Source organism: Lampetra planeri, chromosome 11 (assembly GCF_965212315.1).
Source record: "Lampetra planeri chromosome 11, kcLamPlan1.2.h2, whole genome shotgun sequence".
In the NCBI taxonomy this organism is placed as follows: Eukaryota; Metazoa; Chordata; class Hyperoartia; order Petromyzontiformes; family Petromyzontidae; genus Lampetra; species Lampetra planeri.
The window spans coordinates 12822650-12966828 of NC_136117.1; the positions used below are offsets into that span (position 1 = coordinate 12822650).

General features: G+C 48.1%; 1 protein-coding gene across 2 annotated transcripts; it reads left to right on the forward strand.

The window, feature by feature from the left end:
• The first annotated feature begins 993 nt into the window (after positions 1–993).
• On the forward strand, positions 994–119236 carry LOC144721332 (metabotropic glutamate receptor 8-like). Of its 2 annotated transcripts, none has more exons than XM_078598873.1 (12): positions 994–1407; positions 24313–25949; positions 31716–31932; positions 46749–46896; positions 51433–51587; positions 53695–53835; positions 67790–67990; positions 69768–69907; positions 71506–72129; positions 73530–73841; positions 115362–115611; positions 118956–119236. In XM_078598873.1, exons 2-12 carry the CDS (start codon positions 25317–25319, stop codon positions 119006–119008), a joined length of 2874 nt encoding a protein of 957 aa, XP_078454999.1. In that variant the 5' UTR covers positions 994–1407; positions 24313–25316; the 3' UTR covers positions 119009–119236. The 2 variants fall into 2 exon arrangements, with proteins under 2 accessions (XP_078454999.1, XP_078455000.1); XM_078598874.1 differs by having other exon boundaries at positions 118959–119236.
• The last annotated feature ends 24943 nt before the right edge of the window (positions 119237–144179 follow it).

A 144179-nucleotide genomic window follows, 5' to 3' on the forward strand; every position in this document is an offset into this window, starting at 1 on the left:
CAACGGCAGCGGTGCCTCAAGTCCCCGCGGGCATCGCTGGCGGTCCGAGGGAAGCGCGTGGCTGCCCCCTTGCTGTGTCACTGCTCCCCCCACCTCCACCACCGCGTCCCCCTGATGTCCGAGGCATCCAGGAGGACACGCAATGTGGGAGAGGTGGGGGGCGAAATCGATGTCGTTTTCCTATTGGGTTTTTATCACACAATCAGCTATCATAAAATGTCAGAATGGCCATCGATCTCGTGTGCTTTTAAACCTCCACGTGGTGTGTGTCACGTTTTAAGTATTTACACGCGCCGAGTGAACGCAATATACGCGTTGTGTGGACGTGGCGGTCACACGGTCAGAGGTTGTCGGTTTCGTATTTTTTAACAAGACGAATTGCATTATGAAAGCTGACCAGCCAGAAGATGTTAGTACTATCGTGGCTTCTTAAATGCATCTGTGCGGATCTTTGGCCAATATCCCGTTCGTGTGCGTCGTGGAATTTCTCCGGTCCCTACGCGTGCGTTCATCCCACGCGCCACACGCTTGTGAATAGAATCGGCCAAACATCCCAGTGCAGCACCCTCATCAAAATCAACCTCGAGACTCGGTCGCACTCACCGTGCGTGGTGGATTAACAAAAGGGACCGTGGAAATAATTATCAAATTGTTCAATGCTATGGCCCGCATTCAAATCGTAACACGTATCGAGCACCTGTGATTTGATTACTTGCGGAACATCAATGTGGTTCTATTGTTAGTCTTTAACCGCCTTCCTCTGCATTGTACGCGCACGTCTAAGCCACGGAATGCACTATTATCACAATGTGTCCATTAACGGCACGCACGCAAACGTTCAACAACAACAACAAAAAACCCCGCACGCTCTGTTCTTTATTTAAAAAGATTCGCGACAATAAAATTCCTAAATTCCACATTACACTAAGCGCGCTCGTTAAGAACGCATATCAGCGTCATGCGTCATGCGTGTGCTCCCCTCCACATCCCCTACACACCTCCCCATCCACAACCCCTCCTCCTAACCCAACCGTGGAGAGAGAGAGAGAGAGAGCGCGCACGAGAGGGAGGAGGGAGGGGGGAGAGACAGAGAGAGAGTGGAAACCCTGGCATCAGTACCGTGTGAGCATCGCGTCCGTTCGTCCACAGCTGCTCCCGCTGCAGCTACTGCCGCTGTGAAGGCGTCCGTCTCAAGTCCGTTCCGAGAGGAAGATAAAGACGGACGGGGACGGGGAGGAGGGGGGCCCTCTCCCAAACCAAAAGGGGGAGCAGTAGCGTGGGGTTCTCTTCCTTCTTTGTGCCGCTCTCACGGTCACACGGATACCGCGATGCCGACGTGGGTGTGCATTCGTCTCGCTCCCGTGGAATATCGCGTCTCGGCTCGTGGCTCTTTGCGCACATGTAACGGTAAGGGCGGAGGTCTCCCCGCAAGGCGAGGCGCTGCTTTTAATTATTGCCGCCGAGCACCTTTGCGCATTCGTGAACATCGTGCGTGTGCGTTGGGTTTGTTTTTTTGACCATGTCCTAATAATATTGGCAGCCTGAATGAATGCGCCAGATTCCGCCGTATGGTTTAAATATAAGCATGGGCTGAGCCTGGTTACTACTTGGATGGGTGACTGCAATGGAATGCTTGGTGTTGCGATGTTGGGCTGTGATGTGGCCTACGGTGCAGGCAGTAGATACTTGAATTCATCTGTGCTGAGCTTTTCAACATTGCACCGTCGTATGCCTCCGTTTCCTCCGGGTGCTCGGTTCGTCTCCCGCATCAAGCCACGCATTAATTCATGGAGTCTCCGCGTGAAGCTTTTCCTGGTTTATTATTCAAATGACCATTTCTAGTATCTTCCGAGGCGCCCTTTCAAACTATGTGAATATATATAGGATTTACGCAATTAGCTGGACGTGGGATTCGTTGTGAATTGAGAACCTGCGCTTAATAATCGGACAGAGAAGAGGTTAGCGCTCGACAATTAGACAATTGTTATTTCTTCGGGAGGTGTCAGATTCTTCCGCAGCGTCTGTGACCACTTGAATTCATTCCACGAGCGCGTTCAGAAGCGAGCGGGTCAGCGCTATACAAACCAGCGTGGTTCTCATCAACGCAACAACAACAACAAAAACTCAGGACTCACCGAATCTACAATCGCGAGCGTTCTCTGGCCGAACATTTACTTAACAGCGAATTGCTGCTGGCGTGAACATTGCGACGGGGAAGCAGCGATGGGCATTGCACTCTAACAAAAAAAAAATACGGGCAGTTGAGGACCAATACAAAAAAAATGACTTCTCTGTTGTTATTCTTAGTCAATTTACACGGGTTACTGCCTTAATTGACGGGGCAGCCCGTCTGAGATATTCAGGCAGTCAATATGAATGTTTGCGTAGTCTATAGCCTCACTGGAACGTTGGCGTATCCCTATATAACCTGAATCATTACAGGTAATGTGGCTGCATTTTGAGAGCGTCGCACAAGATTATAGCTGGGAGGAGAACTCTCAATCAGGCAGAGACTCCAGCTATACAGCTGTACGACATGAATCTACGGAGTCGAGAAGGCAATTTATAACCGAAAAATGTCCATGCAGTGAAACCATTTACATTCAAGGGGTAACTCTCACAGTCAGCGCTCCATCTCGCTCGCTCTCCTGAGCCACTTAGCACGGAGAGCATGGTTCGATTCCATCCACCCACCGACCACCACCACGCAAATTTCTGCGAGGAATTACCAAAAGTGCGCAAGGCACGTTAAAGTCCCATCGACGTCATCGATCGTCAGATCGATCCAACTGTCCAGACAGTGGTAACACTTCCCAAAATCGCAAATTTTCAGTTCACCCGAAATAAAATAAAATAAATCAAAGTATACCTCTAACCCTAGCCACGGGTCACCGCTCTTCATTGCAAGAGCGATAATGAATCTCAATGGAGTCTCTCACATGACCCAATAAAGCGCATCGATCGATCAATCAGGAAATCACGAGAGGAGGACGCGTTGTCGCCTGGCCACGGCCGCAGTTTCCTCGCCAGCATCTCCACCCAACAAGAGCCCAGACGCCGAGGATGACCGCTCGGCAAAAACTGCGCGGTCGCACGAAATTTTATTCAATCTCCGCCGTCTCCACGTGCTCGGACGGAGACTGCAGGGATGGCTGCGGCGTCAGCGCGTTCGGAGGCGTTTGATGGAACACAACGCTTCGGTCATCCCGAGCCGTTTACACGAGGGGGTTTTTTGCCAGGCTGTGGGCAATCAGGCACACGCGTAAACTATCGATTTCCATCGCGTCTCAGGGTACATCGGTGCGGCTCAAGGAGCCCCTGGACTCGGTGTTACATTTGAACAACAACAAACGGGTGGCTTCATCTCCGGATATTGCTTTTATAGAGCAGGGATGTTTATTTTGTATCTGCAGCCTCAAATAATAATACTCTCATATCCATGTTCTTTATATACCCAAGATCGCGTCACCGAGTCTCAAGACCTGCTTCAGGAGGGTCCTGCAAGGGGGGTGTTTTGGCCAGTTACATGCGCGAGCGTTTTAGCAATTAGCAGGAAATTGGAAGTACACGAAGCAAACATAGCTTTCTGTGCGCAAAGCTCCGCACGGATGTATTCAATAATCCATGAATGTGCTGCCATTTGCTGACCACCTCTCACCCCCAGCCATCAAAACGCGCACGTCAGTTACCCACAACGCAGCCAGTCTCCTATCCACGGTACTAACCAGGCTCAAGTCCTGCTTAGCTTCCGAGATCTGGCGAGATCGGACGCATTCGGGGCGAGTTGGCCGTTGGGCAATCCCTAATTAAAAAAAAGAAAAACGTGCGTCGTCGCATTAATGGAGGGTAAGACGTTGCGTGGTGTTTGTGAGCACGCACCTCCGCTGTGCACACACTGACCGTGTTGTTCTTTGATGCGTCCGTGCATGCGCATTCTATGACATCCAATATGCACGGCTCAATTACCGGCGTGCGTGTACATACGAACAACAACATCCCACGTACAATCGTGACTTCAAGCTTTCGTGACAGCAGGAATTCATATTATTTGAGTCAATAATAACCCAAATAATATGATCGTCCCACGTGTCGTGTGCTGTAGCCGTGTTAAAGCCAGGCCATGATATCCTTCTTGTTGTGTGATGCCACCACAGTGCACTCCCGTGCAGTATCGGGCACATGATGACAGTGACATGGCCCAGTCGATAGCCCTTGCGAGGTCCTGCACGCCACCCACAGCTCCTCTCGGAGTCGACAGTCCACCAGAACCCAAGTTACAAGTCCGTTGAGGTCACGCCTTTCTCTGCTGCTCCCTTTCAACGTGCACCGACAGTGGCATAGGCAGGGTTCAGGGCGAGTTCCAGGTAGCGGCCGTCTCGTAAAGGAATGATATAGTGACGATTTCAATCAGCCGCACAATCATAAAACCACATGTGGGTTTGTGTCGCAAAGACCCCCCCCCCCCCCGTATAGCCTTCATCAGACTGCTGGGGCAAGTGCCGTTCGCGAGCACTGTAAAAGCGTAACACGACACATTAGAAAGTGGGTGGCCAGCACCACGCCTAGCCGCCTTTGTCTCCCTAGTGGCGATGTTCACACACAGCGCCGGATACTCACTTAAGGGTGAGCCAACATAGGGGAGGCCCTTCACAGTCTCGGTCCAGATTTTAATTTCGTCAATCCACTGCTCAACGATGGGGCCTGCCCACGCGTGCAGATCGTGGAGGTGAGCGAGGGCTGGTGAGAACGGACAGCATGGACGTGGGAACAATAGACGTGCAGTACAACAGGAGACGTTTCTGCATTGCCCTCTGTTGCCCACTAAGCAGCCTATAGCAACCTGGTGTGCATGGGGAACGCCCATCGAAGCAATTATGCAAGCTCATCTCTGCTCATCTTCCGAGCTTCAGGCCATATCGGGAGCATCACGGGTGATGCGGCCACATAACTGTTCTCGGGACATATTGGTGGTGCATCTCCACGTGTGAATGGAGCGCATCATTCAGACCGGAATATAGTGGTGCAGATGCATGTCGTGACTTGGCTCACATGCCCCAGTCAACGACGACTAGTTTATTTATTACCTTCATTATTGATCATTATTATTTAATCAGGTCTCCCTTCCATAGGAGAAAGTGATCTCAACGAGCTTTAATTTCCGGTTCAAATATCTCCGTCTGCTACCAATATGGAGATGCTCAAACTAAAGCCTACATAGGATGGGCGATGCTTGCGGGCTACCTAAATAACATCAATGTACTGTTTACTATCTCATAACACAGTTGTCCTTCATGGATCTTGGTACAGGGGATACAATAGAGCACCCCCCCCCCCCCCCCTGGCCAATCCTATAGACAAGATCCCTCTGCCTCCACCGTGACACGACGGGTCCCTTGAAACTGAAAACGAAACTAAACCGTTCTTTTTTCATACCAAGCAAGGGCCACTGAGCTATAGAGCTGTTTTTTTCTGAAGCGACCTATCCACAAATGATAGCCCAATGAAGTGGCTCATCATATGGACATTTATATCAGCCAAATACTATAAACGCACGTTTGATTCTAACCGTGGAGGGAAAACCCGGAAAAAAATCCACACGACCACGGGGAGAGAACATGCAAACTCCAGGGTCGAAATCGAACCCACGACATCCTGTATACCAGGCGAGGTAGTCAACATCTCGCCACCATGGCGCCCCTTGCAGGCAGTACAGCAGTGCGAATGCACTAAGCTGACGCCAATGTTGTTTGCCCGTTCGTGGAAGCGATGTCGAGGCCATGCAAAGGGGGCCGTGCATATTTCCGAGCATCCGTATGCGGCGGCCGTGTGAGCAGCGGCAGTCGTGCCGCACGCTCGCTCACGCTTGCCGAGCGCGTCCACGGAGTGGTGTGACACCGGCGCATTGACGCCGTGGCCCCGTGTGATTCTATTGCCACATTCAAACAAACAAACAAAAAACAAACGGGGCGCTGTCCAGCTTCAGCGCGCGCTGAATCAGCCTCGGCAGGCGCGATGACGCAGCCGTGTCGAACGGACTGACGGCCGCCGTGGTTTTGGAAGGTGATGGATATTGCACACGCAAGCCAGCTTACGGTGCACTCGGAATCCGATTGCGCGCTCCAAATTAAGCAACGTTGCGAGATTGGACTCGACTTGCATGCGCCCTTCGTGTTCGGTTATACAGTGTCTTCATTTAGGCAACTGCATCGTTTACGCAGCTGCGCAATCCGCAAATACGGGAGGCTGTGTGCGTTGAGGTGTTTTCGGACGATTGGTGAGTGATTACATATGTAGAGGAAAGCGGAGCGCCCGGCCGAAACCCCCGCGCGTGCGAGGGGGTAACCCTCTATCCCTTACGGATGAGACCAACGGAGATTAGGCCGCACTTTGCTCTACCGCCTTCTCCTGGCGAGCCAGGGTACGGGCAGCTTCGTGACTTCCACGGGAAAGGGAGTTTTACGACACCATCTGTGTGTGATCCACCACCCCTCTCTGCTGCCTCCACAGTGCATGCATCACCGTCCAACTCCCGGCTGTTTGTGCTTTCTTGTGTTTTTATTACATGTCTTTATTTGTTTACTTATATGTGATTGTTCTTGGTAGTAGGGGTTTCCTTTGGTTAGTCGTGGCTGCATATGGCATTTGGCCCGTATATATATACATGAAATTAATGTAGAGAGTTATGGCATGCTATCAACACCAATGACGTCGTATAAAAATGAAAGTATTGCACTGTTAATGTAGACCGGGACTTCCCTTTGGTGTGGGTTGGCGAGTTGGTCGGGCATGGTGGATGGGCGGTGGGTATAGAACCGGTTCAGGTATCACCAGCCACTCGTTCAGGTATCACCACCCACTCTGGTTCAGGTATCACCAGCCACTCGGGTTCAGGTATCACCAGCCACTCGGGTCCAGGTATCACCAGCCACTCGGGTTCAGGTATCACCAGCCACTCGGGTTCAGGTATCACCAGCCACTCGGGTCCAGGTATCACCAGCCACTCGGGTTCAGGTATCACCACCCACTCGGGTTCAGGTATCACCAGCCACTAGGGTTCAGGTATCACCAGCCACTAGGGTTCAGGTATCACTAGCCACTGGGGTTCAGGTATCACCACCCACTCGGGTTCAGGCATCACCAGCCACTAGGGTTCAGGTATCACCAGCCACTAAGTAAATGCATCGATTAATGCAGATTGTATCGGATCACGATACAGGCGTTGAATCGCGTGCTAATATGCGATGTCTATCGCCTTACAATGCATGGTACCGTACACACAAATAACTGCATGGAGTATTGCTACGAGACCCGTTGTTTTGTTGTTCGATTCCTTCATCGCATTCCACAACACTTAATGGAATCGCCGTGGCGGTGAAGGGTGAGGGGCCCGCTACTCCATAACCAGACCGAACATAGCAGGCGACTTCGTATCAGTGACGCCGGTCCCGCAGTCTGATTTCAAGCGAACACAGCAGCCCTGTTGTAATTCAATTGCGCGTTAAACGAACGCGGTCCCCGTGGAATTCAATTGCATGCGAATAAACATGACCCTTGCAAGCATCACGCTACAGCCCACAAGCATTACCATGCAATCGCCTAAAAATACACGCGTGACGATATCAGTGGTTGATCCAGGAAGAAGTGTGAAGCCTGTGTAAGCTACCCCCCCCCACCCCATTCCACCCTTGAGACACCGAAGCTTGATATTTTATTGATTTTTACAAGGGACAATACACCTACCAACATTGCATGTTTATTATTAATAATGTATGGCTCTGAAAAAAAAATCTTGTAACTCTGGTAGATTGCACCCATCCCCGCCTCCTCCTCTAGGGACGTCTCGAGATCCACCCCTTCCCCACCCACACCGTGGATCCAATCGCCGGCAATGACACAGATTTCGTGGCCAGATCTAGGAAGCTAAGCAGGAATTTTTTTTGAGACTGGCAAATGCATCACCACTCCCCCCCCCCACACAAACACACATTGTTGTGCTGTACTTCTACGCTTCCCGTTTTTACCACTCACCGTACTGAACAGCGCGTGAAGCATGGCAAATAATGGCCACGAACCGGGGCCTTCATCCATCCAAGCAGAGGGTTCATTCATAGCAGCACTGATTTATATGCGCAGGCACCCTGAGCATACATTTTGTAAGGTAGGGGGAGAAAGCCTGCTTTGCTCACGCAACATGTTAACCCATGAAGTAAAAATATTTCTTCGTCGACACTGCGCACACCCACGGTCGCCGTCTCGTGCAAGTTTGAAGCTTCCTTGATGATAAAAGACGTTAAAGTCACGGTCAGGAGCAAGCTGCAACCACACTGCCTCTGTCCCTACCAGCGCAGTACGTTCGTGACGTCAGACGAGTTGGGGCTCCGCGGTTAGCGATGTTAATTGCGTCGCCTGGTATACAGGAGGTCGTGGGTTCGATCCCAACCTTAACGACTGTATATTGGAGTTTGCGTGTCTCTCTCCCCGTGGATTTTTCTACGGGTCCTCCTGTTATTGCTTCCACATTTAGAATCAACATCACGCGTTCAGAGTATTTGGCTGTTGTATATTCCCACACTATAATCCACTTTTTTGAGCTATCATTTGCGGCCAGGTCACTTCTGAAAAATATCGATATAGCTCAATGGGTCTTACCTGGCGAAAAAAAATAGTTGTAAATACTTTAGCTTTAGAGTGCCATACAAATTATCTCCTGACCATTACTTTCAAGTAAACGTCCCCCTCTCAGTCCTTAACCACTCGTACGAGACACCAGTAACTAACGCGTTACCTGCAGGAGCTGTTTGTTTTGAACTGCTCCCTGCATGCAGGCGCGCGAACCTATTAAACCACCGCCGTCATCCCGTTAACAGTACTGCTGAATAAGTCTATTTCGTGACCATAATCCTGAATCGAATCCCGAGGGACAGATTCATTTAGCGGCGTCTTTACAATTGTGGCCTGTATTGTTCGTGGAGGGGGTGGTGGGGTGGTGGTGGCGCAGTGATTAGCGGACAGCACTGCAGCAAGTACGTACACAGCCGGGCGATCTAAGTTCCATTCCCGGCCACGACTTGGAAATCATGGGGTAATGATTAATTCGCCATCCACTCGCAGGTTTGGCGATACCATTAGTTAATGCTAGTTAATGTTAACCCTATTTAATGTTTACCATAACTCTGGCCATATATTCCTACACACGTGCTTTTGAGCTCATGAGAATCGCGATTAATCGATTAGTCGATGCATCGTTATACCCGTGGTGAGTGATATCAAATGAGTCTCAAAGACAAATTTTTTCAGGAGAGCCTCACTTTGCGATGTGTGACCAAGGCTCTTTTAATCAGTGGCACCGTGTGGGAGGAAACCAGAGTAGACCGACACACACACACGAGGGGGTAACTCTCAAATCACCGCACGGACAGATTCACAAGAATCCATTGCTCTACTTCGCATCTCCTGGCCACTTCGCAGCCCGTGTTCTCTGCTAGACTACCCACCCACGCACCAACCCAGTACACACCTGTTCAGCTTCAGAGATCTGAAGAAATCGGGTGCATTCGGAGCAATTTTGTGGCACTTTTTTGAAGCGAATTGTAACGGACACAGTAAATGACTCCCCCCTTTTAGAGCACCATGGGAATACCGTGACGGGTCGCAGCGCGCCGTATTTACGGGCCGATGGCTCAAATTGTAACGTTATGACCTGCCCCTACTGGACATCTGTGAAAAAGTGCTTTATAGCTCATCGGATTCCTCCAGGATAAATATTCTATGAACTATATTTTTTCGAAATCTAAACTATGAACTCTTTTTATTTTACCAGGTAAGGCCCACTGACCTCTATAGCTCTTATTTCAGAAGCGACAGGGCCACAAATGATTGCTCAATGAAGTGGCAAGTCACGTGCAAATGTTACAGCAGCCAAGTAATCTAAACCAATGTTTTAAAATGTGGAGGGAAAACCCAGAGGACTCTGCGAAAAACCCACGTGTCCACGGAGAGAGAGAAACATGTAAACTCCAAATATACATGAGTCCGGTTCGGGATCGAACCCACGACCTCCTGTACACCAGGCGAGGTAGTTAACATATGATAGCCACCGCGATTCTAACACGTGACAAATCCCCCACCCGATGATTGCGCTATAAAAAAAAAACGAGCAACCGCGCCTCTCTCCCCACATAATTTGCAGGTGTGAAAATTCCGTGCATTGCCAAGCGCGATAATGAGCCTCGGTGGGATGTGACGCGCACTAACAAAATACAATCAATCAAAACAAACGGCGCACTCGAGGCGGACACCACGATGGTAATTGCCCCAAATGGCTATCGACAAGCCGCGTCCAGCGGTATGAACACCACCCGCTGTCACGTTTCTGTTTGTTTAGGTATTAATACAAGGCTTGCATCGTATTCAGAAAATACAGCTAATATCTCACAATGCTTACATTGATATTTATTGCAGAGCAAGATTACCCCCGTCTTGCTGTAAGTGGTGATACTAAGAGACCCGGCCTGGAGACCGTTTAACAAACGAAGTAACGTGCATTTACTGCGGGTATTTCGGGAAAAAATTCCACCCAAAAAAAAGTACATAAAATATTAATTCACGACCGACGTAATAACGAGTTGTCGTAAATGGAGCTAACGTACATCCGGGGTACGCCTGTAGTTGAAAGGAAAGACGTGTTAAACTCTGGGGAGACATGATGAGAGGAGACAATGAACAACACGTGTTCGCGTCGAGGGAGGGCACTTACCAAGAATAACGATAGCCGACAAGCAGCCGGCCTATGACCAAATCACACAGCATGTGCTCCCTCTCGCGTCAGATCTCGGAAGCTAAGCAGGTTTTGAGCCTGGATAGTGCTTGGTTGGAGGAGCACGGTGTACAGACGGCTTTAGTCGTAAACGGCCTGTGACCGGAAAATCCATTATTGTACTGTGCGTCTGTAGCTCCCCACGCTTCGCCAACTTGCGAATCACCAGGGTGGTGAAGTATGGTCAAATAACGTCCACGGCCAGTATGGTGTGGGGAGCTCCTCATCCAGCAGTGAAGAGACAAACAGAGCTGTACGTCTGCTTGCTTCAAACTTTAACATCTAGATTTTGTTGAAAAATCTGTAGAACTGTTTTTGTTACGTGTGTTAGTTTGTTGTCCTTCCCCCGCACCTCCAATTAGCGTGGCTGGCTACGTAATAAATTCAACATAACTACACACAAACCAGCGTACTGCGCGACAAAAACGCGAGTTTATTATTCATTTAGCGTGTCTGACACTGCTGATGAGGGCCCAGACGGATGAAGCCGGCAGCTGCAGAGTGTGCGTATTTAAACAAACGCTGCTTGGTTAACGCACGTTTGTAAGGCCGATAGACTGACACATTTGCTGACTATGCTGTTGACTGCATCCCTTTCTGGTGACACGGAGAGGGAGACGGTTTAATTTATAAAGCGGAGTTAATTTTTCTTTTTTGCATCTAAATCGCACGAATGCCCATGCAGGTCCATAATCTGCTCTGGAATGGAGCCGTGACAAACGGCAATGGTGCGCAACGTGCTGGAAAGAACATCCCCCTAGTTCATCATCATCATCAGCAGCAGCAGTCTTGGTCAATTCACTGCTGGTTGACGGCCTCCCCAAGCCTCCACCAACAGCCGGTAGTGGACTCCATTCACTAACAGATCTGTAAATCTTACGTTGCAGCTCGTGCACTGCGCTATGAACCCGGCGACCTAAGTTCGATCCCCGCTCACGACCAACATCAGTGGCGAATATCCGAACCCGATCTTGCGCGCCTCCCCCATATCGACTCAAGCCTTAAAGGATCATCTGGTGCTGTGTGTAAAGACAAGCACTGGGGAGATAAAGACGGCCGGGCGTGGTGGTTGCTATACCACCCAACTCCTCCTTACACCGTGGCGGCTTTCATAGGAACTCGCAAACAAGCACTTGCCCCACCAGTCGATGGAAGCTATACTGGGGATCTTTGTCTTTTTGTATACAGCTTCCAGAAAGATCGACTCGCGATGTGGATAATTTGTGGACGAGGGCGCCAAGGCGAGGGGAGGCGATGATCGGAGAGTATCAACAACAATAACAACAATAACAACGTTAGCGGATTTTACGCATTATAAGACGCGCTTGTTTCCCTTGCAGTTGAAGCACACGAAGGATGTGCACCTTGTCAGCCGATGGGCGCAAGATCACATTTGTACAACTTGCCGTATGTTGACATCGAACCACGTGTTACTTTGGGCACGTCTTGCTTTGCTAGTGCGTCCTATAAACCGTACGACGCGGTCTACATTGACGTTAAGCGAAGAGGGTTATGAATCTCTCGGCCCTTGTAATAGGTCCACGTGTCAGCGGAGCCAGCGGCGAACGCAAGGGCAGTGGATGTTGTCTCTCCCCACGCCGTGCGGGGGTTTATTTCAGCATACTTCACCACGCTGCTGGTTCAGTGCAGGTTTGGGAAAAGTTAAAAATCATCGGCGCGGAAGTGCGAGTTGTACGAAACAATTGGATGTTGCGATGCTGGACCTGCCCACCACGTAGCCACACGGCCCGATTTAACAACCTGCTCGTGTGCATGGTGATTACCTATACAAGCGCTATCCAGACTCAACCTTGCTAGCTTCCACGATCTTACGGTCTCTGACACATTCTGGGTAATGTTGGTATTCATTGCTATTTGTTACTGAGGGTCCTGCATCGGAACGTTTGGTCATTTTCGCCACGCTAGCCAGTGCGGGTTGCTACAGGACAGGGAGCATAGCTGTGGGAGCATAGAAGTACAGGACAACAACGGCATTGTCTGCATTGCCATCTGCTGTCCACGAAGCAGCCCCCGCAGTTTGCAGCCTATAACACGTGGCATGCATGGCGATCGTCCATCCAACGACTATCCAGGCTCAACTCCGCTTAGCTTCCGATATTCGGCGCACGAGGGGCGATATAGTTACACGTACTCGGATTTTAAGGAAGACTTCATCCAACCGTGAATGGAAACATGTGTGTGTCGACGCATTCGCTTCACATACGGTGCATGTCCGCGCAGTACCATTGGGGAAACCGGTCATTCCTGGCGCTCTCAGTGCCAATGGTAATCAATTTCCGGCGCTCAGCACCTCGAAAGGATGTCCAAATACTCACAACGGATACAACATAATTGTGTGTGCACCGTTGCTATCGACTGATTGAGTGTATTAGTGGTTATGTTTGTGTGTGCGCGCATTTGTCTGTGTGACCACGTGTCCGTCTCCGATGTGTGTGACACATTCGATGTGTGTGACACATTCGATTAGGTTTGGCGGATCGTAGAGAGCAAGCCTGCCATAGCGCGCCTTGTCTAAGAAATAGCCCCCTTGTGAGCCACCGGGGTGACGGTTCGATTCCCTGCTGCAACCAACCGCCACGTGACATGAAATGTGAGTAATTCACAAAGTGCCGCCACCGCTGTACGGTAGACAATAAAGATAATAATGACGCCCGTCGCATAGCCAACCGAACGGGCAGTTAATTACGTGCCGGCTTCATAACCCACATACCACACGTGCAGATGAACCCTTTTGCTTGGTGACCGCCACCACTGCGTAAACAGATGTTACAGAGGTAGCGAATCTCACTAGCCTGTACTCGTGACTGGTGGCGTAATGGTTAGCGCACTCCCCTGTGAACTTGGTAAACCTGAGTTCGATCCCTGGCCCAGGCTAAAATAAGCGGCGAGTGATATTTGAACTGTTCTCGGGTCTCACCCTCGGTCGGTCGAGTGCCAGGTGCAGTGTGTGAAACATCACCACTGGGGTGGCAAAGGTGGCGGCCGGGCTTGGTGACGCCGACTCTTACACGGGTGCTCACTAACAGGAAGGAATGGGACATTTTCGACAGAGCTCCCCACCGGTGGAGATGGAGCAATGAAAATCAGCTCAAGTGCAGAATCGCAGCGGATGAACGCGGATCGGGGATACCTTCGGCCAGCAGCGGGAATGACCATTGTTGATGAAAGCACTTGCCCCTCAAGTCTGCGAAGGCTATACGGGGGGATCTTTGTCTTCGATGTGTGGTGAGCGGTAGCGTCTCAGACCTTGTGAAGCTGCGTGTCCCTGGCGATGCGGGTAGCGGCAGCACGGTGGTTGGGGCACTGCGCTCCAATCTCGGCGACCGCAGTTCGATTCGCGCTCATCTCAAGTGCCGGTGACGATTATCTTGAACCGGTCCTAGGCCTGCCCGAGGACGACTCTGTCTCAAACGAGTACTCGGTGCAATGCGCAAACATCGTCACTTGGGGAGACAAAGGCGGCCGGGGCTGTTGCTAGACACCCACCACCCCCCCCCCCTCGTGTGCCGTACCGACCTTCATAGGTGCTGGCTAACAGCACTTGCAGCCCCAACAGTCTGTTCAGGCGATACGGTGGATCTCTGTCTTTTGTATGCGTGTGCGTGTGTGTACAAACGTGACTGGACTGCCACGGGACAATCGCTAATAAGGCGGTTGTAAGCGAGCGAAGCTTGCGCATACAACAACACCACCGCGCGAGCCTATAGGGATCGATCCACAGGGACCCCATGGTTCAATACATTAGACGGTCTCATCTCTGCTGCTCGTCTGGAACTTCAAGGTCGCCAAACGAGCCCGCAGTTTGTGGACGGGAATTGTCGGGGTGGGTGGGTGGGTGGGCGGGAGGCGGGCGGGCGGGGTGGGTGGGTGGGTGGGCGGGAGACGGGCGGGGTGGGTGGGTGGGTGGGCGGGAGGCGGGCGGGGTGGGTGGGTGGGCGGGAGGCGGGCGGGCGGGGTGGGTGGGTGGGCGGGAGGCGGGCGGGGTGGGTGGGTGGGTGGGCGGGAGGCGGGCGGGCGGGGTGGGTGGGGGGGTATCCCATTAAACCCCTAGGCGCGCCGTGTTTCTTGCAAGTCGGTTGCTCGGCTGAGATAATCAGGTTTGGTTTGCGCATGGGAAGCACGATTACACACACACACAACAACAACAAAAGCACACAAACATCCTCCGCCATTTAGCCCAGCACTCAGAGCGCAGAGAGGGGTGGGGGGGGGGCAGCATCTTGAGCGAGCATTTATCAACAACGCGGGCACGACAGCGTGGTGAGGTCACCACCACCAACACCACCACCACCACCACGTCCAACCGCCTCTGTCTTCCCGTTCACCGATGCTCGCTCTGCACCTGGGCGGGTGGTCATTGAAGGCCGAGTTGACCGAAGAGAGCGTGGCATTTTGTATAAAAAAAAAAATTAAACAACGTTGGCATTCTCGCCCGGCGTAGGAAGCATCCCTGGATTATTTTGCGCATCACAAGCAACGCTGCTGCTCATTTAACCGGCACGCAAACATCCCTCCGCTCAGTCGTCTCGCGGGACGACGCGCTGTTTGTTGCTGGCCGTGTGGTCGCAGGCAGGGCGCACGAGACGCGGGTTGCGCTGGAGGATTTCAATGTCCGGAGCGCTCGTCTGTCTCGGCAGAGAGCCGGGATGGGCGGCCGCGAGACGTGCCGTCTTCACGCTACATTAATTATTTGATTTGCGAGATGATGGCGTTGAAAACACACCGCGGGGGGTGACGCCGATGCGATGGGGATATGGGGAGGGGGCGAAGGGGGGAGGGGTGGAGATCGATGACGCGGGAGATCTCGACCCGCCCGTGTCGCGCTCTGTGGCCTCCGTCGCGACTCCATTCGCAGCCCCCTGGCCCGGTCATTAGTGGGGCCCATCCGCCGCTGGTACGTGTAGCCATCGAGTGTGCAGGCGGTGCAGCTGCGCCGGGGGAGGCACCCCGCAGGCCGGACAGACATGGGCTGTGACGGAGGATGGAGTGGGTGGTACAATTGCACCGGGGCAACGGGAATTCATTGATTGCCCCAGGGCCAATTCCGGCCGAGCACAAACTCCTCGCCGTAACGTTACAATCAAGCCCCAGACCTTACATCTCATGTTCCCGTTGTGCGATTTCCTTCCGTTAGTTTCATATATTGACGCCAGTAAAATACACGGGAGAGAAAAAGCGACAGTGCTCCCCACCTCTTCTAAGACGTTTTAGCCAGAGTGGAAGAGTAGGCCACAAGTGCCCTCTGAGAGTGGCGGCTCTTTGGTGTGTGGGCCAGTGTTCTTCATTGGCAGGCTCGCGGGCCACTGGCAGCCCATGGTGGCCTTGACATGCGGTCCCTGACAATACACAAATGTGAAAACGCCCCCATCATAAGCGCACGTAAACAATGTTATATTTGACCAGGTTATGTCCGATGGTCACAAATGCAAATCTAGATTGGCTTATCCTGTGGAATGCTGTCAAACCCAATGGTTTAAAAAGGTGTGGCGACCCTCACACTGATGATGTCTTATCGGCGAAAGTGCCCCCCCGCCGCTCTGAAAATGAGTGAACACCACTGGTATAGGCCGTTTCACGAGCCCAGCAGTTGCGTAAGCAAGCAATTGCAGGGCGGCTACACATCTACCGCTTACACAACTCACTTCTCCCCTTGCAAGAGAGACTTTTGGTGGTTTTCCAACGGTCTGGTTTTTTAGACGAAGCATATGCAGCTTGTTGGCTGGACAGCGCCCGGCGGCAGGCGGCTTTTCCGCAGCTGCGTGGAGGGGGCCCGGGGAGACTGCCCCGATTCGCCGTTCTCGAGGGAGCAGGCTCTGCTTGTGGATTCCTGCGGCCCGCCGGCGAACCAGATGATTCTGTCTTCTTGGTTCTTTCGGTAAAGTCACGTAGAATGGAAATAATAAAATAATAAAAATAAAACATTAAATAATTCTCACGACGTTTCGGCCACAACGCAAGCAGCCGTCCTCAGGTGGAGAGCAGGTCTGTCGAGTAGACAGAGTCTGAATGACACACTCCAGGCTTGGAGCGACTATTTAAGCTGGGACGGAGGGGGGAAGGGCGCCTTGACAAAATAATTTGCATATCAAGAGGAATTTAGCATATTTATGGGAAATGCAGATATGCGATAAGTCACTACTTGTGAGATGATTCTGCTCTACGTTGCACCACCGCGATGTTTTGCAGAGGGCAACCACGACCCAGGCTCGCGGCAAATACATTGATGCGCGAGTGCTGAGGAGAAATCCATGGAGAAACCCGCAGGTGATTATTGCACCGAACTCGCTGGTTGAATCGGCGAGCGTCGTTCTGGGATATTTTCATTTCGCAACGGCTCACTTTGTTTGTATCCTCGCTTACACACACCCCCGCACCCCAACGCCCCATACGAGGGTCCACCTGCCTTGCAAAGAAGAGATATTTAACTGAATGGGTCCTATACCCCGTGGCGAACAAAAACAAACTCAAGCAAATGACTCGTCTGCGTTCCGGCCGCACTGAGCACAGCTGTTGTTCGCGGTGCTGTTATTAGACAGACAGAAATCGTTAAAATTGCATGAAGAGCGCTACTCCAACCCCGTTCCTCTGTAGCCTCGTCCGGTCACGTAGCAGGATATATTTATTCTTCTTCTTGTAAACGACATTGCAGCGCACATTGCTTTGCTGTCTCTCCACCACCCCTCCACCGCTCAACCAACCAACCACCCACTCACCCTCCCTTCCTCCCTCCCCCATCCCACTCCTCGCCAACCAGGCTCCCGTGGAGTGTGTGACTTCACAGTTTATTACCTGCAGTTTTAAACGTGGGGATTTCAGACGACGCCAACCAAGTGCGCCAGTAATTATTTCAGGAATTTCTTTTTTTCATGAACGCCCTTTCCTTTGTCCGAGGGTGGGGGGGGGGAGTTGTGAATAAAATGCGTCAGACGCAGCCTCTCACATACACTTATCTCTCGTCTCGCTCTCTCAAAGGCACAGATCCCTCGTGTAGCCTGAACAGAGCGTCGGGGGCAAGCGCTGTTAGCGGCACCCATGACGGCCAACACGGCAGACGATGCGGTGGGGTGGCCAGAACCGCGCCCGACCGCCTTTGTCTCCCCAGTGTTTACACACCGCACCAGGTACTAAATTGAGGCTGAGCCGACCGAGGGGCTGCCCAGGACCGGTTTAGATCTTGTCGCTGGTGTTGGTCGTGAGTGGCAATTGAACTCGGGTCGCCGGGTTCGTAGCACAGCGTGTGGCTAACCACTGCACCACCGCTCCCCACGCACGAATGATTGAATGCGAGGGACACGATGTAATATCTGGAATGTCCTTACATTGGAGCTCTTTAAAGTAGGCGATATTGTGAGTAGAGCTATAGGGCTACCATCGCCTAAACAAACCTCGCCCCCCGCCTCCCGCCCCCTCACCACGCATCAACACTGCTCGGGGCAGAGCATCAATCCAGGCTGCTGCTGCTGCTCCGTCAGTGAACCGCGGCTACAGCAGGCGCATGGACCGCGACTCCACGTGGTTCATTCACTGTGTAACAAAAAAAAATGTTCCCGGGTAATACGTGTTATTTCCTAGTTGCGTATGCCTCACAAGTACAGAAATTGCTATTATTCCCCACAAACTTGGCTTTTGTGACCAGGACCGTAATATTTTGAAATGTGTCTATTTTCAATGAGAAAACGTGGTGTGCATTTGTATCATTCCTTCACGTTCTGTTCAGGTCAGTTCATTTATTAGGTATAGCCCTGTGAGCCATGCGGCTCTTGAATCGAGTGCAACCGCAACAAACAAAAACATGAACAAGCAACATCTTAAAGTGACTACGCGCAACAGAAAAATCCAGGAAAAAACAGCAAAGTCTTCCAAAAAAAGCACCGTATATCAACGCTGTGTGCAAAACCCCCAGTGGTCACAAAAGCAAAGTTTGTGGGGAGTAATAGCCATTTTCTACACTTTCGAGGCATTAGAAATTAGAAAAGAACACTTATTACCCAGGAAAAAAAATCGTGTTACATAGTGAAGTGTTAACGATGGCGCTTGCCACTCCACTACGTTGCGCCCGCCCTCGTCAGATATTGGAAGATAAATAAAGCTTTGAGCCTGGTTGGTACTTGGATGGAAGACTTCCTGGGAATACCAGGAGATATAGAAAACTAAATAAAATATGTTTTTTTTTTATTTTACTAAGCCCGCTGAGCTTCATAGCTCCTTTTTCAGAAGCGACCTGGCCACAAACGATTGCTCAATGAAGTCGCTTATCGTCGTGTGGGAAAATTAAAGAAGCCAAAATACTCGAATCGGTTTGGACTGTGAGGGAGGTGGCCAGGGAATGGCAGGTCAGCAATGGGTATTCTTGAATCTATCTGTGCGGGGTGTGCATCAAAGTTCAAAGTTTATTTATTAGGTATAGCCCTGTGAGCCATTCGGCTCTTGAATCGGGTGCAACCGCAACAAACAAAAAAACATGAACAAGAAAACATCTTAAAGTGACTATGTGCAAACAGAAAATCCAAGAAAAGACAGCAAAATATTGCAGAAAAATCACCGTACACCAACACTGTGCAAATATCCCAGTGGGATGCAAGTCAAACAACAACAACCACAAAACAACTTAGATTTAGGCCATCAGTCTAACTATGTATCACAACAAACAAACATGGCCAAACCAAAAAACTTTTCGAAAATCACCAAAATAAAGCCATTAAAGCAATGAAACAGTGGTCATAGGAACTGTGACCGAATTTTCACAATAAACGACGTGAACAACATGTACTACCAAACTCTGCAGCATCGCCTCCTCGTACACTATTGGGCTGGGGTGGAGGGTTTTATCGCGGTTCTCTGTTTACCTTTCACATTTGACAACTAACTCCTGAACGTCATTGGGCCGAACGTGCTTGACGCGGGACCCCTCGCCTGTGACGTTTGTCACGAGGTTCGACGCGCAGCACCTCTTCCGGGTGAACACCGCGTCGTCCACCAGCGTTGCCCACGCGTGTCCCAAGGCCTCTTGCAAGTGACGGGACAGATTTATATTGGTGTCGCACGCAAACAAAAATGCAGTGAAACACCGGTGTACGTTGAACTTCGTTCGCACCGTACGTAACCAACCGTGCTATTCGGAGGTATCGAGGGGGGAGGTAAAAAGTAAACACAACAACAACAACAAGTTCTAAAGAAATTAGTTTGTTACAGGGAAGTCAAAGCTCTCCCTCCCCTCTGCTTGAGGCAACTCCACTCCAGTAGCATGACGAGCGTGCGGGCAGTCAGGGGGTGCCTGTCCCCCCCTTCCCCTGGTGGCAAAAGCTACGAGTCGGGCCCCCCTTGATAAACAGCATGAGATTTGTTTTCAACGACGGTGTCAAAGAAGATGAAGTACCCCGACAGAGTTGTCGCTTCGAGGCCGTTAGCGCAACGATTTGATTAGGAAAGTTGGAGCCGCGCCATACAGCCTTGGTACGAGCGTGCGGGACGACATTAGGGCCCCACCTGACCGATCGCCACAGCTCCACCCCTGTCCTGTCTGGTTGACTTGGGGAGCAGAAAGGACAGGGTCCATCCTCTGCGTGTTTATTTGGCCATTGCACACATCCTTATTCAGATGCACCGTCTCAACGCTCGCCGCATGAAACTCGGGAGGGCTCGGCTACGTTCACCGCAGTGGGCATCCTGAAATCTGAGTCGCTATGTCATGGAAGCTATGCTGGTAATGTGCACCGTCTACCGCCGCTGCCACTGATGTATCTCGGGCGCTCTATGTAGACATCCGTGAGTGATTGATGAAAATTCTAATGATGTTCTGTAAGGGATGGGAATCTGAAATTCGGTACGAATATAATGGAGCCTACCGTGATTTATGACTAAAATCTATAAATGACAAGGAGCCCAATCATTAGAGGGAAAAAAAGCCGTGCGCTGTCCGGAAAACCACAAGTTTTGAACAACACACAGACACGTGCACGAACAGCACTCCGACTCGTGCATTGTGGGAAAAAAACATCAACAGTTGTTGATCACCATGTGATCGACTCACAGCAGCAACAGCAGAGAGACAGCCACAGACTGCTTTCATCCTCATCAGTACAAGATAGTCACCAATGCTCACTGCTGCAAAATCTGCCTCTAACAATCATATAATTTGAAAAAAGGCCAAAACTTGCAAATGTGGGCACTAGAAAATTGGTAGAGGGCGGGGGAACATTTTTTTTTACATTTTATTCTCAAACCTAGTTCGACCAAAGTTTGCCTCTACATATTTTGAAGGGTACTTACATCCAAATGACGCATACTACTGTATTACACCCACTCATCATTTCAAGCACGGCAGTTATTGTTGGAAGAGTGTGACGCTCAAGGCAAAATCAAGAGCTGGCAACGTTCACAACCTGTAACTACTCCTACATGCAAGCAGCACTTAGCATGGCATAGATCACTTTGGCGTGAGTGGTTCCCAGAAATGGGTAGGACCTGACGGTGGTGGTTGTGGCTCTGTGTTGGGCAGGCGATAAAGTCAGCCCCGTGTTTTCCAGTTTCGGATGATGATGCGTCGTGGAGGTGTACTCATTGGTCATTAAAACCCACATGCGATATGTGGTGGTCGTGGTGATGATGATGATGATACCAACAATGCGCGCGCCCGTCAACTGGTGTAATTGGCAAACGATGAAGCCACTGCCGGCATGTCCCGGTTTCAATTTTGGGTCTCTATGTGGAGTCTGTGGGACCGTTCGAGTCTACCCATCTCTACTGTACGCGAGTTATTTTGGGCCTCTATGTAGGTCTATGAATCTCCGAGTGAGTTTATGGGTCTCTACGGAGGTCTATGAATCGTTGTGCGAGTTTATAGGCCTCTATGTGAAAAATCCCGCATGACGAAGCCCCTTCTAGCGCATTCCAGTTTCTGAAAAACTTCACCCTCTGCACGCTATCGCCGGAGATCGGGAAACCCCGAGGTCAACATCGTTGCCTGGAACCACGAGCTGCCACTGGGAGCTTGTTACCAGCCTCACACAGCAGAGCAGTGGGCGATAAAGAAGAGGCCATCTGCTCCGCGATTTTGGGTGGGATAATGAGCCTTTCCCAATATCTCCAGATGTTGTGGCGCCAGGGTGGCGAGATGTTGACTCCCTCTCCTGGTATGCAGGAGGTCGTGGGTTCGATCCCAACCCTGACGCCTGCTGTATATTTGGAGTTTGCGTGTTCTCACTCCTCGTAGTCGCGTGGATTTTTCTCCGGGTGCTCCGGTTTTCCCCTCCACATTAAAAATCAACATGCGTTTAGGATAATTGCCTGTTATAAATAGCCACATGATAAGCCACTTCGCTGAGCTATCATTTGTGTCCAGGTCGCTTCTCAAAAGGAGCTATATAGCTGAGTGGGCCTTACCTGGTAAGATTTAACAAACATGTTTAGTGTTTAAGTTTAAATATTTTAACTCCAACCCAAACCCTAACTTTATTCCTTAGACCAAAACATTAACCGCCCATCCCTCCCCATTATTATTATTGCATAGTGAAATATTATAATTAAGAGACACATGGGTTATCACAGTTTTGATATTATATCGAGCAGCATATATGTATACAAATTCTGAAAAAACGATAAACCAAAGATCAAAACACAGAACCAAATGTTGGGCGGACAACCCACAGTCATGCGCCGTTGTGCATCCCGCAGCCTTTAACCCCTCGCCAGGAGGATCTTCGTGCAAAATGCAAAGCTGCAGAGATAGCCTGCAGCTCACAAAACTGTGCAGGGCTGCGAAAAGAGGAAGGGATGGGTCACATTTAATTTGAATGCATCTCGAAGGCCCGTGCAAGTTACACTGCGCGTGCGTCGAGCAGAGGCGATAAATTAATTCCCGTGAGAAGGGGGGCCATGGTGCGCCAACGACACACGCGCGCGCGACACACACGCGCGCGACACACGCGCACGCGACACGCGCGCGCGGCGATGGGCACGCGGTAGTGGGCCTCGGAGCTCAACCTGCGAGCCACCTTGCACCCCGCCCCCCGACCCCCCTCACCCTATCTTAGCACTCTGCTTCGGCCTGCAGCAGACGCAGATAACTAAATAAATAAATAAACCCACCGTTATACTCATAAATACATTCATGTTGACTGCAGCAATACATTTTTTTATATATTTTTTTTTTATTCCAGAGGCTGAAGATTTATAGGTTATGAAAAAAAGAGCGTATGAATAATGACCCTCACGCCGCAATAATTTAGCGTAAACTCGTAGCTGGGTACCAATCTAAGAATATATATATACGGACCGTCTTGGGATAATATATTCGTCTTACTAATTTGCAGCGCGGAGTGGAGGTGTACGTACGGTGGTTAGCGTGCCCCGCCAACGACCCTGCCAACCGGAATTGATTCCCGTACACGGCTGACATCAGTGGCGAGTGCTCTCTGAGCCGGTGTCGGCCGATTGGGCCCTCTTTCGGCGTGGTGACTTGCGTGCGCGGTGAGCCCTTTCATCCCAAGAGTGGACTGACAAGGGGCCGTAAGCGCAATTCCTTGACACATTTGCATCGCTATTTACATTTCGCTGGCACGCCTCGAGCCCTTGGGTCGACTTGACACGCGCGGAGTGGCAAAAAAATGACGAGGAACAACGGGGCCACGTGAAACTTGTGACATTAAGCATCCGTAGAGCGGCATGGAAATCCACTGGGGGGAAATGCCACCATTAACATAACCATAATGTGCCACGCTTGCACGGATATTAATGTCGAATATCCCCGGCAAGCTGAGCATGTCGCAACATTTTACAAGATTTATATTGACGTTCCGTTTCCGTTCAACTCTGACTGATGTCATGCGTATGAGCGCCGTATTATCGACCTTGCTGTTTAAATAGCATGAATGGTATGTGGAGAGGGGGGGGGGATTGCTCAGTGACTTTCCTGACTAACTTACACATCTCCAGTTGGCGGTTTCGTTCCGATTTCGCGCACGTGCACATTGGCGGTCACAATTTGCCTCGGGAAGAGCCTCGCAAAGTCTCGAGACGTTTTCGAGAAGGTTCCGCATTGAAATGTTTGACCCGCTCCACGAATGAGAATTTGGCTTCACGTGCAAAGGAAATTCGGGCAGCCCGGACAAACCCCCACCCGAACCCGGGAGGTAACGCAGCGCTGGAACCGATCGATTTAGAAATAATTTGTAAGCCCGTTGCTTAGCCAACTCGTAGAGCACGCCTGCATTCTCCCAGTAATGACAACTCTCCACTTGGATGGCTTCAAAGATGCATCCATATTGGGCACATTCGGCGCCATTTGGGCTTTACCAAGGCGAGTGTGGACCTGGGTATGCCGCAACGCATTAATTCCAAATAAAAACTAAATCTCAACCGCCCACGCAAAGGAACAACCCTGTCCCCATCCACACCCCGGCATTTGTGGGTCCTTCGCGCGATTAATCACAGGGCCTCGTGTCTTGCTGTTGTTGTGGTCGTCACCGTCGTGCCAGGCGCAGACAAGAGGCTGGGAACAGGAGCCCCGGTGAGCCGCGACGAAGCGATCGTTACAGCGGGGCGCCGTCGCGGTGTCTAAGAGAGAGAGGCCGTTTGCCATCCGTTTCTGGCGGCTCCGGCTGTAAGCGAGCCGGGAGATAGGCGCCACTTCATCTTCGCTGTCCAGGAGCCCGCGGACGTACAGACGGAAGACATCGACCCGAAGAGTTCTGAACGTTCACTCCCTCGCTCTTGCTCTCTCTCTCTGCGTCTCTCTCTCTCTGGCAGCGCTTGCTAGCCTAGCTGGCGAATGGCTTAATTATGCATTTGGTATCAACGCGTATTCGCCCGGCGAGCTCACGCTGGGTGCTTTGCCAATTTGGTGGAAGAAATTTAGTTGAGTGTTTAAAATAATAGACGTATATATTTACACTGTATAGGTAATCAAGTTCGCTTTCCCAATAGAATATCGGTACCACTTCGTAAGGGTTGGGGTAGTTTAAACGTTTGTTAAAAACAAACTTAACGAGCACGCATTGAATGTTTGAAACAATGTTCGCACACCGTGGCCAGTATTAAAAGTTGTCGCGCAGCATGCTCCCATTTTAAGGGCACGAATGCCACTGCCTTCCTTATCCTGCAATCCGTCTTTTCTCTTGTTTTCGGTGTTGAAATGATAGCCGTTTGCGGACGAAACGAGAGTATAAAACGTGGCTGACCCCCAGGGCTCACGTGCCTTAAACACCCCCCCCTCGCACCTTGAGACATGGAGACGTAGGCACATTAAGAGTGAAAACAAAAAAATAAAAGCTACAAACTAAAAAATATATATACGAGGAGCCAAAGACTTGAAGGTGCAGGGAAGCAGAGAAGCTGCGTGATTTATACACGCGGCCAGCCCGAGATAGCTTTAGAGTGGCGAGGGAAGAAGTGATTCTCGAAGCCATTTACAAAGAGACAGCACGAGTGGCGCTGAGCGAGCGGGCGATCGAGGGGCAGTGTAGGAGGGAGCGGTGGGGCCATGCCACCCCCCAGTGGCAGGCGGAGATGGGTCTTCGCGGGACCCTCGACCTCTGCCACCCTGCGACTAAAGCCCCTTCCGGGCGCACGGACCCATGCGGGAACGCTGACAAACGCGACGGTCGCCGCCTCTCTCGTAACGACGACGACGGCGGCGCTGCTGCTGCTGACTGCGATTCTGACGGCGACGGCCCTCGGCCCCGGCGGGACGTCCCAGGAGCAGCGAGTCCTGGCGCACTCGATCCGCCTCGACGGGGACATCACGCTGGGCGCGCTCTTCCCCGTGCACGCGCGGGGCGACCGCGGTGCCATGTGCGGCGCCCTGAAGATGGAGAAGGGCATCCACCGGCTGGAGGCGATGCTCTACGCCCTCGACACCATCAACGCCGACCCGCGCATCCTGCCAAACGTGACGCTGGGCGCGCGCGTGCTGGACACGTGCTCGCGCGACACCTACGCGCTCGAGCAGTCGCTCACCTTCGTGCAGGCGCTCATCGAGAAGGACACGGCGGACGTGCGGTGCACCAACAACGCGCAGCCGATCTTCGCCAAGCCCGAGAAGGTGGTGGGCGTCATCGGCGCCGCTGGCAGCTCCGTGTCCATCATGGTCGCCAACATCCTGCGCCTCTTCAAGGTCGGTGGTGGTTGTGGTGGTAGTGGTTGTTGTGGTGGTGGTGGTTGTGGTGGTGGCAGTGGTGGTAGTGGTGGTTGGTTGTGGTTGGTTGTGGTTGTAGTGGTGGTTGTGGTGGTGGTTGTGTGGCGACCCGTGTTCGATTCCCGCTCACGGCCAACACCAGTGACGATTATCTTAACGGGTCCTTGGCCTCCCCTAGGTCGACTCAGCCTCAAACGAATACCTGGTGCGGTGCGTCAACATCGCCACTGGGGAGACAAAGGCGGCCTGGCGTGGTGCCGGCCACTAACCCCCTCGTGTGCCGTGCCAGCCTTAATTAGTGTTCGTTAAGAGCACTTGCCCCAACAGTATGTTAAGGCTATACGGAGGATATTTGTCTTTACCTTCGGTGGTGGTTGCGGTGGCTGTGGTGGCGTTGTGGCCGAGTCTGGCCGGGTCTCGCCACCGCTGGCTACCCCCGCCCAGGTAGTGGAGATTCTCGAGCCCAGTAAACATGGGTGGGGTGTTGTTGTCACCTCTGAAGCGCCAAAGTGCAGGACCATTTCGAGGGGAGGGCTGCTGGATGAGGGCCTCCCCCATCCAGCAGTGGATTGACAAAAGGCTGTGCGCATAACATGACCACCCTTTTTGATTTAAAGCTTTCGTGACTGCAGGGATTCATATTCTTGGTTCTTTCGGTAAAGTCACGTAGAAGGGAAATAATAAAATAATATAAATATAAAACAATAAAATTCTCACGACGTTTCGACTGCAACACAAGCATTCTCACGACGTGAAATCCACAGCAAGAAAATGTTTCTTGCTGTGGATTTCACACCTGATGACGATTGCTTGTGTTGCAGTCGAAACGTCGTGAGACTTTTTATTGTTTTATATTTGTATTATTTTATTATTTCCCTTCTACGTGACTTTACCGAAAGAACCAAGAATATGACCACCCTTGCCAGGTGAGGCTGATTGCGTCCAGGGTTACCATGGGGATGTCATCATTGAGTCTGTATCTTTTTATTTTGATGTCCCAGGTTGTGCGAACGTGTCCAGGATGGTTGTTGCACAGGAGACCGGGAGATCGTTAATCGATGTTCGGTCGCCGTGTTCATTGCATTAGTCGTGATTTCTCACTGAACAGAGTGGGCCACGTGAAGGCTGCAATTTTCCACTCCATGTAAATGAATTGCTGTTGCTCTACATCAGCAACAGCGATAGGAAGAAGAAGAAGCGAGCACAGCACTGCAGTAAACGTGTCAGGGAGCAGACGTCACAGGCCTTCCCCACCCCGTGTCCACCCTGTGTCCACCCCGTGTCCCCCTCTCTCTCTCGTCGCTTTATCCGCGAGCGTGCGTACTGGGTGTAAATTCCCTTCGACACGCGGGGCTGAATCCGACACCGCGAGCTCGCGTAACCCGGCCAGCCGCAGCATCGCTCAGGCTTACGATAAAAAAAAACTATGCACACTCCAGAATAAAGGAGGGGGTTTTGTTTTGGGTTACATCGTGGAAATATAAATATGTCGTCAATAACCCTCCACCACTACCCGACAGAGCCAATTAGTAAGGTTTGTCACGTAAACAAAACGTGGCAATTAGTTATTGCTCCAGCACACCGGTGCGTTGGAGAGCAAAAAACAACATTTACAATTTGAGTTCGAAGTTTCGCTGGCGATAACAACAACCAGCTTCATCAGGCGGTAGCCAGAATTGTGAAAAAGTATTCCTGTTTTGGTCTTAAATAGAGGAATAAATGTGATGTCATCACTGTGAGCCTTGTTATATTCATGCGATCTAACCAAAAAAACTTTATTATGGATATTGGGCACGAAAGCCTACGTGTTAAACTGACTATACGCACTGTACACAATTGTATTTTTATTTCACAAGGTAAGGCCCGCTGAGCTATTAAGCTCTTTTTCAGAAGCGACCTGGCCACAAATGATAGCTCAACGAAGTGGCTTGCCACGTGGAAATTGATCGCAGCTAAATACTCTTCTAAATATGGAGCAAATAAACAGAGGACCCGGAGAAAAATCCACGCCACCACGGGGAGAACACGCAAACTCGAAATATACAACAGGCGTCAGGGTCGGAATCAAACCCACGATCTCCCGCATACCAGGCGATGGAGTTAACATCTCGCCACCGTGGCGCCAGAAACAAAAACGTCTCTCAGTGCAGTGGCGAATCCGAGGGACGGGAGACGACTACCCACCCACTCACCCTTTAGACCACGCACTTTGGGATTTAATTTAGATTTCCCAGAGAAGATACTTTGGATATTTAGTCTTTTGGGGGGTGTTTAGGGCCCACATGGGAAGTTTCCTCTGCTTCAGCGGATTTGACCTCGTTATTAAAGTCAATTATATGACAGCCGCATGGGTGTGAAATCATTATTTCTAGATTTGAAGCTTTCATGACTGCAAGGATTCATATTCTTAGGTTTTTTTCCGGTAAAGTCACGTAGGTAAAAAATTTAAATTTATAAAAGTAGAATAAAATAAAAAATAAAAGAAAAATCACGACGTTTCGGAGGCAACACAAGCTTCCGTCTTCAGGTGGAACCGTCACAGCACGATAGCTGTATCAGCTATCGTGCTGTAACTTTACCGAGAAAAAACCTAAGAATATGAAATCATTATATTCGTTGTCTTGTTCAGCATGTTTGTTTTGGAGTCACGTTACATCTTGTAGGTAGGAGGATGCTAATTTACATTGTTTTGCCTCTTTCATGCATTTCCTGTTCCAAATACACCCCATACCTTCTATCTCTCTTACGTCTCTTTTGGAAGCATCTCTTAAATGTATGTTCTGAATGTCCAATGATACATCTTATATGTGTGCTATGAACCATTGCCAGAAATATTACCTACCAAGTGTTTTTTTTTGTTATTCCTTTGGGGCAGAGCTATTCATGAATGTGTTGATTTTTGTTGTTGTTGTTGTTTATACTTGCGCACCACTGCCAATGCGGTATTAGGGAATTTGCCTTTGCACGTGTTCTGAATACATCTTTGCCTCTGTGTCACATCTCTCCGCTGCCTGCGCGCGTCTCTGCCATCTTCACTCTCGCAGCGCTATTCCATCCAATTCCTGTCCTCTGATTCTGTCGATGGCTCGCAGCTCTCAACGCTGTTACTCACTCAAGCCCTCAATGCCAATCCCTAGTGCACTATTGGGGCGCAGCGTCCGAACTAGGGGGCCTTGAGGTTATACAATATATGAGCAGCAACCTCGCGCGAGCCTGTAATGAGCCATTCAGCTGCCAAAATCCTGCCAACTCAGCCTCGCCGATTTTGCACGGTTGGCTACGTACGGCGCAAAAGAAGTTCTACGCACGTACAACTAGTTAGAGATGGGTCAAATACATATATATAACACCCTGCAGATTGCGTTAGACAATGCAGCGACTGGCGTTGCTGACGTTCAGAGGCTGCCGGCTGCCCGTGATTCACGTAGATTCTTAATGTCGCGATACTTTGCACCGGAATCGCGCGCGTGCGTGAGCATCGACGCCGTCGGAATGAAACGTGGAGTGCGTTTTTTGGGGGTTTTCAAGGCGAACGACCCCAGGGCGTTAGCGGCCACTGTCCTCACAGCAGTGTCTAAAACAAATAACGACTCGATCAAATTGTGACCCTGAATCATGCGAGGTTGGGGGAGAGGGTGGGGGGGGGGCAATAGTTACCACCCCCCCCCACCCCCGTCTCTGGTCCGTCATTGTAAAGGTAACACGGGCACACCATTTTCATATCAGGCGTCGCGTTGTTATTCGCATTCAAATAACTACCAGACCGTTCTCGCTTGGTAATTAGCGTGTAGCAATCTGAACCCGGGAATAATTAAAACACAAGCTCGTTCGGGCGGCATGGAGACGCAGCCATGCACAATCACGTGGCGTGTGACGACGATGCAAATCACCCACGACAGCTGGCATTTCGACTGTGCACATCCAAGCGTAAACATTAATCTGGCCAAACGTCTTCGGTTGTTGTTGTTATTAGGGAAAGGCCAAGAAGCGGCTTTTGTCAACACGGCTTCGACGTTTTATTGTAATGCTTTGTGTATTTACACGCGTCGCAAAACAAGCGCTCCGTTAAGACGCGCTGTGCCCCCGGTGTCGGATCACCGCCGCATTCGACTCGCTATCGCAAATCACATCAAATCAGCGTAACATCTCGGCAGTGTGCACTGAGCAGGATAGAACGGAGGGGCTCTGGCTTCCGAGTGATGCCATACTGTTGTGAGGGATTGGCCCTAACCTCTTGTTGGTTCTTTCGGTAAAGTCACGTAGAATGGAAATAATAAAATAATAAAAATAAAACATAATAAAATATTTCTCAAGACGTCTCGGCCACAACGCAAGTAGCCGTCCTCAGGTGGAGAACAGGTCTGTCGACGTTTCGGCCACAACGCAAGTAGCCGTCCTCAGGTGGAGAACAGGTCTGTCGAGGAGAGGAGACAGACCTGTTCTCCACCTGAGGACGGCTACTTGCGTTGTGGCCGAAACGTCTTGAGAAATATTTTATTATGTTTTATTTTTATTATTTTATTATTTCCATTCGACGTGACTTTACCGAAAGAACCAAGAAGATGAATCTCTGCAGTCACGAAAGCTTTAAATCGTGGCCCTAACCTGTTTCTCACACTGCGATTGATCACAATGCACCTTGGCACCCTGACTTTCCTCACAAAGCAGGTTATGCTGCTTGTCTCCTCTGTCAATGTAACGTCCGTTACATTAATGCCTATGCGGTTTGTTGTCCATTCCCCGATAGTGTTATAATATTTCATAAATTATATGTTGTATATATATAAATACTCGTTGGTTCTTTCGGTATAGTCACGTAGGTACAAAAAATAAAATAAATTATTTTTTATTTTATTTTAAAATAAAAAATAAAATCAATTTAAATAAAATAAAATTATTTTATTTTTTATACCTACGTGACTTTACCGAAAAATCCAAAGAGTATGGCTCCCTGCACTCACGAAAACTTCAAATCTAGATTGTATATATATACACAAAAAAGGGCATTGGTCTTGCGGGGCAGACGCACCACAGCGGGTACACACTTCTGGTTGGGTTGGCATGGGGAGGGGGGTGGCGCCACAAGACATTTTTCAAATGCCAATTGTCGTTTGTGATATGTGGGACATCAGCAGAGGACTTGGGTTACTTAAGATTCGAAAGATTCTCGGAGTTAAGTGTTAAAGCACCTGTGGCTGTGAAAGCCCAACAAAGGTACCCTAACAACATTAAATAAATGCTCGTGGACAATATATTTCAAGGTCATTAAAATGTGTACGAGTGCTTGAGAAACTGCAAAGCTGGCTCTGGGCAGTGCATGGGAGTAATTCAGTTTAATACCAGACCAATTTCAGTCCTGATCTGACTTGTGTCAGTCCTTGAGCCCTTCGTCGTAATCATTTTTACGGAGTTCTGCATATTTAGCCTTTAGTCTTGCACCTCCACCTATTTTTTAAACTGTCTTCTTCATCAACATGTCTTTTTGTGGCATCAGACAATGTACGATCTGATTTCCCACCCTTTGCCCTCGCTTCCAATGCATTGCCCATGATGACGCGAGTTATCTCGGCAAGGGTGTCCAAACGGTCAAGTGTGCCCACATTGGTCGATGAGGTCAAAAGGATCGATGGGGTCACAAAAAGCATTTGGACCTCACATAAATCCAATCCGCGTTATTGTATTGTCACGCCGGCCTGTCACGCTCGTTCACCCCTCCCCCCGCTCCCCCCCGGACGCGTCGTGCAGATACCGCAGATCAGCTACGCTTCGACAGCGCCCGAGCTGAGCGACAACACGAGGTACGACTACTTCTCGCGGGTGGTGCCCCCGGACTCGTACCAGGCACAGGCCATGGTGGAGATCGTGAACGCCCTGGGCTGGAACTACGTGAGCACCGTGGCCGCCAACGACAACTACGGCGAGAGCGGCATCGAGTACTTCTCCCGCTTCGCCCGCGACACCGGTGAGCGCGCCGGGAGCCAGCGACGCGCGGCGCTCCGTCGGGATGGGATGCTCTCGACAATCTTTTTAGTTTTTTTTCTTCTTTTTCTTCTTCTTAATCTTGGTTCTTTCGGTAAAGTCATGTAGAAGGGAAATCATAAAATATAAAAAGTACAACATAATAAAATGAAATTCTCACGACGTTTCGGCCACAACGCAAGCAGCCGTCCTCAGGTGAAGAAACAGAGCTGTCGGAAAGACAGTGTCTTAAGTCTCTTAAGACGCTGTTAAGACTCTTTCCGACAGCTCTGTGGCCGAAACGTCGTGAGAATTTCATTTGATTATGTTTTATTTTTTATATTTTATTATTTCCCTTCTACGTGACTTTACCGAAAAAAACAAGAATATGAATCCCTGCAGTCACGAAAGCTTCAAATCTAGAAATATCAAAGTACTGTTTGGTTCTTTCGGTAAAGTCACGTAGAAAGAAAATAAATAATATAATATAATACGACGTATCGATTGCAACACAAGCAATCGTCATCAGGTAAAACTAAATTTAAGAGAGAGACAAAACACAGACAGGGAGACACACAGACAGACACACAAGCAGAGAGAGACAACACAGAGACACACAGAGAGAAACACACAACATCGACACACAGAGACCCAATTTAGTTCTACCTGATGACGATTGCTTGTGTTGCAATCGAAACGTCGTATTCTTTTATTTAATTTATTTTCTTTCTAAAGTACATAGCTGCCGATTTTTCAACGCTCAATACACACTTGGGCATTACAGACAGAATATTAATTGAAAAATATGTTTATATTTAAAGTTTTTTGTCCATTGAACAAAAAAGGTTTAGCAAACGTTGTTAAGAAATGCTGCATTTAATTTGTTCCTACAGTACGCATCAGTAAACCAGTGTGGGCTCCAGAAACAATTTACCGTTTTAATTATAGCCGACAAATTGATTTCAAATATGCATTGTGTCTCCCACGTAAACCGTGGAAACAAATCAAACAACTATTAATTGCCCTTCTCTCATTAATGGGCGCGTCTAAGTTTCATTTCAAGGCAACACAGATTTCGCAAACAATCTCGATCGCGTACAAAATGTGCCCAAGTTGGTGGGGGGCTCTTCGTAACCGACGTAGCGACGAGCCCGAGACATCTGAGCCAGTGAGTCGTCGACCCCGCGTAAGAATATCGCAACACCTGGCGTGGGACTGCGACTTTTATTCCTCCCCCCCCACCTCGCTCGAATTTACGACTCTGAACGGTCATTCCTCCTTATTACCCTCCTCCCCACCTCCGAGCGTAAATCACGACACTAATGAAATTTACTGCGAGCGGGGCGTTCGGTGCACGTTCTATAGTGTCCACCCCCGCAAAAGAATGATGTGCTTCCCCCCCCCACCACCACCACCAGTGATATTTTATGGATGTAACAAACAAAAAAAAGGCTGTAAATTTTATTTAAAAGAAAAAATCTCATGCTGGAGAGGGTGTGGTGGGGGGGGGTCTCTTGCAAATGGCTCGGCAAATGGTCCTCACCTCTGTTGAGCTACCGGAATAACGCATATAAAAAAACACGGTGTAAAAAATATAACCGTATAAAAATAAACTCGGTGTGTGATAACAGTTGTTGCAACAACAAAGGGCAAGGAGATATACACCTCCACCGAAGCTATTTATGACGATCCCAGAGTACATTTTATGGAAAATCGGAGAAAGAAAAAGCTTAAACACACAAGTGTTGACAATAACCACCTTACATTCGCTGATAACAACAAAGAAGGTTGCAAAGTAGGCCTCGAGATAAAAAAAAAACAATGAGCGAAACAAAACTCGTATGCAAACCAGCTCGTCGCGGTACGCGTTGTGCTCAAGATGATAACGGGCAGAATTATCTTGCGTAATGTCAGGGTCCACACCAAACGATGCCACCCTTTGTGTTGGTTGCGAACAGCGTGATGCCAATGTCTTTGCGCTGATCCCTTTGTGCTGAAAGCTCGGGTTTGATTAAGCGCTCCTGGAGGCACCTCGAACACCTTTGCGTGAGTGCAATCACACGAGAAACATAAAACCTATACTTAAGAAACCAGAATGAGTTATTTTTTTATGAACTCCAATGATTCACGCAGTGCAAATTGTGTCGGTGCACCTCTCAAAAGCTATTTATGATACTTAAGGATTTCATAAACGCACGCTTAAGTAATTGAGGTAAATGAGCTCATATTTGCGCGTGGTTTTTCTTCACTTTACAACTTGCCCTCGTTTCCAAAGTTTGTCAAATATTTTGCAAACAGTTTACAAACGTATCTCACTGAACAGTCTTCAAAATAATGCTTTACCGCTGATGCATCCGTAGTCGTTCGCCACGCAAACTAAAACACCCACTGTGTTCAGGAACTAATGTAACAAGCAAACGGTTCCCACACTGCAGAGGCAACAACATTAACAAGTTTCAAGTTTCATTTATTAGGTATAGCCCTGTGAGCCATTCGGCTCTTGAATCGGGTGCAACCGCAACAAACAAACAAAACAAAAACATGAACAAGAAAACATCTTAAAGTGACTATGTGCAAACAGAAAATCCAAGAAAAGACAGCAAAATATTGCAGAAAAAAAGCACCGTACACCAACGCTGTGTGCAAAAATCCCAGTGGGATGCAAGTCAAACAACAACAACAACCACAAGACAACTTAGATTAAGGCCATCAGTCTAACTCTGTACTACAACAAACAAACATGGCCAAACCGAAAAACTTTTCAAAAATCACCAAAATAAAGCCATAAAAGCAATGAAACAGTGATCATAGGAACTTGACCGAATTTTCACAATAAACGACGAAAAAAACATGTGCCTCCAAACCCTGCAGCCATAGCTGGCTGCATGAGTCACTCCACAACAGCAGGAGCATCAGTCGGAGTGTCAACATTTGACATCAAGGTACACGACTGGCGGCTGGGGCGGTACACGGTGATCACTGTGAACCCGACACGAAAGAGTTTGAGTCCCGTCTGTGGCTAACGTCAGCGAGTGATGTCTGAACCCCGTGCTGGAATCTCTCACCTTCACTCAGCCACACTGACCGCCGTGTTAAACTGTTATCACCGACACAGCATGGATATATTTAAATGACTGTAAATTATGAACTTTTATGACATGCATAGCGAAGTTGCGTGATTCTTTTTTGATTAGAACAGTTTCCAATTAAGTTCTCCAACTTGTTTTTTTTTCCCCGCAACTTTTTTTTAAGTGCAGCGCTTAATAATTCCCTGATGCAACGGGCACGTAACTAACGTCGGCTTTAATTGCAATAAAAAAAAGTAATTTCACGAGGAAATATAACTGGGAAACAAGTACATCATCAAGGGATTACGTTAGAGTTTCATGACCAAATCTGGTTGTTTTGTGTTCTTCTTCAACTTGATCACGTACGTTTAACTATCAATGAGAGATGTGAGTCATTGGACGTGTAACTCAAAGGCCAAGAGGAGCGCGAGCATGAGCAACACCTTCAAACTACGCGAAAGCTTCCGCGTGCTGGGAGTTTTTGGGGGAATTAACTTCGCGAAGGAGCTGCCGATGGGTGACGGGAAACGTCGGACATCGGTCCCGACAACACGCGGCGCGACGCGTCAGAGGAGATGTTCAGCGCAATCGTGACAAACCTACGTGGTAGTTCTCTGGCTTCCTGCCCCGTTTAAAAACACAAATCGTGCCATAGAACTATACCTCAAGCAGGACTTTAATTGAAAATGAAAGTATTGAATATTCCGTAGAGGTTTTCTGGGGACAGATTTGTGGTTGCTATTAAGAAAGGATGCTGTCGCTGCATAATGGTTAACACCGGCAATAGACTTGCAATGTAGAGCTCGCTGGTTTGATTACATCTCCCAGTGCAGCAGTTGCAACAAGGTGCACGTATCTTACACCTCCGATTAGCACGGGTGTCTATGTACCTTGGGAAATAATTTCAACATACATACATACAAAACCCCTGCCTAAGCACACCCAGTAGTATACATGGATACACCACAATTAGTTGATTGGCACGCCGCATACAATGGGGTAAAGTGTTGGTATTTCTATCTCTTCCATGTGGAAGAGTAGGCCAACTGCCCTTTAGAGAGGCCCTCTAAAGCTGTGCCCAGTGGAGGCCTTTCCTCCAAGCAGTGGTGCGGAACAAGCGTTTGCAGGGCTGCACCTTTACCAGCCAACATATTAGCAGACAAATTGGTTTGCGATAACAGTAACGGAAGAGATGCATAACTCACATCTGGACACAGCTTTCATTGGCCCTCCAAGTAGCCGTAGGCTGTACATCTAAAGAACACACATTAATTAGCCGTGCCTGAGTTAGGATATCTCATTTATTTCACTTGCTTTTGTCCCAGGAGACCAGCGCCTACCTGAACCCAATTATCGTACAAACGTGGGCATGTTTTTTTTTAAATGGACCTTTTTAAAATCTCCGCATGAGTTGAGACAGTGCTTGAGCAACACCTCCAGACGTCTGCGGGAAACATAACACGCGCGGGAGGATGTGTAAGTGTCATTTGCACAAAAAAAAACATCAGTGTGGATAGCATTTTGTTGCACCTTTGTTTTAAGACCACCTTCACGCCAGACAAAAGCCACTGCTGGTGAAAGGCCCTCCACTGGAGCGGTGCTCTGGAAAGCCGCTCTAGAGGGCATTTTGACCGACTGTTTCATGCTGGCCAGACCTCCTGGTAGATGTGGGTGTACCCACATTTGTTCCCGCCGCATGTGACCTGCCGATCGACTAACTGTGGCGTGCCCATTTATCTTACGAAGCGGACAGAGGCCCCTTGATTTAACTGCCACAACGGGAGATCGAGCTTGCGACCTCGAGACGTCCGGTGTACTCACCATTAGGCCATGGTAGGACCACTCGTGCAAGGTGGTCTGGTCGATGCCTATTTATTATTGAAGCACACACAGTTGAGGGAAATATATGCAAGATTTTAAAAAATATATATAATATAACTCTTTACATATATTATTTTTTTCAAGTGGTGTGGCGGGGGGAGGGCGCTACTATCTACATATCATCACAAATATATTGCTTGCTCAAAAATTCGGTGCAATGGACGATAAATATTGAAGCTGGGAGAGATAAACAGAAATCAATAAGCACAGTTTGGAAACAATACAATCGACACTAATTTCTATCCAAGGACTTCAAGTCATCGATGTAAACCGTGTCCTCTGTTGCTCCTCTGAACTGGCGCTTTGCAACGGGTTTCCTCCTGGGAGGCCCAACTTCGAAGGGGGAACTTCGTTTTTTTCTCAATCGGAGCTCCCACTTTGTCAATTTTCGGAGCTCAACAAAACAAAACCAATTCGTTGATAATTTGCATGAAGCACCTCCGCTACAAAATAATCACAACCCCTGGGCATAACCTTCATCATGACACTAATTAAAAGCCCGCTTATTTACCCAGGAAAGTATCAATGAGTCTTCAGACTTTTTTCATAACGGTGCTCACTACATTGGGGTGCTTGGCTAATAGAATCACTGAGTGTTTCGGCCTCATTTTGGAGAAAAGCAAAATACACGAAAAAAATCCACGCCTACTGGAAGGTGACATGCCCCCGGTGGTCACCCATCCAAGTACCGACCAGGATCAACCCTACTTAGCTTCCACAATATAATGAGATTGGGCAAGCTAATCAATGGTTATTTCTCGTAATAAGATGATAAAACAATTATTTAAAGCTTTCGTGACTGCAGGGATTCATATTCTTGGTTCTTTCACACCTGATGATGTGTTGCAGACGAAACGTCGTGAGAATTTTTATTGTTTTATATTTGTACTAGCAGAAGTACCCGGCGTTGCCCGGGTGAAAAATATATTTCTTAATAACCTTACATATATACACAGATTTCATTGTTATGTAATGTTTGAAAGTTTTCAGAAGATTTTAAATGTATTTTCCCCCCGGGCAACGCTGGGTATATCGAGTTTATACCACAAAGTCGTCGCTTGACACGGGTGGGGTGTCGAGGCCTAGTACCGTGCAGAGCCTCCGGCCTCGCCTAGATTGCCCACCCGGCTGAGGCTGGGTACTGGGGCCGTTACCCCCCCCCCCCCCCCCCGCGCTACAATAATACTGTCTAATCGCTATAATTGTATTATCTACCGACCCTATAATAGTAATTGCACACATTGGGGTGGGGGGGAGTGAAGAGGACGTGAAACGTTGATGAATTTACCTCAGAGTCGCGTGTTAATGCGTGCGCATATTATTAACGTGAATTAAAAATGGCGTCCACCCCGCAGCGAATGCGTCGCTACCCGTTGCCAGGGGCAACCGCCGTGGAAAACCAAACGGACCAATCGTGTCTCGCAAATCCCTCACATTTCGTCCAATGAAACTGCGTATGGTCCGGCGACACACAGACACACACACAGACAGACAGACAGACACACAGACAGACAGACAGATTTGCGATTATATATATATAGATTACTTAATCATTTCCCTTCTACGTGACTTTACCGAAAGAACCAAGAATATAAGATGATAATAATAATAAACTGCCCCTTGTTAATCCACGGCTCAATGAAGTCCTCTCCCAATGCCATGTCAGTCATGGGGATTGTTTGGCCATACTTCACCATGCCGGTCAGTGCGGGTTGGTGAAACCGCTGGTGCCGGCCGTAACCCGGAATTGAACTCTGGTCGCCAGCTTCATAGTGTGGTGCGTTAACCACTGCACTGCTGCTTCCCCCTTGATGTTTGCATTAAGAATATTTTGAGCTCCATCAAACTATGGTATTGAGACTGCTCAGATATCACCTTTGAAATAGTGTTTACTTAACTTCGTGATTTGTTTAAATTCGATTTTTTTTTCGGCTTATGAAGCAGAATGTAGGATATTGCTTCCAGCAGAAGCCACATGAATAATTTACTGTGCTGCATGGCAAGTGCATTATTCTCACCACTGCAGATAAAACAACGCTAATGAATCACGTGCCGGCATAAACTTTTCCATCGGGGAAAAAAAAAACTATGTACATATTACATTTTTGACCGACCATCTTGCAGTAAATCACATTCTTTTATTTTACGAAATTGGAGTTGTTTAAAATTGATTAAACGATGATTTAGTGCACAGCCAATGAAGTGGCACAATGGTGAGAACTGTGCTCTAAACCCGCCCACTCTTAGTTTGATTCCTGGCCACGGTGATTGATATCCCCCACCTTTACCAACCAGTACTGACCAGTCCGGTGAAGTATGGTCAAACAACCCCCACGACCAACATGACATGGGGAGACCTTTATCCCGCAGTGGATTGAGAAATATTTTTTTATTATTATAAAAAAAATTATGAAATAGCCTATGACAAAACCACCCAGAATTTGTATTTTGCTTCATATCTTGGACGCTAAGCAGACTTGAGCCTGGATGCTGATTGCATTGGCGACAGAACGGGTCCTGGAGGCTGCTGCTGTCAGCCGAGGTCAATGCAAACAAAAAATCCATTGTTGTACTATGCTATGCTCAAACGTCTATGCTCCCCGTTTTAACCAACCCGTCTCAAACCTCATCGTTCACACCGCTGTAAATTCACTCGCACGTGCAATGAGCTCGATTCACTTTTTGTGCTCCATGTAATACAAGTTCCCCTTTTACTGCACATGTTTCCCGAACAATAAACGCATCTTGGCTCTATGAGCCCCAGGCAGCACATCTGAAAAAAAGCCCTTTAATCTTGTTCTACTGTGCTCATTGCACCTTTGGGGAATCGCTGGAGACGCGCAGCCCTTTATAGTCTGGTCACGCATGCACGGCCTTGTAGGGATAGCACGAAGCTTGAGTTGTAATTACAGAATTTCATTTTATGCGATTTTTATTTGGGTTTATTTGTGCTGGATGTATCCATTTAGCGTGGGAAAACGTTTTCTTCTTTCAATTCAAATTTAACATAATTTATTTATTCACACATTCAATTCCTTCAAGGAAAGAGACTTCGTTTTTCGTGTAAATTTCACCCACTGCCCATACCAGTTCAGTCATGCAACATTGTGGAGGTATAACTTTTTTCAGAATCATCATCGTCATCAACAGTCGTGGTAAATTCACTGTTGGATGATGAAGGCCTCCCGAAGCAACCACCTTCCTTCATAATCCGGCAATATTTAACCATTTCATATCTAGCCTTCCTCACTCAATCCGAGGGTTGGCCACGATATTAAGTATCCTACACTACAGGGGCTCTATGTTCAGCAGTTCTTGCGAGTTGTCCCATCCTGAGCGCTGTCCAAGCAACTAGAGTTCTCAATCCGAGCTCTTCTGGGTAGGCCCTCAGCCTAGCTTTCCTGGGACCGAGCCTTCAAGTGTACCATCTTCTTCAGGCATTGTGCAAGTTTCCGCAGGACGTGCGCCAAAAGTAAACTCGCAATTTGCAGCTTCTTTTGGCAACAATCCACTGCTGGATGAGGGCCTCTCCACGCAGTTTGGCGAAAGGGGAGAGCTCAGGGTCGGTTCAAATATCACTCGCCGGTGATGTCAGCCCGAACCGGAAATCCAACTCGGGTTTCTGGGTCCACAGGGCAGTGCGCTAAGATTGATCTTAACCTACATTCTTTCACAAGGCACGCTTCAAAACACCAAGCTCACCGCAAGGCAGATATGTCGCATATCTTTGACATTTAAAACCTATTCCTTGCCTGTCAGTTTTAAATGTATAATTGGATTTTTTGTTTGGACAATATGAATGTAATTGTTCCTGAGTCACACTTTATAGCTCATCATATAATATCACTTATTTTATTGCTGGTACTTGACATTTGGTACTAATTTAAAGTTTCCTCGTAATTTGCATTGCTTGACGTTGTTTTATCAATGTGTATTGTCATCTTGACTTAAAGCTTTCGTGTCTGCAGGAATTCATATTAGTTCAAAAAAATCACCTATCTATGTGACTTTACCAAAAGACCCAAGAAAACGTGCATTGTCATCTTTTAATCACCCAGGTCTTCATTTGGAGGTCATTTTCGTCTCAACAGGCTTTCTACTTCGTTTTGAGTCCAGCAACATGCTGAACTTGCAATCCAGAGGTCCCCAGTTCAATTATATTTGCCGGCTCGGCAGACGAAGCGATGGGGCACGTTTCCAAAATCCACCTGCGTCTGTCCACCTAGCCGTAATAAATGGGTACATCTGCAGTTAGTCGATGGGACGGTCGCGTGCGGTGGGGTAAAGCATGGGCAATCCCATCTCTTCCCAGATGTCTGCCCAGCGTGAAAAAGTAATATCAAATACCCTCTTGTCACGAGAGAGGTGGTGGGGAGGGGGGTGGCTTTCTGCAGCCGCCTCCACAGAAAAGTGGCGCGAACACGAAATTTCAGGGGCTGCACCTCTAGCGTTCCATGTCCACATATCCCGGTCATTCACAGGAGCGCAACATCTCCAAGTCTGCCCGGCCGCAAATAATAAAAAGGTCAACTGTGCCCCCCCTCCCCCCCCCCCCCCGTCGTGACGTCCTTGTTGCATAAAACCGTGGCCGTCCGTGATGCTGGGAGATGACCCCCCTCTAGCCCGCCGACACCGCGAGAGAGTGGAGCCTCTCTGCCGTGTCCCGCGAGCGCCATCGCTAATGGGGGGGAGGGGGCGGGGTGGGGGGCTCGCCAAAGTGGCGCGCCGCTCCTTTTCATGTGCGGGATAAAAAGGCTTCTTCCTCATCAATAACTAATAGCTGCGTGCCAGAGCGATGTGCGACCGAGGAGGAGGAGGAGGCGATGGGGGGGAGGGGCGGGGTGAGCGGGGTGAGGCGTGGCACGGCGAGTGAACCCTCTTACGGGGTTTGGGGGGCAGCAAGGGAAATGCATCACCCGTGCCTTCACCACGCATCCCACCACCGACTCTCCGAATTGCTGGCCGCATCATCGTCAGGCTCAGGTAAAATCCCAGATGAAGCCCCCCACCCCCACCCCACACAATTCATCGCCATCGCTCTCCTACGATTCCTGCGATGCAGCAACCCTTTTGGGCACCTGCACACGGGATTATTTCATCGCTCCATCCGTTTGCGGTAGACGTGCTCCCATGTGCGTTCCCTCCTTTGATCAATCCCCCTTGCCTCCCGAAGGTGGGAAACCCCTAAAACGCCACGCCCAGCGTGACACGCCTGATGATGCCACCAAGCCCCCCCCCCCTCCATCATTATCATAAATAAACAATCCCCGTTGTTTTCGAAGCGCGTGCGTTTTGGTGTGGTGTGTTCTACAATTTGCTTTACATTACCCCCCTGAATTGATAGCATCTATCGATTGTGCAGGCGGTGCGATTGCACCACCGCCCGGGGGGCCAGAGGGACGCAGGCACTGTGTTACGAAGAGGGGGGAGGAAGATTGGACAGGGAGGCCCAATTCATTCCCTGCACCAGTGCTCATCCCAACCAAGCTGCGGCACTGCCCTATTTATCGGCTTAGTTATCCAGTGGCTGAAACATTTAAAAATCGATTCCTTGGGCTCATCCCAACTGGAAGATGTTATCTGATAAAGAGAGCAGTATTGAATCAGACAAGGTATTGCAAAGGCGAAAAAAGAAAACTGGATAAATGCTGAACACGCTCCGTTGTGTAATGTAACACTTTGAGACGGTCACGCGCCACACTAATTTGCAATGATAAACGAATTAAAAACTCAAGTGGTGATGAATGCAGATAAGTAAATGTGATACGGATAATTCACAGTCTGTCTCATCAGCACTTGTTACAGATTGCAAAATGAATTAACCCTCCTGCACGGAATACCAAGTTCGTTTCGCCTGCGTGGTGCTTATACCGTTACGCGCCGCCGCTGCAAGACACCAACTTGCCCAATCATAATTGGAGGCAAGTCGGACAGGAAATGAACGGGTAGCCAATATAAATGCCTTCTACCTTCACAAGCCCAATGTGTGTCCATGCCGCGCAACTTTACTCCGCACGCAACAACGACGACGCTTTCACTAGGAGTCTGCATACCGTACAAATCAGCAAAATAGGGTGGAATCGTGGTGAATCATTTGCACCCGAGAGACGTGAAGCGTATGGACGAAGATGCTGGTTTGTTTGCCAGACCCGCTTGGCTTGGGACATTGCTGCTTGCGTGCAAAAGAATTGGTTTTGATATCGCTCGCCACTGATGAAAGCTGTGGCCCGAGATTCAGGTCACCCAGTTCACAGCACTGTAGTATCACCCAGCACTCTATCCCAAGGCAGCAATTGTTATTTTGTTACCCTTTTATTGTTTAAATATAATTCATCGCATCGCTGTTGGATAAATAAACTCCCTCGAAGCAATGTAATGCCGTGGAGCCTTAACGGGATTCCCACTGGCAGTCTTTATAATATACGTTGATCCCATTCATAGATACCCAACCGCTTTCTTCGCAACAGGTGATCAAATATTGTAAACGCAGGGGCTCCACATGTTACAGAGGGGAGTGATAAAATATTTAATGAGTGTTTTGATACTGGTGCGAGACGTGCGGAGGCTTTTAAACATTATGTTATTCTCTCCAATAATTCCTCCCTTATTACTTTAGCAGGGGTTATCCATCTTACCTATAAATGGAACACCCTGTTGATGCAAACCTGCTCTTCCTTTTGTTGTCGAACGTACGAACCCTGCCGGTGTTTATTCGCGAGGTGTGTGCGCGTCGCGCGCGCAGCTCGGGCCGCGAGGAATTGGGGCCAGACGCGAGGTGGAGTTCTATTGTCCGTGCCGTTTATGGCTGGGCCCACGGGGGGTGGATGGCTGGGCTGGGCAAGAGGCCATTTTTTTCACTCACGTCTGTGTCGTCACCCAGCATCTCCTGTCCAAACAAAACAAAAAAAAGCCGAGCCTCGCCGGCTACAACAAACAACAACAACAACAAGGGTAAACAAATATTGATGAAAATTCTCACGCGCAAAAAATCAACAATTTGACCTCAACCTCACGGTGCAGGACCTCGCACGGTGTAGACTTGTCGTCTTCTGCGGAATATCAATCTTTATTGTCATGTACATTATTTATAATAACACAAATAAACATGGTGAGATGTATTTATCTTGGAAAGCCTGACTGCCAGGTAAATAAAGCACCGCCGACGCTTGTTATTCGCATCATAAACTCGAGCTGTGGTCTATCCGCGGCTGGATGAAGGCCTTCCCACGCTGATATCATCCCTCACAGTTCTGAACAACTCCTAAATCTCGCTCCTGCACACGAGCAGATTTCATCGCTCCATCTCCTCAGTGCCTGGCCTGTCTCGGGGCATTTGTTTTTATATTTCGCTCTCGTTCCATTCCTTCTAGCGATTAATGTCCTGCGCAAGCCCACTTACTCCTCGTCGGCTTTTGATAAGTCACACTCTGCTGATGATGAGCATCAGAAAGTCTTAAACTAGTCTGGACTTTGCCTGCTTAAACAAATGTTGTTTGAGGACATTGGTCTGGAAAGTCCGTGGGCTGTGGACCAAAATGTGATATTCTTACGAGGTGAAAGGGAAGCATTTGGGGGAGCCGTGTCGTAATCGAACACAGTAGACCCGAGTCCTCATCAGGAATCGAGAATTCATTAACTGAACTTCATGGGAACCTCATTTGCCAGTAGCAAAATATTATAATTGTTTTTTTTACCCTTTTATCTGGCAACAAAACTGACACCTTTTTTACAAGGAGTCATGTTTGCATTGACCACAATACCTGCAGTCGGAATGCAAAAAAAAACATAACTCTGATAATGTATGCACTGTCCTTGAAGTTGATTGGTCCACACCAGAGACAGCTTTCTTTAGAGCCTAGTCTCACATGGTGTTGGACCAGATGACGCCAAAAGGCGCACCAAAATGCAAACATGACTCCTTGTAAAAAAAAAGGTGTCAGTTTTGTTGCCAGATAAAAGGGTTAAAAAAACAATTATCCTTGGGAACTGTTGCCCATTTGCGGGAACAGCGGAGGGAGCGATGTGGTTGAATGCTGTTTGAGGAACCATGCAGCCTTGTTGAGTCTCCTGCGTAGAGGGGTTCGCGGTCGCGCGGCGCGTCTCCCTCCAATGCGTTTTCGGGTCGCACCACCGCGTGTTAATTCGGCACTGGTGTCCGACGTTTCGCTACACGTGCCGGGAGCTTATACAGGCACAGAACCGAGGCCGCTCACTTTCACGCGCGACTAGACGGCATCGCCGGCTGCAGCAGCATCAGCTGCCGCTGGTGCCAGTGCGCAGTGGTGCCTGTGTCGCCGATCGGATCAGATCTACGACGTCCGACTGCCGACGCCGTTCGTCTGTTAACTCCTCGTCCTGCTCGCCGCCGCCGTGTAGGCTGGCCGATGTTTGTGATGTTCATCGGCCGTCGGCACCCACAGCAACCCCATGCATGGCTCACACTCGCGCGATGAGAGTGACAGGCGGACAGCAGCGATTTTACAGATGGCACCGCTTCGAGCCAGATTGCGTGGAGAGAGAGAGAGAAAATGAAATACGTAGTCATAATACATGTGACAGTCAGGCCACGGATGCTGTTTGACATGTACCGTAGGCTTAGCCATATTGTGATCTGGTGTTGGTTTGTTGTTTTTTCGCTGGCCGTGCATGTACGCTCATGATTATTGCATCCGATCGTTGTGGCTCGGCCCTCGCTATGATCTGTAGAGTTAAGCAACAACAACAGCCGTGCTAAATGAAAGACTAATACAGTCAGCATGTTTTGGCCTTTGAAATTACTGCTGAACATGGTAGTAATTCAATATTATTTGGTCAGCCTTGACATTTTTTGTTAAAATCGTCTATTAATAATGTAACGAAACGCATTTAACAAAAACAAATATTTGCACATTTCTGAAGGTTCACGTAATTTGCTGCGGCTATGACACGTGGACAAGTTGTGAAATACAAATGTAACGAGAAACATTCCTCACGTTAAAGTGCGAAATAGTTAACACGCCGCACACACACGGTGGCCTGAGTTCGATTCGCTGCCACGGCGAACATCAGTGGCAAGAGATAACTGAACCGGTCCTGGACATGCCCCCCCCCCGCGCTTCACCATCCCACATTGACCAGCATGGTGAAGTGTGAAAAACAAAAAAAACATGACCAACGCAGCATCCAGGAAGCTCCACATACATACAATGCGGCCAATCTCATTCGATGTCAGCAGCTGCTGAGGGTCTAACCGAGTTGGTTCTTGAATGGGTGACCGTCCAGGGCTTGCCAGGTGTTGTAGGCGTGGTGCTGCGAGGTGGGGTGTGTGCCTTCTGGTCCTTTCAGTTTCCTTTATCAAATAAAATACATCTCCCCCGCCACCCCCCCCCCCCCCAATGACCTTTGTGATATATCGCACGCCTAACATGTTTGCATTGGTCGATGCAGCCTTTTGGGCACAAAAACCGCAGAGCGCATGCACAATTTAATATCGCGCATATTAGCGCAGACATCGCTATTCCTCCCGCATTATAAATAGAGCTCTAAGTTGCAATATCTCCGCGCCTACGCACGCACGTGTGCGCGCGTGATGGAACAAGCGTTACGTTGCTGCTGGGTGGAGGGGCCCTGGGTGCGCGCCCGTGCTCCCGCGTGCCACCGCGCTCATTCCGTCTCGTCTCCCGGCACAGAGCCACCCGCCTGGGTCGCCGAGGGGCCATCCATCTCACGCTGCCCACGCGCAGACGGCTCGAAACCTTTGCAACCGTGCCGAATCCTCCTCGCGCTCCCCTCTCACTCTGCTCGCTCTGTCTCTCACCCCCGTGTCCCCTCACTCCTCTGACCCCCCCCCCTCCCTCCCTCCCTCCCTCCATGACCCTCCAACTGACGGCAGGAAATCCACCGGGCGGCGTGTGCATCGCCCAGTCCCTGAAGATCCCGCACGAGCCCAAGCCGAGCGACTTCGACAAGATCATCCACCGCCTCATGGAGACGCCCAGTGCCCGCGCCATCATCCTCTTCGCCAACGAAGACGACATCAAGTGAGTCGTCACTCGACGCGGCCCGGACGCGCGTGCGTTGACAACGACAAAAACGACAAAAAAACGACAAACATCCCAAGTGAGCTGTTGTTAGGGGGAAGTGCTGGTAGCGAGTGCTTATTAAGCCCACTAAGTGGTGGGGGTTATTATATCAACACGCCCAGCCACATTTGGCTTCCATGTTCACACACTGCACAGAAAGGCGGAGTCGACCTAGGGGAGAACCAGGACTGGTTCAGATAATTACCACTGAAATATACATACACAAAGACAAAGATCCCCCGTATAGACTTAACAGACTGTTGGGGCAAGTGCTGTTAGCGAGTAGCACCTATGGAGGCTAATGGCAATGTTTACACGCCACACCAGTTATTCATTTCAGGCTGAGTCGACCTAGGGTTAGGCCCAGGACCGGTTCAGATATTTGTCACTGGATTTGGCCGTGAGTGGGAATCGAACTCTTGTCGTCGGGTTCGAAACGCAGCCGTGCTAACCACTACACTACAGCTCCCCACTAAATACATACACAGACAACTATATGTATACACAATCATGTTATTACACACGTATACATGAATGTACATAGTGAAAAACATTTTACGTGATTTTTTCCCCGTAAAAAGCCAGCCAACAATAATGCCATGCCCCCCCCCCGTCCATCCCTTCTCCCCCTTTTTCCCGGTCGATACGAAAACAGCTCCAGTTGTTATTGGGCATCGCGGTGTCTGATGGGATTCATAAGGGTCGGCGGTGAGGATTCTCTGGATAAGCGACGGAAGAATGATGGCCAACGAGCTAACATGAGTCGGTTCCCGAGCCTACAATCGCTGCGGAATCCATGAGGAAACCAGAACCGAATTTGATCTGCTTAAATTAATATAATTCAGCGTTATGCGACGTGTATAATTCACACATTCTTGCGTGTGTTTTTTTTATTTTTACTGCAAGGCTCAGTGTCGCCGAGTTCTAGGGAAAGTGCCATTGTGGAGAACGTTTAAAAATATTTAAAAAAAAAACATTACCGTCGGTAATTCATCCTCGATATTACTCGCAATGTCACAACATTGTTGAGGTCAGTTTGAAACGCCGTGCAATTAATACATCCTCTATTCCACTGGACGTGACATATTGACATGAATATTTCTTTTAAATTTAAATTGCTCGCTCAGCACAAAATTGTACAATACGTCTGCATTTCGTCAAACGTTTATTGTATAATATTTTTTTTACTTTTCAAGGGAACTTCAGAAGTTTTTCTCTTTGTTATAATTCACCATGAACTGTGAGATGTGTTTGGTCTTTAATATGTCGCTGTCGTACAACACTTGAGCGTATGCATTCAGTCGGTGTCGGTTTAATATGAATTGTGAACGAGAACATCAACGGTTGTCTCAAATACACACAATCATCCATCATCACCATCAGCCACGCTCGCCATATCACTGTTGGATGAAGGCCCCCTCCTCAAGCCAGCCGCCGTCTTTCACTATCCCCTGCAATAACCCACCTGGCACCTCCGCCACGAACTGAAATCACCACTCCGTGGGTTATCCTCTGAGGGAACGCATTCCATTTCCTCAGCTGCCGCTCAATCATCGTTCTTGACCACCGGCCATGACTCCTTCTAGCCAGCAGCGTGTCCTGCCCGAGGCCACTTTAAAAAAAAATGTTAACAGTTTGATTGATGTCAAACATTATACATTAATAAATAAAAATCAGATGCGCTACACATTCATGAATAGGACTGCCTTAAAATATAAAAACGTAAAAACAGGCGACGTTTTGGGCAATGGCCCTCGTTTTTATGTACTGTGAAGAAGGGCCATTTCTCGAATGTTGTTTGTTATATATTTTGTTTCTTTTTAAAGAAAGTGTTATTGCGGAATGCGTTGAGTTTCGTTGCCGTGAATACTATAACATGTATTCTCCAAAGCAACCGTAGCCTCACTTAATGAATTCGCTTGTCCATCTATTTGCGTCCGTGTCCAACAGAACATTCCCCACCGATGTCTAAAGTAATCTCATCCATAAGCTTTATTTTCGTCCCTTTAGCTATAGATATTTTGTCAATGTGACTTGTGTTTTGACTGTGGGAAGTCACGTGAAATAGCATTCGATAAATAAGTTTCGCCCTGTGACCTGGAGACACCAAACAATACGAAGCATTGCTTACAAATAGACAAACACAGCGATCATGAGGCTGGGGTTTACCCGGGGAATATAGAAGCCACTTATTTCTTCTCACAAAGGAGGAAACTTATCTATAGTCTCTTGTAATTTGGCTGATTATGTCACCGTGGTTGGGGATAGTCAGCTGAAGACAACGTCAAAACGCAGCGTTCCTGCCAAATCTACACTCAGTTCTGGGCACCGATCCCAGATGGGGCATCACTGCCGGCACCATTCCGCGCATCGCCTGGCCAATTTTTTTTATAAATAATCTCGACGAATGGCTCACCCCTGACCTTTTTTCTGCGCAGTCCGATGTTATCGAGGGTGACCAGTGCCCATCGGCTACACACGTGGAAATAAAGCAGGTAGTTTCCACCTCTAACTGTGAATCAAATCTGAAAATGAGGCGAAAACCCCATCATAGCGGAATAATAGTGCAGGCTGGAAAACCATTTCAAACAACAAAGAAAATGCTGTACAAAAAAATCACACAGGCTTTGTGGGTATGTAGAAACCATCAGCATTTCCTGAAGCATTGTATGTATGTCGAACTTCTTTTGCACTGTACACTGTCAACCATGCTAATTGGAGGTGCGGGGGAAGGACAACAAACTAAACACACAAAGCAATTCTCAGGAAATTCGTGTTAAATCTAGATTATTTGAAAGTGCAAAGCCTCAGTGGCTTCCTAATATCGGAAGCAAGAGCGTTCCAGACGGCCGCAGAAGCGCGTCTGAAAGCACGCGTTGCAGTGACCGTCTTTGTTCGATGGCCATCCAAAAGCCGCTGCGAGGATGACCGGAGTTTGGCGTGATGGTTTATGGTCCTTGCCGAGATCGCCCAGGCATTGCCGTTCATTTGCGGCGAGCACTTTGTGCGCAATGAGTGTGACCTGAACATTTGTTGCCGTTTCACAGCTTAATTGCTTATCTCCGAAACACGCCGCACGTAAGAAGAATGAGAAGCACTGAAACAACAGCTTATTTTACTCTCCAGGCCTGCCTCCTAATTGTGTGGTTACAGGCACCGCGTGCCAATTTCAGAACATTTTTCTTGCGCGGTTTGCCGGCGACTTGGTTGAAAGCCTTGGAGAAGTACACACGTGGAGCCATTTAGACAAACGTCGATATTTTGTTTTGTTCCAATGGCCCATCTCGGTGGATAGAGCAACAGGGGCGACTGGGTATTAGCTCTCGAGCTCCGACACGGTGCATTCGACCAAAGCAGCCTCATAGCAGGTTAAAGTCAATTCGCATAATCAGCCGTGATCTATCCACTGGCTTAGATGAAGTCCTCCCCGAGCTGTCGCCATCTCTCACGGTCCTGTGACGGAATGACACGACAAAAAAATATAAATGTTACGTATCCCGTTCATCATACGAAAGCTTTAATTGAATGGAAGCAAAAGGCAACCGGTTGCTGAGGCCACTGCTGGAAATAAGGCGTCAACTAGAGGAAATTAGAGGGTATTTGTTTTACTCTTCCAAGCTTGAAAATGATGTATGCATTTAAACAAAATTATGCCAACAGCACCTGTCCTGCGCTTGCCACCTGCACATGAGCCGCGTCTGTCGCTGCCATCGCCTCGTTGGGCATCTTCTTGGATGCCACTGTTTTGTTTGTTGATCTCCCTCGTGGAACATTTTCAACAACGTATGGAACAAGGGAGAATCTGCTTGTTAATCACAATGCTTAAACAAAAACTGCATTGCACGAGGCACCCAAAAGCCTTGTTCGGCTTCGGCCTTTCACCACCCAGTCACGAGTGACCTCAAGGACCAATGTGGACACAGGTGATCATTCGTTCGTTTGGCAAGAACATTCACAACTTTGAACTCAAAGCACGAGCAAAATGTTTGTTTTTCCTGCTCAACATTGAGCCTGTGCTCATCTCTCTATTCACAGCCCTGGGCCAGTGGTAGAAAATGCCAATTCCTACGGCAGGGATGGGTTGTCTGCATAGGTCAACCACTGTTAACGTCCCCACAAGGTTGTGGGGAATAGCAACAAACGAAACGCAAAAAGCAGTTCTAAAGAAATGGGTTTTCAATCTAGATGATGATTTAAAAGTGCATTGCTCCAGTGGCCTCCTAATATCACAAGGAAGAGCGTTCCACACTGCCGCAGAAACGCATCTTTAAGCGCACGATGCGGTTACCGCCTTTGTTCGATGGTTTAGCCAACAGCCGCGAGGATGACCACCGGAGTTCACGTGATGGTTTTTGCTCCTTGACGAGCTCGCGAGCTATTGTGGCTTATAATACCTCGCCACCTCCTATTACATGGCTGGGAATCACCGCTCGTCTGACACCCCCCCACACCTCCCCTACCCCGCCCCCCCACGCCCGCCTCCCTCGGACGCAGACGGCTCCTGGAGGCCACGCGGCGTGCGAACCAGACGGGCCACTTCCTGTGGGTGGCGTCGGACAGCTGGGGCTCCAAGATCGCCCCCATTCGCAACCAGGAGGACGAAGCGGAGGGCGCCATCACCATCCTGCCCAAGCGCGCCTCCGTGTCCGGTAGGGACGCTCAGACGGAACCTTGGGCACGGTCTCCTGGCGCACCGCACCCTGACCGGATGGCCGTATGAACGGACAATCCCGCACCTCCAAGTGGCGAAAGAAATTCAACATCCGTAGATACATACAGCAGCGCGATACAATGTTTTTGGCCTGTGACAATTTGCACCCATTCTAGGCCCCCGCGATTTGATGAATTGTCATGATTTGGGATAGTAATTCGAAAAATAGCAATATTTTTTTATTGTTTTAAAAGTCCATCTAATATTGTGATGAATATTAGCACCCCTTTTGGCTGCAGGGGTCAATTTATACACGTGTATAGCTCGTTATCAATTCACTCCACGTTGCTCATGGGGGGGTTGTTTCACCATACTTCACCACGCTGGTTAGTGAAGAGGAATGGTTGCTCAGGACCGGTTCAGATATGACATGACAATGATGTTAGCCACGGCCGGAAATCAAACTCGATTGGCCGGGCTCGTATTGCAGCACGTCAACCACTGCGCCACCGCTCCACCCGGCACGGAACACTTTCAGTATGGGGCAATGATTACGATGAATATAAAGATAATTCTCCCATGCACACGATTCAATGAATGTGTCGTGAGCATAAAACCGTGCTTTAATTGGTGAATCATCGATCGCATCGTTACACCCCCCCCCCCCCCCCAACGTTCGGCCCTTAACAGTTTGGTTGAACAGCAGTAAGCCGTGCACACAGGTGTTTGTATCAAATAGGAACACGTGCCAAGTTAGGCACTGTGAATTGGACTCACCAGGTGTTCTGTGTATCTCGTGTCGGAGTCGATGGTTCTTCTGCCACGCACCTGGGCCAGACGTAAAAAGCCCGGCTCCGTGTTAGAATGAATCCGTCACTGGTTTTTGTTTTTCTTTCTTTTACTGCCACCGCCAGGAGGTGTAATTAGATTTCACAATTTTCACCACGGTGGGTGTGGATACGGCGGCGCATTACTGCGGATGCATTGCACACCTTCGCCGTTGATGGGGAAACTTTAGGAAGAAATCAATACCAACCTCCAGAGCACATTACCGTGTGGATTCTAAATGGAGTATGGGGTTGGAGCTGTATTTCCACACACTAATTATTGGGCCGCTCATTTTTCAAAAGAGTTGGAATATCAACCCCCCCCCCGTTTGGTTCTTGGTTGTTCCGTAAGGTACGTCAGGCTGCGAACACGCAATTCAATATGCGGCACGCAAACTCGCTCCGAATTAAACAATGTATAAAACATCGCACCGGCCAGGCTACGATTGGTTGGATTTTATTATCAATTGTCGTATAATACGTATACATTCATAATTTAAACAGTTGTATTTGACATTTTTTACTTGCCTTGAATTTTCTATGCTCACAAGACAATAATATCTTTCAAACTACTTATGCTTCGTGCACATCAGGTCATCTACGTATTACTGCCCCCCCCCATCCCCACGCCTGGGGTCATACAGTAATTCGTAAAATAATTCATTCAATTTTGTCTCAGTTTTAACGTCCCGTTTGAAACGTACCCCAGTTTATTTTGTCCGGATCACAGCATTTTCTTTTGCCTCTTTACACACACGCATGGTGCTATCCGCACGTCGCGTTTATGTGCCACGAATGGGGGCCATTACGCAAAACGCCATCGATTTCATATATATATTTTTTTTTATCACGAGGCAGTGTTGTTGACGAGCGTGTTGAGTTTGTGTTCGTCGTTAACTGTCCCTGCGCGCCGCTGCCATAGCGACAGCGTCGCCAAATAATTTGTTTCGTTCGACCATCGATTGCAATGTATTTCACCCGACGCACCATCGTGACGCACCTGTGTTTCACAGGGGTAGCACACTCGCGACGATGCTCCCTTGGATCATAAAATTCGACACCCGACCGCTCGTTTTGCACGACAGAACCGCTCTAACTATTATTATTCCTCTTGACCCCGTTACCCACACCCCCTTGCTGTTTTACCGGCACGGTTGCCCCTCTAAGCAATATTCGCCTAATAGACCGGCTGAGCAAACCCCCCCCCTTGACCCACCGTGAATGATATTGGCTGGCGCCGAGCAAGCCTCCGCGTTGTCCGACCTCTCGCACCCGCAGAGTTCGACAAATACTTCACGTCCCGTACGCTGGAGAACAACAGGAGGAACGTTTGGTTCGCTGAGTTCTGGGAGGAGAACTTCAAATGCCGGCTGAGCCGCCACGGAGCAAGGCAGACCGTGCACGCCAAAAAATGCACCGGTAAGTCCTTGATGCACTTTGTGTTTTATTCGTCAGGGTTGGCCTGGCCGGTGGCTCAGAGATCAGAGCGTTGAGCACTGAGCTGGTGACGCTGAGATCCTGGGTTTGAAATCCAGGCAGCCGGTTGTGATTAACGCCGGGTTCTTAAGGGTCCCTGAGCCTGAGAACATTGCCTGTCATCGCGTGATCAGGCAGACGTCCTTTGACATTTTAAAACAGAGATCCGGGCACCGACTTAGTACAATTGAAATCTGAGGTTTGTTTGCATTCAGGATTCAGCCATGTGGGATTGAAAATTTGGTTCTCAAGTGCAGTAAGTTAATGGTATTATCCCAGTTATACAAACGACTGCACATAAAAAAACCCATCACGATGAATTTGGTTCTAAACTTAATTACATTAATGTATAGCTCTGATAATTAAACCGCCATATGATGAACATTATTCTCAATGGCAGGGCAGGTGGGAAAGTGTTGTTGCCTAATGTATGGGACAGCCGTCACTTGAAGGCATCTCAGAGGTGTTTCTGTAGCATCCACTTCCGTGGGCAGTTCATAGGCGAAGGGCTGCTCTGCAAGATATCCGAGTTTGAAACTCCGTCTCGTTACCAGTGGCACAGTCGTGATGATACAAATATTTTTTCGTAAACATTTGACTTGAAAAACCTCCGCACTTCATCACGAACGTGTTAAATATAGATCTTTAATACTTGGGGACGAGTGCAGAAGAGTAATGACACGCATGCCCTTTGATTTAGCTCCGTTCATGCGCGAGAAGCAAGTACACACTCCGGGAGACGTTACGCGTTCCTATTTTGTTTGGCAGGGAAATAAAACGTTTTTGAAATACACACGTGGAACGAAATACAAACGAAAAGTACACTCACGTTATAACAATGACGCCGAAGACAATTGTCGCCACTGCATCCCTGCAGCAAGAAAAACCCTAAAGAACGTTCCCGCGAAGGCCCATCCTTTGCAAGGCTCGTCCATGCAATATTAATCGCAGGGACGTTCGCGAGGCTGTCAATAGTTAAGCTCGCGTGGTTCCGTACGACGCTTTCGCCCCGCCGAGGGCCCTGGGTTCGACGCGTCGGTGTATAGGCCCGTGCCTCACTCGGCGTCTGTCACGTGGCCCTGCTCTCTGCAAAACTCACAACCCAGCAGAGACGACCTCCCCCCCCCCCGGTGGGATCAATGAGTCACCCTTAGCCAGTGCCTTCTGCGAGCGTCGTCGGAACCGAGGGGAGATTCGGTCCGTTTTCGGTGCTGCGTTTGGCCATGTCTCACGAGACGGAGGGCACGCGGTGGGGTCGGAGGGGGTCACGGCAGTGCGGCGTCAGGTGAAGTTTCGTGGACCCATCGCGAAGCAGGGCTGGTCAACACAGAACGAGGATCTTCTTGGTTCTTTCGGTAAAGTCACGTAGAAGGGAAGTAAGAAAACAATAAAAAATTAAACATAATAAAGTAATTCTCACGACGTTTCGGCCACAACGCAAGCAGCCATCCTCAGGTGAAGAATGAAACACCACCAAGCTTGGAGCGTATATTTAAGCTGGTGGTGTTTCATTCTTCATTCTTCACCTGAGGATGACTGCTTGCGTTGCCGAAACGTCGTGAGAATTATTTTATTATGTTGTAGTTTTATTGTTTTATTACTTCCCTTCTACGTGACTTTACCGAAAGAACCAAGAAGATGAATCCCTGCTGTCACGAAAGCTTTAAATCGGAACAAAACGACGATGTTGAGTGGAGACTGCTGAGGTGGACTTTGGACATAATCCCAGCAAAGGCCTTCATCCAGTCAAAGGCTGTGGAATGTACGATTGATACGATGTATGATTTATTGTCTCTGTGTGTCTTTGTGTGCCGTGCCGGCCTTCAGAGGTGATCGCTAGCAGCACTTGCCCCCGAAAGTCTGTTAAGGCTAATACGGGTATCTTTTTATTGTGTGTGTGTATGTGGGGAGCAGGGATGTAACGATTAGCGTGCTGCGTTACGAATCCGCCTACGCGAATTCCTGCTCACGAAAAAACACCAGTGACAATAATCGAAATTGGTCCTGGGCCTCCACTAGGTCGACTCAGCCTCAACTCAATACTTGGTGCAGTATGTAAACATCATCACTAGGGGCTTGGCGTGGTGCTTGGCCACCCATCCCCTCATGTGCCGTACCAGCATCCATAGGTGCTCGTTGATAGCACTCGCCTCAAAAAGTCTGCTGAGGCTAAATGGGGTATCTTTGTCTTTGTGCGTATGTGGAGGATTGGGAGCGGTGGCACGGTGGTTAGCGCGCCGCGCTGCGAACCCGGCGAGCCAAGTTTGATTCGCGATCGCAACTGACATGGGCGGTGTGTGATATCTGGCCTGGTCCCTGTGCTTCCACTAGGTCGACTCAGCCTCAAAATTAATGGTCTAAGCCTTAAGTGCTTTGGGAGACAAAGGCGGCGCTGGCGTGGTGCTGGCAACACCGTCTGCCTTGTGTGTTGTGCCGACCTTTATAGGCGCTCATTAACAGCGCTTGTCATTACATTCTGTGAATGTTTGGGGGGGGGGGGAGGGGGGGGCGTATATCGGATGCGTGTGTGTCAACGTCAGCACCGGGAGACAAAGAGAAATGACCACACGTACTGGCCTGGCCTAATAGGTGCTCGCTAACAGCACACACTCCGGTCTGCGAGGCTCGACAGGACAAGGGTATTACAGGGAATGTTTGGGTACGTGTGGGCAACGGAGACGAACGGGTTAAACGGCTGCGGCTTGGTAATGGTTTGTGCCTGTTTTTGTTGGCATTTCCATGGATAATTAGGCCCCCGGCTCTTTGGGGCACAATTATGGGTACGGGCATAAATTACATATAAGAGAGTCAGCATGTTTTTTTTTTCGCGCGCGTTTCCGTTACATTTATCCATCTGGGCAATGCAATTTAAAGTAAAACTACCAAAGTAGGGTTTAACACACAGAGGCGCAATCCAAGCCCAGTGGCTTCCACATTTAGCAAGTCATCCTCACCATCATCGCCATCCGCCACAATCAATCCCCTGCTGGATGAGGGCCTTCCCCAGTTCACGGTTTTGCGATGCAACAGACTGCATAGCCACCTGGCCCACGAGCTGGTTTCTTAGTTCCATCTGGCCCGGCGGACGTCAACTTGGATGCATTTCATTCATTGGCAGCCACTCCATCACTGTTCTTGAAAATTGGCCACCATCACAGTATTCCCCCATTGGTGGTAGTACATGACACAGCGTCTCGCCCCGAGCTTTAAGTGCTCTGATACGTGCATTGTCTTTGTACTGTTTGCCTTTTGGCGCTGTCCTCTGGTCTGACATTGCTGAGATGGGGCTATAAAGAAGGCTGTCTCTGGTGTAGGCCAATCAGTTTCAAAGACAATGCTTATATATTATCAGAGCATGTTTGTTTGCATGTTCACCACAAGAACGTGTGGTTATTGCAGACTTGATAACTTGTAAAAGGTATCTGTTGGGTGTTTGAACATCTTAACACCTATCGTATTGCCAGAAAAGATAAAGCCTCTTCTTATTTTTCATAGTACATGCCCGTTATTACGCATTTTAAGTAAAACATAAAAAGAGTACAGTTGGTGTGTGCATGTCGAATTTAATTCACGCAATACTTTTATTTGCCTAGAATGACAAATGGTTCAGATTTTATCTGGGAGGATCGACAATATTGGGGTCTCATCTCGAAGTTGGGCTGTGGAGGTGCCAGCGACTCTGGGTCAATTCACGCCCTCGCGACTTGATGGACTGTCACGTATTAGGGTCGCGATTCAATTAAATAATTGCTTTTTTTGGTTAAGCATTGTGGTGAAATTAGTGGCCCGCGAGTAGCTGCCGCGGCCACGTGATCACATGACACACACACATATCGTACGTGAGTCGGAAACACCACGACATTCTTACGCATGTGATCCTAATTAACTTTTGTTCGGAGCACCTGTTCAAGCTCTGTGAGAGCCTCCAAATTATCGCAGTTGGCTACGTACGGTGCGAAAGAAGTTCAGCATACACACATGACAATCCTTGACATCTTATCAAGATTTTTCATAGCGCCTTTCTTCAAGGCGCTTTAGAGCAATTATGAAATTGCACATAGGATGATAACGATTTGAAATGAAGGAGTGGGTTATTGTGAGCGATGGTGAAGTTTTAACGACGGTAGAAACGAGGAGGGATTGATCAGGGGAGAGGTTGGGTTAGGCCTGGTCGTAGCTGGGCGGCGGCTGAAAAGTAATGAGGCATTATTGCATTGGGAAGACAAAGGCGGTCGGCGAGGGGCAGGAGCCGGGAGGGGAAGGAGGGGGGAACCGCGAGTGAGTCCACCTCATCGCAGTCAAATTGCATTGGGAGCCAACGGAGAGAGTGGTATGGTGTCATATACGCACGTGGGTGACAAATCTGGCAGTGGCATTCTGGGCCATCTGGAGTCTGTCCGCTGTTGAAGTGATTTGGCGGCGAGACCGTGGGGAAGGAAGTTGCAGCAATCGAGTTGAGATGCAACGGACGCGTGGGTGAGTGTTTGAGAGGATTCCCCCACACCCTCTGCACCCCCTCCCCTCTGCCTTCCCCTCTCCCTCACTGCCAACCGATAACCCCGATTTAATTTGAGTCTCTTGCGCTATGTTTTGAAAGTTCCCCGATCTGTTGAGCCGTTGACCCTGTGTGTATGTACCGCACGTTGAATTTCTTTCGCCACCGTACGTGGCCAACCGCGCCAATCGGAGATGCGGGGGAAGGACAACAAACAAAAGACAAAAATCAGTTCTAAAGAAAGAAATGAGCTTGTGCATACATGATGGGTTTACGTATGTGTAGTGAGTCACGTCGGAGACACTAATAGTAGGAGGCACATACGTTTATTCGACACTTAAACACTTCTGTTCACACACGCGATAACTACAGACAGGTCAGGACAGCCGGCACGCTGCCTGACCCACAACGCCGAGGAGACGAAGACGAAGATGTAGCACGACGGGTTCCATTCCAAACGACAGCCCCGATCCAGTCTCGGGACATCCCTTTTATTCCCTCCAGCGTGGCCTGCCTCCACCCTCGGCCACGCCCCCTTCTTGAACCTACCAGAAGGTTCTGAGCTATACCCCACGTGTCCCCTCTGTTAAATTAGCCCTACATCCCTTACCCCGGCCTATCACGTGCCCTGTTGGCCGACCAGGCTTCTACGTCCTCAGATGCCCTCTGTCTGCCAGCAACCAGCGCTACGCACCCGAGTGACCCATTCCATGGCACTGCATGCTCTTCTGGCAGATCGGCTGCTCCACCCACAATTCCCCTCTCTGTCAGTAAACAGCGCTGCGCGCCGTAGTGACCCATTCTATGTCACCACATATGTATGATGAGTTTATGTATGTATGACATGTAGAGCCATTCCCTTCCTCTTCACAGCAGCACACGTTCCTCGTCACGTGGGCACGACGAGACGAGCAATGCTTAGTATCGCTCGGGGGGCTTCTAAAGAGCTCCATTAAGCTTTGGGTGTGGCTTTTACAAACCCTCGTGGTCACAGAGGAAGGCAGTGGTCAGCACGCGCTAGCCAACGATTTATGGAAGCACACCGGCAAAGATTCAGCGGCTATTTTTAAAACTCGTCATCATCGGCCATGGTCAGTCCACCACCGGACGAAGGCCTCCCCACGCCACTCCTGCGATCTATCGATGTAACGATCCAGCTGGCGCGAGTCAACTTCAGTTGCTCCGCCTGCGTGTTGAACGTCCTCTCTGGCGTGTCCTCGTTTAGCTTCAACCGCCAGCGATTATCCCTTCTAGCAACGTGGGCTGCCCAAAGCCCAATTACAGTTTTGTTTTCCTATAATGCTGCGTTTTTCGAGTGAACGGAACTACGTCGCAGTGCGAGTAGGAATAAACAGTCGTATGGCCGCCTCGGCATAGCATCATCACACAGAGTGGGATGCTGCTGGATGCTCTAGATGCAACCCACGCGCATCGGTCTTTGTTCAGCCTGCGTAAGCATCTCACGTGTTATCGCGGACCGTGCTTTACCCTACATTACATATCATTTATCATCACGCGATTTTTCCATAACGCGGTGTTCGACAGCAACGCAGGAGAACAGACTTCAATTCTCTTTATGATCTATATAACATCACTAACTCGCCGCGTTGTATGCTCTCGAATCCATGTGTTCAGCTTGCTGTCTCTCAGTGTTCATTACAAGCGTGCACCTCTCCACACTTCTTCGGGCACTTTCCAGCCTTTCCATATTTCTCCGTCACTGTTCGCGACTCCGATCCACATTCAGCGATGGGTTAAGTGACATTCCAATATAATGTCTGTATTTTCAGAAGTTTGGACAGTTCTGCGATAATGCTCCTCCGATTAGCACGGTTTGCTACGTACGATGCGAAGGGAGTTGAACACACGTAGCGGATTTTTTTTTTTATCACAAGAACAATGTAGGCATTTTGGACACGGCGATGCAATGGGCCCTGCAATGTATCGTAACGTAAACATCTTTAGAAGCTCTGAACGCCCATATAATGCTTGTGTCCAATTTTATGATCGTCAGGTTCAGTCCAACGGTTGTAATTCCACGACCGTGGAATTGACCGTATACAGATATTCCATCTTTTTTGTCATTTATGTGTTTTCTTTTATACCTAATGAGGTTTTATACCAGATATTAAATAATAAAAAAGTAACGATTTTATCTTGCCTGAATCTCCAGCTACTTGTGGCTGTATTATTTGGCAGACTGACACCAGAACGCGATCCCCATTGTGTGTTCTGCTGTGTAAATTGCACATCAATCAGTTGAATTCATCCACTGCCTTGTCACCTGCATAGCCGCCCACTTAAGCCTCGTCCACAAATTCCCATTGAGGAGCCCCTTGTGGCTTTATCCTTCACGTCTGTCGACGAGCGATGGCCTGGTTAGCACGAAGCCTCACGGGTCCGGTTCACGAACATTCGAGTGCAGAGGTCATATTTCCTGACCTTCTGTTCTCAGCCTTCCTTAGGCAGGCGTGACACTGCCTTGGTGAGGGTAAACGTGAGTAGAACTCCATTCTGTGTCTCCAAATGTGTCCTCGTGGCGTGCACTTGCCAATGACATCGAGTGATCCAGCCAGCTGTCGATTAGGAAGGCTGGCTCTGCGGACGAGACCCAACTTGTAATGAGGCGCCGCACGCAACTCGCTCGCTCTCGAAGGGAGAGCGAGAGAGAATGGCTCGAATGTGCGAATGTACTGTGTGTATGTTGGACTTCTTTCGCACCGTACGTAGCCAACTAAATAGAGATGCGGGGGAAGTACAACAGACTGAAGACAAAAAGCAGTTCTAAACAAATGAGTTTTCAATCCATAATTAAAAGTGCACTGCTCCAGTGGCTTCCTAACGGCCGCAGAAGCGCATCTGAAAGCGCGCGATTCGGTGACCGTCTTTGGTAGATGGCCAACCAAAGCCGCTGCCGCTGCTGCGAGGTTGACCGGAGTTCACGCGATGATGGTTTATGTTCCTTGACGAGATCAGCAAGAAGGTGTTGTGGTTCATTTTCGGCAAGATGAACAGGAAAGGCAGCAGCAGCAGCACCCAGGCCATGAGCTGGCGCCGAATTTCCCCCCAAGCTGTGCAAGCCGAAGACGATCGAAACTCGTCCAGAGCTGTCTTGCTGCTTGATGCTCTTGGTCTGGAAAGACAATATTCTGGGACGATGCAGGATGCAGAGGATCCGTTTCAATCAATCACTTGAGAGGATCTCAGAGGTAACCGCGATACGCTCCCTCGCGGGCTGTTCTAAAACACAATGGGTTGGCGCTGCTCTGAGATTTCCAAACAGATTGTTCATCTCGCCAGACATGCTGCCGATAGCACAATTGGTATGAAATTGGGTAAAAAGGGCACAAAAAAATGGATAGCAATCAGATTGAATAGCTCTATTCTGATTTTGTTGTATTCTGTCTTGATATTTGCTTAGTTGTAGTGGTCGCATATTATCGTCAGACTCTGCGTGCTTTGTAGCCCTCACGTTGTACAGAGATTGCGATGATTAAGATAATACTTTTTGACAGAACTTGTTCATCACTGCCTTACACTGCCCAGCCACTAGGCTTAAGCCATGCACCGCCAGATTAGTGCATGAAGAAATATAAGTCTTGCTGTCTGTGGTGACACTCCGCTCCAGCCTTTAATTTCAAGCAACGTGGAACACAATGTTAACAATTGACCAATCACAGCACCTTCGTAAATCCACTGCTCGATGAACGCCTTTCCATGCCACGTCGGCGAGCAGGGTTGTGTGACCTTACTTTAACGGTGTGTTCAGCGTGAGCTGAAGGGGCGACTCAGGACCTGTTCAGATATCACTTCCCACTGATGTTAGCCATGGCTGGAATATAAACTCAGCATGCTGGGTTCAACATGGAATGCAGGAGTGCAATATATGGGCTCAACTACATTTCTGTGAGCTGCAGTGCGCTACATTCCCTGCCATTCAATTTGTATGTGATTCACTTGGAGGGCGCGACCAGCGGTGAAATCGTTCAGATCATACTGAATATCTCCCTCTCCGAGTACGATCAGCGGGTGGGGTTCAGTTGTGGCGTGGGGTTGAGTGTCACCTCCGCCGTACGGGGAGGGCGATGATGAAGCCACTTGTCAACATCGTGAGCGAAAGACGTCGCCCATGAGCACGCTGCCGCCACTATTCTGCTCTCCGATAGAGTCACACGCTGCTATGCAGCAGCGTCCGTCGTCGGGATGGGGCCCTGAAATTTGTGGGGGGGGGGGGGGGGGTTGCCTCGCCAATTACCTTCGTCTGCGCTCCTCCAGGAAGCGTGGTTGCCTCCGGTGCAGTTGCACTGCCTGTACACTCGATAGCTACGCCACTGGGTTCTATCTTACTCCAATGGTATTCTCGTAGACGATTCGTTCTGTGTTAGTCTTTGGACGTATACGAAAGTCTATGGGTTTGCGTTAGTCTGTGGGTCCTATGCCAGTCTATGGGTCTCTTATGCGAGTCGACAGGTCGCTATGTAAGTTTATGGATCTCAGTGGTGTAGCGTGGTTGGCATGGGCCCTGGTGCAAGGAATGAAAATAGGGCCCTCCCCTGTCCAATGTTCTCCCTCTCCCAATTGCAGCGCCTGCACACTCGATGGTTATGCCACTGCTGCCGTATCCGTCAGCCAGGTCCTGCCTTCAAATAAAAAAAAATGCTTATTTTGGGGGCGGGAGCACTGGACAGGGATAGTTGCACGCACGCCACATCGCCTCCGCCACGAGTGTTTTATCTGCTTAATTTCCCCGCACCGGATAGGCGAGAAATTTCTCCATTAAGGCAGCGCCTTTATTTATTTACGCATTCACTCCGCTCGCACGTTTATTTATCCATTTATTTACTGCCGACTCGGGCGGCTAATCTTAACGGTGCGCGTCTCCGCGACGCTGCCGAAACGACAGGCCGCTCTTTAGCGATCCTGCGGGGACTGCTCGATTCGTGAGAATTACGATCTCGTTTTTTCAGTCGCGCGAGGAGTTTCGTGGGGCGGGTTTCGGGGTGGGGGGAGTATAACGCGTCGCTCGGCTCGCACGTGGTGACGCGCCGCTGCCTTGCGCCGCTGTGAATTTTTAACGAGCCCTCATCATCTTCTTGGTTCTTTCGGTAACGTCATCCATTCTACGTGACTTTACCGAAAGAACCAAGAAGATGAATCCCTGCAGTCACGAAAGCTTTAAATCGAAATATGAGCCCTCATCATGCTCAGAGGGCAGGCGGGCGCAGAGGCTCTCGCCGAAGAGGGCGCGCGTAAAACTTTGCCTCCGCTTACGCAGTTCGCGTGTGCATTGGACGTACGTCGAACTTCTTTCGCACCGTACGTAGTCATCCGCGATAATCGGAGGCGCAGTTGGACGGACTACAACCTGAACACCAAAAAGTAGTTCGAAAGAAATGAGTTTTGAATCTGGATGATTTAAAAGTGCATAGCTCCCGGTGGCATCCCAATATCGGACGCAAGAGCGTTCCAGACGGCCGCAGAAGCGCATCTGAAAGCACGCGATGCAGTGACCGTCTTTATTCGATGGCTAGCCAAAGGCCGCTGCGAGGATGACCGGAGTTTTCGCGATGGTTTATGTTGCTTGACGAGATCGGCAAGGAATTGTGGTTCATTTGTCGCAAGCACTTTGTGTGTAATGAGTGTGACCTTATCATCTATTAGTTCGGCAACCGGAAGCCCATGCACGACACGTGCCAAAGCATTTTGTTTACACTGCAGCTTGGTAAAAAAAAATCCCAGACGTCCCGTAGAGTAGTGAGTTGCAATAATCGAGCCTTGTCATAACTATGCTACATGCCACCGCTGTGCTGTAGTAAGCCACTGTAAGTATGCGCGTCTTCGTCATTTCAAAAGAAAATTCATGCATGCATTGATGTTAATGGAAGTCAGTTTGAACATTTCTTAAAATAAAATAAATAATCCTATTTGATTTGTTAAAAGAAATATAAAAACCCGATGTGCCCTGACTTTTGGGCCACCCAGTATAATATATATTACATTTATATTATTGTGCTTTCATTTTGATTAACTTATTGATACGCAGTATTTGTTTCATGGGGTAGAGTGGTGGAAAACTCAGTGGTTCAAATCACCCACACGATCAACATGGTGTGAGGGAGACTTTCACCTAGCAACGGAGTGAGTGTGATTGTTCAGCGTCCAGAGGAGCTTGTAACTATTGTATCATTAACGGTTATGCTACAACAACATTAAACGGCGTTTTAATTCTTAAAAGCACAATAAAACTTGAACTCGCACTGGTTAGGTGGAAACATTCTCAGCACAAAGTCACCGACGGTTCGTCCAGGATAGAGAGTTGAGAAACATTGAAAATTCAGACGAGGCAAAAATCTACCCGATTACACGTTTGCACTCAACATAATTAATCATTTGTTAATACGTCTTTAATGGTCCCTTAACACTTAGCATGTTGTGCAGAATAATTTCAGGATTAGCATAAAGTGAGTAAAATTTGCTGCAGCCAATTCTGTTGATTCAGAGGTCGTGAGTGTAATTTCTTGAACATAAGCAATGTTTTTTTACATCCAAATAATATTATTTTAAATATATTTAACTGCGTGGTCTTCTCCCACAGTTTTATTCCAGTTGTGCTATCGATGGCATGCCGTTATGTGTCCATTCGTAAATCCTGCAGAGCTTTGCACCACCTCTACGAGTGAATGTCCCATGGAAGGAGATGTCACAGACCTAATTCGGAGATCCCGTAAACTGACCTCTTAGAGATATTAATTGCATGGAAATAAAAAAATTAGTTATATATATTACGTATTGAAAGAGAAAGTTTTGCAAAAATGCAAACCAAACTTAATTAATATGATGGCTTCTGTGCACTAATTGTTGACGAGGCTGTCCTCATCAGCTCACAACAGGGGTGGCTGAAACCCAGATTCAAACCCAGGCTCTCAGTCACGCTGGCACAGAACTCTGACCTCTGAGCCACCTGTCGACATCTGCAAAACAACACCAATTAAAATAAAAGTTAATGCCTGCACAATATGCTGCGTGTCAGCCTCACGTTAAGATCATTAACAGTGGCGGAGGAGACGTGAACACATACTGAGTTTCTCAGCGAGCCATGTGGTGTTACAACAAAACCCTTTACAAAGCTTTCCATACCTCCCACTCCAGAGGTCACACATCAAACATTCAATTAACACTTCCAATCTGCACAAAAGCATAATTAAAAAAAAAAATCTACCTTTGCTGCAGGCAATTAGACCGCGTTCTGGCCTTGACTGGAAACTACAATTTGTAAAAGGAGGACGAGGCTATCTGTGCTGAAACAGCCACGGCAGAGACAGAACGTCTGCCATGACCGTCGCTGGCTCATGCGCCGCTTGCTCCGCCGAGCGCCGTGCGCGCGAATGAAAACTCACACGCTTCGCAAGGCGTCGAGACGCTTCGTAGGGGGTCACTGCTCAGTCGTGTTCAGACGAGAAGAGGAGAGTCTTGCGTGTGAACTCGTGAAAGGGAAGTGTCTCAGCAGTGCAGACGGCGAGAGGAGAGAGACTGACTATGTAGAACTTGGAGAACTTCGTATGCACACGGTACGTAGCCATCCGCGCTAATCAGAGGTGCAAAAGGCCGGCACGGCACGTGAGCGGGTGGCTGGCCAACACCACGCCCGGCCACCTTTGTCCCCTCGTGGCGATGTTTACACGTCGCACGAGGTACGCGTTCGAGGCTGAGTCGACCTCGTTGAGGCCCAGGACGGGTTCAGATAGTCGTCCCCACCCACACCATCACCCACACCGACAGCCACTCGCATTCACCACCCACGCGTGATACTGAGCGAAGGTTGACGAGCTCTTTGGCAGAAGTGCGCGGTTGCCGGAGTGGAGAGCACGTATATGGGGCTAGAGTCAGATGAGGACTGGCAGGCGGGGACCCAGTTCAATGAATGATCTCAAAGACAGCGAGGACAATCTTCCGCGACTTGACGCCTCTGTACGAAGGAAACATGCCAACTGTTTTTGTACAGAGCCGCGAGATGCGGTCACATATAACTCCCCATTGCATCGCATTGCAATGCATACTCGCATAGAGCCGCAGACTCACATTGTGTAGAAGTGCAATAACAACAACCGCCGTTCACCACTAAGTGGCAGTGACCGTGACCACGGCGCCTGTGCCAGGCTCAGTGCACTTTGAGGCAACGTGAAGTGTCGAAGGCTCGCTGGCAGGAGATCACGGACAGAATCAGGTGCCCGTGGGTTGGCTGGCTGAGATGGCGGGCAGATGCACCAACTGTGCTCCCGACTGTGCCAACTCTCTGCGTTTTATCCGCCCAGCACTCTGCCCGTAGTTGTGAGCGTCGCTCCTCTGCCCTCAGGTGCTGCTGGAGGGCGATTTGTTTCCAACTCCCCAGTAGCGTCCTGCACGAACTTCTTCCACAGAGGCCGATAAGGACACCGCTGGTACCGGTCATTGTAAATTCCAATCAACCCCACATCTTACCGGCTACCACATCAGTCCATCTCTTCCCTAGCCCATGCAATAGAATCATCAGTGCAATGAACTCACATTGACACCCATAGATTCACATACTGACCTATGAACGTGTTAATACATCGTAAACCTGGCCACTGTTTCTCTACAACATCCTGTGATGTGGTCACATTTAGATGCCATGTATTGTCTTAACTAGACTTATATAGGGACCGAAAGACACACATAGAGACCCATAGGCTCACACAAACACCTGTGACTGCCTGTCTCTACAAAATACATTTATCAATGTGCTTCTCGACATCTTGGCATTAACGTTTACAGACTATACGAATCCAAGTTGTATTGTATCACTGTATATAGCTCAGTTGGCTACGTACGGTGGGAAGTTCAACATATATACGTACAGAAGTGCAGCCAACCGTGGGAGCGTTTGTGTTTGGATGCTGCTGCTGCTGCAGCTGCTGCGGTATAATGGTCAGCACTGCGCTGGACTTGCGCTGCAGAGGTCACCGGTTCGATTTGTTTTCCCGGCACAGCGGTGGAAACGAGGACGGTGCAAGTTGTTTTAACCCCCCCACCACCACCACCCCGATGTCTGTCCACCCAGCGGTAAAAGCAGGGACGCCGCATTACATCGGTAGGTCACGTGCGGTGAGCTGAAGTGTGGGTAACTCCCCACCTCTTCCAAGACATCTTGGCACACGTGGAAGATTAGGCCAAATGACTCCCAAATAGAGGGGGTTTACTCTCATGGAGGAGCCTTTCCACCGGCAGCGGCATGAGCCAGGAAATTGCAGGGCCGTGCCTTTACCTTTGTACACGTGTCTGTTTGTATGTACGTACGTTGAAATTATTTCGCAACCGCACGTAGCCAACCGTGCTGGCTGATTGAAGAGCCGACCGTGCTGGTGTTTTTTTTTGTTGCTGCAGGCCAGGAGCGGGTGGGACGGGACTCCCAGTACGAGCAGGAGGGCAAGGTGCAGTTCGTGATCGACGCGGTCTACGCCATGGCGCACGCGTTGCACAACCTCTACCAGAAGCGGTGCCCGCGCCTCTCGGGTCTCTGCGTCGACATGGAACCCGTGCCCACCAAGGACCTGCTGGAGGAGATCCGCAGCGTCAGCTTCAACGGTCAGAGCCCTGCTCGCGTGCCGTGAGCCGTGCTGGAGCTCGCCTCTCGTAATGACAGTAATCGCGGCTATTTGCCCATAAAAGCCTCTCGCGAGTGCCGCAGTTGTTTCCTTTAATGGTCTTGCATTACGGTGTTTTGGGCCAGTTCCTCGAAAGGTGTGTTGAGTTAACTGGGGTGAACGGTAGAGGGGCAGCCCTGTTTAACGCGTAGGCTTTCGCGACCAAAAGTATTCATAATAAAGGTTTAGATCGTGGAACTCTAAATGTGCCGTAACCCTCCACCACGCGACACAGCCCTGCAATCACTTGTCCAAGCGACTGGTGGCAGAAGGATCTTCCCCATTACAGGGGGCTCTAGGGAGCACCTCTATGGAGTATCGTTGGTCAACTCTTCCACGCCGGTATGATGTATTGTAAGAGGTGGGAGAACCCACACTTTAATCCGCCGAACACGACCTGCGTGGCCTGTGTGTTTAATATCCGGCTGCGGGATGAGCTGTGACAGCGCAGTGGGTGCGCAATTGAAAGGTCGCAAGTTCAAATGTCAGTCGAGGGTGAACGTAACCTATCGTCACCATCGCCATCATCATCCCTTTGGGGGCCGATAAAATAAGTACCACTGTGTGAGGAGTCCCCATGGGTGGTCCTATGGAGAGACTGGCTGGGAATGTGGAATTTCCACCAAATGACTTAGGGCCACCAAATTGAGTTAAGTCCTTGCCCATTGCTTATTTCAGTAAGCGACACACTTTTACTTTGAATTGAATGTTTTTTTACAAATGTTATTTTATGCAATTTGCAATCTTGTGATGGATTACTTGGAATTTTTTGTTTGTATTGGTTGCTGCCTATGCATACACACACACACACATCGATGTTATTCCTATGACATGACAACTGTGATTAACCTTATTCTCAGGTTTTTTCGGTAAAGTCACGTAGGTAAAAACATTAAAATTAATGAAAGTAAAATAAAACAAAACAAAAATAAAATTCACGACGTTTCGGAGGCAACACAAGTCTCCGTCATCAGGCGTGAATTTTATTTTTGTTTTGTTTTATTTTACTTTCATTAATTTTAATGTTTTTACCTACGTGACTTTACCGAAAAAACCTGAGAATATGAATCATTGCAGTCACGAAAGCTTCAAATCTAGAGTGATTAACCTTGTTTATCCCCATGTCCCACTTTGTGAGTGAGAGAGAGAGAGAGAGGTGCAATATCTCAATAAGTACCACTTTGGTCGAAACAGAGGATAATAAGAAAGAGCTGACGAAAATGACACCCTGCCCAATTTCCATTGGCAAATTGCAGCCGAACTCTTAGCAAATGCAGCGAGACCGCCACACGCTTGGGCAGTTCCAAAATAAACAAAGACGAACGAACAAAAAAAAATCACAACTCATGTTTTATTAAACGAGCAACTGCTGCCGTGAAGTTTTATCGTCGCTCCGCTACGAGGCTGCTTGGCTCCGCCACTTGTACACATCTCACGCCTCGGCGTTGCTTATTTACGCCCCAATTTAAAACCGTCCCCTAAATAATATCTCAAATGCCTCCCGGGGACGAATTATTATTTTCTTTCAAATGTGTTTTTGTTTGTGAGTGGTTTTTGTTTTGTTTTGCTTGAACGATGTCAAATAAAATAAAGAAAAATTCCCGGCGCGGTCCGTCACCGCGGTTCGCAATCCTCGTCACTCAACCGACGGGGGGGTGAATCGTCGACGCTCGAGCAATCTCCCTCTCGCCCCCCACCCCCACCCCCACCCACCGCAGGCAGCGCAGGGACCCCCGTGATGTTCAATAAGGACGGCGATGCACCAGGACGCTATGACATTTTCCAATATCACTTGCACAACACAAGCACGCCGGGCTACAACGTGATCGGAGAGTGGGTCAACCACCTGCAGCTAAATGTGAGGCTTTGGCAAAATTCAGAAAGGCTCCCGCTTCCCCGTGTTGATGTTGTTGTTGTTTGCCTTTGCCATTTGGTTCACCTTTAAATATATCTATGAGAAATGTTACGGATAAGAAATGTGATTTCACTCCCCCTCCTCCTCCTGCTCCCACCACCACCCCCTCCTGCTTTCAGTAATTGTGTATTGGTTAAATTAAAAGGCGATGTTTATTTTTTCATGAACAAGAGAGAGAGAGAGAAAGAAATGTCAATGTCAGACCTCTGCAGTTCTTTTAACATCTTGCTCCTCGAAAGTGCAACCGTTCATTTGTGTAAACATTTGCAAACACAAGTAAATACCCTGCAGGGAATAGCAAGATGATATTTTGATGGAATGAGATTTAACTGAATTTGTTCACACTCTTGGGTCTTTCTATCAAGTCACGTAAATAAAAAAAAAATAGATCACGACGTTTTGATCACAACACAAGCAATCGCCTTCAGGTGAGAGAGAGAGAGTTGCTGAGATGTTTCCATCCTTTCTACCGATGTTAACTGACTCTCTGAGTTGCATTACTAGGTTGGATGTCTTAGTATTGACAGGCTGGGTGTCCACTGCCCCAGCCTCTGGTTGGACCATCTCTAGTTCGACCCACCTACCCTGATGCGCCCTTCTCAGGCCTATATAGCAGCTTTCTCGCTCTCTCTCTCTCACCTGAAGACGATTGCTTGTGTTGCGATCGAAACGTCGTGATCTATTGTATTTTATTTACGTGACTTGATGGAAATAATTCATTACTGCAGTCACGGAAGCTTTAACTCAAGACTGAATTTGTTCAGACGTGCACGGATGAATGGAAGAAAGACAGTGATTGATGGGTTTTGCAGAATGTGGGGAATTGTTTCTTCCTATTAATTCGGCACGTGGTGAGTTTGCCAAACAACAGGAGCCCAGTGCTGCGTGTCATTAGACGAGCATTCGCATGCGGTGTAAATGCGGGCATTAAAGCCTCGCCCTAATTCCATTGATTGACTCTATTTTAAGTCATGATTCAATTGAGGAATATGTTCTGCTTTATCTGCTTTTCACTCATCACATTTTTCTGATTTCTAATGTTGTTTTCTGCTTCGTTTTGCCCAGTTTTTTTTCACTTCATTAGCCTAACCGTAACCTTACCATACAGCGATCGTCACATTAATTGACCTCCGATTTAAAGATTTCGTGACTGCAGGGATTCATCTTCTTGGTTCTTTTGGTAAAGTCACGTAGAAGGGAAATAATAAAATAATTAAAAGAAAACATAATAAAATACAATTCTCACGACGTTTCGGCCACAACGCAAGCAGAGTTGTGGCCGAAACGTCGTGAGAATGTTATTTTATTATGTTTTTATTATTATTTAATTATTTTCCTTCTACGTGACTTTACCGAAAGAACCAAGAAGATGAATTGACTTGTTTTTAACGCGCGGCGCTTACGTAGCCTCACGAACCATCGCGAGCTCATTTTCATCGCTCCATCTCCGCGGCGGCCGCAGTCACGTTGCTCGTCCCGGCGTGGACGTGCGGAACCTCACAGGCCCATGCCCGCGGCCGCTGCCCCTCCCGTGCTTTTAGATCAGCGCGCTGCAGTGGGCCGCCGGGAAGCGGGAGCTGCCTTACTCTATCTGCAGCATGCCGTGCGCGTCCGGCGAGCGCAAGAAGAAGGTGAAGGGCGTGCCGTGCTGCTGGAACTGCGAGCGCTGCGAGGGCTACTACTTCCAGCTCGACGAGTTCAACTGCCACCTGTGCCCCTACAACATGCGCCCCAACGTCAACCGCACGGGCTGCGACGCCATCCCCATCGTCAAGCTCGAGTGGCACTCGCCCTTCGCCGTCGTGCCGGTCTTCCTCGCCATCCTGGGCCTCCTCACCACGGCGTTCGTGATCGTCACCTTCGTGCGCTACAACGACACGCCCATTGTGCGCGCGTCGGGCCGTGAGCTCAGCTACGTGCTGCTCACGGGGATCTTCCTGTGCTACGCCACCACCTTCCTCATGATCGCCGAGCCCAGCCTCGCCGTCTGCTCCTTCCGCCGCATCTTCCTCGGGCTGGGCATGTGCGTCAGCTACGCGGCGCTGCTCACCAAGACCAACCGCATCTACCGCATCTTCGAGCAGGGCAAGCGGTCGGTGACGGCGCCGCGCCTCATCAGCCCCGCGTCGCAGCTCGTCATCACCTTTTCGCTCATCGCCATGCAGGTGCGATTGCGTTGAAAGCGTGCGTTGCCCGTGCGTTGCACGCGATGCGCGGCGTGCTCACTTCTGCTGGCGCAAAAAAAAACGTTTTTGATCGTAAAGAGCCACTTCGTAAAACTGGTCAGGTTGTTCAAGGGACGGCACATTAATGTGACATTGCTGAGATCCTGAGCTGAAATCTGGGTTTCAGCCACCGGTGATTGAACCGTTTTCTCAAACGTATAACGAGGTTTTAGCCGAGTCAATGATGATTGCAAAAACAATTTAGCCATTGCGTGAAATGTTTTTTTTTCACACTTGATTTGCCTAAATGCCAGCTCTGGGTATTAACAATTTTTATTTGATTGCCATGCAATGAACATTTCTGTATGTAGCAGGGCATGTGGTCATGCGTGCTCTCCAGTATAAGGATGTGTAGAGCCGTTTTGTCAACCCACCACTGGATGATGGGCATCCCACGCTATAACCCCATGGGGGTTATTTGATTACACTTCACCACATAGAGCGTTGAACATGAGAGCATAGAAGTACATCGGAACAATGGATGTTTATTCCACTGCTCCATGCTGCCCGCAACATATCTCCAAAGCCCTACAACAACCTGTTGGTCACTCATCCAAGCTCAATCAATGGTCAACCCAGCCTCTGAAAACTGGGATCCACCTTTGATAAGTTCCGTCGGATAAAAACTGTATATGTGTGTAGAATAAGATTTGCCACGTGGGTCAGCGGTAGAGCGAGCGGCTTGCAATCGGAAGGTTGCGAGTTCAAATCCTGGTAGGGGTATGAATGACTCATCCCATCATCCCTTCTTTCCGGGGGTCGATAAAACTAGCCCCAGCCTGTGCTGAAGTCAACATTGGTTGTCCAATGGAGCAGCTCACACCCACCCATAGGAATGTGGAATTACCACCACTGGCTCCGCAGGGCTGTTATACACAGGAGATGGGCGCCAATCCCTCCTCAATGCTCAACTGAACAGGAAATCACTTTGACTTGTTGAGCACAAAACAAGTGATAAATCACAATCGCCACGCTCGTCAAACTGCAGATTTCTAAATTTATTAAATTCAACTATTTTTTTCTTTACAAGATAAGGCCCACTGAGCTATATGGCTCGTTTTCAGCAATGACCTGGCCACAAATCACAGCCCAGCGATGTGGCTCATCGCGTGAAAATTTAAAGCAGCCAAATGCTCTGACCGCGTGACGTTGATTCTAGATGTGGAGGGAAAAACCGGAGGACCCGTAGAAAAATCCACACGACCACGGGGGAGAGAGACAAGCAAGCTCCAAATAAACAGCAGGCGTCACAGGGTTGAACCCACGACCTCCTGTATACCAGGCGAGACAGTTAACATCTCGCCACCACCTGCCCGTCCACCCCGCGATTTTGTCCCCAGCTCCTGGGAGTGTGCATCTGGTTCGGGCTCACGCCGCCACACACGGTCATCGACTACGAGGAGCAGCGCTCGCAGGAGGCCGAGTTGGCCCGCGGCATGCTCAAGTGCGACATCTCTGACCTGGCGCTCATCTGCTCGCTGGGCTACAGCATCCTGCTCATGGTGACCTGCACCGTGTACGCCATCAAGACGCGCGGCGTGCCGGAGAACTTCAACGAGGCCAAGCCCATCGGCTTCACCATGTACACCACCTGCATCGTGTGGCTCGCCTTCATCCCCATCTTCTTCGGCACCGCGCAGTCCGCCGAGAAGGTACGCGAGTGTGTTTGTGGAGCGGCGGCGGTGGAAAGGGGGTGGGGCGGTGGGAGGAGTTCGGTGGGGGCGGTTGGGGTGGGGGCTGTTGGGAGTGAGTGGTGGGGGGGGGAGGTGGAAGGGGGCCGTGGGGGGAGGGCGATGGAGGCGGTGGGGGGGCTGTGGGGGGGGGCAGTGGTGGGGGCTGTTGGGGGTGGGTGGTGGGGTTGGAAGGTGGTGCTGGTTTTACTCAAGCGGTGTAGTGGAGCGACTGAAGGCGGTGTTGTTGATTTAGTCAGCAATTCTATTGGCTTTAGTATCGTTGGTAAAACATAAAAACCTGTGGATTTTTTTGTCAAACGTTATTGTGCAAATTTCGCTTGGTCATTAAAATAGAAAATGCTGACTAAATTAGCACTGCATTTAAGAGATAAGACGAGGCTTAAAATGCTCACCGAATTAACACTGTGTCCAATGTTAATTAACACTGTTATGCGGTGTTAATTTAAGTGCCCGGCAACGGTCTATTTGACAAAATCCCGCGCAGTCTTAATCATGTTGACTTTAACGACTGAAGGAAATCCACAGACCAAGACTTTTACCAAAATTCCACGCGTGGTCGCCGACCAGACCAGAGACGAACAAGACCAACATGCTGACTCGGTGAACACTCGGCGCAGGGCGCAGGGGAGGGGGGGCAGGGGAGGGGGGGCAGGGGAGGGGGGGCAGGGGAGGGGGGGCAGGGGAGGGGGGGCAGCCAACTGCCTTTGCGATGGCTTCGGATGGCGCCAGGGATTCCGGAGAAGGATTTGCACTAACAGGGCACTCGCCTAACTACGTACGCAACTCTATAAGCGTCTTACAGCGACATCTCATCACAACATGGGGGGGGGGGGGGCTTTCCCCCAACATGCTTCCCTGGACAGATGTGGACACTTCTGCTGTCCGGATATGGCACTGCCTCCCTGGACACATTGTCGGCGAAATCACCGAGTCTGGTTTTTCAGGCCTTCAAATGCCGAGCACACGCACACACGGGACATCTCCTGTCTTCACCGCATGCCTTGAAGGGACTGAGTTTTTGAGCTGCTGTGAAGCAATGATCATGCCGATTCGATGTACTCGTGTCTGATATGGCTCGTTCACAATTGCACCCAGTGACAAAAAAAAACATCCAATGCCCTGTCGCGGTTTTAGCCAAGGGGACCCCCCAGTGGCAGCTGTCTCCTGTGCGGCACTGGTCTCCAAATGGGCATTGTCTCTGTCGGTGTGGGCCGAAGGGTGCAGAGAGGTTGGGGCTGATGGGGGCGGGGCGGAGAAGGCGCCGAGGTGATATCACTGCTGCTAAGTAGGGAGCAACACTCAGTGGCGTCTGTGTGGAGGACGAGTTGACAACTGACTTGGACACGTGAACAATACGGGTTCGACTCCCTCCCTGGCTCAGGTTAATATTTATCTGTTTTATGAACCTCCTCAGCTGCAGTGTTATTCGACTACGTTGACGATTATCCCCTCGTACGTGTAAACAAAAAATACTCATCATGTGTGCTATGAAGAAGGACCATTGCCCGAAACGTTGTCTATTTTATATTTTTCCTTTTAAGCACCACAAATTTAAATACATTGTGTGTATTCGCTCTACGTACTCTGCTTTCCTCCCACAGAAGAAGAAAAAAAAACGCTCCTTAAAAAAATAATCGCTTTAACGCTCCAGCGCAGGACGCACCTGGAGTAGAATCCTGAGGCTCGGCATTGCCCTCCTGGATAAACAATCTTGGTGTGCATTACCCCGTGACGCGTGCGTGGTCGTTGTCAAGTGACAACGCCCGCACGACCAAGACGTGTGTACGTCCTGGGATTCTCGCCTTGAGGAGCTGCTCCAGTTTATCCCGGAAAAATTTTACTTCGTGAAAGGGCTGTGCAAAGCCAAGTCTGATTGCAGTGAACTTAACAGCAACAACAAAACCCACGAAAATTAATTGTCACCTTTCATCGCGTGATGTTTGTGTGTCAATGCGTTCGCTTCTCGAGCTTGAACAAAGGACTTGGCTGATTGATTGAGGATAATCAGTGGCATATGTAATCAAGGGTTTAAGGCCTATCCAGGCTAATTACTGTTTTATGAAGTGATGGGAGCTGGGGGTTGCTGCGACGCACTCGGCTCTGTTTTGAGGACAAATCTGTTCCTGGCAGGGTAGCTAATTAGCTAATTGTTATTCGGCACGATAAACAGAGAGACACAGAAGCCAGAGTACTGATTTTGAAATTCAGAATCGGTTCAGAATTGTTTTTTTTTGTTCTTCTGGAAAAATCCGATTTTCTATGAAGCTCTTTATTTTCCCAGACGACCATTTCGCTCACTTCCCCATCGCCATTCTCATCACCATCAGCCATGGACAATCCGCTGCTGGAAGCAGGCCACGCCAAGGTGCCCTCCACCTCTCTAGACCCTGCCATCTAACGATCCACCCCGGCGACTGCACGCCACGAGATGATTTCATCGCTCCATCTCCTTGGTGGATGCCCTCTCAGGCGCTTTTCGTTCATTTTCCTCGACGCCCCAATATAATCGGTTTAAAAAACAAAAGAGAGAGACGGATGACAAAAAAAATCCACTGCAACTCACCGGCGTGGTTGTGACCGTCGCTACTGCAGGAGTAGCCTTAAGCAATTATCGACATTATAATTGGTGTAAAAACTGCGTGTTAACCAGAACCACCCACCCCCTCCTCCCGCCAACGGCTGTGACATGCAGTGAACTTTCCAGGTTCGGGATCACGATCCAATTCAAGGATAGATTCTTTTGGTTCCTTCCTATTACTGCCTCATTGTGCCTTGATCGTTCTTGGTTGCGCAATCTCCTTTGCTCCACGAGCTGAAATGTTTCGTCTGCTTCTACTTTGTTACATGTTCAGTAATGGCCCAATGGACTTGCAATATAGTGGCTGTCGGTTCATTACGCCAGTGCAGCAGTTAAAACAATGGTGCAACTTTCTTTTCACTAAAACAGTACTTTTTATTTTACCAGGTAAGGCTCACTGAGCTATTATAGCTCTCTTTCCAAAGCGACCTGGTCACAAATGATAGCTTAACGAAGTGGCTTATCAGGTATAGATTTATCGCAGCCTAAATACAATAAACACATGTTTATAAATGCGGAGGGAAAAACTGGAGAACCCGGAGAAAAAACTCCTGGCCAACCCCTGACCACAGGGAGAACATGCAAACTCCAAATGTGCAACAGGCATCAGGGTCGAGATCGAACCCACGACTTCCTGCACACCAGGTGAGGGAGTTAACATCTCGCCACCGCAGCGCCCCATTCGCCACCTTCCCCCCGCCTCTCTCCATTCAAAGCTATAGCGAGGTAAACCAATCGGCAGGTCGCATTCGGTGGGGTAAAGTGTGAGTTCTGCCAACCTCTTCCAAGACATCTGACGAGCTGTGGAGGCGTAAGCCAAACGCCCTCTGGAGAGGAGTCCTCTAGAGCTCCCTATAGGGGAGGCCCTCCCACCAGCAGTGCAGTGAGCGAGAGGTTGCAGGGCTGCACCTTTACCGTTTACCTTTACCATCAACGCTTGAACTGCGCGATTTGGACGTATGTGTGTACGTTGAACTTCTTTCGCACCGTACGCGCTAATCGGAGGTGCCGGGGGGAAGGACAACAAACTAAACACAAAAAAGGCAGCTCTAAGCAAATGAGTTTTCAATCTCGATTTAAAAGTGCACAGTTCCAGAGGATTCCTAACATCGGAAGAGGAAGAGCGCTCCAGACAGCCGCAGAAACGCATCTGAAAGCGCCGCGCGATGCGGTGACCGCCTATTGTTCGATGGCGAGCCAAAAGCCGGAGCCGTTGCGAGGACGATTTGACGCGCGTGTCGTGAGCGTGTGAATCCATTTGTAGGCGGCAGGATCGTTACAAGCCGAGTTAAAAGCGCGTGCGAGCGCCGTAATGGGAGAGTCTCGAGTGGGTTCGCATCTCCATCACGTGGCCAATCAAGCATCCACAACCGGTCCCCTGCTGAGCGTCACGTGGGCGAGGTTGCTGCTAATTGTTCATTGGCGTTGTGCGATTTCCTCTTGAGGAATGGGCCAACGCCGCTGCCAACGCTTCCGCGAGCACAAAATGTAAAAGGTCGCAGCCCTGCAATTGCTGCCTCGCACCCCTGCTGTCAGAACAGGCCTGCACTAGAAGGAGCTTCAAGAGGGCCCCTACAAGAGGCTATTTGGCCTACTCTTCCACAATGGGCACATTTCTTGGAAGAGGCGGGGGGGGGTACCCATATTGTTCCCCACCACATGTAACCTGCCGATTTACTCATGGCGATTAACCCAATTACACTGCTTGCTGGGTGGACAGCGGCTGAGATGAGTTTACGAAACGCTCGCCGTTTTTTTGACTGCCACGCCAGGAGATTTAACCGGCAAGTCCATTGAGTGTGCACTGCCCGTTACACCAACGGCGGCAAGCCGTCTTGATTTGCTCCCACTCACCCTGTGATTGCGTATTTTTGTTCCATCATTGATCTATTTTTGAGGAGGGCAGTAGCCTACTGGGTGCATCGCTGTCAACGGCCGACATTGGTGACCTACTCCGTTTAGCCAAATGGCAAAATGCGGTTTGATTTTTTTCACGAATGCGCGTTTAGGGAGAAAAAAGAGAGATTAAAGAACGTGTTCAATAAATGAATACGTGCAATGAAAGTAATTAGTTAATCTGTTGTACAAAGAACACTTTAAAATAGTTCAGAAAAGCAGGCGTGCTTGAGCCGCATGGCCATAGAAATGACATTGACAGATGGTCAAGAGTGGCAGTCAAGGAACGGATCGCTTCCTGGAGGACTTCCTTCCACCGAGAAAGACGCAGCGATGAAATCAGCTGGTGTGCAGGAGCTGGGTGGATCGTTCCATTGCAGGCTCGCGAGAGACGGTGGTGGCTTGCAGAGGGAAGCCTTCATCCGGCAGTGGACTGACCGTGGCTCATGATGGTAGTATTGACAAAGAACACAAAAAGCTGGCTACTGGTCTCTTGGTTTTCGGTGAGCGTGTGGATGGTTCTCGCTGGTGACCAGCATACATCATCTCGGGAGAGAATGTATCGCAGAACAATTTTTTCATTATTAATTTATTCATGTCGTTTACAGATTTACGTGGGAATGGTAGCTGAGCTTGATGGAGCCTTAACGGCTGCGAATGGAAATTAAATTAAATTAAATTGCACGTGTGCAACCTTCTCTACCCTAAGGGGATTCTGGATTGCTCTGGATTCCAGATGAGGTTTCACAAATTAATAAGCTAAAGCCTCTACGCTAATATAGGAGTTTCTAACATCAACAACACGGGGATATACATTACGTGGCTTCATCGGTAGGGAGCGAGCGGCTCGCAATCGGAAGGTCGTGAATTCAAATCCCGGCTGGCGGATCGACTCAACCCATCATCCCTCCACGGTCGATAAAAATAAAGTACCACTTCATGGGGAAGGTCAACAACGGTTGTCCTGTTGTTGAGACTCGCTGCCGCCATAGGAATGTGGAATTTCCACCACCGCTTAAGCAGAGGGTGAGCACCGCCTCGATGCCCATTAAAGTTTGGAAATCACTTTGGCTTTGACAACGTGGTGGGGGGTCGGAGCGGGGGGCCTTTACAAAACCGTGTGGCCCTGAGGGCAAGTCATCAGCCTGCCATTTGTCAGAAGGGCATCAGGTCAGCCCGGCTGCACCCACTTGCTCCTTGTCAAAACACCTCCAGACGCCTGGTGCCAAAGCGACCCGTCTACTGCGGGTGTGCCACGTCCACATTGGCCGCCGACATCAGGAGACGGGCAACGGCAAGCTGGCAGGCCAGTCCACGGTGGGAGCCTTTCTACGTGCGATAGGAGGGGCTTGACTCTGCGCAAAGAAAGTTGCGTGCTGGGACACGCAAACGCGCGTGTAGGCATTACGGGTGAGGCTTGCACTTACAGTCGCACGAATGCATTCTAATGCATGTTTGGCCGATCACTTCGATACGCGCGGCTTTCAACGTGAAAGTCGTTTTTTTGTGAAGAAGGAAAGTGTTTGTGAGAGTAGTTTTGTTGTTGACAATGCGGGCATTGTCACTGTGTAGCTTTGTGGTGAGCTTTTCATCGCGATTGGTTCAGAAGGGTGGGTGGGGGGGGTTATAATTTTTTTGGGTGAAAACGCAGGAAATGTCCGCACACGGATTTAATAAGCCGGAGATGTAACAATTCCCGTGCAAAATAATAATAATACAAATAAATAATGAGCCTTTTCAGTCCACTGAATGAATGTAGTAATAAGCTACGCAAGCAGCCACCGTGCTACCCGTACCGTCGCGTTAACATTTACGAATGACAAAAATGAAAACAAAATTGGGGGGGATTTACAAAGAGGCAGACGGAAAGGTAGACTAGCCATGGACGAGGGTAATTTGAATAGTGAAAAAGTGGATGGATGAGTGCGACGCTCACGTTGTGAGATCTCCGCTGCCTCGACGGACCTAGCGTGACGAAAATGGCAGTGGTGCCACAATGTGAAGAGCGGAGCAAGTGGGGGGTGGGGTGTGGGTTGAAGACTTTGTAAAGGAGAGTCCGGACGTAACCGGCGTGGGAGATGTGGCCCGGCTTCGCTTGGCTGTGGCTTACGAGGGCAGCAATAGAAGCCCAGGGCCCGTGTTGGTTTGCCGTTTATTGAACGAATGCTTTTAGACAAAGCATCGGATACGCATGGAAAATAAAGACATCTGTATACCCTAAATACAAATTATAATTGCGTATTTTTTTTGGCGTACGTTAAGATTACTGTATCTTCCGACCGTGCCCCTCAAGCTGCAAATGTAATGAAGCCGTTCGGGCAGAGTATTTTCTTTTGTGTGTGTAGCTATCAAAGCCACGTCGTTGATCCGTCTCTTTGAGTAGCAACACAACCGCTGCTCGCTGACTGCGTGCGTGTGTGTGCGTGCGTGTGTGTGTGTGCGTGCGTGTGCGTGTGTGCGTGTGTGTGTGTGCGTGTGTGTGTGCGTGTGTGTGTGCGTGTGTGTGTGCGTGTGTGTGTGCGTGTGTGTGCGTGCTTGCTGCGTATGGCCCGAGATATGAATCCGTCTCTGGTGTCATAAACCACTCGCAGCTGGAGACATTGAATTAACCTCCTTATAGAGAGGGTGGGTTTGAAATTTTGAAGAAGGAAAAAAGATATCCAGGGATACAAAGCGATGCTCAGATAGAAGGAGGGAAAGGCAGTTTCTGCCAAAATGCTTTCATCAGAGCACAATGTGCCCTGACGATCATCAGCCATCATCAAAAGTTATATTTCTCTCGCCTCAAATTGAACGCGATTCATCTCGCCTATGTCCTCCTGATGCGGCAAGCGGAGTGTGTGCTCTACGCTGTATTCTCCCTCGCCGGCGTCGGATGGCCTCTTGCCCCGGGGGGGGGGGGTGGGGTCACGCATCGACCCTGCGACGCGCGCCACGAAGACTCCGCCAGCGACGCGAGTTCCACTCCGGAACGATGCAGGGCACTCGCAAGCCGCGCCACCACCGACGTGCACGAACTTGCGCGTTCGAACACTCGCCACGTCCGTCATCAACGTGGCCTGCATTGATTTCACCCTGTCCCCCACCCCACCCCCACTCCGTCCTCGCCCACCTTCCGAATTGACGAATTGTCAGCGAGCTCGTCGTTTTGATCACAACATCTACAACCAGACTGCTTAGAGACCTGGGAATTAAGGGCCAGAGCCAGCGTTCGGCAATCAAAGCTGTATCGGAGGCGGCAGAAGGCAGCAGTCAGTGGCTCTGGATGAAGAGGAAAGACCCCAGCTGGGCCCCAAAGTGAGAGGGCCAGGAGGTATGCAGTCAACAATGCTTGACTCAGGGAGGAGGACGCCCCTGCCATGCATAGTCCCATGGGATGTTGGCTACCAACAACAAGGCAACTCCTATGACTAATTGGGAATGGGACGCAAGCGTAGGATTGATCACCCTGTCGCTGGCCGCCTTTGGGGAGGGTGTATAGTATGAAAGGCCGAAACACCCTAGGAACCAAAGGGTCACTACTGACGATGCGCTCCCCAAATTTCACCAGGCTCACTGTTCATGAACTCTTGGAAGTGCTTGCACAAAGGATAGTAACATCTCATCCTGTGTTCTTTGGAATCTTCGCATCGTGGCGCCGGCACGATGTAGCTCCTCCTAGCGTGGCTGCAGGAGGTCACGCGAGCCGTTTGCATTCGACGCACGCATTTAACTTGGCGATGGCACACCCTCGTACGCCTTCGAGGGCGTGTGACGTGGGCGTTTTGCGTTTGGGTTTTGATAGATGATCGCTGTACCGCTGTTCGTTAGAGAAACGTGTTTTATAGGCTAGTGTGTCAAGCAGTTGCCCTTCTTCAGAGGCATATGGTGTGGAAAGATTGACCGACTGAGTTATGGATCGGACTTCACAGTGCGGCGCTTTGAAAACAAGTCAATAGCGTTAGATTTTGATCACCTATCAATGAATACGTGAAACAATTTTTCAGTGGCCAACTAAGTCCAAAACAGCCCAAATTAACACGCAAAGTGATAACAAAAAAAATATTACGTGACAGCATGAGATGTGCGTTATTGTACGACCTCACGAATACATTGCGGGTGTTACTTAGCGGTTATGGCGCTGGGCTACGAACTCGGCGACCCGAGTTCGATTCCCGCTCATGGCCAACACCAGTGACGATTATCTCAACCGGTCCAGGGCCTCCCCTAGGCCGACTCAGCCTCATACGAATACCTGGTGCGGTGTTTAAACAACGCCACTGGGGAGACACAGGTGGCCAGACACGGCAGTTTACCACCCACCCCCTCGTGTACTGTGCCTGCCTTCGTAGGTGCTCACGAACAGCACTTGTCCCAACAGTCTCTTAAAGCCTTTAGAGGGGATCTTTGCCTTTCTGTAGACACACGTGTGTTCACACATAAATGTAAAAAAAAAAACAAGCGCCGATGGTGATGCTGCTGCTTATATTTTCTTCCATACCATCATTAATTACCAACGCCTCGAACTGGCTGCATTATGCAGAGCTTGCGTAAACAACTTAAGGCAACGGCTGTCACTTAAACATTAATTACCCTGCTCTCCTACAGCCGAGTGCCAACAAAACAACAAACTTGGCACATTTGAATGGACAGACTCATTCATTTTAAGTGCCATTCAAACACGTAGCGCGCTCAACGCAAAAATGGTAATCCGTCATAATCTTCGCAAACTCTGCGAAATTCCTGCACAGTGGCACCGTTGCACACCACCGCCACTCCGTTTACCTCCCTTGGTGGCGGCAAGATTATATATAGTGTAGTGTGTGCCGCATAGTAGCGGCACACAGCTTGCCGCTACTATGCGGCATTCGGCTATATGTTCACGGCAAAGAAATCAAGATTAAGAGCATTGGACACCTGCACCACGAAGGTAAATATATGATGGCGGAGTTTAAGCCAATATGGACTGAGCTGTGGGTTTCCCCATCTGACAGTCAAAGAAAGGTGCATTTTGTCGGGCAATTTTGGCTTCACACGTGGCCTGTAATCTCTGGAGGCAGCGAGGGTTTGGTGACTCACACGGATGTTGTTGTTGTTGTTGTTGTCAAACTCCATTCCCGTGGGCGCCGAGGATACGCCATGATCGGGCTCGCCAGGAGAATGCAAACGTGGACTCATCTGTATCTGCATGGAGTGTTGTTCCCCCTGGACGCGTGGGTTTTTGGGGTGCCGCGGTGGCGAGATGTTAACTACCTCACCAGGTATACAGGAGGTCGATCCCGGGCCTGACGCCTATATATTTAGAGTTTGCGCGTTCTCTCCCATGGTCGCGTGGATTTATCTACGGGTCCTCCGATTGTATCCTCCACATTTAGAATCAACGTGCGTTTCAAGTACAGTATTTGGCTTCCGTAAATGTCCACGTGATAAGCCGCTTCGTTGAGCTGTCATTTGCGTCCAGGTCGCCTCTGATAAAGAGCTCAATAGCTCAGTGGGCCTTTCCTGGTAAAAAATAAGAGATAGCGTTGTTTAGCATTCTCCAGGTACTCCGGTTTCCTCCAACATGTAAAAACGATGTAATTGGCTGATAACTGCTTCATATACAGAGGACTGCAGAGCACGGGGTCTGGGCTGCCGCATTGCAGCTTGTCTGTGGTTCCTCCCCGTGCATCTGAGTCCTTCTCTCTGTTCGAGAGTGAACGATTAGCGTGTGGCGGTGCGTTGTTGTTGTAATTGTTGTTGTTAATTGTTATGAAACTGCATTTTTTAAAACTGAATGCAATACTTATCATGAAAACATGAGGCTCCCGTAATTTACTTCCATGTTATTAGCCGACACAAAAAAATTAAGGGGATATTTTGGCAATTGCACACAAGTGCAACAAAAAAAAATACTCACCACATGAATCATCAACACTGCCTTACGACACCAAAACAAAATCGTCGGATGACATTTCAGGACATTTCAGGAAATGTCCCTTCTTCACAGCAGAGGGCAAAGAGATTGACTGTACGATAGTTGAATATTTCACTTGACAATGTGGGGTCTTGGGACAAGCGAGCCTGACAGTTTCTCAATTTCGAATTCAAACGTGAACGATATTCAACGTGCTGCTCATTGTCTACAAACCATCGCCCCCTTACTGGCAAACTATTGCCCATTTGCAGGCTGGTGCTGAGTAAAAATTGAGCTTTCCCTGTGCTGCACACGCACAGGGACAGATGCCAGTTGGGTCCCCTTCGCTAGATTTGTGGCAGGGTGTTAGAATGGTTGAGATGAGATGTAAGGTGCATTTAGTAGCGGAGGCAATTAAGTGCCCTATAAATGCAAATCCTTATCCTCGATGCTTTGTATTTTTATTTAGTAATAGGTAATACAATCGTAAACAAAACTTAGACAAGGCATAGTTGTGGTAATCCCTTTGATCCAGCTTTGGGAATTAAAACTTAATTGGTCGTGGAAATGTACGTGCGGGTCCCAAGCAATGTGACAACCACGTCATGGGTTATCACCACAAATATAAAACAACGGTGAAAGACGTGACTTTCTGGTAACTTAACTTTACGTTAATTCTAATACGGCCAAACGAACATCCTGCGGAACGTTCCAACACCTAAGCGTGCCCAGATTGATTTATTTCTGAGTGCTCGAGAAAAGATGAAAAAAATATGCGGGTTCCGCTCTAATAAAAAACAATCCTGCAGCCCTCACTTTTATTAAATATGCCCGCTCTTAAGCCCTTCAATAAATAAAAGTGGCTCCCCAAAATCACGTTAAGCCCCACGGGCCAGGGCTCAAACACAACCGTTCGTGGCCGGGCACCGTCCCCACCGCACTTCACGTGGTAATGGCCTCGCCGAATTATTGCTTCCACTCGCCGATTAATTCGCTCCCTCTCACACCGAGACCACAGCGGCAGCGGCGACGGCTGCACCATTAGCCGCTCGTGCCCAAGGTTCTTCATTAACTGCGCAACGCCCCTGTAATTGCCTCAAGCACGTGGGCTTCATCTTATGCCAACTCAGGACCCCTCCACCCACCCACCCACCCCCGGGTTATATTCAGCTTGCGCGCAGGCTAATGTGCCGTCCCCCTTGTAACCCACCCGCCCGCCCGCCCTCCGCCTTTGAGTAAGTCATTGTTGTTGTGTTGAAATACAGCATTTATATATTCTTAGGTTTTTTCGGTAAAGTCACGTAGGTAAAACATCAAAATTAATGAAAATAAAATAAAATAAAAACAAAAATCACGACGTTTCGGAGGCAACACAAGTCTCCGTCATCAGGTGGGACCGTCATAGCCAGATTAGCTGCATCAAGTGCAGCTAATGCAGCAAATCTGGCTATGACGGTCCCACCTGATGACGGAGACTTGTGTTGCCTCCGAAACGTCGTGATTTTTGTTTTTATTTTATTTTATTTTCATTAATTTTGATGTTTTACCTACGTGAATTTACCGAAAAAACCTAAGAATATGATTCGTTGCAGTCACGAAAGCTTCAAATCTAGCATTTATATATTTCGTTTTTTTTATATATATATGTAATGATAACTTCAGCTTGTCACGCTGCGCCGCCGCACGGGCGTTCGTTCGTCGCTTTCGTAGAGAGAGAGAGAGCGCGGCTCGGAGGCACGAGGAGGAAACGCAGACGAGCGGCAAGGCCAGGCGGTGAGCCGGTACTAGCAATTGCCCAAGCTCTGTGGTCCTCAATATATTCAGATGCTTTCAGCCCATTAATTTCGTTCACATCTATGTCCGCTTGTGCCAAAGTTAATACTGATGGTGAATAATCGTAATAATGAATGACTTCAGTGCTTTATCATCTACTGCGGGATGAAGGCCTCACCACTCATTTTGGCCAGAGTGGTTGTCTGGGTGGAGCTAGAACCGGATTTGATTATCATTTGCCACTGATGCAAGCCGTGACTGGGAATAAAACTCAGGTTTCTGGCTTCACATTGCAGCGCAGAGTGAGAACCACTGTGGCACAGTTACCTCCATTGCCAAAGTTTAAGAGGTACATATATATATATGAACATCTAAAATGTATATCTGCTGCAGTGTGTGAACATCAATGATAGAGAGACAAAGGTGGTCAAGTGCAGTACTGGTCAATAAGGTATACATATCACAGTGGATCTCGTGGACGGTATGTATGGGGGTGCTATTGGTGAGTCCTATTATCCTCATCTCAATAAGGCCTCCTTCATCCAGCAGTGGACAGATCGTGGCCGGATGATAATGCCCCTGAAAAATTCCAGCCGCCCGCGAAATAGTTTTTGCGGATGAAAGGACGAAATTGCGAAGCGGCGACTCCTCTTGTAGGCGACCACTTTTCTGCAACTCCTCTCACCCGCGGATGAACGGTGATAATCACGCAACATTTGGTCAGGGGATAACGGAAAAATTGCAGATCGGCGCAGGCTCGTGGATAATTGAAAGAGCAGATAATAGGGCCACAGGTAAGCGGCCTTTCATTGTGACTATGAGTTTTGCCGAAAAATATATGAATGCATGGTGAACCAGAGTCACAGTGCACGAGGAAGCAAAGGCCAGTGCTGAATGAGAGAGGCCTAATGATGTCCCTGCAGAATCTGGCAAGTTGCCAGCATTACGCGATGCTCTGTCGGCTTTGAGATTTTGAAACGTTTCTTTTGTGTCTTGATGGGACTGATATCATCATGAGGACATAATTGGGTGATTATCTCCCACCAAAATAAGCTGTTAAAAATAATAATTTTTTCTGGGTATTTACAAATGACCATGAAACCATGAAATGTGCTCATAAAAGCAATACCATGTCTGCTGCCTTCAGAGTCGGTTCACACTAAAATGCTTCTGCCAATAACAGCGGCAATCATAACCACATTTATTCCCACTGCCTCAACAGCGCGAGACATGTGTGACTTCAGGTGCCTTAAAAGATTACGGTGGCTGATAAGACAAGCATTTATCACAAACAATAGCATAGTTTATGAGGTTGGCACACTGGTTCGAGCATTGCGATTTGAGCCCAGGATTCTTGAGTTTGATTCACGCCACATGGTGAGTGATATCTGAACAGCCAATCCTGGAAGCCTCCTTTCACCAATCTGCACTGGACGAGTGTGGTGAAGTATGGTCGAATCAATTCGCTTGATCGATGCTGCTGAGAGAGAGAGAGGCAAAACGGTGTTAAATCGAGATTTAAAAAAAAAAATAAAGCATTTAGGCTTTACCATTTTGTTCAAGCAAGCACTAATGCGCATTTAACTACCTAGTGCATGTAACCAGTTATTGAAGGATTTTGTTTGTTACCTTTTTGGGCATCGCAAGAGAGTCGAGCAAAAAAATATTCCTAAAATTTAGACCAGAATTGGGCGGCGTTAGCACGCGGACGGTGATAGAATGCGAACAGATAGAATGTGGCGACGTCGCTGATGCGAGGCGATCAGCGCACGTGGCATGCTGAGCCTCCCAAACGCTTGGGCCCTTGACTCGCCCCGCGCGGAGCGGGTCTGCGTGCGGGATGTCTCACCGTGATGGGCCCTGCTCCGAGATAGCGCCTTGTCACCGGGTCTCGCATTTCAATTCGTTCCTTCGTGGGGGAAATTGAAAGCCTTGCGGCAACGGAGGCACCCGGGGTAAGCTCGTTTAGGAAACTAGCAGCCCTGATACATTTTGTGATCGTGTGTGTGCGTGTGGGAGCAGAAGTTCAACGGCTAGCGCACTGCGCTATGAATCCGACGACCCGAGTTTGATTCCCTCTAACGGCCAACACTAGTGACGATTATTTGAACCGGTCCTGTGCCTCCTCTAGTGCGACTCAGCCTCAAATGGGTAACTGGTTGTGATGTGTAAACATCGCCACTGGGGAGACAAAGGCGGCCGGGCATGGCGCAGGCCACCCAGCCCCTTGTGTGCTGTGCCGGCCTTCATAGGTGCTCGCTAACAGCACTTGCCCCAACGGTTTGTTAAGCCTATACGGGGGATCTTTTGTCTTTTTGCGTGCGCGAGTGAGTTTGCGTGTGCGTGAGCGTGCGAGTGGGTTTGTGCGTGTGTGAGAGGGTTTGCGCGTGAGTGAGGGCGCGAGTGGGTTTGAGCGTGTGTGAGTGGGTTTGTGCGTGTGTGAGTGGGTTTGTGCGTGTGTGAGTGGGTTTCTGCGTGTGTGCGTGTGTGAGTGGGTTTGTGTGTGTGTGAGTGGGTTTGTGCGTGTGTGAGTGGGTTTGTGCGTGTGTGAGTGGGTTTGTGCGTGTGTGAGTGCGCGAGTGGCATTGTGCGTGTGTGAGTGGGTTTGTGCGTGTGTGAGTGGCATTGTGCGTGTGTGAGTGGGTTTGTGCGTGTGTGAGTGGGTTCGTGCGTGTGTGAGTGTGCGAGTGGGATTGTGCGTGTGTGAGTGGGTTTGTGCGTGTGTGAGAGGGTTTGTGCGTGTGTGAGTGGGTTTGTGCGTGTGTGAGTGCGCGAGTGGGTTTGTGCGTGTGTGAGAGGGTTTGTGCGTGTGTGAGTGCGCGAGTGGGTTTGTGCGTGTGTGAGAGGGTTTGCGCGTGTGTGAGTGTGCGAGTGTGTTTGTGCGTGTGTGAGAGGGTTTGCGCGTGTGTGAGTGCGCGAGTGGGTTTGCGCGTGTGTGAGAGGGTTTGTGCGTGTGTGAGTGCGCGAGTGTGTTTTTGCGTGTGTGAGAGGGTTTGTGCGTGTGTGAGTGCACGAGTGGGTTTGTGCGTGTGTGAGAGGGTTTGCGCGTGTGTGAGAGGGTTTGCGCGTGTGTTATAGGGTTTGTGCGTGTGTGAGTGGGTTTGCGCGTGTGTGAGTGCGCAAGTGTGTTTGCGCGTGTGTGAGAGGGTTTGCGCGTGTGTGAAAGGGTTTGTGCGTGTGTGAGTGGGTTTGCGCGTGTGTGAGTGGGTTTGCGCGTGTGTGAGAGGGTTTGTGCGTGTGTGAGGGCGCGAGTGTGTTTGCGCGTGCAACTCCGTTTTTCCGGGGCTTTGAATTACGGTCATGGGGGCCGCATGCCATTTTGCTTTGGAGAGAGCGCAAGCCCTCGACCTCCAGCAACCATTCCCGTGCCCAGGGGAGTAGAAAATGAGTCGCATTTATATAACATCGCAAAGGGCAGCCAGTGAAATAAGTTCGCCGGTATTTGGAGCGTTTGGCTGCATTTGTAAATGGCTGCTGCATGCAACATTCACTCCATTCATATTCGATCATTTTCAAAAAGCATGCTGTCTGCAATACACACACGCTGCACATTTGCTGCAGGCGTCAGAATGGCTTTCATGCTATCGGTTTTCGTGGCTGTGCTGTACGGCTCTCCAATGTGTTTTTCTGGTCGTATTGTGCATTGTTCGGCACAACAGCTGATGTTTCGCTCCATTTGGGTGGCAAGGTGGCCAACGTGCGAACACTTGTGCCTCACAGCAAGACGTGCCAGGGTTGGATTCCTCACTCAAGCATCTTTCTACGTGGAGTTTGTAGGTTCTCAGCCCCCTGATCTGTATGGGTTTCCTCTGGGATCTCCAATTGTATTTCAATCGATACTACTGGTATTGTTCGAATACAGCAATGCAAAAAAATTTACCTGCAAATTTACAGATTTTTTCATTTTTATACGTAGCAACATTGCGCCCGGCTACAAAAACTTGGCAGAAGCCTCTGGAGCAGCGGTGAGAAACATTCGGCCCGGAGGCCGCATGCGTCCCGTGGAGTCCCTCCTCGTGGTGGCCTTGTCTCGGTGTCTCTAGGGTGGTGTTTGGGGTCATGATGAGTGCACCAGCGCCATGTCAAGCCTGCGGCCCACTGAGGTGGAGGGCACCTCGCGTGGCCCAAAGACTCGTCTGGGTTGCCCATCACTGATCGACACTATACACTACAGACTATACACTACAGACTATACACTACACTTTACACTACACTCTACACTATACTCTTTGGTTCTTTCGGTAAAGTCACGTAGGTGAAAAAAAAATGTTGCCTCCGAAACGTCGTGATTTAATTTAGTTATTTTAATTTTTTTTCACCTACATGACTTTACCGAAAGAACCAAAGAGTATGTATGGATCATTGCAGTCACGAAAACTTCAAATCTAGAACTCTACACTATATTCTGCATACTACACTACACTATACACTACACTATACACTACACTATATACTACATACTAGACCACACACTATACACTACTCTATACTTTACACTACACTATATACTACATACTACACTATACACTAAACTAAACACTACACTCTACACTACATTATACACTACACACTACACTAAACGCTATACACGCCACACACTTTTCACACTTTACACTACACTATACACTACAACAGTGGTGAGCTACCTGCGTCGCATGGAGCCCCTCGTGGTGGCCTCGGTGTGTCCAGGGGTGATGTGTGGTGGTCACGATGTGTGCACAAGCGCGATGTGCAGCTTGCGGCCCGCTTAGGGCGAAGCAGGGCTGCTCGCGCGGAGCCCCATGGAGTCATGGGGCTCCGAGGCTTTCCTAGGTCAACAAACGTATTCGTAAATAATAATAAGCTTTTGGTAGGAACTGAACGTCGGATTATCGTGCTGAAAAACACGCAGGCACAACTTCAGTATGGATCGGGGAGATAAAAATTGCTTCAATTATTTATTATATTTTTATATATTGTTTTGGAGCACGCTCGTTATGCACAAGTGCAATTAGTGCTCATTCACGACAACCGAGACTCTTTGTTTTCCACTTCAATGCGCACATTATAATCCTCGTTTGGCGTAATCAACAGATTGCACGGTTGGTCAGCTCTAAAGGTCGAGCAACGATATGCAATTTAAATTAGCCGGAGAATATGCCCCACACGCATATCACGGGGGGCAATGCAAGTTGCGAGCGACGCTTATAAAACTGCATTATTAAGGGGGATATAATTGGAAGCGGTAATTACTTCCCTCCGTGCTAGCGTAATTGATATTACTGCGTGGTTACAACGTGCCGATGGAAACATTCCTCATCAAGCCCATCTTCGGAAATCCAAACGGATTGTGTTTGCCGCAGGCGGCGTGGAGCTCTTCCCGTGCGCACGGAAGCACCAACGAGCCGGCCCCGCGCCCGCCGCCTCCAATCACCGCTGCATACTTGGACAACAACCTTTGCCTTCCTCAACCTCGATAATTGGTTTTTTACCCTTCCATCTGGCAACAGAACTGACACCTTTTTTACAAGGAGTCATGTTTGCATAGACCACAATACCTGCAGTCATAATGCAAACAAAAAACATAACTCTGATAATGTGCTTTTTGGCGTCTTTTGGCGTCATCTGGTCCAACCCATGTGAGACTAGGCTCTAAGGAGAGCTGTCTCGGGTGTGGACCAATCAACTTCAAGGACAGTGCACATTATCAGAGTTGTGTTTTTTGTTTGCATTATGACTGCAGGTATTGTGGTCTATGCAAACATGACTCCTTATAAAAAAAAGGTGTCAGTTTTGTTGCCAGATGGAAGGGTAAAAAAACAATTATCATATTTTTTACTGGCAAATGAGGTTCCAATGGTGTCAATTCCTCAACCTCGTTGGGTCGATGCCGTGGAACCGAGGAGGCCTCTTCCTTTGCCGCACGCTCTGTGCCGATGCCCTCCGCAGACTGCGCTAATTCATTCGTGCGCCACCGATCATCGCGGAGAACCCCTTCATCTTATTCGTTTTTTTTGTGTGTCGCTCCCCCTTCGGCATTTCCCAACTTTAGAATTCAGCTCAACGCAGGAGGCTTATACTTGCTTTTGTTTGTTCGCTTAAATTATGCTCGCACGGAACGGGGAGCATATTATCCCGATGATTTTCTCACTGTTGGCGTCAGGACTCTAATTAATCTTCTTGGTTCTTTCGGTAAACTCACGTAAAAGGGAAATAATAAAATAATAAAAATAAAACATCATTAAATACATTGTATTTTACATTGTATTTTATTATGTTTTATTTTTATTATTTTTTTATTTCCCTTCTACGTGACTTTACTGAAAGAACCAAGAAGATGAATCCCTGCAGTCACGAAAGCTTCAAATCGACACTAATTAATTTTAGCTTAACCAGGTAAGGCCCACTGGACTATATATCTCTTTTCAGAAGCGACCTGGCCACAAAATTATAGCTGAACAAAGTGGCTTATCATCGTGTGGAAATTTAAAGCAGCTAAAAACTCTATAAACGCATGTTTCTAAATGTGGAAGGAAAAACCAGAGGACCCGGAGAAAAATCCACGCGATTACGGGGAGAACACGCAAACTCCAAATAAGCATCATTCTTTAGGGTTGGGATCGAAGCCACGACCTCCTGCATACCAGGCGAGGGAAATAACATCCCGCCACTGCGGCTACCCCTTTAGCACTTTATCGCTGGTGGGAGTGGTGAGGAGTGGATGGCATGGGCCCTGCTGCAAGGAATTGAAAGGCCCCGCTACCCTCTATGTAGCGTGGTGCCGAAATAGCCTTCGCACCAGGCGAGATAGAGGGACCACGTGGTGCAAGAGATTCAATAGGCCTCCTGTACCTGGTGCAGTTGCACCGCCGAAACACTCGACGGCTGTGCAACTGGCTGAGGGGTCTGTTTATACGATGGCATTGCCGACCATTTTCTCCTCGCGTCGATCACGTAGATTTTGGTGAAAGTGCAGGATGAGCGGGAGCGAGAGAGCGCAGTACGGCAGATGGGGTCGCGAACCCCATCAGTAACGACCTTTAATTATTATTCCCTGATAAGTGTGGGGCCTTCAATGGCTACTCGCGTTTAACACGCAAAACGCGCCTTCAGATGGAGTTGGCCAAACATGACCCAAAAAATATTGCTCAGGAGAAGGCTTGGAACTCGGCGATGGATTTCTGATTAAGACTTGGTGAGGTAATTTTATTTTTATTCTGGATAGATAGATAAATTAATGACAATATCAGACTCAGCGGCCTTACTTTAAAAAGGGCAAAATCTAATCAAGTGCAAGAGCGGACAGCTCCCGCAGACGATGAATGATTCCCAGAAAGCGAGAGAGGGGAGAGAGAGAGAGACCTGCTTTTCTCCTTTTCTGTCGTTTCTCACTGCTATTGTGAAGCTCTCGTTGTCAACAAAACTTGGACTGTCTAGAATAGTCCAGATGTCTTGTGACCCCCCCCCCCCCCCCCCCCATTTAATTCCCTAAAACGTAATATATGCTTTTTTAAAGTAAGGTTTATTCACAACAGAAATGAATGTGCAAAGAACTCAAATGTTAGGGGTCAATTAATTGGTTGTGACTCCAAGACACCTGGACCACCATGTATAGTCCAGCATCCAAAATCTCGATGTGGGCATGATATATGGATGGGAAACATTGACGTTGACAAAGAAATTGAACAGAAGCTGCAAGGTGGAGAGGTGCGTGCTGTGAATTAAACTATGACGTCCAAAAAAAAACCGCACGAATCAGAGGATATTCGCAATGAAAAGACATGGCATTTACTGCAAATGGAAGTAAGGAGACTTTAGCAGGACACATTTTGCCAGACGGGATGACGGCCACTGGTCGAGACTAATGCCGGACTGGCAATGAAAAGACATGGCATTTACTGCAAATGGAAGTAAGGAGACTTTAGCAGGACACATTTTGCCAGACGGGATGACGGCCACTGGTCGAGACTAATGCCGGACTGGCAGCAGCAGCAACAAGAAAAGTGGAGTGAAAACACCCGAGGGCACGTCCTGCTGGGAGACGGAGCGATGAGATCGTCTCGCGTGCAGGAGTTCGCTGGGGATTGCTGCGTTGCGTGAGCCACGAGCGATGGCGAGAGCTTGTGAGAGAGAGAGAGAGAGAGGTCTTCATCCAGCCGTGGACTGATTGCGGCTGTAGGCCGGTACATTTTCAGTGCTGGGGAGCTGTTGTTTTTTTTTGTTCCCAATGTTTTCGAGGCTTTTTTTTGCTGCCGTCTCTGTAAAGATTCCTTGGCTGGCTTCAAAAATTAAAGCACACACGATGGTGATGATGATGATAATAATAATAATAAAGGATAGACTTAAGGATTATTCTGGGTTTTTGGTGGAATCAGAACTAATTGCTTAGTCATTGGGCGGCATTCCTCTTGCACGCGCCGCTTCCTCTGCCTCGCTCAAGCAACCGGAACCTCCAACACGAACGCCTCTGAATGCGGCTCTGAGGTATAATATTTATGGTTTTCGCAAAAAGGTTATTTGACACGAGACAGCCCCCATCCCCTTTGCGCGCAGGTGAGCTGTGTCCATCAGACGTCGTTTAGGCAATTATCTGCGCGAGTGTTCTTTTCATGATAATGATAATTGTAGCCCTGTATCACTGTAGTGCTGGGTGAAGGCCATTCCATGCCTTTCAGTCACGGGGTTTCTTTGACCATACTTCACCACGCTGGGCAACGCAGATTTGTTGGTGAAGTGGACGAGGGGAGGGGGGGTAAAGACTGGTTCGAATGTTACTTGTCACTGATTTTAGCCACAGCCGAGAATCAAACTCAAGTCATGGGGGTTCAGCCTTCTTGAATGCTCGTGTACGTTGCTCATCACCAAAACCAAAGCACGAGTGACTGCATTGCCCCCTGAAGCTCCCTGCAGAGCAATGCCAAAGCATTACGCTGCTTGGAGCGCCACTGAAATGAAAAGCTGCCGCGCACAATGCACGGGGTCAGTTTGACCAAAGCATGAAGCTTCACAAAACTGGCCTCCCTAACTCCCCCTCCCCTCTCCTCCTCCTCCTCTGGCTCCTCTGGCTCCTCCTGCTCCTCCTCCCTACCCCAACCAACATCCCTCCTCCCCTCTCTCCCCACCAACAAGCCCCCTGGCCACAAACAACCGCACGGCACCTCGATGGATGCGGAATTTTAATTCGGCAACTTGTCATGCGGCAGAGCGGAGCGATCGCTTGCGACACACAGCCAGGCCACGCAGGGCCCAGCGTCTGTCTCTCCCCGGGGTCACGGAAGGCAGCCGCGGCTGGACGGATTACTGTCAAGCGTGTTGGATCTACGGGTATCTGGCACCGGGTTCTGGTCTCGCGCTTGCTTTGTCAAGGCTCTAAAAGGAATGCCGCAGCAAAGACGAATTCGCCCCCCCCACCCCTTCCACTTTTGAGGTGTGCGCGATGGGCGTGGTGTGGGGTCGACGCCGGCGGAATGACGAAGCTTTATTCAAAATCGTCCTCCTCTTGGAATTTGGCGTCGGGAAAATCGTAAAATGAACAACAGCTTGCGAATAATAGCAGCAGCAATACTGACACAATATTGGTCGACTTTTATTTATTTGTTGAGATTGCCCGACGGCCACCTTCAGCCGATCAAAATAGCAGAAGCAATTTGTGAAATGTTATTTTTTTTAACACGGGAAAATGTAAAAAAAAACTCATTTATATATTGCTTCCACTTCTCCGGCGTATATCGAATTGGTGCCGTTCAGACGGTCGCGTGGAACGTTGTTAACAAGCTAAAGGCGCAGCCATGCAATCGCTTGCTCATGCCACTGCTGGTGGAAGAGCCTCCATGAGAGGGAGCTCTAGAGGGGTAGTTGGCCTGCTCTTCCACGCTAACCAGACGCGTTGGAAGAGGTGGGAGTATCCACACTTCACGCCACCGCACGTGACCTACTAATCCACCAAATGCCACGTCAAGATTTATCACTGCTGCGTGGACAAAGTGATGGTGGAGGGAGGAGGATTTGAGTGAACTTGCACCTATTTTAAAATCCCGCGCCTGGAGGTGGAATCAAGCCGGTGACATCTGGATTGCAGATCCAGTGTGCTGCCTGTTTACACCGCCTGTGGCAGCATCCGGAGCATTATTAACGGCTGTGAATGAGTGGCTTTCTCTTTGGAACACACGGGACCTCGGCTATAGCTGCACATGTAGAGCCTCCCAGAATGCACCACCAGTTTTTAAAATCCCGCACCAAAGTAAAAAGTTTCTAATGTTTAAAAATCGCACCGTACATATTCCCCCATATGTTCCCTGCGCTGCGAAAAATAAAATGTGGGAGGTTAGAAGGACAGGCATGTCATCTTGTGATATGGGGATCACACAGGCGCACTGCAGGTGGGGTGCACTTTTTTCGTGCCTTGTGACTGGCAACCTCTGCCCTACAAATGCAGATAAATGTGAGTCCCATTGCCACCGCGTACGGATGATCCCCACGATGCTCTGACAGCCGGCTACTGAGCAATGATTAAAATTCACATCGGTGCACTGGCAATGCATTTGGGTAGCAATCATGACTTCTTTCTTGCTGAGAGATCAAATAAATCCAGAGGGGGAATAGGCTTTAAAAAATAACCTCCTATGCTTCAGCAATAACGGTGGTGCAAGGACAGTGGGGAGGAGGAGGAATACATGGAAGGATTAACAAAAAATATCTGAAAGGGGACCACGTAATTGGGTTTATATGTTTGACCCGAGGCCCTTTGGTGGTTGAGAAATAGAGTCTAATTAAAATGTATAGCACTGGGAAAACAAAGTCATGTAGTCTTGGAGAAGTGAGCAGCAGATGGACAACGAGATTGGAGAGAGAAGGCAAATAAGAAACAGGTGCGAGCGGGGAACCGTGTGCCTGGGCTACTCGGAAGCACTTTGAATAACGATTTATTCACAAGCTGTGCAAGCTGCATTGGATATAGTTGCAACCACATTTTAATTGCAAAGCACATCACAGTTAAAGTCACAAAAATAAGGGCAAAGTGTGCGTGGTAGTGCAGCGGTTAGCGTGCTGCATTTCGAACCCGGCGACCCGAGTTCAATTCCCGTTCGTAATCACCAACACCAGTGACAATTTACCTGTACGGGGCCTGGGCCCCCTCGAGTGTCCTTCACAGGTGCTACTCGCGAACAGAAACTTGCCCCGTAGATATGTTAAGGCTATACGTGGGATATTGTCTTTTTGTATTTAAATGAAACAAATATTTTTTTTATTGTCGTTCTGCATGTTTTGTGCAATGGGTGATGAGATCAAACCGGTCCTGAGCCTCCCTTTCCTCAACCTGCATTGTCCAGCGTGGTAAAGTCTGGTCAAACAAGCCCTTTGATCGACACGGCCGGTGGAGACACTCATCCAGCAGTGGATTGCAATTATTATTTTCACTACTCACAATTCTCCGATACATGATAAGTGTATTTTTTGGCTAGATCGTGTAGGTACGATGTCAATTAGACCTAATGCACCCTCCACCAACCAACACAGCCAAACAAAATAGCATCGTCACGTGGGCAAAAAAACCGTGCCAAATTGTATTTATCTTCTTGGTTCTTTCGGTAAAGTCACGTAGAAGGGAAATAATAAAATAATAAAAATAAAACATAATAAAATAATTGTGGCCGAAACGTCGTGAGAATTATTTTATTATGGTTTATTTTTATTATTTTATTACTTCCCTTTTACGTGACTTTACCGAAAGAACCAAGAAGATGAATCCCTGCAGTCACGAAAGCTTTAAATCGAAATAAAATAATTCTCACGACGTTTCAGCCACAACGCAAGCAGCCGTCCTCAGGTGAAGAACAGGTCTGTCGGAAAGACAGCGTCTGATTGGCTGTCTTTCCGACAGACCTGTTCTTCACCTGAGGACGGCTGCTTGCGTTGTGGCCGAAACGTCGTGAGAATTATTTTATAATATTTTATTTTTATTATTTTATTATTTCCCTTCTACGTGACTTTACCGAAAGAACCAAGAAGATGAATCCCTGCAGTCACGAAAGCTTTAAATCGAAAAATTGTATTTATTTTCATCACAACCGATTTGACGTTGAAAAATGTTGACGATTTTGCACGACGCTTCGCTGGAGATGACTGCCAGCGTTGTCGCCAGGTGCTCGCGAGACATCCTGTGAGAGTGCACCTCCTGAATTGCTTCCTGTAAGCGATGCCCTCTTCACACCTCTGCACGGCTCAGCTAGATGGAGCAGCCATCGACGCTGCGTTAGCACTGCATACAAAGCCACGTGTTGATTAAAAAAAAACACTTGTGGGGTTGATGCAATACGGTGAATCAATTATATATATTTTTAAACTACACTAACGATGGTGTTAACGGCTATGACATTGATTTGCCAAAACGGAGCTTTATCAATGGGAAAAATCCAATTAAACGTCTTAATAATTTACCATTCACTTCTGTGCACATGGTAGCATCTAACCACTTAAAGCTTCATAAATAATACATGGAGAGCGTTGATATTCCACATTAACAGTTTTTAGAGCAATCAGTGATTTATGCAATTGTTGAACGTCACCGCCTGAAAGAGACCATTATTGTACTAAGTGCTATTGACGTCTTTTGTTTTTTTTCGGGAGCCATGTAGTACTTACGCATGATCTTGTTAGCTGAATGATAGCTTCTGAGAGCTATTACAAAGCTGGAGGGGCAATAATGACTTATCTTTTTTTTTCAAATACATCAAAATAAATGCACCTTGATTGGAAAAATATGGTATTTTCAAGGCCAGAGAGATGAATAGATGACTCATAGCACTGAGCAGACACCGTTATGATCCTGGGCTCGGATCCAGGTTTCGATCGCCCAGCATTGAGTAAGAATCGGTATTATATTTACGGACTGCTAATGTTACATTTAGGCAAATGGAGCAGACACAACTGTACAAAGGAGATAAGAAACAATACAAACGAGAGTGTCAACGAGACCAAAAATAAATAGCACATTCTTGAATGGAATTGCAGCGCTGCATATCGAAGATCAATCGAATCGCCGAGGACATTAATCGTTACATCCATACTATTTAATCGTAACGTATGTACACTGTATGTATGTTTAACTTCTATCGCACCGTATGTAGCCAACCGTGTTAATCGGAGGTGCACTGGGAAGGACTACATGTGCCTTTGGTTCATAACTCATTACAATTGGGTGTCCTCTGTGTATCCTATTTAGAGCAAAATAAGATTCATTCCTCTCTTTTGCAAGAGAGGCATGGGACCTCGTTGCTTGATTCTTTTTTTTCCCATGTTGTTCTTGTCCAATTTTAGTGAAAGATCATTTTTCAGATTCGGGATGAGAACTACGACACAAGGACCCCTCGGAATATCTCGTGACCAATATTACGCCTTCGTTATTGTCCACCGCCAGCGGAATGCGCAGTTTGGTAATTCCCTGTAGAAATTACGGGAAGACCCAGGCATTGCTGTTGACTCGGCGCAAACTGGATCGGTGGCAAGAGCACCGAAAGCGCTGCTATCCATCGTCGCAGCTGGTCAGTGCCACGTTCATTACACTGGTCAATAAAAAAAAAAACATTTTTTTCTGGCCTGGACTTTTGCAGCTGTTTTAGATTAATTTCAGAGTGCTGATTCCAAATCTGATCTCCGATTTGCTCTATCACATCTCATTTTTATGCTATCGGCATACCCCATTTTCATTGATTTTACCCGAAATTAACTCTGTCACTTATGATTGCAAGTTGTTGCGAGTCAGTGACTGCTTTAGTGTAAAAATATGGTGCTGTGTTTTTAGGATAGTGTGTTTATAATATCATTTTATGTAGATATCCACATTTATTTAATATTTTTCTTCTGCAGTTTTTATTGAAAATACAATATTTGATATCTCAGACACCTGATGGGATAAACAAAAACTGATGCCAGATTTGGAATCAGCACACCAAAATTACCTTAAAACCGTTGGAATACCTTATGCCAGAAAAAGTGTGTTGACCAGTGTTATTTTGATTATTTGGCTGCCATAAATTGGCACGTGATAAGCCACTTCGTTGAGCCATCATTTGCGGCCAGGTCGCTTCTACAAAATAAGCTAATAGCTGTCAGCTTTACTTGGTAAAGTAAAATCTTTTTTTATCATCTTCATGGGGGAATTTGTTTACCTTTCCGAAACTATACACTCCTACAGTGTTCTTTGTATTGTTTGTTGTTGTAACGTTGTTACTCGCCCCGACTGGACATCTGTGAAAAATAAATTCATAGCTCATCGGATTCCTCCGGTATAAATACACATTCTGATTCTGATAAAGGGGCAATGAGAACTTGTTCACATAATGCTCGCCAAACGTCACTGATGTGAAGCTGCTCCCAAACTACTGGACTGGTTGCGGCGATCAATATCTCATTGAACAGGACATAGCTTCATTGCAAAGAGGCTCGTATGTCCAATACATTGACCCAAACAACACAAACGTCCGAAAATAATACAGATAAGCACCTAAATTGAGCTTAAAAGTGGCCATGATAGCTGTGAACCCCACATTTTGATGGGTGGCATGGCCAACTATTTTAGCTTTATTACAAACGCGTGAGCAGTAAAAATCTGTAGATCACCGATAGTTGATTAGCAAGTCGTCTGTGTGTGATGAGGTTAATGGGTTGGTTCTCCCACCTCTTCCAAGATGTCTGGGCGGTATGGAAAAGTAGTACAAGATACACTTTAGAGGGGATCTCTCTAAAGCCCTCTAGCGAGCCCGCCACTCGTGGAGGCCCTTCTAATAGAATCGACGTGAGCAGGAAATTGCAGGGCTGCACATTTTACATGAATGTTTACTGTCATCACAGATACGGCCCTTGAATATCGCCCGTTTCAATAGCCCTCTCCAACTCACGACAGCCGCCTTCACAAACGTCAACGCGTTTTCCGCTGCGAACCCAAACGGCCGTGGAATTTGCGCACAGATGTCGGGATGTCATTTCGCGGCGAGCCATTTCAAACGAACGGGAGACTCGCCAACGCTGTCATTATATCAAACTTTTTTCTCTCCACGCTCATCCTTTCATTATTTTTTCCCGTGACACTCCATGAGGTTGCAGCAATGTCCGCAAAAAGAATAATTGTTTTAAAAATAGCCATCGCCCATTTCATTCAGCGTGTGCGCAGTCACCGAGCCGTTCCGATGGCGTTCTCGGTGGCCATGTGCAGCTCTCGGAGACCTCCTCTGAACTTCAGTCAGTGGACAGTCATCAACAATCCGCGACATTGTTTGTCTAGAACAGCGGTCTTCATTGCAAGGCCCGTGACCCCTGGTAGCCTTTAGTGCGGCCCCCGACAATACACAACACGTGACAACACCCCCCATCATCATCATCGTGCTGCTGTCAAACTCCCAATGGTTTCAAACGTGTGGCGGCGCTCACACCGATGATGTCTTATCGGCAAAAGTGTCCCCCCTCTGAAAATGAGTGAATAACACTGCTCTATGCCACAGCTGTACGTTGAACTTCTTTCGCACCATACGTAGCCGATCGTGCTAATCGGAGGTGTGGGGGAAGAACAACAAACTTTAGCACAAAAATAAGTTAAGAAATTAGTTCACAATCTATATTTAAAAGTGCATCGCTCTAGTGGCTTCCAGATGGCCGCAGAAGTGCATCATCTGAAAGCGCGCGATGCTGTGACCGTCTTTGTTCGATGGCTGAGCCAAGAGCCGCTGCTGTTGCGAGGATGATCGGAGTTCGCGTGACGATTTGTGCTCCTTCACGAGATCGGCAAACTACCGTGGTTCATTTGTGGGCAAGCGCTTTGTGTGTAACCAGTGGGATCTCATCATGTGTTCTGCATTGTGGGTTGTCACGACGACTCCAACGGTGGAGGTAAGCAGCACAGAGACATTGCCCTGTCCGGAACCTGTTCGGCAAGGCCCATTAAATGAGCGCTTTGTAAAACGCTTTTTTAATATCTTGACGGCGAGGTGGCTCTATGCCGTCGTAGGTTCTTGCGGGCTTATAGCGTCACGAGCATAGCAGTTCGTGAAGTTGCGGTGATTCGAAGATGTATGGGCAGGCCGGAGTTCGTTCAGTTTCTGCGGGCAGATCTTTCAAGCAATCTTTATTCGTACCTCAAGCACATCGAAGCGTCAAAAAAAAAAAAACAGGCCGATAAAAAAAAGATGCGACCTGCAATCGCAAAATTACGTGGAAATTTAGTCGCGATAATTCGTCAGTTCGTAAAAAAATAAATGTCGCGGAAAGTCGACTGGTGGTGACAGCCGTTGGCGCGACAGCCCCTAGCACTCGGATGAATCCGTCTCCCGTGGTCGTGCAGTGCGAGACTTTGTAACGGCGGCTTTCGCGGATTCAGAGCTACGAACGCTATCATCGGAAACCCCGCACAGCGACCGTGGCCGCAAAATAACACCGGAGAACACTGACAACGCTCGTCCCTTCTAATCTCTCGATGGTGGGATGGAAGGCCCCCCCCCCTCGCACCAGGCTAAACAACTTAGATTCATCTTCTTGGTTCTTTCGGTAATGTCACGTTGAAGGGAAGTAATAAAATAATAAAAATAAATAAAAATAATAAAATAATTGTGAGAATTCTTTTATTATGTTTTATTTTTATTATTTTATTACTTCCCTTCTACGTGACTTTACCGAAAGAACCAAGAAGATGAATCCCTGCAGTCACGAAAGCTTTAAATCGAAACTTAGATTCAGGTTCAGAATCTTCACGGCCATTCGCAGCAGCAGCAGCAAGAATAAGAAGAAAGGGAGAAAAAGATTGTATCATGAAAACATTGTGTATATTGGCATATAGCCACCGCTCGTCGCAAAGCACACGACAGGCGCAGCGCGCAGACGAACACCCCTCGTGATCGCGCAGCGTTCAACTTTGTAGGATGTCAGTCGGCGATCCAGAGTCATGAAAGCTATTCTCGAGAGGCAGCCTTTCCCTGGCTGAGTTTCCTCGGATGATGACCGAGGCCTTGATAGACACAGTGCACCGCCACCGCAACGAGCGCTGCGCGTGTGTGTGTGTGTACACACGGAGATGTTTGCCAATCCTTCTCACTGTGATATCTGAGTATATGATCGGCCCACAGAATGGAATTTCTCGCGGGGCATTCGCTGGAAAATATGCTTGGGGAATTTGAGATAGGATTGAGCAAAAAAAATCCTGTTTGGTGATTGAAGGTTGATGTGACCCTCGGATAAATATACACGGTGGCTAAAAATTTAGAAAACATGGGGTTACGACATTTATTTTAGCGCTGGGGTTAAATCATTTTAATTGTTTATTCTTTAAGTTAATATTTTATCTGTTGTCATTATTTATATATGTATTTCTCTTCTTCTCGGGGGGTCGCCTCCAATCCGTTGGTTTACAAAACTCGACCATGAGCCCGGAATGAATTGAGACAAAACATAATTGACGAATGTTCGAAGATTACACCCTGTAATCTTAAAGAAAAGTCCTCAATTAATTTTAAAAAAGAGGTAATGCATGCGCGAATGTTAACGGCAGTCAATTTAAACATTAGCTGAATAAAATTAAATAACCCTATGTGATTTGTTACAATAAATCTACGTCCTGACTTTTGGCCCACCATGTATATATATACACGGCACATAAAAAAAACGGCCAGTGCGCAACTGCCAATACAGTCACTGAATTTCTTTTTAGAGTGAAGGTGAAATGCCCAGGAATAGAATGTGTCTGTCGGAGAGGACGTCTCCTGGGGAGATGGAGCGATGAAATCAGTTCATGTGCAGGTGTGGCTGGGCGGATTATTGCATCGCAGAATTGTGAGAGGTGGCGGCAGCAGCCTGTGAACGCCTTAATCCAGCTGTGGATTGACAACGGCTGGTGATGATGATGTTGAAATGCAGCTGCTGTAGTAGTAATACAAATAAAGTAGCTGATGGAACGCCCCCAATCTCCCCGCCCCCCCTAACACGTATTGAAATGGCATACTCCACATGCCTAAAAAGCGAAGACACGTGCCAGGCAAACATGCGTTTGCTTGACACGATTACAGTCATTTGTCACACCTGCCGCTGCATTCTTTTATCCGTTCGTCTGTAGAGTGCACAGATGCGACTGTTGTGATAAACACAGCAACCCCAGGCCTAGAGCCAGCAGGATATTCACGCTCCATCCCGATTTTCGCTGTTAAGTCAAGAAGGATCAGTTTCGCCTCCTGGAAATGTGTTTACAAACTCATTGGCGTCTCTCCACGGTGAAGAGATGGCCCACGTGGCCACCTGCTCTAGCTGGACGCCTGTCAAAAAAAGAGCTTTATCGCTCTTTGGATTCCTCCAGTAGAAATACATATTCTGATATTCTGATTCTGCGAGGTATCCGCATGAGTTCAGGTATCACTCGCAGCTGACGTCGACATTTCCGGGAATTGAACTCAGGGTGCAGAGCGCAGTGCGTGAATTACTGCAAGCAACGTTGGAAAGCCAATCAGCTGACGGAATTAAGATGACCGATTATGAACGTGGAGACAGAACGGGGGTCCAGCTCGTCTAATATCTCACGTTTGTTATTTTTTCCCAAAAACGATGTTCTCTATTGTTAGCCTTAGCTAAAGTACAGCACCCTCCGAGTGACATTCCCCCTAAGAACTACCACAATTAACTTGCTCTTGATTTGAAGCTTTCGTTACTGCAGGAATCCATACCCTTTGGTTATTTCGGTAAAGTCACGTGAGTAGAAATAAAACAAATCACGACGCTTCGATCGCAACACAAGCAGTCTGATGACGACCGCTTGTGTTGCGATCGAAACTTCGTGTTGTGTTTTATTTTATTTCTAACGACGTGACTTTACCGAAATAACCAAAGAGTAATTAACTTGCTGTCACACCTTTTCCCTGATCGAGAGCTGAATGCTTCAAGGAAATTATTATTAGCTTTTGGCACCCTAGGCGGTGGTCAATAAACCTTATTCAGGCCAGCGGCTCAATGAACCACCAGTTTAGGGTTTCCCAGCTGCCCTGGTTTTCCCAGGATGGATCGTCATCTCTCTGACGGAGTTCTCCAAGCAACACGCACTGTGCTGGTGAAGTATAGTCATTGAGGGCTGGGTGACGGAGCCACCCAGGAGACGGATTCATATACAGATATGTTTGAGTACATTCCATTATACTATGAGACCTCCTTTACCTGTGGCAAAATATAGTAATATGTTTTTACCCTTTCAACTGGTACAAAAACTGACACCTTTATACAAGGCATCATGTTTGCAATAACCACAACACAAGCAGTCAAAATGCAAACAAAAAGAAACAACTCTGATGATGATATGGACTATCCTTAAAGTTGATTGGTTCACACCCGAGGCAGCTTTTCTTAGAGCCTAGTCTCCATTGGTGTTGGACTAGATGACGCCAAAAGGCTGTCTCGGGTGTGGACCAATCAACTTCAAGGACAGTGCATATCATTATCATCATCAGAGTTGTTACTTTTTGTTTGCATTTTGACTGCTTGTGTTGTGGTTATTGCAAACATGATGCCTTGTATAAAGGTGTCAGTTTTTGTACCAGTTGAAAGGTTAAAAACCTATTACTATACATTCCATTAATTGTTTCATGTTTTACGTTGCGTGCTTGGCTTTACACCGAAGGCCTACATAATGTAGGGCGTTCCTTTGTTTTGTTCTCAGCTTGTATTGGCAATGTTGTTGTGATGGAAAAGAAAACAACATTACTAAACCGTTGTCAGCTTTTGGCTGAATGCCCCGTCCAAGCATCGACTGCTGTGCGTTCGCCGCTTTTGACACGAAGCCACGGGACTTCATCCAGCCACGGTTTGTGCAGAGCTTATCCAAAGTAGCCCATGAGCCGAGGGGGTTGACCGGTACCACATTGGGTGACAAATGCTACCAGGGTCCAACATAAGCAGTGTCCATTATCAGCTTAAATACTATATTCTTGGTTCTTTCGGTAAAATCACGTAGAAGGGAAATAATAAAATAATAAAAATATAAAACAACAAAAAATTCACGACGTTTCGAAAATTCTTGCTGTGGATTTCACACCTGATGATGATTGCTTGTGTTGCAGTCGAAACGTCGTGAGAATTTTGATTGTTTTATATCTTTCTTATTTTATTATTTCCCTTCTACGTGACTTTACTGAAAGAACCAAGAATATGAATCCCTGCAGTCACGAAAGCTTTAAATCAAAGATAGCAACTAATTATAGTGATTTTACACTGCTTTAAATCAAAGCTTTAAATCAAATTTCGATTTAAAGCTTTCGTGACTGCAGGGATTCATCTTCTTGGTTCTTTCGGTAAAGTCACGTAGAAGGGAAGTAATAAAATAATAAAAATAAAAATAAAACATAATAAAACAATGTTTTATTATGTTTTATTTTTATTATTTTATTACTTCCCTTCTACGTGACTTTAAATCAAAGCTTAAATACTGTTTCAACACGCAACTTTCTCTTCGCGTTCTTATCGCGTTATTTTTCTTCCAAAAACACGACGTTCTCTACCAATTGTACAACGGTTGCCCTTCTTTAATGAATCATGTCTCGTGCAAAGCTACCACGGGATATTAAAAAAAAGAATCCTTCAAGATAGTAATAATTAGCATGTACCACTCTACGTGGTGCCGATAAGATAATTGTGGGCTAATAGCTCAGGGACCAAAGCCACGATCTCTCCTTCTCTTGGGCAGGCAGATTAGTAAAGCATTGGCAGTGCTGTGTGTGCGTGTCTGTGCGTGTGATACCAGGTCAACTCCACTCGTGTATGTGTGTGTTCAGGTTATTCGGGGGATATTTGTCTTTTGTGATTTATGGTAGTGTAGCAGTTAGTGCGCTGCGCTACGAACCTGACGAGCCCAGTTCGATTCCCGCCCACGATCGGTCCTCCCCTAGGTCGACTCAGCCTCAAATGAGTACTTGGTGAGGTGTGTAAAACATCACCGCAAGGGAGACAAAGGTGGCCGGGCGTGGTGTTGGCCACCCACCCCCTCGTATGCTGTACTGGCCTTCATAGGTGCTCACCAACAGCACTTGCCCCAGCAGTCTGTTCAAGCTCTACGGAGGGAAATTTGTCTTTTGCGGTTTGTGGAACTTTTGGAAAGCTATGCAGTCAAACCTCGTGCACTCGCATTCATTTGGAGAAGAGCCTTTTCGGTTATGGGGGAATGTCTGATGTACCTTAAGTAATTAAATGTAATCATACGCAATGAAACTTTTACTGAATGCAAAGTAACAATTTGAGAACTATTTACATTGTAGTATTTGCATTTTACTGACGCCAAACAAACACAAAAAATCACTACTTTAGGCTTTCAATCCCGAGTCCCTTTACCATCGCCATGAAGCAGCGGTGAAAGAATAATTATTATAATATAGTCATATTTTATTATCGTTACTCGCGCGTGATGAACAGTATTCTGTGTTCTGGCTGGAGCTTTATTGGGGTGAGTTTCTCACGGTAGCCATCTGTCTGGCTTACCGTGAATTCTGGCCTTACTTGAGTCCGGCTCTGAGAGGTTTTACCGAAATTTTACCTGAAGCCAAACTTTCTCCTGGGAAAAAGCCGCTCCAGGAGGTAGAATTTAACAACGCTCCGTTCCTGGTTGTGTGTGCTGCACCGGCGCTGTTCTTGCGATCTGTTTCGCTTGGGTGCCCGAATTTTTTGCCAAGCAGCCCGAGGCATTCATGTTGGAAATTGTATGGTTGCGTGTTTGCTTATTTTGCTTTCAAAACGCGTGAACGGCACGGTTGTTAGCGCCCATGCCTTCAAACGCGTGGCCCCTAATGTCTTTCCTCTCCGCACGTTATTTGAACCTCATGGCTGTACCCTGGGGTACCATAATACCCCGGCTCTCGCATCATGTCCGTGATGCAGTCATTTTGAGTCTGTTGATGGTCGGCGATACGGTAATCGACTCATCTCGACGAGCTGTACACGATGCACCGCTACGGCGCGTACCGCGAGCGTTCAGGGTTTCGGCGCAATCGTCCTCGCTGCATCTCGACATCGCGGAGTGGCACTGATTTCGGATTGATTGGTACCCCAGTCGCGGAGTGAAGTACACCCCTGGGAAAAATAGTGTCCCAGAAATGAAATATTTAATTGCCTCGGCCATTTTGTATTATTTGGTACCCCGGGGTACCGCCATAAGGATAATTTGTCAGAGAGACGGGAAAAAAATCTAAAACTGAAACAAATCTTCTTTTCCTCTCGCCGCATACCACGGTCGCACGTCTGACACGAGTTTGAAGCTCCGTTCTTGACAAAACAACAATTCTCGACAAATGAATTTTGGGCACATTATACTGGCCTGACAGGCGTGAGCGTGGGTCTTTTTAAAGTGACTTTCACAGCATGGAGGTCACTTGGGCACTGTGGCGACAATAAAGAAATGTGCTCAAAATGTGTTTATCTCATCATTAACAAGGCCTCGAACTCGTGGCGGACAGCCTGGAACATGCAGCCTCGTGGCACATTTCCACGACCATTAGAACGCAGACTCATGCCGCACTGGGCTGTTCCATCAATGGCCTGGGGCCTGGCTCGTGTCTTTATCGCGATGCTCCTCGAGCCGCACAGCTCCGTTCCCTTCTCTTCGCCGCGGCACAAGTTCACAGGTGCGTTAAATTTCGATTTAAAGCTTTCGTGACTGCAGGGATTCATCTTCTTGGTTCTTTCGGTAAAGTCACGTAGAAGGGAAATAATAAAATAATAAAAATAAAACATCATAAAATAATTCTCACGACGTTTCGGCCACAACGCAAGCAAAAACAGACCTGTTTTTCACCTGAGGACGGCTGCTTGCGTTGTGGCCGAAACGTCGTGAGAATTATTTAATTATGTTTTGTTTTTATTATTTTATTATTTCCCTTCTACGTGACTTTACCGAAAGAACCAAGAAGATTAGCAGGTGCGTTCGGCTAGTTTACGCAACCAGAAGCTGAAATCTATCATTTAAGTTGACCTAAGCGGTGGAGAGAGTGGGGGGTGGTGGGGGAATTGCCCTTGACCGCGTGTCTTCCCCGTTGACGCCACGTTGTAGGGACTGATTCCAGAGGTGACTCAGGTGAAGGCCTATGGCTCCCCCAGGAAAGGGAGCCATGGGGCCCAGTTACGGCAGGCCTCACGGCCCAGTTGATGGCGGCTTGGCCTGGTAAGGTCACCGAGGAAATCTAGGCCTGGCCTACTCGTGTCCCATTGGTTATGGGGACGTGTTTGGCGCGGGGAGGTATTTAAAAAGTTTAGTTTTGCACTTATTGACATACTTACAAAGTACGTTTTTTTCTTACAACGAGTCATTAAACGAATACAGGAAAGTAATTGAATGCCAGTTTAAATTTGTATTTATTTTTCTCCCAACAGTGGTAACGTATCTGTCCCGATACTTGGTGCCGTACAGCTCTCCCATGCGTCGTTTGCCTGCACCGAGTGTTGCTCCACACAGTGTCTGACGTTTTGCCCCACAAATCTTTATCGAGGCAGCACCCTCTCTTGCTGCTTTGCCAGCCACGCTCATCGAACGCGAGCTACCGAGGCGGCAGCAGCAGCAGCAGCAATCTCGAGTCATTTGGAACGGGGAATGGAATTAATGGGAAGAGAGAGTGGGAAACGTGGCATTAATACAACCCCCACACGCTCAGGTACGGCTTGTCGTTCAATTCCCGCGCACATTTACGAGCTCGAAATAGGCCTCTGTGGGCCATTCGGGTGTAATTGGTAATTATGGAGAATCTCAATGGCAGGTATGGGAGACCAGAACTCCCTTGGAGTCGTCAACACTGCTCCTCTGTCTGGAATGGAACAACCGCTTCGAGGCTGTGCCGCGAAACTACTGAAACGCCGCAATACACAAAGGCCTCAATGCATGAATACCTCGACACGCAATCTGTGCACTGTGCAGTGATATCGGCGCGCGTATCAATGCAGGCGATGTGGTCAAAACAAAAAACTTCTGAGTATTTTTCGATATTTTTTTGTGTCTGCTGCTGTTCACCAATGTCATCCCAGGCGTGCTATCGGCTTCACGTCACGTTGCAGGGAATCCATTCGGGAGTCGTTTTGACAAAGAGTTGAGCCGCTCGTTATCTGCTACCACCATTTCATCGCCGTTGTTTGCCCGTCGGCCACCATCGCTCCTCCGTGATGACTCCCGCCCAAGCCCTCTCGCTCTCCTCGACGGCCAATACTATCTCTCGATGATTGGTGCTCGTTCTCCGATCCACGTTGTTCCTCTTCCCGCCTCTCCGTCTCATTCCAACCTTTCCACCTTTAACCACCGCCGCTCGCTTTTGTATGCACCTTTCAGCCTCCGTTACGTTGTCTTTGGCAGCGTCCGTGTGTTTTTTGGTCATCCCCCCCACACACACACACACACCAGATCTGTATCTCACAGAGCAGGGTTGTAACGAAATGATTGAAGACTTCATTTCTCCCTGAGGCGCATGGGTGGGTGTATATTGATTTTCGTGATCAAATCGCTCTCGGGGAAAGTATCCCAACCCGCACCTGTTTGCCTCTGCGTTAAGGTGAATGATCCCGATTTGTTTCGAGAAAAAGAAATTGTACTTGCCGTGATCTTGTCAAGAGTTAAATCCTCGTGAGAAAAAAAAAAAGGTTGGGCGGCGTTTCATAACTCGATCTCCAACAGAAAGCCAATGAAGGTCAATTAGGAATGAATAATCTATTTAATTAATCTTAGTGTCTGTCAGCTGTGATTACTGATTAATTATTACTCACACAAAATCCGCATAAGTGTCCCATTGCTACCCAGAATTAATGAAATAATTTCCATGATTATGGTGGAAAGAGAATTAGGCTCAGACATGTAATGCCGAATACAAGTAGATTCACAATGCCGTCTCTTTAAACCGCACAGCACTTGTGTCGCTAAGGGTGGGGATGGGGGGTGGAGGGAAAACAGCTTAGCGTGACAATTAAAAATACTAATTACATCCCAATCGCGCTCAGTGCAAAGAATGTCCATGTGCCTTTCACAGTGCATCAACGTAAAGCAAGTCGGGTTGATTGATGATCCAGCACTCATTCATTCACTGCAGTCGCTCCCTCCACCAGTAGCCAGCCACCTCACCTCATTATCACTCGTCTATTGCTACTACCGTGGTTAACCCTTGCCATGAACGTCACGTGTCGATTCCTCCATCCGTGCGGACTGAATGTTTCGTCTCGTCCGTACTCTGTTCGACCACCACACTGCAGGTCACAACTCACGCTCACTCACTCAATCACCACACGGTGGTGAGATGTTAACCACCTCGCCTGGTATACAGGACGTCTTGGGTTCGATCCCGACCCTGATGCCTGTATATTTGGAGTTTGCGTGGTGTCCCCGTGGCCGCGTAGATTTGTCTCCAAGGTTCTCTCGTTTTCCGTCCACATTTAGAAATGTGCATTTCGAAGTATTTGGCTGTTATACATTTCCACACAACGATAAGCTACTTCGGTGAGCTATCATTTGTGGCCAGGTCACTTCTGAAAGAAAGCTACGTAGCTCAGTGGGAAACTTACTTGGTAAAATAGAAGTAGTAAATGTGAAGTTTAAACAACCTACACTGCAGGTCACAACAACTGTCACCCGCTCTACCACCATGCTGCAGCTCACAGCACCGATTCTCTCCTCGTGCTGCTCCACTTTATAATTCCCTGGCGCAGTCTTCCCCCGTCCCCGTCCCCCCCCTTCCAGAGTTCGTATAACCTTTCTGAATTAAAACAAAAATACTTTATAATTTTTTGCACAATCATTAGGTGCGATGCTGGCTGCTGGGTCATCTAGGGACTTTAGGCCTGTGCTCAGTAACTAATATTATATTTATAATTCTAAATAATTAATAAGACAAGCAAGTGAAATCATGTCATGAGCAGTTGCTGGGTGGATCATTACATTGCATGAGCATGAGAGTTGGTGGTGGCTTAGAGAGGCCTTAATCCAGCATTGGATTTATCAACGTGCGTTTAGAGTATTTGGCTGCAGTAGATTTCCACATGAAAGGCCACTTCGTTGAGCAATCATTTGCGATTGCCAGGTCGCTTCTGAAAAAGAGCTACAATAGCTCGGTGGGCCTTACCTTGTGAAATAAAAATACAATTGTGTACAGTGCGTATAGTCAGTTTAACACGTCGGCTTTCGTGCTCAATATCCATAATAAAAGTTTTTTTGTTAGATCGCATGAATATAACAAGGCTCACAGTGATGACCTCACATTTATTCCTCTATTTAAGACCAAAACAGGAAGACTTTTTCACAGTTCTGGCTACCGCCTGATGAAGCTGGTTGTTGTTATCGCCAGCGAAACTTCGTACTGGAATTGTAAATGTTGTTTTTTGCTCTCCAACGCACCGGTGTGCTGGAGCAGTAACTAATTGCCACGTTTTGTTTACGTGACAAACCTTACTAATTGGCTCTGTCGGATAGTGGTGGAGGGTTATTGACGACATATTTATATTTCTACGATGTAACCCAATAATAAAAAAATAATAAATAGTTTTAGTTTAGTTCCAAATTGACCAAAGCTGTTGATGATAACGATAATGACAAGTCAAGCACGTTCCCTGCTCTTAAAGCCACACCGCACCGTGCTGCCGAGTGTCAAGCTACGCCGAACGTGACGACACAAAAACACGAATCGCACCCCAATATGCAGCTGTCGCCAGCGGTGTCGCGAGCGAGCAATTGCAGGGCTGCGCCTTCAGCTTGTGGTCGTCACGAAATAACAACCCGTGTGCCTTTCAGCGGGCGCAACACTCTGCCAGAGAAAGCCGCAGCGTTTTGCAAAGTGCATGACCGCGGAAAGTTGAATCACATTTAGATACCAGTTGACCCCTTGACCTTTGCAGCTGCTCGCTCGTAGTTAATTTTTTTACGCGAGCCGCTCGGTCATGCGGCGCTTGAGGCACTCACTCATTCACTGCTGGGGGCATTCTACTGGGTCACGCTCTGCGAGCCATTCGGTGATCAAGCGTGGCAATGCAATGACTGTTGACAGCTTCATTGTTTTCAGAAGGCCCTTTGCGGTACTGCCAGGTGGTCCAGAGCAGGGTTATCCACAACTCGATTGTGTAGCCGCGACCCTCTCGTACAAGACTACGTACTGCACAACACAACGCAGGCTGGATTTCGTATGATGTCTGAAGAATGGATTGGGAACGCGTTTGCGTGAGCAACCACCGATGAGGAGATGAAGCGATGAAGTCGGCTTGGGGTGCAGGTGGCCAGGTGGATGGCTACGTCAAAAGATTGCGAGGCTTTCACCCAGCAGTGGATTGACCATGGCTGATGATGATGATGATGATATCGCCTAAATGTGACCACTTCTCAAGGCGCTGCACATAAATTGTGGGTATAGCTACTTCATAGAAAAAGATACAATGTGTCACAGGCTGAGGAAACGGAAGAGTTTTGAGCCTGGACTTGATCAGGGGAAGGGAGTTGGCAACACGGATGGCTGGGGGACGGCCGGGCATTTCAGACAGTGGAGGCAGCAGAGGAGGGTGAACAACCCCCTTACCTCTCTGTAAAGTATGGAGCCATTCGTTTTCACCATATTTAATCTCCTGTTGAAAAGCAAATACCTCATACTCTTTGGTTCTTTCGGTAAAGTCACGTAGGTGAAAATAAAATAAAATAAAAACTAAATCACGACGTTTCGGAGGCAACACAAGCTTCCGTCATCAGGTGGGACAACCACAGCAAAACAAAATTACTGTAGTACAAATTTTCACCTACGTGACTTTACCGAAAGAACCAAAGAGTATGGATCCTTGCAGTCACGAAAACTTCAAATCTAGAAGCAAATACCTCATTCGTTAATTGTGAAATATTCCTGAAGGACCTTGAACTGAATATATATTTTAGTTGTATATTTTGTTTTGTTGTTGCTGCTATACTTAGGCACCTCGGATCTCACTTAAATAAAAATAGCCAGGTAGCTGGCTAAAACAGTACCCCCTCCGATTATCACGGTCGGCTACGTGCGGTGCGAAAGAAGTTCAACATGCACACATACATCCGTGTAACAAATCGAATGCAAGACTCAAGTGATAAGTGCATTAGCGGTCAGTTGGGGTATCTATAGATGTACCACGTGACACACGGTGCAGGTGTGCACTCCACGGAAATCATACTGGACTGTCCAGATGTGCGCTTGATTTAATAAGTGACATTATCTAACCAGGTGTGTGTGTGTGTGTTCAATTTAAAAGCGAGTGTCATTCCATGCATCCTAGCACAGTGTATCTTTGTGACTTCACCAATTTACCTCATCTCAAAGAAAAATTAAATCATTACTTGATGCATGCTTTTGATGATTGCTTTTGATGACTGCAAGTCCCACGTGATGACACAAACAGCAGCTGATTCAAATTAAGATTGAGATCGTGCGTGCGTGTGTCCTGTATGATTAGTGATGATTATCTGAACCGGTATTCGTCCTCTCCTAGGTCGACTCAGCTTCAAATGAGCACCTAGTATGGTGTGTAAACATTACCACTGGGGAGACAAAGGCGGCCGGGCGTGGTGCTGGCTACCTACCACCTCGTGTGCCGCGCCGGCCTTCATACGTGCTCGCTCCCAGCACTTGCCCCAACAGTCTGCTCAGATTATATGGGCAATCTTGACATTTGTTCCGCATGATGTGGAGAGTGCATATTCTAATTACGAGAAATGCCCTGTGTGTTTACGTACGTGTACACGTATGTTCCCCTGCTAGGGAGAGTGCCAATTAAAATTAAAGACGAGCATACAAATAAAATATGCATCGTTAAGGGCGAGCGACGAGTAAATGGTGAGGACACGTTTGCAGGATGGAGGAGAGCAGGTTACGGAGACAGGCAATGGCACGACACCCAGAGTTCAGTCAGCAAGAAGAGGGCTGAGAGACATCCACAATATTCTGAGAGGGGAAAAAAATCCTGAAATTTTTGATTACCTAGTTTTTCTGCCTTCGATCGATGCTGATGAGGGAACATTGCCATACACGGCAGTGCACGAACAGAATTCTCAGAACTGAGTCAGTAGCCAGTAGCTGCGTAGATTTAATGTCATCATAGTGCACTGTAGCTACTCTTATCTGTGACGAAATGAGGGCGAACTTCACCTATCCTCTCTGTAATCTACCCAGTATCCACTGGGAACCACTCCCTAGTCGCACCACCCCAACTTCCACAGTGTGGCTACATCCCTGCAAGAGAGATCTGTGAGCTGAAGCGACTTCACGGGTCACTGTGCATCTGTGATCTAACCAGTAGACACACCGCGGCTCCCCCGGGGTTACATAACGCGACTGCACCGCCAGTCCGAGGAGGTCGCTGCTCCGTGCGCGTTTGACGCCCGTTGTCTTTGCCGTGTGGGCAGGTGTACATCCAGACGACGACGCTCACCGTGTCCATGAGCCTCAGTGCCTCGGTGGCTCTGGGAATGCTCTACATGCCCAAGGTGCACATCATCCTCTTCCACCCGGAGCAGAACGTGCAGAAACGCAAGCGCTCCTTCAAGGCCGTGGTGACGGCCGCCACCATGTCCAACAAGCTGACGGGCGGGAAGACCAACGACCGGCCCAACGGAGAGGCCAAGACGGAGCTCTGCGAAAGCCTCGAGAACAGCTGTGAGTGCCGCCCGCACAAAAACACCGTCGCCTCCCCCCCCCTCCCTCACTCGCGCCTGAACCATGCGCGCCACGGTGGCTCTGCCCATCGGCAAAGTTGCACTGGCTCTGAGAGTTGGAATTAACTTGCGCTGTGCGTCGACAAACGCGGGCTGCTTCCGTGGGAACACAAATTCATTGTGTGCCACAGAAGGGAATTATGGGTAAAAGTAAATTTAAAACTGAAACTATAAGCTATTTTTTATTATTTTACCGGGTAAGGCCCACTGAACTCCACAGCTCTTTTTCAGAAGCGAACTGGCCGCAAGTGATAGCTCAACAACAAAGTGGCTCATCGCTTGGAAATATATAGCGGACAAATACTCTAAATCCGTGTTGATTCTAAATGTGGAGGGGAAAACCCGGAGGACTCGGATAAAAATCCACGTGGCCATGGGGAGAGAGAAACGCAAAATCTAAATATTCAGGCAATCGTAAGGGTCGGGATCGAACCCACGACCTCCTGTATACCAGGCGAGGTAGTTAACATCTCGCCACCTCACCACCGCGGGGCGAGGTGTTATCTAACCTGGAGCCCCATTCTGTCTCCACATTCATAAAGGTCATCTTTAACAGATTCTGTAATCTGTAGTCCGTCAACTGATCGACTTTCCAACGGTGCGCACAGTACATCACGCACTGAGCACCGAACCTGAGTTCAATCCCCGGAAATGACTTAACGTCAGCTGCGAGTGATCCCTCAACTCGTGAAGTACACCCTCAAGCAGGCCCCTACGACCGGCATGGCATGGGAAATCCTCCATTCAGCAGTGAATTGATTAAGTGCTATGCATTGTTATTTAATTATTGTTATCTAAATTTGTAGGAGGTGGGAGGGGGGGAAGAAATAATTTAAAGGAATTTTACGTGACAGACAACGGCCTTCAATGGAAAATAATGTTCGCTTTATATATATTAAGCTTTGCAAATTGTGAAAATAACTTTACGCAAAATTTTTCACGGTGGCAGTTCATGCGTGTAGCTTATGAGCCAGTTCTGGGTGCACTGACAGACGTGGTGCCCACCCACCCCACCGTCTGCGTAGATAAGAGACTGTTTCTCCGTGTCGAACATTTGTGAGGGCCCACTCAGCGCACGCACCCGCATAGACCTCAAGTATCGCACGCGAGATCGCCCGTCGAAAAACTTCGCGATGTGGATTGATGGCCGTGAGCCAAGTTACTCGCCGCCTGACTGATGAGAGTGTCATCACGCAGACGCAGACAGAAAGTAGGACTCGCCACCCACACGCAGTCCTCGACGGCCTCCAAATTGAATGACTGAATGAGCCGTTGCATGCATTCGCGCATGAATCATTTATCCATTAACTAAAGTGAAAGTGGTGTCCTAACTAAAACAAGCGCGGGGGAAATGATCGTCTCCTCTTTACAAGCTGGGGCCACTTCGTAGGCATTCCACAAGTCAAACGCTCACTTAGTGGAGTGTGCCAAGAATTCCCACTAGCAGGACCCTCCTGAAAAATTATCTTGAGACTCCGTCAGGGTTTTCCCGGATAGGCCATTTATTATTTATACAATGGGGGACAAATATTGCTAAAAGCCGGACAGGACATTTCGCTGTTCCATTACAGCATCTGGAGATGCTGCTAGTATTAACCTTGCGATGTAAATTATGATTGTACAATTATTATTAACCGCAGTTGACTTCCCACAAAGTTGTGTCGCCCTGCGGCCAGGATTTTAGCTCGTAACAACCTTGCGATAGCGATACACACGCACTTCCCACCCGGCTGAGACACGAACTCAGTGCTGGTGCCAGCCCATTGACGGCCCTAAGCAGAGATGAGTTGTGGGTGGTCTGTCACGTGACTACAGACATTATATTCTGGATAATATTCAGAATTAATTCATGTAAGTTGTCTGAAATAATTTGAGGTAACAGACCAATTAGACCTATTTCTTATTGTTCATTTAGAACAATTACGTTTAGTTCATATTCTTACAAGCGCCTAAGTTTAAGCCAATATGTTTTTGCGCATTGCTATTTGGTTAATGAGTGAGTGACCCGGTCGATCTCCTTGGGGTCCTAAACGGCGGCTCGCTCAGCTCGCACACAGCCCTGCGAATCAACTGACGCGCAATGGAAGCCTCTCCACAGACGCGTCGCCGACTTCGCTCAGTCCTCGTGCGCTTGGTCAGGCTGTCATGAGCAATCCGGCTCATAGATTTCATGGAAGTTCTCTGTCGGGCTGCGGACAACCTTTAGAGAGAAGTCTCGTTGTTCCGGGGAGGAGGGGCGGGGTGGGAATCCACGCACACACGCCGAGAAAAAAACCGGCGCTGCTCATCGAGTCGGCATTGCGCTCGCAACGTCCAGGAAAGTAGGCCAGCGATGATTTGTGCATCTGCTGCCACTTCACGATAAATGGCCTCCTCCGAGTCTAAAATACAGGAAGTTCGAAATGCAACGTTAACTGTCGCCGTGTTTACGACCGGCGCCTAATTTGGGGAAGAGCCTCCGTGGGTGTCACCTATTTATGAGTATGTGTGCGCCTTTGTATGTCTAAGTGGTTTGTTTATACAGCTCAAGCTTACAATTAGTATTCTTTGAGTCTTTCGGTAAAGCCAAATAGATATATAAAAATTATATATAAAAATTATATATCTACGTGGCTTCACCGAAAGACCCAAAGAATATGAATTCCTGCAGTCACGAAAGCCTTAAAGTCAAGACTTACAATTAGTGTTAGCTACCCCATGTGTAATGTGCGCGCGTGTGCGTGTGTGTGCGCGTGCGTGTTTTCATTCGTCTGTGCTTCGCATTCTGTACACATTTTCTTTTTAACGCGATAGGAAAGCGAGCTGACCAAAAAAAATGTAACGTCCAGTTGAGTTGCACTTCGACTCCTCGTGCTACGTTCAGAAAGTAACGTGTGCCTCATTACGCCTTTGGCGAAACAAAACACATAACATTCCAGATTGTCAATTTGTGTTCAAAATTAATATCTGAATCGAGCCCGCTTTGTGCTTATAGGACGGAAGCTTCGTGCTAACAGGAGAAGTCAATCTGGTGTTAATTGAAACCTACGACGATAACACGTGTCTAACACACGCAAAAAAATTGACATTAACACATCATTTTAAAAATGAAACAAGCATCACGGACTAAACGTGTAAAAAAAAAAACCTGGAACAATTTGGAGAGAAAACATAATGCAGGAAAGAAAACCCGGCAATGAACATTTATCTCGAATCTACTTCCTATAGTTCCTTTTATAGCACATCTCTCTTTGCGTTTTTTTGTTTTGCCCTGCCCCTACGTCCCTGCCTCCCCTCGGAATGCAGCAGCTTCTTGCACAAAAACAACATACATCAGCTACAGCAACCATCTCATGTAAAAGGCTCCCGGGACCGCTGGCACCGCTACCCTCCCCATCACCACCACCACGCTGGGCAGGGCATTATGGGAAAAGCTGCCGTATCAGCAGACTGCTAAATCGGGATGCCGCGCAAGAGTCTGGGCTCGCAGATGAGACTATCCAGCAACCAAGGCGTGGGGAGGAGGGCATTCAAGACCGCCGCGCTGGTGCACGGAACGCGAGGAGACGCCGTGAAGCTGGGACAGAGGGAGGAGGGGTGGTGGTGGTGGCGGGGGGGGTGCCCTTAGCAGGAAGAGTTGCTGGTGGTGGCGGCGGCGAAGAAGAGGGCATTGGATGAACGGGGCGGGTGTGGGCAGGGGTGGGAGGTGGTGCATGATGGCCGTGAATCGTCTTTAATTAGAGGCCTTCGGTGGCGAAGAGGTGTGGGTTGTCCCTTTCTTTCGGAGAGGCATCTTTTTGTAAGCGTCGCAGCACAGCACAAAGCAGCGACGCCGCTTGCCAGCGCCGACGGCACGGAGCGTCTCGCTCGCCCCGACGGCGCGGGATTTGTAAAAAAAAAAAGTGGGGGAGGTGGGGGGGGCTGTGTGGGATGAAATGATATTTCCAAAGGAGATTTTGGAAAAGCGAAATAAATAAAGGAGTGATTAAGTAACAGCAACGACAACGACATCAACAAAATTAAGGAAGCGCACGAAAGCATCGCTTTGGTTAATCCACGCGCGCGCTCGTGTGTGTGTTTGTGTGCGCGATGGATACAAACGCAGCGCCGGCAAATGTCGAAACGGAATCAAGAGGCTGCTCTTAAATGTTTGCATTGCCTTCTGTTATATCTCTTGTTCTCTCCCCCCCCCCTACTCTCTCTTTCTCTCGTTTTGCTCATTGTGTTGATGTCAAGTCGTTCCATTTATCAGCCTAACATTGGGGGGGGGAGGGGAGAAATTGTTGTGGTTTCCTGAAATTAAGAAGGGGGTAGTGCAGGAGAGGGGGGGGAAGAGGTAAAAAAAATAATTAAAAATAAGAAAAAATGCATAACATCTGCCCTATCTGTGAATGTTGCAACAAAGTCCAGTCTGGTGTGTTCTAATGGGCTAAATGACTCGGTATATCTCTCGTGTTCTGTAACTTGGAGAATGAATTTCGGAAAAGATATACTAGAAGGACGCATGCAATTTTTTTTTTATACAGACATAAAGTTTATTTCTAATAAAATGGAGTTTTATCAAAATCTGCAAATAAAAAAATGGTTTGGATTGTGCTTGTGGGAAAATGTCTGTGGAATGCGACCCTAAATTTCACCAATTGTAATCTTAATGCACTGTGATCTCGGGCGAATTGAAAGGAATGGGGCTTTTTTTTGTCCTCCAGCTTTTAGGTCCACAATGTATCACGAGAGGCGATCGCGTCATTACTGATTTCCGCGACAATCGCAGCGACCCGGCACTTCACAATAAGTGTCGTTTAAAGGAATCCCGTAACAGAGCGCAAGGTATTTCATTTGCTCAATAACCCTAATAGCAAATCGTACAAAAAAACAGAAGGTCAATGACAGAGATATAACCGAGCAGCGTTGCCATGTGTACAGCTAATGCACGATTCCTGCGCCTGCATGTCCATTACGATGCCTGAAAAGTGGGGGGGGAAATAAACCGGGAGGGCCTCAGAGATTGCATCTTCCACCTCGTTTTACCCCGCCTGACACTGTGTGCACAACCAGGCAGCTGTGGACTGTAAAGTTTTCTTTTTTAATAAATGCAGAGGAGATCGACAGAGTCTTGTAAAACGCTAGCATTTTTTTTGCGCTTTGCTCAGAATTGTGGCAGTGAAGCGTCTGCCAACGCGTCGAGGTTTACAAATTCGGGACTTGCATCATGCTTGGGGGGGGGGGGTGATTCCGAGATCGGTCATCGCTGCTCACAACGTGATGCACTGCTCTCTAAAGCCACGACAAACGCACGTCTCCTTTGCCGCGTGTCCCCCCCACACCACTCTTTAACTGGTTTCACAACTTAATTTTATTGCAAACCCGCCTTTGAAATGACGGCCCCAACCTGATGGGCTTTGGAGTCGGGGCTCACCAACCAAGAGGAAGATGTAAGTCGAGATGGTGGTGGAACAATCTGTAAGTGAAGACCTTGGAGAACGGCTCTCAACCGTGTGGTGTCTGACAGGAGGAAGGAAACAAAGTTTACGTGTGACATCAATGCCAGTGGTTCATTGACAAACTCGCTATCTCCCTTCGATGTGGTGTTGGATTGTAACGTGTGTCGTTAACCCTTTCCTGTCCCGAGACGTCTGCAAGTTCACCACTGAATCTCAGAACGTGCGAGCGGTTCAGCGTTCAATGTTATTTCGAGAGATGTAGCGCTGCTGTTTTTAAAGACGTTGAACTCACCGCAGAGTGCTTAAGCGACATGACCGCACTGTTCGATAACTGGTGCCAAACCGTTCCACACGCCCTCCCACTTGGCCTTGTGGGAGCCTCGATACCGATAAAGTAATTTTACTTCCGTTTTTTTTATTTCAGTTTGTCTTTCGGTTCCGTCCTGATGACGTACACATACATACGTGTACGTCATCGGTACGGAATTGGAAGAAAAACTGATGGCGTATACGATGATGCACGTCTGTGTACGTCATCGGAATGGGAAAGGGTTAAGCACGATGAGCAGTGTTTCACTCCACGCGCTAGGAGGGCATTTTAGGAAATCATTCCGGACAGAAGCTATCCCCTGGGACGCGAAGCGGAATGCATGACAAACGGCACGCGTTACTTCCCGGACACACATCGAGGGATCTATGCAGCACAGGCGAGCGTACCTATGCAGTCGTACCTCTCCATCCTGGATTGTGGACGAGTTCCACTGGGAGGTCACAGGTAAATGACCGTTACTTATGCAAGACAGTCGTACACTTGTGACGGGAAAATTGAAATCAAGCGAGACCCACTCACTGTTAACAAGGATTTGCTTGGTGCAGTTGCCAACAATACTGTGTCAGCTTTCCATTTCTCGCAAGTTCATCTCTGCCTTTTCAGCACACGTGACATGTTATGGATGCATGCAAGCACTCCGTTTTAAACTTTAATATTATTCAGCTGAACATGTTTTGAGTTTCCAGCAGTTTAAACAAAAACCTGCGGTAAACGATACAGAGTGTGTCATCGCTGTGAACTGAAACATCCTTCAATTGGAAAAAAGCCCACTCACAAATACAGGATCTGGAGTTGTATACCGTTTCAGGGCAGCAAGAGTTGAGCCTGGATATCACTTGGATGGGCGACCACAGTACAAATAAGTTTACTCTAGGCTGCTTCAGGCTACATGGTGGGCAGCAAAGCAAACTCCTCTGTTGTACTGTACATTCTATGCGGCCACATCTATACAGTATTCCCAAACGTCACCAACTCGCATTACCCAGCGTGCCGAATTTTGGTCAAATACGTCGCACGATCCGTACGCCATGAGTAGGCCCTCATCCAGCAGTGGATTGACAAAAGGGCTGCGAATAATCATGACCACACTGGTCAGGCCAATTGCATCCAGGCTGAAAAAAGGGGGAATTTATAATCGTTCGGTGTTCATAGTTTCCCTGCCTGCATGAGAGCAATACAGATTGCTATCGCTGTGAGATTAAATGTCCCTTCAACTGAAATAATAGCTCACATGCAAACACAGCGTCCACGGTTGCTGCGCGGGCTATTGGGAACGCGTGCCCAAACTAGAAGTTGAATCTGTAAGGACACGTTTTTTGAAGTGAGACGTTATCGAGGTCAAACATTTTACCTTGTCGCGCGAACAGAGCTAATGTGTCAGCGCAGCACTCCGAAATTCGCAGCTTTTGCATTGCAAATGAGGGCAAAGACTTGCACACATCATATTAATGTCAACACAGCATCAGGAAGGGAAAAAAACGGCAAATTTGATTGTAGTCTTAGTGTCTCTGTTAAAATGCTTCTACGCTGTTCAAAAGGATGATTTATTTGACACCTCATTTGGGCCGGGATAGAGTGTTTTGTGTTTTTTTTTCTTCCAAAAAACGACACGTGCTGTTTTTAATACGATCGGCTGCAGCTTCTGAGAAATGCCTCCCCGCACGCAGTAAGCCGATAGTTATTGTGGGGTAGGGGGGGGATGGGGAGGGCGTTTCGGAAGCACAATAACAGTTCTCGAGCTCGCGAGCTTTCGTCATCTGGCGATGACAGCGAGACGCCCCGCAGAATTGGGGAAGTCGTCGAAAAATCTCAGTCAGTGGGCATCGCGGTACTACCTGGACAAAAGAAAAAAATAACGGGGTTCCTCCTGCCGCCTACGTGAACGATTTGAACGTTACAGTTTGTTGCCCGCTTTTTTTCGGGGGTGGAGGAGAAAAAACACAGGGCGAGGGAATGCCACAAAAGCTGTGCTAGGCGTATGCCCGTCACAATGGCACACGTGAGCATTCGTTCTCACGCCGGGCACACACGAGGAGCTGCTGCGCTCTTGCGTGCTGCATCGCTTACCGAGCCCACGCCAGCGACCAGTGGGAAGTAGCGAGGTCGGCATGGGCCCTGGGGTAAGCGATGAATTATTGTGACCCCCAACCCACCCAGTGCCGGATTAAGCTAGTGCAGGGCCTGTGGCACATGTTATACTGATAGGAACCCACTGGTTCCACCAGCCCCCAGGGGATTATTGTGTCCGTCCGTCGTGCAGGGAGGGGCTGGGTGGGAAGGGAGGGGCTGGATGGGGAGGGGCTGGGTGGGGAGGGGAGGGAAGGGGCTGGTCACCCCGTGGTGCCCTTATAAAACTCAACGTTAAACCTACTCACGCCGCTTGTGCCCGCCCTCACAGTCGGGCATATTTGCGGAATACACCACGCCGCCTTTGACCCTGGCCATTGACCGAGCAACCCAACGTTCCTACCAGCTCCCTCCGCAGGAATGTGTTAAAGGGGCCATAAAGGTAATATTAAAACACATTTCTTACTTGCATTGTAAAGTAATTGTATTTTTTCATGTGCTATACAGCCAGATAATACGAAAAATCGATAACCTTAAACACCCGGTCGTTCATAAAAGTTGAAGGCAGTATAGTACTATAGTAATAGAGCAAGTGCAGAATCTACTGAACCGCAATTGATAGCTTGAAAGCATTTAGCGCGGTGCCCTTGAAAGTGGCATGTGTCGCTACTTGTACTACGATGATAATCCGGCACTGCCCCCACTCCCGTTCGACATTCAACTTCACGACCCTGTTCTTTGCCCTTCGGCCCGCGTGCTCGCTGTGCACGTGCCCTTCCTGTCCCTGCATTCTTCGAAGACACCGGCTGGAACCGGGAGGAGCATCAGAACGTCGACAGAACATCGATGTGCAACGTCTCCTCCCTAAAGCGGAAAGTTTCAGGCGAGCCACATCAGCGTGGCCGGAGGCCATGAAACTCAAACGATGGGCCGTGTAGTGAACCGATGTTAATTCTAGATTTGAAGCTTTCGTCACTGCAAGGATTCATATTCTTAGGTTTTTTCGGTAAAGTCACGTAGGTAAAAAATTTTAATTAATAAAAGTTAAATAAAAATAAATTATAAATCACGACATTTTGGAGGTAACACAAGCTTCCGTCTTCAGAACCGTCGGTTCCACCTGAAGACGGAAGCTTGTGTTGCCTCCGAAACGTCGTGATTTTTATTATTTTTATTTTACTTTTATTAAATTTTTTTTACCTACGTGACTTTACCGAAAATACCTACGAATATGAACCGATGTTAGTCTGCGCATCCTTCAACGGAGCAAACAGAGAAAGAAACATAACTTCACGAACTCTATCCTGAAGCCGTCTCGTCCTGGTCGAGCAGACATCGGGATAATATTCACATTGCCAAGAATGAATCGGAACTACCTGCACGCTCGATAGCTACTCGAACCGCGTGCAAGCTGTGGTTCACGAAACGTTTCGTGAATGAAAGAGACGAGGAATTTGAATTTAGTTTCTCATAACCACCATGGGTGACCGAGCTTTTACCCGTGTAAACCCCAGGCTATGGAACGGTCTTCCACGAGATATCAGGATCTTTGAGTCTGTGGACATTTAAAAAATGTCCCTTAAAACCTATTTATACGTTTCCGTTTATTAAACGTTTAGTTCGTAAATGATTCTTAAAATGTGTTGATAATATTATTTGTATGCTGAGTGTCTGCTGCTGTTGTGTCATGTACAGCGCTTTGAGATCCTTGATGGAAAGCGCTCTATAAATGTATTGATGATTGTGGGTTTATTGTTGATGTGCATTGTGATCCGTTTATAGACACCCCACTGCTTTATTACCCTCTTCACAATAGGTGACTGAATATTTGAAAGCTATGGCTCCATGCTTTACACGGACGAGTGTTAAAAGATGTAATGAGGGAATTGAGATTTGTGGGAGACGTGTGGAGGGTTTAAAATCAAATGAGGTTTTTTACTGTTTAATTTCTACAAATATCACGAGTAGGGTGTCGAAAACTGGATCACTGTGTATTTCTCTTGCTGGGAAGTACTGCACAGACGTCGAAATCGTTTATTATCCCAACAGCGTGGATTCCCTCCAAAATGTAAATGTTCCGTTTAGCTGGCATCCTTTCATAAATATTAAGCCCCTCTTCTTTGAGTTGGCCTATTACGTCCCGTCATCCGTCTTGTGTTTGTTTATGCCTCGGCCGTTTTCCTGGAGTATTTGCATCTATAAAGAGGGCCTATTCCATTTTCTCGCCGCTTCAACAACATGTATCCCGCGTCACCTTGAAGTAAGCAACAACAACAACAAATCCAGGTCTCACCTTGACAACCTTGAACCACATTTTATTCGTCTATTTCAATTGCGGCTCCATCTCTCAGCTGATGCGACCGCCTTTGCGTCTCTGCACGCGGCCCCCTCGGAGTGCGGTGCGGTGACATCCCATGTGATCGCTGCAGTCCCTGGCTATTTGTATTTTGGTATGGACCAATTTACAGACAGCAGCCACCCAGACCTTGCTCCAAGGACACGTGTCTAAAGGAGAGGGAGTCCAAATTGGCACACGCTGTAATGTGTTTTTTAAAAAGTTTGATGTATTGTGCCGAGAAGCATCGCCATTTTATGGTTGAATACATTTCATTAGTTAAGTTGATTAATTAAAGCCCACACAAAGAGTGCTGCGTAGAAGTATTGTTTGGGAATATTGGGGGTTTTTTTGGTTTAGCAGTGTTTGTCAAACTCTGCAAACTCATTAACTATAGACTCTTAATAATTTCGTGGAAATTGTTATTTTCGTATATTGAAAAATAATTTAATTCGGGCCAGAGCACAGAGCACTATGAATCTGGCAACGCGTCCTTAGCCGACAACAGTAGTTTGTAACATCTCAACCGGTCCTGAGACCCCCCCCCCCCGCCCCCCATGATTGACATTGCATGTGGGGGCCTTCATTCAGTAGTGGATGAACAAAAGGGCCATCATCTATCCACTGCTGGTTGAAGGCCTCGCCAAGTCTTCGCTGTCTCTGTCGTGGTTTCGCGATGCAACAATCTATCGACGCAGCACACGAGTTGCTTCCTCCACCATCTATGTGGCGGAACCTCCTCCTCTTGGCGTATTAATATATAGCACTTGAAAAAAAAATTCCACCCAAAATAAATCGACATACTTTTAGCCTACATGTTAAAAATGAACGACATTAACCCAATGTTCTACATTACTTTTAGCACTTATAATGCCCCATTATTATTTCACCTTTTCCATTATAAAAATAAGTATGTATTAGCGAAATGTACAGGAAGGAGAATATGGGAGGGACATTTTACCAGATGAAAATGAACATTTTTAGGCAATGGCACTTTACAGGATGTAAATCCATTACAGCCTCACATCGTTCTACGGAGGGCTAAAAACGACATAATATGCATTGCTCATCATCAACTTGGTAATATTTGCGCGGCACAAGTGACGCGCCCGTATTATACCTGATCACTTTCCAGTCCATTTCATTATTTATTCAGCAGCTCGCCTCCCATGCTCGTGACCCGAGTGCAGCTGGGCCATGGTGCCGCGTGGCTGTTTGCGATCGTTACAGAGCCACGGGAGACTTTGCTACGGCGCTCACCGCCGCATAAATCGGTGCGCACTTACGTGCAATGGGGGGGGGGGGGGGGCTGACCCAGGGGCTTAATTGATGTCGGAGCTTCATGGGGCTGAGCTCAAAATATTTCCGCTCCACCTCCCTCTCCATCCAGGAGATAGGCAGAGTTCAGGGGATTGGAGGTTGTTTAGTGGAGGGGGCTCCCCATTAAAGTATCCCGTGAGAAATTAAGCCCCCGTGGAGACGGGTGACCCATTGTAGGCCCTATAAGTAGAAATTAATTTTGTGCGTTCCTAAAATGTTCATGAATCCGGGTCCCCCTTCTTGAGCTTCTTGAGGCCCCTAAGCCTTTGCTAGGTGTGCTTATGCCTCACGCCACCGATTAGAGCGATTGGCTATGTATGGTGCAAACGAAGTTCCACATACATACACCACCTCCGCATTATACACGTGGGAAGCAAATGTAAGGAAAACGTCATTGTGAAGGTTGTTGCTTTCGATATGAGCCGGAAATGAGACTCAGGACTCGAGGCATTGATTCCTCCACCAGGCCCACTGTTTTGACTGAACCACACTGCGGCCAGCCCACCACATTTCTCTCTCTCTGCTTCTTCCCTCGCAATGTTCGACTTTGGTATTCCCTCCTATTGCAATATTTCTTACCAATGTTTTACCTACGTGACTTTACCGAAAAAACCTACGAATATGAATCCTTGCAGTCACGAAAGCTTCAAATCTAGAATTCTTCCCAAGAGTTATCTTACAACCTTGCTCAATTGAAGAACCATGAATTATTATCTATTACACCTTCAAAGGTGCCGTTTGTTTGCTGGTCACTTGATATTTTTGGGCCTTTGAGCCTGTGCCTCGGCTTCCGTGATAACGACGATTCAAATGCGATTCATGTTTTTAAAAAAATTCAGAAATGCTGATTCCCTGGACTTGCTGATGAAATGTCACTGACCACAATGCATTGCACTGTGTGTGCATTTGTGTGTGTGCACATTGGGGAGTGGTCGTGTAGCAGTCAGTGCGCTGCGCTACGAACCCAGCGACCCGAGTTTGATTCCCGTTTACGGCCAGCACGATGATTATCTGAACCGGTTCTTGGCCTGGTGCGATGTGTAAACATCGTCAATAGGGAGACAAAGGCATGTTGATGGCCACCCATCCCCTCGTGTGCCGTGCCGGCCTTCATAGGTGCTCGCTAATAGCACTTGCCCCAACAGCCTGTTCAAGGCTACACGGGGTTTTTTGTCTTTTGTGCGCACAGTGGTAGTTCAGCCTTCCAGTTAACAGCTGTGGAATGTGTTTTAATCGCATTAGCAGAGCATTGCACTAACCGTAGAATGGCATTTAAAAGCGAAACATTCTCGACAACGTGAGGTCACTGGAAGACCCATTTACGGAGCCGTCAATGAGCGATGTGCTTTTTTTTCCGTGCCTCAAAATTGTTCTGCTAACGAAAGCAGGACGGCTGCAGATGTGCTCCAGTTTAATTCCTACAGCGTCGAGTAATTAACATCTTACGCTCAAATGTTCAGATGTCGTTTGGTGAACTCCTGGATTTTCTGTGCTGAATGCTAATTACGGAGACATTTATACATCCTCATTATGTGTATCATACTTTACATCGTACTATCTTGGGTGTTGTGCTACATGCTGATTAATTGTAGCATCTGTGCAATAAGCTGTGAGGGTACATGGTTATATAATTAATTGACCCGTTGTTGGGCAATATTTCAAAAAAATACGTTCCATTTTTAGTTTTTTTTGGTCGACATTCACTCAGTTTGGCCATTGAAAATCACTCGCGCGTGGCTAGTTTAATGTTTTTTGTGATCTCTGTTATACCGCAAGACCATGAGAGATAGCGACGACTTGGAAATGCCTTCATCCAGCAGAGGACAGATCATGGCTGATGACGACTTAAACCAAAATGCTCACCAAAAATCTTCACTCACGATGTCTCTTGTCTTTATTTTCTTCAGGGCAGAGAGGGCAGCCCCTCACGTGTGAATTACCCTAATCCTTTTAAGATGGACATTTGGTATGAAATGTGAACCGAGCACATGTCTTCGTTTCATGATTTTTGTGTTAAACATATTTTAAGTAGCTTGATGTTAACACTATTAAAAATAGCATTCATTTTCAGCTCTTCAACCCACTGCTGAAGAAATGCCTCGCCAACACTGTGTCGGTCATCGGAGTAGTGTGACCATACTTCACCGCACTGGTCAATGCAGGATGGTGAAGAGGAAGGCCCAGCCAGTGATGTTAGCCAGGAACAGAAATCGAACTCAGGACGCTAGGTTCAAAGTGCAGTGCGCTAACCACTGCGCCACCAGTCCGCCCTGACGAAAAACGATCATGACTCCTAAATATGATCGCCTTCCATTAAGATGTCAGCGTTTGTAAAAAACAAAGTTGACATTTGTTTAAGCGTTTAAACGATTCATAAAAAACAATGGCATATCATGAAAATGGAAGAAAAAAAGATAATTTAATTAACAAATACACGTTTATTTGATGTAACAAAATGTTCATACCTTTTAAATCTCATAAGCTTGTTCTAAGAAAAATGGGATACAAGAGAGAAATGTCTTAAAATGTACTGTAAATACTTTTTGGGTCTTTCGGTAAAGTCACGTAGATAGAAAAATAATAATAATAATAATAATAAAATCACGACGTTTCGATCGCAACACGAACAATCGTCCTCAGGTGAAATAATATAGCTCAAAAGAGTTTGAATTCCTGCGGTCACGAAAGTTGTAAGTCAAGATGTACTGTAAAGTTCGGAGACCAAATGCAAAAATCGTATTTAAAAATTATCTTCTCACATCATGAATGTAATATTCCATTTCAAGTCAGCTTTGGATTTTAGCAAGAGGGCAGGATTATACACATTCTGAACATATTTTAGTTTGCTCTAGGCTTGAATATTAATATATTTCATAAACATTACACAAACTCACGCAACGGTTAAAACTTGCCATGCTCTGATTACCCTTTCAACTAGTTTCGGCCTTGTCAAAATGCAAATGGACCACAGTTAGGAGGTTTGGTGCAAGATATCACTTTTCTCTGCCTTAATGTCGCCGATTTGTGAAAAGAAAGTCAATTTTCCACGTTGTTAACATCTAGCTGCGTGCTATGCTACTGCGCAATACGACCACGGGATAATATCGTTGTAATATTCATGGGGGCACCGTAATGGCTTGAGCGGATAGAGTTTGACATGCGCTAAAGTTCAATCTTTCGACTCGGTGAATGTAGCCTGTCATTACATGTGTTTTTTTTCTAAATTGACAAATGTGAAATGCATGTTTTTGCTGAATAATCCCCCTCCCCCTTCACATTGTGTTTATTCAAAACAGCGGGGCACAAAGCGTGAACGAGAATTATGACTAAAATTGTCGACACAACCCACGTACGGCGCCGAGGTACAATAGCGAGCAACTTGAGAACGTACGTGCAAAAACACCACGTGCACACACACAGCACACATTGTATAATCCCGACGTGCTCGCGAATTATCCTCGAGATCACAGCACGCCCTGTCCACTGTGACATCACAGCACGCCCTGTCCACTGTGACGTCACAGCGTGCCGTGTGCACCGTGACGTCACAGCGTGCCGTGTGCACTGTGACATCACAGCGTGCCGTGTGCACTGACATCACAGTGTTACCGTGTGTACTGTGACATCACGGCATATTCTGCAGCACGCTCTGTGCACTGTGACATCATTACAGAGCGTTGAGAGCTGGAGCAGAGTGCACGATAGATGATCGCATATTGTGACATTGCTCGTCGTGTTCAACATTTGTCTACATTTTGTTTAACATCGACTGTGTTGTTCGTACCCTCCTTGAGTTTGTGTACAGGGTTGACCCCCCCCCCCCCCCACCTTCACCAATCTGCACTGACCAGCGTAGTGAAGTATGGTCAAACAACCTTCCTTGACCGACATGGCATCGGAGGAGGCCTTCATCCAGCAGTAGACTGGAGGCAAAATTCGCATGATGAAATCGAGACGGCAAGACAGCAAGCCCTCGTGTACCACTCGTAGGCGAGGCGCAGTGGAGAGACGACGAGCGTGCGTGTTTGTCGCAACGCCTCGGAGCAGCGTTGCTTATTCGAGACTCCGCCAAGCTCCACTCCACTTGACGTCTTTTGCCGACTCACACGGCCACGCGGTTACCGCCCGGCTGCAAGGACACTCGCTCGCCGTGGCCTCCACTCCGAGGCAGGATGAGAGCTGCCACAGCAGCGGAAATGTTTCGTGCCGTTTTTTGTCACATGCGGCGGCAGTGCTACAATTTCCCTTTCTCCCAGTAGAATTGGAGGTGCCAAGCCCATTATATCGCACGAAGGAAAATTCCATGCATTTCAAATGAGTTGCAGAACTCTGCGCTAAAAATGGCAAAATACCTCAGCCATGTGAGAAATTACGATTATTTTATATATATGTATATCAGTTACCTAGTTGTTAATTCATTGCTGCTGCACATCGTTTAGGCGTGTACGGTCATTTCAATCGGCGATCGCACAAAGGTCAAAGACAAAATATAAGCAGGATTTTCTCTCTCTTTCGCAAAGAAAAATAATACATGTAAAAAAAAACGTTTAATTTCTTCCGGCAGGCATCGTTGAACAGAAACTCACAAAAAAAATATGTTGTGTAACATCGTGCACCGAGGTGGACGTGATGGGTGTTCCTTTGCTCGAAAAAGCCACGTTCGCCAGCGCGCTCAGAAAGTCGTGTTACCCTTCTCTGCGAGGGCCTGCGAGTCTCAGATGCCACCGTTAAACGGACATCCGGCAGCATCCCACGCCAGGCCCGTGGGAGCGCCAGCCGAATTAGCGGCGGCCACAAACACCGGCACTGCCTGAGCAGCTTGTACTCGCTCGCCTGGCCCACTCGTGCCACCCGAGCGAGCTGCGTGTCCCCCCATCTGCTGGCGAAGACACTGATGACGAAGCCACTGCCGGAGGATTTGTGAGTCCCTATGTCTATATGGGGGAGGGGGGGGGTGCGGTGCATGAGTCTCTCTGTGTAAATCTACGGGTCTAAATGTGAGTCGTATGGGTCTCGATTTAAAGCTTTCGTGACTGCAGGGATTCATTTTATTGGTTCTTTCGGTAAAGTCACGTAGAAGGAGAATAATAAAATAACAAAAATAAAACTTTATAAAATTATAATATAATATACTAATAATATAATTATATGTTTTTATGTTCTATTTTTTTATTTTCCTTCTACGTGATTTTACCGAAAGAACCAAGAATATAGTATGGGTCTGTATGCAAGTCTTTAGGTTCCTTGCACGAGGCTCTATGCTTCTCTGTGAGAAAATGCTCAGAGATGAAGCCACTGCCATCGCATTCCAGTTTCTATTTTAATTCATCTGCACGCGTGAGGTTTTATCCACCTACCCCCTGACACTGAAATACCCGGGACTGGACATTCCAGCCTCCACAACAACACCACCGGGAGCCACAAACTGCCACTCGGTCCTGAATTGTGCTCCTCCCAATGGCTTGTTTCCACAAACACCGCGAATCGGGCTCTGGCAGCCCAGGAGTGACCCAGTTCTGGCTCAGGAGCAGCACCATCTTCCCCAAACCCTGACCAGGCTCTATGGGCTTGACCCCTCCAACTCCATCTCCCTCTCGTTCCTTTTCTCCTCGGTAGCCGGGATTAGGGTGAGGTGGCGCTCACTCAAAGCAAAATCTGTCGTCTTTTTTTTACTGTTCTCAACAAGGGTGGAAAGTTAAAATAAATGAGGCACGGTGGGCACAGAAAGCTGCATTGGGTTCGGACCAAACAGATGGTAATGAAAAAAGTTACACACACTGCAAGCCAAACTTGTCGAACAATAAGTTTGCGGTCTTAAAGTTAGCATTTCATTTGAAAATGGAAGGATATCGACCCGGATGCAAAAGAAAGATTACTTTATTACAAAACGTAAGGTGATACAAATATTCGGAAGGGGGAGCCAATCTTCCGGAATATTGGTTCCCAAGTATGGGAAATGATTTTGCTACCCTGGTGGGGGGTGGGCAGAGGGCAGCTATTGAGGCAAAATAAATTCCCTCGCACCCAGCAACAGTTGCCCTCAAGTGAACCTCGTGCTTTGCGACCTTAGGTGAGCAATCCCGAGTCGTGGCACGTAAACCGATACACACACACACACGGGCCCGCGTGTACCTCGCATCAAGTCGCCGGGTTAAATTTGATGTAGTTTTACGAGTGTGCTATTGCACGCGCACGCACGCACGCACTGATTTACCGGGCGTATTACCGCATTACCATCGGCACGATAATAACCCACGGTTGAGCGCGCCACGAGGAGACCACAGCAGCGGCAATGTTGGCCAAGCACGCGCGCACACAGATCACCCTTCTCTCCTGCTCAAGGTTACTTTGCATGGCGGCCAGGTGCAGTCAATTAGGCGTAACGGGCCATTTCGGCGGACAGAAAGCTAACGGGAATGCAATTAATGTAAACTTAGTGGTGCCTGGTAATATATATACCTAAAATGCCCACGCGTTGGGAACGATGGGGCGTACTTGACCCAAACAAAAAAAAAACGTCAAAGGCACAGGAGGAAGGAGAAAAAAGGATGCTTCGCACATGAGCCATAAAAGATTTCCTGCCATCGTATCTGATCGTTCCCCGGATATAATGAAAGCATCGCGCAAGATGGCACTCCTGATACAGACGGAGTGGCAGTCCCCGACTCGCGACGCAATGCAGAGGCCACCGACAGCAAGGCACATTTGAATGCTTAAATGTGCTGCTGACGCCTGACATAGCATGCCCGTGTGATTGCAATGCATCCTCAGTTACTCTCCAGGTATGAGCATGTAGTAACGTTCAACGGCTGTCTCTCTCTCTCTCGCTTTCTCTTCTCTCTCTCGAATGGGTCCTAGATTGCTTGTAAATTTAGGATGAGATTGTAAAAACGCACATCCATCCACACTCTCTGGGTCAGCTCGTCCTTGAAAAGCGAACGGGGCTCTCGCCGTCAAGCGAAACCGCAGGGGCAAAAGTTTGTGAGCGGACATGTGTACGTGTCCATAAATAAGTGTGCACGCACATGGAACGGCCTGTGTAAATGTCGAGGCGGTTGTGTTGAACACGCACACAAATTCCGACGCTATCTTTCAACATCGTGGTGTATGCGCTCTTAACGGTAATCCAGGAACCGTGTCATATAAAATGATGTATACACAAAAGCATGAAATCCACTTGTGCGGAGGTCGTAGGTGGATTAGCAGGGAAAGTTCAACGTTGGGCTGACGTTGGCACGTGGTTGGAACCGTTGGGCCAACATTGGCCCAAGTTCCACGCCTACTCAGTCGTTGCATTGCAGGATCATGAGGGATGGTGGCAGCTTTTGGAGATGCCTTCATCCAGCAGCCCCGATCTGTCCTTCTGTGACTGTGATTAACGCCCCCGGATTGGTTGAAATGCGTCACGTGACCGCGAGCCAGCAGCCAACCAGAGGTGCGCCCCTCCCAAACATGTACATTCCAGGATTGTTTGAAGTGCGTCACGTGACCGCGAGCTGGCCACTTCCTGTTGTGGTGCGCCCCGAGAAGCAGCAATATGACAGCCACAGCGCCAGAGACGCAGCCACGGAAAGCTGACGATAGATCCACTCACACACGGCTCACTCATACACACAGCTCACTCACACATAATCGCATACACCTCAGAGGAGACGGGTGAGTGAGAGTGAGGCTGAGCCGTGCTCCGTCCTCTGCTGCCCTGAGGGACCCCCGTACTTTCCACTGCTGCCCTGAGGGAGAGCCGCGCTGTCTCCACTGCTGCCCTGAGGGAGAGCCGTGCTCGGTACTCTGCTGCCCCGAGGGAGAGCCGTGCTCGGTACGCTGCTGCCCTGAGGGAGAGCTGTGCTATCTCTGTTGCTGCCCTGAGGGAGAGCAGTGCTCGGTACGCTGCTGCCCTGAGGCAGAGCCGTGCTCTCTCTGCTGCTGCCCTGAGGCAGAGCCGTGCTCTCTCTGCTGCTGCCCTGAGGGAGAGCCGTACTCGGTACGCTGCTGCCCTGAGGGAGAGCCGCGCTCTCTCTGTTGCTGCCCTGAGGGAGAGCCGTGCTCTCTCTGCTGCTGCCCTGAGGGAGAGCCGTTCTCGGTACGCTGCTGCCCTGAGGGAGAGCCGCGCTCTCTCTGTTGCTGCCCTGAGGGAGAGCCGCGCTCTCTCCACTGCTGCCCTGAGGGAGAGCTGTGCTCTGTCCACGGCTGCCCTGAGGGACCACCGTGCTCTCCACTGCTGCCCTGAGGGAGAGCCCTGCTCTGTCCATTACATTAGTACTCGAGATTTTTTGGTGCTTAAATCCACTGCTGGATGAAGGCCCCACCGCACGCTTTGCGAGTGGATCGTAAGGATTTACTTGACCAGTCTGTTTGGGGCCGCCGCAGGCTGTGGTTGTTTGGGGACGCTGCAAACACACATTATGTTGTTGGGGGGCGCCATAGACGCCCCCCAACAACCTCGTTGAAACATAATTGTGTTTTGCAAGAGCCATAACTTTACATCAGCAAAGCATTATTTTGTTATTTTAAAAAAAATACGACTGCTCGTATTATTTATACTGTAGGTGCGTGGAGTAAAACTCGTGTTCTTTAGGGAGGTTAGCAGACCTCTCAAAACCCTCGAAAACACTGTCATTACACGGCGAGACACGAGTCGTAGAGGTTGACTTCGATCCGTAGAAGAAATAAATGTAATGCAACAAAAACATATATCCACACAAAACTGTCCGTGTTGTCTTGTAGGTTTACGTAAGCACAAACAAAACCACGGGGAAAAGGTTGTACATTTTCAAGGTTTTTTTTTCCCATTTTCAGAGACACAGTCACAGCAGCACATGACCAAACTGAACCCAATTTCCAAGAATTGCTGCTTCAGCCGGTTGCTATGGCGAGGGAGGAGAGTGACAATTGGAGGATGACACAGGGGGGGGGGACTGGCATTGATGGCATGTGCCTCAGAAATCTCAAACACACACACTCTAAAATCACCACATTCAGCGTATCAGTTATGCAATCCTCGGGCAAGGCTCAGCAATTTGGGCGCCACGGTGGTATACAGGAGGTCATGAGTTCGATCCCAACCCTGACGCCTGTAGATTTGGAGTCTGCATGTTCTCCCCGTGGTCGCGTGGATTTTTCTCCGGATCCTCCGGGGTTTCCCTCCACAGTTAGAAACATGAGTTTTGAGTCTTTGGCCACTTCGTTGAGCTATCATTTGTGACCAGGTCACTTAAAAAAAAAAATAACTATATAGCTCAGTGGGCCTTACCTCGTAAAATAACAAAAACAATAGCTTAGTTGAAATAGTTTTAAATGAAAAAGCTGGCTAACCAGTAAAATAAGGTAGCCCTCCATCTTATTTAGGGAATTCAACCGTAAACAAATATGTATCTTTTTTTAAACGTTTGCTTTCACAAACATACGCGCATGCACCAATGAATGCCACACGCACACTTGCACCCGTAAACTTGCCACAATGCTGTTTGCGTCGTTAAACAGAATAACATTAATTGTTTTTAATAAACTTTATTTTAAATCTGAAAGTATGTTGTTTGCAAGCCTGCCCAAAACAACGGTAGTCACGAGAGCATTTGGATGGCAAGCTGCATGCTAAGTTTTGTAGAGATGGCTTTGTGGGGTTTGGTAGTTGTTGTGAAAACAAGTGAGGTGTGTTAGTAACTCAGCTAATTGTAGAGTATATTTAGTATACTGATGATACTATGTAGTTTATACTTTAGTTGTTTACGTGGTGGTTTAGTTACTGCAGCTACATACTATTAACACTCCTTCCCTTTATTAATGCTACCCCTATCCCCTCCCTTTGATGCTGCTAATCCTGCATAATGCACGGGCATAATGACTTTAAACCCCTCGCCAAACCTCCTACGCATTTCACAAGTAGTACTAATCGCATATCTGCATTTCCCATAAATATGCTAAATTCCTCTTGATATGCAAATTATTTTGTCAAGGCGCTCTTCGCCCCTCCATCCCAGCTTAAATAGTCGCTCCAAGCCTGGGGCTTGTCATTCAGACTCTGTCTCCTCGACAGACCTGTTCTCCACCTGAGGACGGCTACGTCGTGAGAATTATTTTATTATGTTTTATTAATATTATTTTATTATTTATTTTCTACGTGACTTTACCGAAAGAACCAAGAAGAGAAAAAAAAGTGAGGTGTGGTTGGATGGAAAGACGCAACATTTACCGCTGGCAATGATAAATGAGCCCATAGGCTCTCGTAAAAAAAAACTTGGGTTCCTTGAGCACGGGCTTGATATTATCACTTACACTCTAATCACCGCGGTATGACGAAACCATTGCAACGTCATTGAAATAACGAAACATAAACAAGGTTACCCGTCTCAGGTACGCGAGACAATACGATTTAATGTTGCCGAGAGACGTGAAAGAACACAAATCATCTGCCTCCAAGGTACAAAACACCGGGGGCATATCGTGGGATGAGGAATATTTCAGCATCGGAAGGGGGGTGGGGCAAGCGTGAGAACTGCAATGTGAACGCATTGTGGCGAGTGACTTTGTCGTGACACAAACGATGGAAACAATGGGACTCCAGGGAAGGCTTTTCGATTTCCCTAGACAGCGGCAGCTACCTCGACACAGGGGATGTCCTGGGGGCACCAGGACAGGTGGCATCTCAAGGCGAGAGACGTGGAAGTCTCTCGAACGAATACTCGTGGCTGCCTGATGCATTTGTCGCAACGAAACATTTACAAGCGGCGCAGTGCCCATAACGAAGATACTCTTAGGTTTTTTCGGTAAAGTCACGTAGGTAAAAAATAAAATTAAAAAAATACTAAAAGCATTAATAGAAATAAAATAAAATAATAAATCAGTGATTTAGTAATAATAGAAATAAAATAATAAATCAGTGATTTATTATTTTATTTCTATTATTACTTTTAGTATTTTTTTTTTACCTACGTGACTTTACCGAAAAAACCTAAGAGTATGAATCCTTGCAGTCACGAAAGCTTCAAATCTAGAACATAACGAAGATGCCCAATTATATTATCGAAGGTCGCGTTAAATCCTTCTTGGCTTTCCATGCCAGAAAGGGGCTCTTGGAATCCAGCTCACCCGACGAGGGGAGGGGGGGGTGCACACGAGTTGCGTTGTCCTTGCTCCGCTCGGTTGTCTTGGAAACTGAAGAGGCAACAGGAGAGGCAATCGAGGTAGAGTGGCAGCCATGTGGTGAATGTGTGCAAGTGTGATACGTATGTCTGTCTGTCTGTGTGTGTGGAACTTCTTTCGCACCGGACATAGCCAACCATGCTCATCGGTGGTACAGTCGAGGGGGAGGAGGGGGGTGATGGGGGTTGGGTTGGCAGCACATTCACTCAATGTTTATGCTTTTTTTATGTGCAGCATTTCATTGCATTAGCAGGAATTATGGTAAGAGAATGAAAACCGATGCGTACATTCGCGGATAAATGTTTTGTTACGACAAATGCATCAGGCAGCCACGAGTTTTCGGCTAGAGATGCCACCTGTCCTTGTGCCCCCAGGACATCTCCTGTGTCGAGGTAGCTGCCGCTGCCCAGGGAAATCGAAAAGCCGTCCCGGGAAATTAAGAGTCCAGTTGTTTCCATCGTTCGTGTAACGACAAAGCCACTCGCCACAATGCGATCACATTGCAGTTCTTCCCCTACCCCGCTTCCGATGTTGTGGAATATTCCCCTTCCCACGATATGCCCCCGGTGTTTTGTACCTTGGAGGCGGCAATCACGGCTCCCAGCCATCGAATTAAAGTCAACAAAAGTGTGCGGCCAAATTGCTCCCCGTCCGAGCGGCACGGTTACCCCACCTTCAGCTCAAGTCTCCTGCTGTGAAAAATCCATGGTTCAAAGCCCTTGCACAGCGCCGTGCCTCCGATTAGCACGGTAGGCGTACGTACGGTGCGAAAGAGGTTCAGCATACATACGTGCAGCCCTCTGTCAATCCAAAAGCTGCATTTTAACGGTACGATTATGTTTTGATTGTTATTGTTAAAATTAAAAAAAATCAGTACATTTAAATATAATGAACGAAAATGCCGTAGGTTAAAAATGGTATTGCTCAGCAACGATAATGCTCTAAGAAAGTGAATGGGTTAACAAACAAAAAAACACGCTGCAGTCTGATTTCAGGGATTCGAATCTACGTGTTAAGCTAATCTGCCATCATTCCACCGTGGAAGAGTAGGCCAAATTCAATACCCTCTAGAGAGGGGGGACTCTAGAGATCACCCCTTGCTCATGGAGTTCGCAGTGGCAGGGCTGCACCTGTAACGCCACTGGCAATAACCCCCCCCCCTTCCCCACACACTAACCCACCACCCCCGCCAAAAACCACGAAGTGTAAAATAGTGGCACTGTCCATGGGAAGCGGGCCACAGGAGAGCACGAGAGGTGGCCCAGAATCAAACTCCGAATGCGTGGTCCACGCTCAAGGTGAGCGGGGGGGGGTGAGGCATTTTTTCCAATGTCGCCTTCCAGGAAATCGGGGACGATGACTGCCACAAGGCAGAGGTCGCAACCGGGTACCCGATAACCGTACCCTACCCGATACCCGGCTACCCGTACCCGGCCGGGGGTACCCGTTTATGACCTTGGTGCGGCCGGGTACGGGTACGGGTAGGCCGTGAGTCACTGGTGAGTAACTGTTTGTCACTCATTTCCCAACGTCTTGTCTCTTCTCACAATTCAAGTTCCTAGAATCAACCCAACCGCGCCTGCAACATGGCTTCATCCCAGAGGTCGCAATCGGGTACCCGATACCCGTACCCTACCCGTACCCGGCCTGGTACGGGTAGGGTACGGGTACAGCCGGGTACGGGTACGGGTACCCGTTTGCGACCCTGGTGCGGCCGGGTACGGGTACGGGTAAGGAATCAAAACCTGTTTGCGACCTCTGGCACAGGGGCAGCAGAACCGGTCGGCGGCCTCGAGCCATCCCTTGTCCCCAGGTGTCCGCTCTCGTGACTCTCTGTGGTGTTGTGGTTTTTTTAATTTATTTCTTGAAAATCTATCGCACGAACGGCTCAATTGGATTCGTAGAAAAGTAAATTGTGGATTTGCAGGGAAGGGGGGGGTTGCGTGGGGTGGGTGGGGGTAGAAAATGTGGCTTTCAACGTCGCGCAGAGGGAAGGAAACTCTTGTGGCGTTATCTGTAAACGAGCTCGGAATGCGCTTGATAAACACATCACGTGCACAAGCGATGGTTTTACGGGCGTGTTGAAAAAGCTTTCGAATCTCCGAGTCTTAAAGATTGTTTTTGTTTATACTGTATATGTAGAAATCTGCAAAGCATACCTTGCGAGGGATACGGGGACGATTTAGCGAACGTGACCGCGTTTGAAAATGATCTGACAGCGCCTCTGAAAGGCGAGCGTGTGATTGTTGAAATACGTTTGCGCATAAATAGGCTTCGAGTAAATGCCAATTTTAAGTACAATTATCCACCGTGGAGTTTTTTAAATGCTCACCGCAGAGCAGAAGTCTTGGCTTTCGGTGAAGAACGTTGCAAAACATTAATTGAAAAAATAATGTAAATGCAGACTCCATGCAGAGCATCCAATCTGTTCCAATAGAATAAACTTCATCTTGAACGATAATGTTAGCTGGGCCTAACAGTACCATATAATTGTTGCATTTGCATGCTTATCTGTGTGTTTAAATTGCAAGTTGAGCAAACATTTAAATGAACACGTCATGTTTAAAAAAAAACAAGTTGCCTTGAGGAAACAATTTCAAAAACAGAAGAAAATGTGTTATCAATGTTTTTTAAATATAGGTTATTATTGTATGTGTAACACCGTGAAGGCAGCAGTTATTTAATTACCATGTGTATATTATCAGTTGTTATCAGCAGCTATGATTAATACACTGCTGGATGAATGCCTCCCGAAACCACGCGCAATGGTCTTACAATGCAGCAGTTGATCCAGCGACTGCACACAAGCTGATTTCATCACTCCATCTCTGCGGAGGAGGTCCTCATGGCTGGGTTACTTTGGCTACCAATTTGTCGTTTAGCCTCAACCCTGGGCCATCAGTCAATATGTTGTCACTAGTTTGAGTTAATTAACTGACCCTTGTTTTCTTCGTTCTGTCTCTCGGTGTAATGCCAGCAACGCATCCCTCTGTGGTTATTTTGCGCACAATTCTGCTCTTATTACATATATATTTATGCTGTATACGGTGCTATAATTACGCGATACAATTTGGATTTCAGAAAGCTTCACATCTCATGCGTCAAGACTGCATTAAATGCGGGTGGGAAATGCACCTCGGGGAAAGAAAGAGATGGAATTTTTGTATTTCCTCGGAGAGGATGGAGTGAGGTTGTCGGGGAAATCTGGGGCAGAGAGGGAATGCAGAGTGCGATGGTATGTTACGGACTGGTAAGGTCATCCAAACACAACTGTGTCTGTGCGTGTATGTGCACGGGTACGCGAAAGTGAAAGGCGTTCCGCATATAATGGGAAATGGACATGAAATGTCTGCTTGCCATGTGATACCGGGCAGTGCGGCAATTGTGTGATTAGAGAAGGGAATTAGAACAAAGTTTCAAATTCACTCGGTGCATAAATGTTCTTTTAGGTTTTTCATCTTTAAACGTTGCGCTTGCTTTCCAGGTGCACGCCGTGTGTGTGTGTGTGCGCGCACGTGTTCTTGTGTGTGTGTGCGTGTGTGTGTGCGTTTGTGCGTGTGTGTGTGTGCGCGTGTGTGCTCACGTGAGCGGTACGAACCCGGCGACGCAAATTCAATTCCCGCCCACGGTCAACACCAGTGACGAATATCTGAACCGGTCATGGGCCTCCTCTAGATCGACTCAGCCTCAAATGAGTACCCGTGGAGTGTGTAAAACATCGCCACTAGGGAAACAAAGGCGGTCGGGCGTGGTGCTGGCCATCCACCCCCTCGTGTGCAGTGTTGTCCTTCATAGGTTTTACGCGTGAACAACACTTGCCCCAACAGTCTGCTAAGGATATCCGGGGGATCTTTGTATTTGTGTGCGCACGCGCTCGTGTGTGCGTGCGCGCGCGTGCGTGTGCGTGTGTCCACGTGTACGGGTGTGCACGTGTTGACATACGGTATGTATGAAATTGAAGATGGCACATTTGTGAAAAGGCTAAGGCTACACTTTTGAGTTTTTAATAAAGCCGCCACGGTGTCTAGGATATGCAGATCGGAGTGATGGCGAAGTGAACCGATTCTGACACATGCGAGTGAGGGAGTGCCGCGCGAAATTCAATGCAGCGTCCGTGTCGCGCAATGCACCGTCAAAATTATACCCAAATCATTTCCTTTAAATGGCACAGAGAGTGAGAGGGAGGAGGGAGAGCGAATGATTTGAAGCCCCATTTGTGAGGCTAAAAAATTCCGGTTGCATATATTTCACACGTATATGGCACAATGTAGTAAACTGATTGCTGTCCCTCACGACTGATCGTAGGCATATATATATATTCCAATAATATATGGTACACATATTGTACGGAAATATAGTTTTACAACCCGCACGTAGAATCGTCGCATAAAGGAAATGGGAGGATGTGGCAGCAGCAGCAGCAGTAGTACAAGGACTCCTCGACTTACGAACGAGTTAGGTTCCAGAGGGTATGTTCGTAAGTCGATTTGTTCGTGAGTCCAACTTTACTCCAGTCGATGTTATCATGTTGTACGGCATGTACACTAAACACGGGGACTGTCTTGAAACGTCGTATAATACTCTCCTGTAGATTTAGATTACACTGGTTCGTCAATCTTTGATTTGAAGCTTTCGTGACGGCAGGAATTCATACTCTTTGTTTTTTTCGGTAAAGTCACATAGATAGAAAAATATAACCCGTAAAAACAAAGTTTTTCACTATAAATCCTTTATATGCGTGGCGGCTAGAGTCCTCTCGTCCTCTGGCTTGAGATGGCTGCCACATATGGGTCAGATGATTGCATTGCACTATTAAACAATTGGTAATTACATATAATATTTTTGTCCTAAAAAGTGTAAAATTTTGGAAAAAAAATTTCACGAACATTAATTGTCACGCACAACGAGTCTGTGTGGAAAATGTCAGCTTGATTGGATCACGGGAATTGGGTTAAAAAACGACCGAAAGATTTGCACGGTCCTAAGCAAGCAAGCAAGCACGCAAGCAAGCACGCAAGCAAGCGAACTTAATATAAAGGATGTAATAACTAATAAATCACGACGTTTCGATCGCAACACAAGCAATCGTCTTCAGGTGAAGAAATACAGCAGTCGGACTGCTGAGGCAGGAAAAAAATTAAGCGAGAGAGCTACTGCAGACAAAGATTATATACGTTTGATATGGGTACAACCCAAGGGTAAGTGGGCGGGGCTAGAGATGGAATTTGCAAGTAAATGTAGGATCGCAGAGCTCGGCATACCGGCTAATCCGAGGAGGGGAGGGGAGGGGGAGGGGCTGCCGTAACGGGCGAGAGGGTGGGGGTGAAATTCAGAGAAGGAACAAGGTGAGAGAGAGACATGACTTCAACCGAGAAGATGGATGCAAATTTTAGCAATCTTTGGAAGGACGTTGATCAACCAGGTAAAGTGTTAGCTGTTGTGTTGGCCGACTCTCCGAGTTGCATTACATTTCTAAGTTTGCTAAGTTTGATCTTTTTAATTTTTTCTCTCTTTCCTTGTTCTTTCTCTGAATTTCACCCCCACCCTCTCGCCCGTTATGGCAGCCCCTCTCCTCGGATTAGCCGAGGTATGCCGAGCTCTGCATCTTACATTTACTTGCAAAGTCCATCTCTAGCCCCGCCCACTTACCCTTGGCTTGTACCCTCCTCAAACCTTTATAACCTCTGGTTGCAGTAGCTCTCTCGCTACATTTCTTCCTGCCTCGACAGACCGCCTGCTGTAGTTCTTCACCTGAAGACGATTGCTCATGTTGCGATCGAAACGTCGTGATTTATAAGTTATTTGTCTGTCTACGTCACTTTACCAAAAGAACCAAATAGAACTGGTTCTTCACGTCCTGCAGATGTAGGTGGCACCGCCACCATCTGTTGCACGGC

Excerpts from the sequence above, each read along its gene's own strand:
- LOC144721332 (XM_078598873.1), top strand. The coding sequence starts at position 25,317 with ATGCCACCCCCCAGTGGCAGGCGGAGATGGGTCTTCGCGGGACCCTCG. Across the intron at positions 25,950-31,715 it reads ACATCCTGCGCCTCTTCAAG|ATACCGCAGATCAGCTACGC; the intron begins GTCGGTGGTGGT and ends CGCGTCGTGCAG. Across the intron at positions 72,130-73,529 it reads TTTCGCTCATCGCCATGCAG|CTCCTGGGAGTGTGCATCTG; the intron begins GTGCGATTGCGT and ends TTTTGTCCCCAG.